This window comes from Columba livia, chromosome 1, assembly GCF_036013475.1.
Source record: "Columba livia isolate bColLiv1 breed racing homer chromosome 1, bColLiv1.pat.W.v2, whole genome shotgun sequence".
NCBI classification, from domain to species: Eukaryota; Metazoa; Chordata; class Aves; order Columbiformes; family Columbidae; genus Columba; species Columba livia.
Genome location: NC_088602.1, coordinates 170,849,548 through 170,961,003, shown reverse-complemented (window position 1 = coordinate 170,961,003; position 111,456 = coordinate 170,849,548). Strand labels below are relative to the sequence as shown.

The following is a 111,456-nucleotide window of genomic DNA, read 5'->3' as shown; positions in this document are numbered from 1 at the left end:
CCCATGTGCCCAGTGCAGATGAGAACTCTCCAAAAACGGCCCCAGCCCTTACCTTCCCTGGAGGACTCTTTCTGGGCGACAGGTTGTTTGTGTCGTTCTCAAGGACAGAATAGACATCAACGTGCTGCAAATCCAGGCTCTGCACAGGGAAGAGAGAAGAGAGCAGGGGTCAAACAAATTACTTAGGTTTAAGACAACTTATTTTCCACTGGCTTGTTCCGCATCTCGTGCCTGACATTTTTTAGGACCCCCTGCCATTTCCAAAATGTTTAAGTTCCCGACCTGAACTTGGGCAAAAAGAAAATCCTTCTCCCCTGAAATCTTTACAGTGCAACTGCATCATCTTCCTTTTTCAGGCTCACAGAGATGGGCTTTGATGTTACCTACCCTGTGTAAGGCAGTGGAGAACAATGCCAATGCCCCTGCCTTTGCTCCAAATTGTCCCAGAATGCAGAATAAAGACTCTTCTGCCACATGAAAGGATATCGTGCACCATGGGGACCACAGGTAACCAACAGTGTTCTGCATTGCCCAAGACTCTCTAGGTGCCTGACACCCACAAGCTCTTGCTCATGGTTATTCTGGGCACACAAGGGTGAGAAGAGAGGTGAGGCTGAAGTCCTGAAGCACTGGGGGTGTTGAAAATGGGAAACTCTAAATTGGGCATGATTTCTATTTATTTTCTATGTTTGTGGGTTTTTTTTTTCCAAACCAGAACTACACTTTCTTCTTAGAGTGAGCAAAGAATAATAGAAAAAAAAATCAATACACTCCCAGGCCCTAAAAGACACCTGTGGTCCCACACAGCTACACAGAGAAACACACATGCACCCGCTGGTCCCCCAGGTAATTGTGTCAGAGGAGATGTGTGTCAGTTTGAGTGATGCTCCAGATCTGCCTGGAGGATCAAACATAACAATCCGGAGGACTTTTCCATGTGTGTTTCAAGGATGACAGCAGGTTGCCAAGGTGGCTGTTTCTCTGGCAACAGGAAGATGGGAGGAGCTTCATCCACAAGAGGGGCAGATGGTATTAGTGGAGAGATTGCGAAGGATCGAGATGCTCTGCAACACACTGAAGAGGATGAGCAAAACATGGGGGCTTGATTCTGGGGCAGCCAATTGCCTGACCCCCCCATCATTTTGCTGGGAGTTGCAGCATCTTTCAGGATCGTGGCCAGCAGGATGGTGGTTTGAAGAGGATGACAGAGGAGCAGCATTTGGGATCAGGGCTTGGAACAAACAGGCACTCAGACAGGAGGGGCCTGTGCTGAATGGTGCACCGGACAGCTCTCCCATTCCCAAGCTTCCTCCAGGAACAGTCGAATTATTTCACCTGCCTGCTTCCCACTCCCAACAACCTGCTTTCCTACAGCAGCCATTCCCAACTATTCATATGTGCACATGCGCACACAGAAAATCCCATTTCCCCATCCTCATTTTCAATTCTCTTTGTGATGCTCGCAGCGAGGACCTCGTCCCATGTGCTGCACTCCCAGCCGCCTGGCTCTGCGTCCCCTTGACAGGACAGGCAGCAGCCTCCTCCACTGCTCTAGTCTAAAGAAGGATACTTTTGGCATTTAACCTCCAAAAAAAAATTCCCTCCCTTCACGAGCCTTCTTCCCATGGAGGCTGTTGACAATGCTGGTCCTTTGCTAGCCAGTTGGAAAGCCGGTGTCTCCAACCGCCATTTGTAAATTAATTACTTTTATTTGGTGACTGACCACCTGCTACCGTCATAGCAGAGGCACACAGGCCTCCCTCCTCCCTGCTGGCAGATGCCTTCCCGTCCCTGAGCAGCCTCGTCTTCCTCGCATTGGGAAAAGCTCCTGTGCTCTGGAACCCGCCTGCACTGCAGGAGTTCTGTTTGCTGCTCAAAAAAGCTTGTTTGAAGTGTAAAGCGGATGAAGCGAGTCCCTCAGATTGTTGTTTCCAAGCTGCTCATTAACCAGGCAGCTAAGCTGGAAGATGGAGTAAAATACAGGTTTGGGTCCAGGCAATGCAATGGGGTAGAGCAGCTCCGGGGCTGCAGGAGGACAAAGAGGTCTAGGAACACTTTGCAATGTAGCAGGAACAAAGTGGGTGCCCAGGGCTTTTTGCTGCCTGCTGCTTTTCACTGCATACATCCACTCTCAGGTACCAGCAGGTAAACAGTGGCACCTGGAAGAGCTGATGGGGAAGGCATCTGCTCTGAGGGATGTTCAGCAGCATGGCTTTGCAGAAGGTGTTCTGGGACTCTTCCCATGACAGGGTGAGCCTTGCTGCTGTGTAGGGTGACACAGAGTGTTTAATGAGCTGCCCCAGGCAGTCCTAAGCCCTTAATTCGATGTCCAGTGCTGCCTCCTGTTGCTCCTGCTTCCAGCCTGCAAAGACACCGTGGTTCCCTGTCCTCTTGCTTTCCGCCACAAATAGCACATCTGGCACATGCTGCTCTCCCGTCCCATCACCTAATCTCTGACCTTCTTTATCTCATCACTTAGAATTACTTCACACTTGTCCTTTCCTTTTCCTTGCCTTAGCTTATCCCAATTTCTGTCCTCTCCATGAATTAAGCACTAAGTGTTCAACACTTAATTTAACACTAACAGGTTTTCACAACACACCTTGTTTCAAACTGCAGTTTGCAAGGCTGGGCTTACACCATGCAGAGTCCCAACAGAATTTAGCAGTGGGATACCAGATTCATCTTTCAAAGGAAATAAGGTTTGTTGACCACTCCCCTCACTTGTCCTGAGGGCCCATCCAATGCAGGGTTTCTATCCCAGAGCTCTTGCCTTGTCTCCCCCATTAACTTCCCTGCTACACCTCAGAACCCCATGCTGCCCCCTCCTCACCTCGCTGCCCTGCTCTCTCCCCATGCGCCATGTCTGCAGCGGGAGCTGCTGCTTCGTGCCTGAACGAGCCACCCACAGCAGCTGCTCCACGGTGAAACACCCTCTGGTGGGTGGGCTGGTACCCCCCAGCATGTGAATGGTCTGAGGCTGCTTGTGGCTCTGCCAAAGAGAGCGGAGCCACCTGCCCTGCACACCGGGCTGGCCACCAGCCCCACACAGCTGGCGGGTGGTTCGGGGGGTTTGGGGAAAGGCCGGCAGGGCCAGGTCCATGGGGCAGCTGCAAGCACAGGGGCCCAGCCTGCTCCAGGACTGCCTGTGCCTGAGGCTGGCTTTGCTGGCTTCCTAGATTAGCCTTAGCGGGGCCTCCTGAACAGAGCAACATGATGAAACATGTAATTAAGATGGAGCTAAGGATGCATGACGGGGCCGACTGAGCGAGAAATGGATTTGACTTTTTTTTTTTTGTCTCCTCGCAGAAATCATCCACTTCAGCAGGAAACTACCCATTCGGATTTTTATAAGCCTGAATTAAAAAGAAATTACTTGATACAAATGAAAAGGTTTATAACCTGCAGCCTCCTTTACCCAAAGCATTGCTTTTTTTGCCCAGAATAAACATATCACATGCAATACATAGAGCTTTATTTTAAAGCTCTACTCCAAAAATTAAAGGGCCAAAAAAACAGTGCCCTCCCCTGTGAAGTGAGAATGAGAAGGGGGCAGACCCATCTTCTTGTTTGTATCTTCCCCCTATCAGGTCTCCTGCCTCCTTGGCAGAGCTTTGCTCCTCTCTGTAGTACATTCTCCAGAGCTTCGCTTTGTTTAGTTTAAATGATTAATGCAGCAGCGCTTACGGGTTTTCCTCGGAGAGACTTTTCCAGCTCTTATAGACCTCACAGTCAGAAAGGTTTCCTAATATCCAGGCAGCATCCTTCTCTACTCACTTTCATTTTATTCCTCCTTGTTTGTCCCACAGATTATGGGGTAAAAAACCCACCCTTCCCTCCTTAGAGGAGCAGCCCTCCCATGGGAATAAAAGGAGCAAAGGGAATCCATTTTAAATGGAGCTGGGTGGGTTGTAAATGAGATTAGGGGTCATGGTTACTTGAGGTAGCTGAGGTCGGGCCTGATACTTCAGGAGAGCCACTCCAATCCTATTACCTATGAGACTGTGGCTACTGGGCTCAGAGAGTGGGAGCAGTCGGCGTTTGCCCGTTTGGGGAATGGAAAAGGAGATCCTATGCAATGAAAGGGGAAATGGTCCAAAAGAGAGACTCCCTTCACTTTCTTCCTGCCCTTTTCTCCTCAAGAGCTAGTCACCCTGCTCAGGACTGCAGTGCCACTGTGCCACTGACATCAGTGAAGGTGTCACAGCAAGAGCTCTAAACAGCTGGGGTTGTTGGGAGGACCACTTCTCTCTGCCCCTTTACTGAGTCATCATTCTCCAGCTGGGAAAGGCATGTCCTTGAGACACTCTACAGTACACAGTGGGGCTGAGATCCCCCGTTCCCTCCTGACCTGTGGAGACCCGTCTACCTCTACTACCAGGAGCCCTCTCTGGCCCCACACGTGCTGCTCTGTGGTGCCATGGTGCTGGCAGAGGCAAAGGTGCTGCCTGGCAGGGCTTTCGCACTGGGGAGGCCACGAGTGGGACCAGGATGGATACATGCAACAGTCACGGAAGCAAGGTCACCAGTACCAGACTGGTACACACATATCACTTACGTTTCACATCATGACGCTGGTGCTGTCTGTACCATGGCAGGGCAGGGAAAGGAAGGGTTGCACCGTGATGTGGGCAGATGGGATGGAGGGTGATTCTGGTACTCACGTCATAGACAGAAGAAGGTGGTGGTGGTGGCGGGGGGGTGACTGGAGGGGGCTGTGTTTCCACCTTCTGTCTCAGGATGTTCAGCTGGTTCCTTCTAGGGCACAACACCTGCTCAGGACAAGACACCAAATGGCACATTTGGAGAAAACACCATCTCCCCAAAGATGAAGAGAGCACCAATGTCATGTCAAAGCTAGCTGCTCGCACATCCCCAAGCGCTTCCACAGCAAAGACTGCTGGCACTCTGCATGACACGGGCTGTTCCCTTTCCTGACCACAGGGTAAAATGGAGGAGTCTGCTGACTTAACACAGGAGCAGTGGAAAGGAGAACTGGGCTCTGTGTGCACACAGAAATCACTTCCACCACTGAAACTTATCTGGACAGAGGATGTAAGTATTATATCTAACAATGCTCAACAATGCTGTAGGACAGGGAGTAAAGCAGGGCCCTGTTCAAAGCGTGTGGTGAAATTTCAGAGAGGCAAAATACAGTGACCTTTCTCAGGATTTGGCCAGAAAGCTTTGGCTAATACGCGGAGTCTAGAGAATAGCACCAGGTGACCATTAATGACAACATATAGTCAGTGACACACACCAACGTGCAAGCCTGGCATGGAGTTGAAGGAAGGAGGTCTCTTCCTCTGAAATGTTTCTTGTATCAGATGATTTCTCCTTGAACACATTCCATTCATGCACAGATAAGGGTTAGCCCTGCTCAGCAAGCAAGAGAGAAGGCAGAAAAGGCAGGAGGCTTTGCTAAGTATCTCTGTTCTAATTCTGAAAGAAGTGGGATGATTATATTCACATCACATGAAAACGATGAACTGCTTTCCAGTCCATTAGTAACTAAGGAGGATGCTAAATAGCTTCTCTTAAAGATAAACATTTTAAAACCAGCAGGTCTGAGCAAGCTGTGGTGAGAAATACGGGCTGTGTTCTGCAGGAGGGCAAGTGTAATGACTGCATGGGCCCCATGGAGAGGCCGTGGGTCTGAGACTTGCTGGCCCACCTCAAAACCTAGAGATGCCCATCGGCAAGTCATGACAGTGCCTCTCCCCTTACCCCCATGGAGACGCTGTCTAGGTCAGCAGACATGGGGGCCTGTCTCCAGCCAGGTCACTCTGCTGCTTACACTCCTTCCTCCCTCATCAGACCATCTGCAAGGTAAATCTCACGAGATTAGCAGGTCTGCCAACTTCTGCCATTCTGTTTTCAACCTGATGATCTCTGACAGGGTGTGCTGAAGCCCGATGCTCCTTGGAGTCGTAGCACTGTACCAGCAGCACGGACTCCACATAAAAATGCATGCACAGAGTCTGCTGTCGTGGTGGCAGAGAGAAGCTTGAATGAGTAAATATGGAGCATACCCTAGCTAGAAGACAACAATCTCCAAATTCAGATCTAAAAGACATATTTATTTTTTTTTAAGCCAGCCTTGAGATCTCTGGAAGAATGCAGAGGGTGATATTTGAATGCTTGAGGGTGGCAGTACTAGGAGCAGTAGGTTTTCCCCAAATAACAGGGATTCCAGTATCATGACTCCAGAGCTTTTTTCCACAGGCTGCCTGTCACCTAGAGATCTTTCAGCACTACTTTTGGCTTTTCTTCTGCTGTGTCCTTTCTTCCCCTCTCTTGGTTTCCCTTCTGTCCTCAGCTACTCATCCCAGCTTCTACTTCCTCATCCATCTGGTCCCAACGCGTGCCCCTGGTCCGCTCACCTGAGAGGCCCCGTCAGTCCAGTCTAACACCCTCCTCCAAGCTCCAGTGCTTCCTCACTCTGGATTCCAGTCCCAGTTTCCCTTGCAAGGCTCATTCTTCCAGGCTCACAGAACCACTGCTGCTAGAAGTTGCCTCTGGAGATTGTCTAGTCCAATCCCCTTCTGCTCAAAGCAGAAACAACTAAAGCAGGTGGCTCCTCAGGTCCTTGTCTCTCTCTTTTTTTCCAGTTAGTTGGGACTCCCATAGAGGCTTCCTTGTGATCCTTGTCCTGACCTTCCCCTCTCACTCTGTTTCAATGTTTTCTTTGCCAAACACCTGCCCAAGGCTCTGGTCACCATCCCCTCCACAGTGCAGATTGTTTTTCTTCTATGGTGGCCAAGACATGGCTCAGGAACGCAGTTGTACAGTCTCCCTGCAATGAGGTCACAGCACCAATCTTGAAAGAGGATTAGAAATGGGGGAAGTCTTGCCCTCCTCCTGCCATCAGGGCTGCAACAGACTCACTTGTATGCCCAGGACGTTACTTGTCTGCCCGGCACCGCGTGGAAAGGCAGCCTCACACGGGCTCCTTTAGACAATGGAGGGGCTAAATCAACAAGAGCCAGGACTGAGCAGGCACAAGCTGCAATTTTCCAAAGACTCATCACAAGGCTACATCTCCTTGAGTAGTCTCAGGGCCAGCACACTGTTAGTGTGACTTCTTGCCCTGTGTCAGATCCTTGCTCTAAAGGAGAGCACGCTGGAGTCAAAATGATTACTAGAATTTCTTTAATGGACAAATCAATAACTCGTTTTGTCTTTCCTGTAATCTTTTTTCTCAGAAAGACTGAACTTAATAAACCTGAGGCAGACACTCAGCATGGAAAATTTCAGCATGGGGACTTCCAATCCAGCCAAGTTAGAAGCAAGTGAAATAAATTCCTAGAATCTGGTTATAACTTGCCTTTCTTTTCCACAGAAGCAGAGCTGTTGCGGCGATGCTCAGTGCAGCAAGAAGAACGGTAAGGGTAACAAGGATTTCCCACCCATAAGAGGTTTCTACGTACCCTGTATCTGTAAGAAAGAATGCAAAAGATTCACAGCGTAAGTGGAAGTTACAATCCTGCTGCATTTTTAACCCTGGAAAGAGCCTTGAGAGGGCTAAAACACAGAAGCAGTGCAGAATACGGTGGCACAGAGGCACATACCCTTCAAAAGCTAGTCTGACTGAACAGGAAGCAGAGTGCAGCGAAAGAATCACACAAAAGAGGCAGGATATGAGCAGCTGCACTTAGTGGAGATTAGAGAGAAGTGACAAGACTATGAGAGCCAAGCAAGGTGGTAGGTAAAGGCTGGCAAAGATCTTTAGTGATAGGGGCAGAAAGACAGACGGTGGAAAGCATTCAGGCTACACAAACTAGCAAGGTGGATGCTGTGGGCACCCTCTGACCAGTGTAGCAAAGCTATTTCACCAAAGCTCTTTGCATTTACACTTTCTAAGAAGTTTTTCACACCCAGCATTCAGTAATACAAATCCAGCATGCAAGTCCTTATCTCTTTTCTATAACATTCCTCTTACCTTGACATTAAGCTCTCCCTGGCTTTCCAGCCTGTGCATTAATGCACAACCGATCCCTTATACCACATGGAAAGTGGGGAGATTCCAGTGAGCCCCTAACCTGTTTGGGAACTCCTAACCTGTTCATCTGATTACAGTGAGCACCCTAACCACTGATCTTGTGTTCAGTTGTCTCTGTCACACTGCTGAAGGCCAAACCACACTGCCCCCTGAACACTGACACCTAAAGGCACCGTCTGAGCCAGTGCCCGGGGTCCCTGGTTAGACCCCTACTTTAATCCTGCTGTTTCCAGGAAGCTGCAGCCAGGCAGATAAAAATTCCTGCACCTTCATGTCCTCATCTGTGCATCAGAAACAGCAGCACAGGTCACCTGTGTAAAGCACTTTCAACTCTGATGGCATTAAGAATTGGGCATAAAATATTATTCCCACCTGGCTTCATAGTATATTTGGGTGAAGAAGAGCAAAGATCATATTTTCATAGCCAGATCCAGCTGGTTTTTAACTACATGCCCCTCCATTCTGGTTGTTCACTTACCTCTAGCAAGGACAAACACTCCCTTTCCCATTTTCTGGATGTCATTCCATTTGACCTCGCAGTAGTATGTACCAGTAGAAAAGGTGTTTCCGGGTGACATGATTCTGTGGTCGTAAGATATGGTAGCAGTCGTATTCTCTTTTCCAGAAGGGATGGCTACATTTTCTGACCTACTATAGACGGATGCTTTCTGGCCCAGTGAGTTTATCCAGTAATAGATGATTGAAAATGTGGTGTATTTTGGTATGTAAGGGAAGGTGACTTTACAGGGGATGGATATCCCTTCCTTGAGCAGTGCAACCTGGATTGGAGGATTCTGCTGTACATCGACATCTTCCCCTGTAAGGGTAATAATTGTTAGTAGCCACCTAATACCACTTTAAGTCAAGAGAGGACTGCTACCCCAAAGACGAGATTGCACAGTGAAAATCACTGTACGTCAGGAAGTGCGCCCACAGCATGCAGTGTTGGTCCTTGTCAGAAACTGAGTGATTCAGAGCACGTGCCCTGTGTGATCTGCCACATCTCTTAGGTAATTGCTGTGTGATTTGCGATAGCCTGTTGCATTCACAGGCTTCCCCTTTTCCCTTGTGAGCTCCTCCGTACAGCACCAGCACGCAGCGAGACAGGAAATGAAGCGGGAGGTGAAGTGATTTTTGCAGTGCTGTGAGGCTGTATTTACAGCGGGTGAATAGAAAGCAATTCTCCAAGACAAATGCTGGCTGGGCATCTCCCGAAACTCCTGAGTTACAAACCTCTGCTTGGGCATCTACATGTTCCCACATGATGACTCCACAGCACCTGTACACAAACAGGTGGTATTGGTGGGACTGCGTGTTTCGGAAGCACGAGCAAGGAAGGAAATTGCATATTCTGCATGGGGGCCGCGTACTGGGGCCACGAGAAATAAGACACAGCTTAATCATTCCAAACTTTTGCTGCTGCAAATGGGCAGCAAAGTGTGAGACTTGGTGCTAGATATGGGAACTTGATGCTAGATATGGGAACTATCTGCAGAAGACCACAGATCTTCAGTATCTGTATGTGACAGTATCTTAGGCAGAGAGATGGGAGATCGTGCCCTTCATGTGCTTCCTCCTCACACAGGCAGGGCTGCTGGAAGTGATCCGTCACTGCAGTTCAGTAGACAATGATGTCGGGGAGTTACGAGAGACGATGAATAAGCACAGATGAGGAACCACACCGTAGTTCATCTCTCTGTTTTGTTTAATAAAAATATAAAAAAAGCTAAGAGTGAGCCATGGGCTAGTAAGGAGCTCTGGGGTATAGGATCTCCTTGGCTTCACAGCTAAAGCTGGGTTTAACACTCCGGATCTATTTGTTTGGCAGCTGACATAACACCACATACGAAGCAACCTAAGAGAAGGCTCGTGCAAACCACTGTTGTCTTTTAAAAAGGGGAACTGGAAATGTATGCAGAAGTCATCTTACAAAATGAAGGCTCCTTTCAGAGACATGGAAATATAAGGGGAAAAAACCAGCAGAGAGAGAAAGTAGGGGACAGGCAGGCTTTTCCATTCATGCTTTTGATGGGATTCCCTGGGGTTCTGCATCTATGAACAGGCTCATAACAAGGCATTAAAGCTGTCACAGAGCACAGCCAGCCTCGCTTTCCCGTCACCGTGCACTAACGCTGCATCGCAACAGCAGCCTCACCTCTGCACAGCGGGACTCGGCGCTGGAAAAGGCAACTCGGACTCGGCGCTACTGAAAGCCGAGTGCCACAGAGAGTTGTGGGGGGCAGTAAGGGAGGGAGAGCACGGCCACTGTCCAGAAAGGACTGCCAGAAAGTAACATCCATCAGGGCAAATCCTCTACAGACAACGTAGGCAGGGACAATAACCTGAGAGTAAGGAAGAGCTTAGGTTACACCACTAGAAAAAGGCTCTTAGCTGTAAAAGCAACGGAGATACAGCAGTCCTGAGGGACACGCTCATTTGTTGTGAGCGCACAGCCCTGTGTACACCAGATACAATATTATGGAAAGGAGGTAACAGACAATCCTGCAGGCACTGCGGGAGCGATAACCCGAGCAGTCTCGTCTGGGCCTTATTTTCTAAAATCATTCATCATCCTTCTCTCTACCCAGCAGAATACACATGAATATAGTTTCTATAGAAGACGTGCCTGAGCACTGCTGTAACAAAACAGAGGAGAGATCCATCTTTTTACAGTATCCCAGGAGCCATTAGCTTGAGAAGAACATGCCAGGGAAAAAGCCAAACCATTTTATTTAGGTTATCTAACCCTTCTCCCATGTTCCTCCTTTCTTGAGGATTCTCTCGCTCAGCTTTGAAATGCTTTAAAGACAGAAATAGCAGCAGCGCGCGAATTCCTAGAGGGGATCTCTGGAAATTAGCAAAAGATAGCAGCTGGAAATGCTCTACTATGAACAAACGTGAGAGTAAACAAAAGCAATAAAAAAAAATGGTTTTTTTTACCTCCACATTGAAGCAACCAAAGAAACAGGAAGATGGCTTTTAGATGAGAGGCCATGGCAGGGGCCAAAGGCTGTAAGAAAGCAACTAGACACGAAGATCCAAAGGGCAGAAGAGATGGGGGTTTGTCAGGTATTTCCACACCCAGGCAGCTGGTTGATCCCCTCTCATTGGTGAAGGGACGGGCAGGATGGACACACACTGCTTTTGGCAAGCTCTTCCTGGCAAATGCGGGCTCTTCTGCTTTTCGGTCAGGCTCCTCCCTGCACTGGGGTCATTTCTCTGTGATATTGCGATGGTGTTAAACCTACCAGCCGGTGACCCAAGATCAGACCATAAGCTCCATAACGCATAGAGCTTTGTCTGCTGATGACTGTGAAGTATCACGCGCATTTAAAGCAAACTTTGCCCCCTTCCAAAACAACCAAAGCCACATGTTGGGAATACAGAAAAAAAATGTGCCTTGACTGATGCAGATTGAGGCATTTTGAGGTGAATGTGGTCAAATTCAGGGAAGGATTCAACAGGCTCTGGAGTGACGGACAAGCTTAACAGCGGCACAGTGGGACTTGCACCATAATTTGTTTACACAGTTGTTTTGGAACAGCTATTCAGGATTATCCCACTGCACGGACCATCCAGCTTTTGGAATAAGGGCACCTTACTTTAAATTATCTTAACCAAGTGGTTTGTATACACAGGAAAGCTACTGAGCAGTGCCACAGGGTTTCGGCTCAGGGCAGAGCAGCACCATCAAACTCCTTCTTTATGTGACCACTCAAGTGTGGGGTCACCTGTTTTACCTTCAACATGGAAAACAAGTGCCCCTATCAGCAGTCAGTAGAGGAACGGCTCCACTGTGCTCCTGAGCACACAAAACACCCCTCAGCAGCCACCTCCTCCATGAGGTCGCTCTGGAGGAAGGCGCTCGTATTCCAGAAGTGAGAACGACCAGACAGCGAATCCATCCCTAACAGCTGGGATGTTTCAGATCCACATGATGCTGGCTCTGAATCAGCTTCACAATGCAGGCAAGCCTGAAGAAATATATTGTAGGGAAATCTAAGAAGAGCCCTTTGAAGAAGAAAAACCTCTTTTTGTGGGAGAATCCTGCCGCCTTTACTCATGAAGAGTCTTTGATTTCAACGAAAGCTTGTTTTTAGCTACAACACCTGCAACACAACAGCTGAGCAGTGTCTGCCTCGAAAAAAGCCCCAGTGTCTGAGGTCCTCGCTTCTCTCTAGGCAGCTTCCTCCTTTTGCACTTCTCATTAGACATGCGCACCGTCCACAAGAAAGCACTTTGCTGCCATTTCAAGGGTGCCCGCTCACATGGGGTGCTGGGCTGTGGAGACTGGTAGGGGATGGCCGTGCAGGGATAGAACTAAGAAGACAGATGAGCCCATAAATGGCGCTTTGTCAAAGTCACTCTCGATCAGCTGTTTTATCCCTCCAGAGTTTGTAGGCGTGAGGTTTGCTCCAGAGCAATCTTTGGTTTACAGCATTTTTCCTCCTGTTCAGCCTGGGACGGGTCCTGAGGAGGAAGGGGTGCTGGCACAGGGGGTGGCAGGCAGCTGCGGCCGCTGCGTCCCCCTGAGCCCAGGGACGGCTCCGGTAGCTCGCTCAGAGCCCTGACAGATGGGGAGAGGAGGCTTTGTGCGGCTCTGCAAGGCTGGTGCAGCAGCTGCACTCCTCCAGGGAAGGTTTAGCTCAGATTAGCCAAAACCAACTCCTCTCCCCAAGACACGCTGACGTGAGCTGCACGGGGCTGGTCTCAGCTGGAAGTCGCTCCTCACAGGTCTTAACGCCAAGCAGCGAGGACAATCAGGAGCGGTAACAAGACACTTGGGGCCCGCTTGGTATTTCAAATGTGTAGGGAGAGATCAGGCAGCTGTGGCTCTGGGGGGCTGCGGGGTTACAACAGCGCTCGGCAGCATTTGTCAGACCTGAACCATCTCAAGGTAGTTGTGGCAGAGAGACAGAAGGGGGCAGGGGCTGCTACCCTCCTGTGGAAGAGCACTGCGGAACAGCGAGGGCTTCTCGGCTCTTATATCACGCTCATCCCCATGGCAGCGCAGCTTTGCTGTTTCCAGCATTGATGTATTTCTAGAGGACAGAACATGCTGCTCCTGTCAGTGATGTGTTTTAACTGTTATCAGCATTTATCTGCTTCAGGAATTCAGAGCGATAAGTGGATTAAGTGCGGTAGGTTTGTAGGGCTGCTAGGTCAACATCCTCCTTCTGTCCTTTCCCTTCTCTTTCTATAAACAACCCTGTTGCCACTCTAAATGCCAAGTCTGAGAAATATCGCTGTCTGGAATGAAAAAAAAAAAATATATATATATATATATATACAGATCTAGCATTTCAAAAGAGATCACATGTAAGACTCAGCTGTGGGATTAGTGGCACGGCCAGACCAGAAATACATTCACTGCTGGAATTTGCTATGGTAGAGCTCACTGAAAAGAAATGGCTTTGAAATGACTACCCAGCAGCTATTAACTGCGAGACAGGATGACATTCTGTTCCTTAGAGCCTAAAGGGAGCCTGAATCTTTGAATGTTAAATTCTAATTCAATTTGGTCTGGGGATTCTGGACTGGATTTTAACCCTGGAGACATAAATGCGAGGAAGATGAGGAAAAGCTGGGGAGTTCTGTGTTTCTATTACCAGCCTGTAGCGGGACTGAACTGATCTCCACCCCATCCCCCCAAAAATCCTTAGGTGGAACTAGCCAGGATACCTGTGCCAAAGGAAATAAATTACAAAGCTCTGAAGGAGCAGGTCACTGTATGACCTTCACTCACGCATTGTACAGCACACTGCTGTGTGTGAGCTGGGACCTGCCTGCCCAGCTGCAGCCCCAGCGCAGCACAGCCCGGCCAGAGTCCATATGGCTTGGTCCTTCCTCTGATGCAGCAAACGTTGATCACTTCCTCAGACTAAATACAGGATTGGCGTGTACCAACAGTTTCTGCTTGGAGCTGGAAAGTGGCCATTAATTTCACTCAAGCGCTGTTAAAAGCCGGTGACAGTGGCCAGCATCCCCAGCCGTGAGGAAAAGCACATTGTTCTGGCACACAGGAACCAACAAGTTTGGGCAAGTGCTGAACCTACCAGAACTGCCTGTTCACAGCTGTGTCAAATGTACACCCGCAAGTGAAGGTGCACACACACACGTGCCCACGCATGCCCCCGCATCCAACTCCAGGGAAGGCATTTATTCAGACAAAAAGGCTGCTGCTAGCCAAGTCAAAAGCAATGCTGCAGAGACCACAACAAAGCCTCTTTATTGCTGAAGCGTTTTAACACCACAACCGTCCAAAAGAGAAACACTGCTTGGCGCAGAGAAGAGCTGCAGCAACTCGATGAGCCTGACTGTAGCAAACACTTCTGAGCGTTCCCCAGCATGGCCGCTCCGATTTGCTGCCTTGTCAGAAACCGGCTCAATCCCCAATGCTGGAAAACCAGCCAGCGGCAACACACGTGCCTCTGAGGATTCAGAATCTCTTTGACTCCTCTCACCTGGGCCGCGCTGCGCAGCTCCCCTCTGCCTGGCCACGGGAGCTGCGGCAGAGCCAGCGAGCACGGCCAAACCTCTGCCAGCGTTTTTAGCGCTGCTGTGCGCCGAGCGCCTCTCAGCAGGGCTGGATGATGCCGAGGCAGAAGCTGCCAATGCCCGCGCTGCATTCGTACTCGCTGAACCGCTCTAGGGAACAGAACAATCAGCGACTCGAGGGGAAACCAGAAAAAGAAAGGTGTTGACACCGCCGTGGGGAAGGCAGGGGGCTCTCCTGTAATTCCCTTTCACCAGCGAAATGAGTCTGCCTCAGAAATCACCCCGCTTCTGCTCTTTTGCTGTTCGTCTACTGGAAAGATTCCAGAGGACTAAATTATCATTGCACGCCCGTCGCGCTCTTGGGGCTGATGCTGCGCGCTGCGCCCCAACCTCACTGTGTTCCCTACGGCTCCCTGGCACAGGGTCCCTGGCACAGCCCGTGTGCCGAGCCGGGGCAGCGGCAATGCGCCTGGAAGGACTTCGCCTGGAAGGACTTCGCCTTCTTAGGCCGACACCTTCCCGCAGGACACCGACCTGGCAGAGCCGGGGGCAGCAGCGGGGCGGGAGCTGCCCTGCCGACTACAGAGCGGCCCATGTTTCGTCCACTTGCGCAAGGGGGAAAAAGCTTCCCCCAAGCAGCTCACTCGCAGCGGGCGGGCCAGCAGAGCCCCCTCGGCCAAGGCGGAGGGACCCCCGCCCGGCCACCACAGAGCCCCGGCGGGGCTGGACCGCGGGGAGGGAGCTGAGGGGCGGCGGCCCTGATCCGCCAACCCCCGCCCGGGCCCACAAGATGGCGCCGTCGGCCCGGCCGCCCCCGGCCCCGCTCCCGCCCCGGCGGCCGCGGCACGGCCGAGCCCGGCGGCCAGCGGGGCCGTAAGCGACGGGGACTGATTTTTTTTCCTTTCCGGGCAGGTGAACACTCGCCGTCCGGCTCAGCCGCGCAGCTGGGATTGCGCCACCTGCGTTTCAGCTCCAGGGAAATGCACACACGGGGCCGGGCTCGTACGGGTCGCACAGAAATGAAGCGTGTGAAAGGCCCGCGTAGTGCCGGCCCGGTGTCTCCCGCACCCACCCACCGCCACAGCCCCGCGTTTCGCAGCCGGTACCGCCCGGTGTCTCCCCAGCTCAGCAGCAGCGCAGCCGTGACCTCGGAGAAAACGAGCACGACTAGGATCCATTTAAGGCAAAATTAATGCTAATTAACCGTAATCAACAACTCGGAGAACAACATTTACTCAGCAAGCTGCAGACACCGTAGCAGCAGTTTGCCTGTTTGGTGAGAGCAAGCAGAAAATGGGGCGTAGAAAAGGAAAATAAACCTGTGCTGCAGGCTCTGTTGGGCACACAGCCCCACTGCAGTGGGTTTAACCCACCCCTGCTGCCACCCTCACACCCCTCTACTGCCAGAGGTCACTGTCCCCACAGCATCCCTGCTGTCACCCCACACCCCTCTTCCCAGCAGCCCCTCTCGCAGCCCTGCAGCAACAGCAACTGAGTGGCAGCAGCCGAGTCCCTTGTGCTGAGACTTTTGGGGGGCAGCAGGCCCCAGACGAGGGGGTTGAGCATGGGGAGCTGTGGGCAGCGCTGCCTCCAGTGCCTGGCACAGTCTGCCCAGCCGCCCACAAGCTGTCCCTCCTACGCCAGGGGCACTCTGGAAACTCCTGCCAGCGCTGCTGAGGAGCGCAGTTTTATTATGAATGATAACTTCTCAGCTTGCAGAGGCCTCCTGACACTGCGTGTGGGTGTTTTCCATGACCAGCAAAGCCCAGGCGCCTATTTCATGCTGCTAACCGGTGACGCTGCACTAGTCAAGGCTCTGGCAATGGTGTTTAGCTCGCCACAGTTGCCTTTACTGGGGAAGGCTCAAATCAGAGCCTCCCCAAACAGCGGCAGAGTCGCTGCTGTGCCCCAAGGGCGTGCAGCTGCTGTGAGCAGCCTGGCAGCAGCCGCTGCCTCGCCAGCCCTGTGGGAGTACAAGAGCAAGAGTCACAGACACACGGCCCTCCCACGGCCACAGGATGTGTCACCAGTGCCATGGCTGGGCTGGGCTGAGCTTTCTCACATTAGCACCAAAAACGCTGGGGGTGGAATGCTGGGCAGGAGCAGGGCACGCTGCTGACAGCTCCCAGCCGTGCTCTCTTGAAACAGGAGCCTCCCAACCCCTCTCCTTGGCAGCTGCACACCTTGCAGTGTGCACATCATGCCCTGAAATCCTGCGTGAAGGGCGGTGCCTCCTCTCTGCAAGGGGTGAAGGGTGGAAGACGGGCAGGTTTGGCAAGGGCCGCGTCCTGTGCGGGGCAGACACAGGGAGGACCATGTTGGACAAGGTGGCAGCAGTTCCGAGGGAGCCACAGGATGAGTCTCTGCCAGCAGTGGCCTCGCCAGATGGCCCTTCTGGCCTTGTCTGCATAGGAAAGCTGCTCCAGCCTCAGCAAGTTCTGCTTCAAGCCAGCTGCTGTGCCAGCGCTGGCTCCCCGCACCCTGACACGGAGCAGCTTCTGACCACCTCTGGTACCCCGGCCTGCCCCACAGCTGCCTCCAAATCCGAGCTCCTTCCCCCCAAGCTTGTTCAAGGAGACCCCATGCCCCCCTGCACCCAGACCGCCTCATTCCTTCCCCTGTTCCTGCCTTCACTTTTTTTCAGTACTGTTTGTTTTTTAGCTGGGACCCTTCCTTTGGCCTGCAGCAGCTTTCTAGCTCAGGGTGTTTGAGGGCACGACCCTCATCACAGTGACCCTGGGAACCAGCATTGTCCCCCTGCAGCAGACACATGCGTGCAGTTGCACCCCGCTTTAGACTGGCACAGCTTTTCTCATGCATGCCAGGCCTCCGACAGCTCCTGAGAGGAAGGCTGGGAAGGGATTAAGTAGCTAAGTATCTCACTGGCAAATTAATATGGCGCCTTTTTTTTTTTTTTCCTAATAATTCCTCAGCTTTGCTTTTATCGTGAACTGTGGAGAATATACAGGCTGATACAGCTGTTATAGCACGCTCTCCTAGGGTAGAAAAACATCTTTTTGCCACCAGCCCCTATTCTGGCTATCCAAACTAAACAAAGCATCTTGGCAAAAGCATTTGCTGGAAGAACTACTTTTCTGCTAGGATTTTTGCCAATACAGAAATGTGTTTCATTCTGTCTTCCCTCCCTACCTCCCAATTTCCCACCTGCTGTCTACCTCCCTGGCTGACAGTACTACAGGACAAGGATCTGTAGTTTTGGCCTCATGCAAGAGGATCATCATAGGGTTTTATTTTTCAAACCCTTGCAGAGCAGGGTTTTAAACCCTCTCCTGCCAGAGCCTCTCCTGCTTGGAAAGCTGTGCAATGGCAGGTGTGGAGCCAACAGGGATGGGAGCTGGGAGTCGAAGCATGTGCTGTTTGCACAGAGACGTGGGACTCTGGATACCATGGCAGGGTTTGGACCCCTTCTCCCCTGGCTAAATGTATCTATCTCCACTTGCTCTTTATAGGGCAACGAAGATGATTAAGGGAGTGGAGCACCTTCCTTATGAAGAAAGGCTGAGGGAGCTGGGTCTCTTTAGTTTGGAGAAGAGGAGACTAAGGGGGGACCTCATTAATGTTTATAAATATATAAAGGGTGAGTGCCATGAGGATGGAGCCAGGCTCTCCTCAGTGGCAAACAATGATAGGTCAAGGGGTAATGGGATCAAGCTGGAACACAAGAGGTTCCGCTTAAATTTGAGAAAAAACTTCTTCTCAGTGAGGGTGACAGACACTGGAACAGGCTGCCCAGGGAGGTTGTGGAGTCTCCTTCTCTGGAGACATTCAAAACCCACCTGGACATGTTCCTGTGCGACCTCACCTAGGCGTTCCTGCTCCAGCAGGGGGATTGGACTGGATGATCTTTGGAGGTCCCTTCCAATCCCAAACATACTGTGATACTGTGATACTGTGATATAGATATATGCATGTATATACATGTACATACACACATTTTACACTGAGCTACTGCTACTTCCTGAGGTGTCTCAGGCAGCCCTCCTATGTCCCCGCATAGCCCAAGCAGCCATGTGGAGATCCTCTTCCATAGCCAAGCCCACGGCTCCTTCTGCAGCGCCCCTCTCCCCACTCTGCACATGCTGGGGAGATCCTTCCCCACCCCAGTACTGCTTCCTTTATTATCTCTGCCCAGCTGTGGTTTATAAGTTGTTTAAATCTTTTCTAGGAACAGATAGAGATCGCAGTTACCCAGAATCCAAAAACGCAGACAGCTTGAAATGTGGTTAGACTCTGCCCTACTTTCATTGAGCTGAGAGCAAGGCTCTGCCAAGGTGCTCAGGGGAGAGGAGAAGAGAAGGAGAAAAGAGAAAGACCCATCTCAGCAAACCACCCCTTCCTCCTGCCCCACGAAACAAACCTAACCTGTCCCCCAACCCTGCTGGGTCTCTTTGAGTTGCACCACCTCTCCTGGGCTGCCTGGGACGTGCAAGCAAGCAGGGCATGGAGACTTGGGGCCCAGGAGAGATGTTTTCCTGCACCACAACACTCGACACAGGCGCGGGCATCTCCCCACGCTGAGATAGGCATGAGGGTTTTGCTGAATCAGGGCCACGAGGATGGCAATGCAGGGAGTGCTGCGGATTAAGAATGAGATGTGTCAGTAGAGTTTTTACTGGCTACACACTCACCGACAGCTTTTCCCCAGACTAAGCTGCTCTGAGGCCGAGGGACCAGCCAGAGTGGAAGAGCCACCTGGGACTTCCCTCCTGTGAGAAATCCCCTCCCTGGGAAGTCCGTGCTGGGTTGCAGAGCTGCCGCAGGGCTGCACAGCTGCCTCGCGCTGCCAGGCTCTTCTGACGGCGATCCCTCCAGGAACCTGCAGTGACCTGGAAAGGGACACTGCTGAAAAAATGCCAGGAGGCCTTTTTCCTTCGCTCAGTGGTGCCAGCCCACCAGACCAACCTGCAGACAAGGATGCGTGTTTTCCACACCCATTTTGCCCAGGATCTGATTGAGATAGCCCTGGGATTTTCTCACAAGCACTGGTGGTGTTCAGAGGAGACGGGACTTGGGTGGGGGAGAACAGCGTGCAGATACATACCTCTGGCTCTGTGACTTTCTCCAAAGCAGAGAACATTCACTAAGTGATTCCACCTGTATTTCTCCAGCTTTGGAGTAGTGCACAGACAGACAAGCCACTTGCAGCCACTAATATTTTAAGGGCATTGCTTAACCCTGCATGGAAGTGCATGTGTGAAAGCAAGGATCAGAGCAGCAGTGGGGTAGTTTTGGGGGTGCACTCACTAGTGGTAGCAACAGTGAGGTGTTTCAGGAGAAGGGTTTGCTGTAGTCAGGGCCATAGAGAAATGCTAAAGAAGGTATCACCTGAAAGATAACATAGCCCAGGATCATTACAGTATTTATTAACACCATTTACAGGGACTGACTTCAACAGCCTTGGAAGGAAGAATGAAGAAATGCCAGCAAACACATTACATTCTCCTGCAAGAAGTTTTTTTCATCCTATTGAAAATCTTTGTTAGAAAGAATGATGAGAATGGTAATAATAAGGCACTATAATTATACCTGATCCTTCTATAATCTCTCTCTCTGCAGAGTTCGGGAGCACTTTACTGCTATTATTGGATTTGAACAGTCCCATCTGGATAACATACGACTGATTTGTTTGCATGGCTTATTTTAGGTATTTCAGCACGTACGTTAGAGCTGCCTTCGTATCTGGCCGACTCCCTGCACAGTCTGAAAGAGCAGGAAGGATCTTCAGCTCCTCTTCTCCACCACCCCGTTCTCTCGTCTCAATGCCTTGGACAGTTCTTCGGAGAAGTCCAAGGATAAAAGGAGCTCCTTCCCCACCCAAACCAGTACCGCAGAGCGAGGGCTACAGCCTAGAGGCTGGATACTACCTAGAACATCTGGATTTGCACCTGTATTATTTTAGGCTTGAGATTCAATTAATCCCAAAACCCCCCTAAAGGCGCCTAGAAGTCTAAGCCGCAAGGACCTGGCACATACCTTGTGCCAATGTGCACGCTCCGCAGTCAGAATTGCTGCTGCCTTTTAGACCGATGGTTTTAAACCGAGGGGGGTGCTGTATGCGTGTGTTCCCAGCATGCACAGAACAGGGGGAGGTGTGAAGGATACCGGCATCTCTCCGGACTCAGCATTCCTTGTGATGCCATCTCAGTACGGTGATGCTGGCGAGCTCCCCCAGCAGCTCCTGGTCACCGTGGCGTCTAAATGAGTGAGCAGCTCCATCAAGGGTCAAGAACTTCATTGGCCCCTTGTGGAAGCTCTTGGGTGTGATGCTGGGCACTTGCTAATTCACTCTGTCAGGGCCAGGAGAAAACAGACATAAATGAAAAAATTCAGCCTTTGTTTAAAAATCTTATTATAAAAAAGCAGCCTTCTTTTAAATAAAAACATGATACAAAACCTATGGTTTACATGAACCGAACTGTTCACAGTCTGAAATTCACAGCAATTTGTCTCGAGTCTACAGTGCAGGAAACATCCCTTTCAGCCTTAATCTCCATAAAACTTAACAAAGTTGCCTAATTCCATTGTTGCTCTCACTGCTTTTTAAGGGATATTTTTTTCTTCTGTGAATTGAAGCAAGGTCTTCTCCTGCATCCCTTCCACTTCCCACCCAGCCCCATCAGCATGGACAGGTGGGGATTCCAGGGCCTGCCCATCCCCAAGGTTGGGGGCACATTTTCTTTAAAAGGACTCATTAGTCCTGCTTTAAGTTTTCTCCCAACTTCATCCTTCTACTTTGGAGTATTAAATCCAGTAATTCATTCTCTTAAATTCTAAAGAACTGTCTTTGTCAATTTGTTTACTTCTGGTTCATTTTTAAAAGACAAACCCCCAATGGACATAAGCTTTCAAGTCCCTTTTGAAAACACAGTCTTGTCTGTAAAGTGCTTTGTTTGTGATCCTCTCCAGTCCTTTAGGCTATTGTTTACAAGCTGGAAGGCATCTGCGTTTGGGCTAATCATGCCGAATGCCAGCAATTCCCCCAGCATGATTTGTTGCACAAGCCAGTGGGAGCAGGTTTTGTTTTGATTAAGTTTAGTGTGGAAAACCCATGTTTGCTCACATCAGCCTGACAAAACGGAGCGGGGGAGTGGGGGCTAATTCAAAACCTGCCACGGGGAACAACAAACTGGTCATTGATTTCAATGGCATCTGGGACCAGCTCAAAGGTGGAGAGGTCTGACAACAAGTGTGGTGTCTTGGGAAGGCAGGTAGCCCAGGAGCCAAAAAATCTCCCTTTAATAGTGTGTGTATGTTTGCTCTGGGTTGGATTAATACAACACAGATCTAGGAGGCTGCCAGCGCTACATGGTATTTTGCATGGCTTTTTCGAAGCCGTGCAGCTCTTTTCTGACACGAGGGTAGTTGGGCTGGACCCCCCTAGCACAGGAAGGCAGAGCTGTCCCAGCTGATGCTGGCCTCTCCTGATGCCCTCAGCCCACAAGTGAGACCCTTTCATTCATTCTGGACTATGGCGAAATTACTCTCCCCAGCCTGTGCTGGTGCTTCCCTCCAGGCATCAGGCGGGTGTCCCCATTCTTCTGCTCATAAAAGCTGGGAGGAAGTGCCCGAGGGCTGCTCCGCTGGGCTGCCACCAAACCACTGCTGGGGGATGCAGCTGAGCACCTGTGCGGGTGGGTGTGGGGGTCTGGCATGTGCAGACACACCCCCCGGCCTCCAGCGGCCCCAGCGCGGGTACCGGGAGCTCCATGCACACCAGAGCTCCGCACAGGAGCTACACGCTCACACAAAGCTCAGCACAGCCATCCCCTGCTGAGCTGGCTCAGCTGGCCTGGGCCTCACCCCGTGCTGTTGAGCCTAAGCCTGAGCTTAGGCTGGCTTGTTCCCAGACTCTTGCCATAGCAGAGGTGTGCCCAATGAGGCACAGAGCTGAAAGCTGCACCTGGATCTCATCTCTCCCATTTCTTGGCTCAACATTTCCCGCTCCAGAGGTGCTCCACTAATCACCATTAATCCCTTTTCATACCCACAAAGCATCTCTGGTGGCCTGTGGCAGGGACTTCCCCTACTTAAGCCATATGTTGCATGAAGAAACGTCTCCTTTTGTTTCTTTTGAGTCTTGCACTTGAGTATTTCATCATGTGCCTCCTTGTTTTTTTTTTTTAGGAAAAAAAACACCTTCTCCATGGCATTTAGGCTTCACAGACCTCTACTGAAGACCTCAGCCCTCTCTTTTTCCCAGCTGAGAAGTCCTCGTCTACAGAGCCAGCCCTTACGTGGGAAGCGTTTGGAAGTGCTCTGCTTTGCCTGAATCGAAACCCCAGCTCCACCAGCCCCAGCTGAGATCACAAGGCAGCAGGAGCTCTGCAGGGAGGCATCGGGACGGCACCTCCCTCGGGCACCCGCTCCCTTTGAACGCTGCCCTTGGCAGCCCTGCCTTTGCCTTTGCCGTGGTGCAGGGCAGGCAAAAAGCTCCAGTGCATTGCACTCGTGATAACTTTACAGGTGCCGAACATCTAAGGAATTGGTGCAGAATGAACTCAATTAGACAAAACCATCACATTCCCCCATCCAAGGTATTCTTGTAACTTAAGATTTTTAGCACATTTAAAGGCTAATGATTCAAATACACATTTTGGGAGGGACAACAGGGTAAGGGTCCAAGACTGAGACCCAGCTGTGTGTACACAGAAAGTTTTATTTTGAAGCTTGCCTACCTAGGAGGAGCTTATTTCCAAACGCTGAGGATACCCAAATGTTAATAAATTTTTTGAAATGTGTTTTGCACAAACTTGCGGTTTTCAGTGAATCCCGATCCATTGAGGCAGATCCCTAATGGCACACAGACCCTTATGTCAGAGGTAATCAAGTATTATTACAAGAGCTGCTGGCTGTGGGGCCCCTCCTGTGCACACACAGGGGTACATATGGAAGTTATTAACAAGTTTCAGCGAAGGATTTTGGGAAATTAACCCCTGGGGCCCTAGAACACTGCTAACAGACAGCTAGTTGGGAGCAGATGAAGAGCACTGGATGCCTGTGGTGTGCTGGGACCGAAATCCAGGCCCTCCGCAGCCCGGTAGAGGAAGCCCCTCTCACAAGGACTAAACTTTTCAACTTCTGCTGTTAGGAAGAACGATTGAAAAAAACCATCTGCAAGGCTGTAAAAGTTTCCTCGACAAACTGAAATGAGTCATCTGGAGAAATGTATAACATAACATATAAAAATGCAAACAATTTTCTTCTGTTCCCCAAATGGCGCTCAAGAGGTTCTGAGGAAGTTTGTGATTTCTTTATAAGCCCCTTTAGGAGCCACCAAAAGAGACGTTTGGATGGAGGCCACCAGGAGCTGCTCCTACATGGCAAAGAGACGGGTTCAGAGGCAGAGTGATTAAAGTGAATGTCTCCCACTCGTTAATGAAAGCAGCAGGACAACGTTTCCAGCCACCTCATGGAAGTAAACTCGTACGGCTTTACTTGTCCAACTTTTTCTCAGGAGTTTAAGGAAAAAGGTTTCTCTTTCAATGCCCAAGCAGAAAACGAAGGAGGACTCTGTAAAGCTGGCCCCAGACAATGTACTTTTCACGTTCCTGTTCTTCCCAAATTGTTTTCCTTTCTTCCACCAATCCTGATCTGCAAAGCGACCTCTCCTTGGGAATAATGAGGATACTCACCCATAATATGCTTTATAACTTCCTAATACAACAATGCTTGGCAGTCATTCACTGCTTTCCATCCACAGATCTCAAATCAATTCGCTACAGCCCCGCATGGAATTGACTTACTTGTAAGACAGAGATGAGCACTTGCTGTGCAATTAAAAACCATATATATATAAATGAACAAAATAAAGCAGACTTTATTAAAATCCAAACTATATCCTCCTCCCTTGGTGTGATTCTCCTAAGGGACAATTCTGGCCACAAACGGGGCTCTTCCGCAGCCCCCAGCCACACAACCCAAGATGCTCGTTTTTGGCCAAATGAGAGCGGTTCACAGCCAGGTCAGAGCAATCCGGTTAGAAAGCTCTTCCCTCTGCGAGCTATAACTGGGGCCATAAAACAGAAGCATTCCTCTGCTCGGCTATAAACGTGGAAGAAATTAGCCCACTCCTTCCCCCCTCCCCACTTTCTGAAGGGAAAGCAGCCAAGGTGCCTCGGTGACAACACCCCCAAGGAAGATGAGGAGGGAGGGGACAGGCAGGGTGCTCAGGGCAGTGGGGACAGTCCCGCTCCTGCCACAGCGGGCAGAGAGGGAGGGCAGCCATGCGGCTGATCCCACCGAGGCAGGGGCTTCACTGGAGAACCAGGGCTTGGTCCCAAAACACAGGTGCCCAGAGCCACCTGAGACACCCACAGGGGCTGGGTGGGCAAAGGAGCCACAGGAGACTTGTGCTCTGCTGGAGCTGTGCCCAAAGAGCACTGAGGGTGAGGAACGGGATGGTGCCCGAGACCAGGCCAAACCCATGGCAGGCAGCAGCACCCAGAGCACCTGTGTGACCAAAGGTTGCTCCATGTAGCATGGGGAAAGGAAGAAGGAAGTGATTTTCCTCCTACCAACATGCCACAGTACTAGGTGGGCACTACCACCACCCTGGTTGCCCAGTGACGGGACCACCACCCCCACCTCCTCCATGGCCAGTCCCACCTCCCTGCCCTGCGAAAATGCAGAACTGCAGAGTTGTTCAGGATAAGGGACCCCAGGAGGTCTTTAGTCCAACCTGGGGCTCACACCAGGGCCCACTCTGAGGTCACACCAGGTTGCTCCAGGCTTGATCCAGCTGGGTCTTGAAACTCCGAAGTGTGGAGACTGTACCTCCCTGGGCAACCTCTACCCTCATGGGGAAAAACCTCCTTCATAGCCAGCCTGGATTTGTTTCCCCTACATCTGCCATGCACCACTGTGGTGAGCCTGGCTCCTCACGGACCTCCTTGTAGGTACAGACAGGCTGATGTTAGGTCCCTCTGAAGCCATCTCCAAGCTGAACAAGCCCAGCTCCCTCAGCCCTTCCTCACAGGTAAAGTGCTCCAGCCCCTGAGCTTCTTGGGGTCACCCCTTCCTCGCCATCTCACTGCAATTTACTGTGGTTTTGTTTCACTAGGGAGCCCCAAACTGGGTGCAATACTCCAGCTAGGGTCTAAGGAGTGGTGGGACAGGAAGGTCACCAGTCCCCTTGTCTGCTGGCGCTGCTCCTGTCAGTGCAGCCCAGGATGCTGGATGCCTTTGCTGCCAGACAGCCCACAGGAGGATTCAGCTTTGCCATCTACCAAGAGGCGCCATCCTTGCAGGGATTACAGTGCCTGAACATGGCTGCTTCAGGAGCTGGAGATACCAATAACCATGAGAGACAGGGCCTGTATTTGAGCAGGGGATGCACAGAGTTATTTTCTCAGGGTGCCCCCCTTGGTGATGCTGCTTGGGGTAACACAGGGTGCCCCAACCCTCACCTGGGGCACCACAGCCAGACTCAGACATCTGAGGGCTCCAATTCACCACCTCTAATGGACACAGCAATGACAACAGCAGCAGCTATCTGTTTAGCTTTTTGCCCTGGCCCTGCACAAGATTACAGCTCCAGCAGCAAGCAAAACCCTACCCAGGTGTCACTGCCATCATGCAGACATGCCCTGTGATAAGGAACAACCCCAGCTTGTGCTTTTGCGCCAGGCTGAACCGCAGCAGCCACAGGTCAATCCAGCTGCCCCCAGCTTCCCTGAGACCGAGAGAAGCAGGCGGCAGGGAGAAGATGACCGCTTCTCCAGCATTTATTTAACTACCTTGGTTCATAAGCCAGCACCCCGAGATAGGAAGCCAGGCACCTTGCCATCAGCAGAACGACAGAGCCCTCCAGAGAATAAATCCAAGCGTCTAAGTCAGGCTCCTGCGATGAATCACAGCCTCTATCTCTCTCTCTCTGTGCTGACCGCACACTTTGGTTCCTCAGATAACGTACCTGAAGCCAAAAGAGCAAATTCAGAGTAATCTCTTTCCACGTTTTGCTTTTTCCCACCGTACGGGTCTGAAGGGGAAAGGTGGGGCAGGCTGAGCAGGCTGCCCGCCTGCCTGTGGATCCTTGGCAGCATACAAAATGGCTTGGCTCAGATTTTACAGTATCTGAATTTCTCCTTTCACTTAGCTGTTTTCAGGCACTTATTTCAAAGACATCAATACCTGCCTGCACCCCTAAAGTGAACCATAACCCTTCTTTAAGACAACTCCACTCCCCCCATTTGTACTCACATCCTCATCAGTTCAAGTCCACTAATGCTGTGCCCTGTTGCAGGATCTTGAATTACTGATGTTTCTTTCAAACACTCAGTACAAATTTTAAGGTACTAAGAATAATTCTGGAAATCTCACCCCTACATTTTTAGGAAGTATCTTATGTTTAGAAAATTCTTTACTTGATCACATTATAAGATGAATTAAGCTTATTGTTCCTATCCAGGACCATTCATTTACATCCTGCTTTTGATCTTTGTAAAAAATTCACTTGCCCAGTTTCAGTTTGATTACCTTGTCCGAGCACTAAACTAACCAGGTTTCCAGTACTGCAAGGGAATGAAAATACCACCATATATTCATTGACTCTTGAAGATAAGTATAAAAAACCACATTTATTACATTTTTAAAAAAGTATTGTATAAAATTTTTTTTGCCCTTTTTAAGGCAAAACCAAAATGTCTTTATTTCCTGTAGATGGCAGCAGCACACTGTGAGATGAGCACAAGAAAGGGCACTGGATCCCATCCGTTCACACCCTCTGGGAGCAGACCCGACTCTCCAGATGAGCGTTACCTCTGCAAGAATACCACGCCCTTAGCATAACGTAACTCATCTGCGCTCCCAAAAATCTGTTCAAACAAAGCAATGCAAAAGCCAGTGAAGCTGCATGTATTGTACATGGCTGCAATGGTTCCCCTCTTGTGCAAATATTGGCCTCTGGAGTGGTGGGCATCACATCCGTGCTGCAAGGAGCACAACGTGCTCTTGCTCTGCTGCAGCTACGTAGGTAGCCGGTCGGCACCACCGATGCCCAAGCTGCACAGCTGTGGGACTGGGCTCAGGCACACCATGAGGGCAGATTTGTAGCAGAAACGAGCTTGGGCACTTCAGGGCAGAGGAAAACACAGGGCTGACCTGGGAGGACAGGCAACTCACCTTCTTCTCAAGCTTATACGTTACAAATGGAGCAATGAGCAGGACTTGATGGCTGGGGGAAAATCTCTGCTCTTCAGATTTGGCTTTACCCCAGGCATCTCTGGGGAAGGTCACACACGCTGTGCACGTACGAGGACACAGCCGTCACAGCCAGCGGGCTCCAGCCCTGCTCCCCCTGCCCTCCCCTTCCTCTCCCAGCAGCCAGTCCAGCCCCACCAGCGTGGCAGGCATCCCACCAGCACAGCCATGTAACAGGCACCTCCTTTCGTCTCCCAGACACATGGTGTCATCTCCCAGCCCATGATGGAGAGGGGCCGGGGATGATGCTCCCCTCTGACCCTCCTCTTCCACCCAGGGGTGAGACCACCTCCTCTCTCAGGCACAAACCCGAGGAGCCCCCCTGTCCTGCTGTGTCCCCCACGGCAGCGCTGGCAGGCAGGCTCCGGCAGCACAGTTCTCGCAGCGTGGGCACTGCCCGGCGGCTCCGGCACAGGGGCTCGGAGAAGACCAGGGGGGTTCCCCCCATCTCATCAAAGTGCAAGGGGTTGTTCCGGGTCCCCGCCACCACCAGCTCCAGCAGCCGGACCACGCAGTCTGAAAACCAGTTCTTCAGGCGGAAATAACCCTCCTGGAAAGAGATTCGAAGGCTGACAGGCCCCGTTGGCATCCGCACGCTCAGGCTGAACAAGCAGTTCCCCTGCGAGCTGTCCCGCACCAAGTAGGTGCCGACGGGCTCCCGCTGGAGCTTGGCGTGAGCCTCCCCCACAGACAAGGGGCCCCAGTAGAAGTCGCTGGCCTGGAGGATGTGGAGGGATCGCTCCAGGACCTCCCACTCACAGCTGCGAAACATACGGAAACGATCGGGCAAGCCGGGGGGCGCGGGGCTGGGGAGAACACTCCGATGCTGCCTTTGGGGACGAGAAACAGTGGTGTGCGTGTTGTGCAGATCATCTGGCCTCCCTCTGATCATCTCTCAAAGAGCCCATGGATCCTGGGAAGATGCTGCCTTTATCATGCTTCCTCCTTTGCATACAGCCTGCAGGACAGAACGAGAGTGAAGCAAACGCAATACCTTCTTCTAACTGGGTGAGTGAAGACACTTCACAAGGGAGAAAGACCAGCAAGAGCAGCAAAGAGCTACTGTACGTCACCAACCCCCAGATGCAGGACAATCGAGGATATATGTGCAGGAAGGGCTCCATGTGAGTCCTCCGCCAGCACAAGGCAGCACTTACAGAGCTCTGCACCCATTGCGTTTCAGTGACTGACAGCCAGGGACTCCCCAGCACAGCCTTCAGCAGGCTGGTCTGAACCTAGCAGATCATGGTATTTCGAGATTTCCCTCTGTTGGGTGTTTAGGTGCTTTTTGGAGTGGCCTTGAGACTGGCAAGGGGAAATGACACCTGAAATCAGAAGGGTAAAAATGTTCCAAAGCAGGAACATATCCTTCACTTTGTCATTCCATGAAAGGTGGAAAGGTTTCTCTGACATAAAGATAAACAACACGACTTAGAAGAGGCAGAAGATGGGAATGAGCCTTTCCCAACAAACCCCATGAACCACTTCCTTATCTCAGTTCATGCCTGCTCCACTGTGCCAGGAAAAAGCAAAGGGTTCCGATCAAGACCCCTTCAAGAAATGTTACACCATCAACCACAGGGCTGGGACTGCTACCAGACAGACCACCTAACGCTGATACTAGGCACCGTTGATGTCACAGGAATGGTTCTGCTCAGGCCTTTCCAGGAGGGACATCTCCCCCAGCCATCAGACGATGCTGCCCTCTCCCATTCACTGTCCCCTGCTCATGTGCTGTGTTTTAACGTGCCCTCCCGTACGGTCACAACCCTGCTCATCTCCTGCACCTCATGTTATCATCAGGCTGTCTGGTTTTGGAAATGCACTATCTTGAACTCAGTGTTGCCATCAGCCATCCAAGTCATTTCAATTACATATACATATAAATACATATTCTGCATGTGTGTGTGTGTATATATATATGCATAAACATAAAAACCACAGCCCCAAGCCAGAGGCTCATTCTGTGCGAGAAGCTGAGCTGTTACATACCACTTCCCCAGGCCTGACAAGTCAGTAGCTCACCACCAAACCCTGCCCTCGGTCCCTTGACATACTCCATTAACCCAGTCACACTCGCTGACAGTGCAGCCGTGCTGGGAGCAGGACGGACTGCTGACACACAGCCTGCAGCGGAGCAGACACAGACACGCTTCTCCATCCCTGTCAGTCTCCCACCGCAGACTCGCGGGAGCATCAGGGCTCACAGCGGACAGGCAGCCCCCCTGGGAACCTGTGGAGCGTTTGCGCCAGAGGGAAAGCTTTAGGTTAGACTTAGCTCTTTGCCAAGTTCCCCTTATCTTGCACTCTTTGCTGACTATTCAAAAGCCTTGCGCTCCTTTCAGTGCTCGTGCCAGCTGGAGCAAGTTCAGAGAAGGGCAACAAAGCTGGTGAGGGTTCTGGAGCACAAGTCTGATGGGGAGCAGCTGAGGGAACTGGGGCTGTTTAGGCTGGAGAAAAGGAGGCTGAGGGGAGACCTTATTGTGTCTACAACTACCTGAAAGGAGGTTGTAGCATGGAGGGTGTTGGTCTCTTCTCCCAAGTAGCAAGTGATACAATGAGAGGAAATGGCCTCAACTTGCACCAGGGAAGGTTTAAATTGGACATTAGGAAAAATTTATTCACAGAAAGGGTTTTTGGGCACTGGAACAGGCTGCCCAGGAAAGTGGTGGAATCACCATCCCTGAAGATGTTTAAAAGATGCGTAGATGAGGTTCTCAGGGACCTGGTTTAGTGGCAGTGTTGGGTTAACGGTTGGACCCGATGATCTTGAGGGTCTCTTCCAACCAAAACGATTCTATGATTCTATCTCTCTCAATATTGAACAGTAACACCACTAATGTAATTGTCAGGCACATCTACATACATGGAGCCACAAACACCCTTTCCAAGAGCAGCCTGGGAAGCTCCTCTGGTTTCTAGCCCTGAGATTTCCACTCCACAACCCGCTAACGTCCCTGGTACCACTCTGAATGTTGCAGATCCTGCCCTTTCACTACATGTCATCATGGGAGGGAAATTCCACGCATACAGAAAGGTGGGAGGGGTAGGAAAGAGTTCATCAAGTTGCATTTTTTCTTTTCTGCTAAAAAAAAACTAAACCAAAAACTAAAACCAAAAACTAAAAAACCAAAAAACCAAAAACCCAGCAGCAGTTGAAAGCTGCTCGGATGGTTCAGCAAGTCAGAATAAATCTCAGGGGAAGCTGATGTAGTGAGCAGAACGCAAACAAACACAGTTGCCACGTGCAGCGACTGTGGCCATCTATCTCCAGCAAAACTCAGCACTGTAGGTGCCACGAGAAGTTGCAGCGTCTCTGTCCCTTTCCTTCTCCTCCTCCTCCTCTCTGTTCGGTGAGGAAGTTATAGAGCCCCCTGACATCAGTGCCTATAGAAAAAGAAGGTTATATTCCCACCAGCTGCCTCCCAGGCTGCAGCACAGCCTTGACGGGGGCGAGAGGAAGGCCCAGTCCCACCAGCAGCCACTCTGCCCAAACAGCAACTTCTCTTGGATCCAAATGGAAATTTTGCCATCTCATGGGTTTAGCTTGGAGAACAAATTCAAGCAGGAAAACAGAAGCAGGCAGCTGTCTTTCATTTCCAGGCTAGTTTCAAAAATAACAAACAGATAGAAAATTTGTTTAAGGCTGCTGATGCCATTTGACAGGAAAAAAAAATAAACTTGTTTGTCCCAGTTTTCAACCTTGAGTCATTCTCCCAAGTCCTTTAAGAAAAATCCACTGCTACTGGAAGTCTGACTGACTAAGAACCGAGACTGTGTCATCGTTTCAAATTCAAAGTAAATGCAAAAATAGCACCCTCATAATTTGTTCACTCGGTTTGAAATCTACATATGGGTCAGAGCCTCAGATGGTGTGAATTTGTTTAGTTTCAGTGACCCATTTCCAACAGATGACTGCCCGGCCTGCAGTGCAATATCAGTTGTATTAATATTAGCTCTAGAAGTGTTTCCTGATATTATCTTTAAGGTTAACTTTTAATGGGTCAACATGTCCTATGTGCACATGGCCTCCCACGTCAAGGAGGATGAACTGACTCTCAGCATTAGGAATAAGCCAGCCCAAGGGTGTAATGAAATACATATGCATAATTAGTTCTTCTTCTGATTTGCCACACTATGATTTGCTATCTCTCCCCCTCCCTCCATAAATGACCAAAATACCCCAACGCCCAAACACGTTACTGCCTCCCTACTGCAAGACAGTCAGAACAGTGCTTGCAGCCAAAGCAATATACCTTAAAAAGCTGGCGTCCCACTAATTAAAAGCTGGATGAGTTTACCCAGACCTTCTGATTTACTGCAGGTTCAAGAGCTTTTCAAAATAAGTGCTCTTGACACAGGGCATTCTGCTTTCCTCCTCGCTCACTAACCAGGCAAAGCAGCGTATTTCATATAAGGAGACAGTTCTAGTAAACGAGAGGACAGAACACAGCGACTGGTGTCAGCCAAGCCAGCCCTGTGCCCTGGGGCTTGACAGATCCAGCACGTTCTACAGCAGCTTCAAGTACTCAGCTAAGATTTGTTCTTGCACTCTTCCTCCAGGACATTTGAAAGAGCTTACCTCTTTAAATTTACCACCCATAGGGATGAGTTTCTGGACATCAGGCCTGGAAATGGTCCCAATTCAAGAGCTCCGATGTGGCACTTTGCAGTTTTTGCAAAGCTTTACCTATGAGCAGATCCATCCTTTGAAAAGAAAGAGATGTCCATCAGAGGTGACTAAGCCCGTTAGCTTGCCATGACATGGACCTAAAATACAAGAAAACTGGGAACAGGTTGTTTGTCTCAACCTCTTCGACCAGTATTATTGTAGAAACATCTATACAGCACTTCAGATAGCAACAACGACAACAGATTGTTATTGTTGTTATCATTATTATTACTTCCAAAGCCATGAGCTGATTAGGTCCAGGCAGCTCACAGATGGTCTAAGGGCAAACACTAAGACCTTAAAGTTGCCATCAAATCCTGGAAGCAGGAACTGTAAAATCTGAACGTTAAGAGATTACAACAACAGGAATTAGCTTAAGGATTCTTAAGGCTAGGAAGCCTGGGGGTACTGGTATATGAAAGACTGGACACGAGCCTGCAATGTATGCTCGCAGCCCACAAAGCCAGTCATGTCCTGGGCTGCACCAAAAGAAGCGTGACCAGCAGATGAAGGGAGGTCATTCTGCCCCTCTGCTCTTGTGAGACCTCACCTGGAGCTCTGTATCCAGCTCTGTGGCCTCCAACAAAAGAAAGACATGGACCTGTTGGAGCGAGTCCAGAGGAGGCCACCAAGATGATCAGGGGGCTGGAACACCTCTCCTATGAAGACAGGCTGAGAGAGTTGGGGTTGTTCAGTCTGGAGAAGAAAAGGTTCTGGGTAGACCTTTCAATAATTAAAGGGGGCTTGTAAGAAAGATGGGGACAGACTTTTTAGTAGGGCCTGTTACAATGGGAAAGAGGGGCAATTTTTTTTAAACCAAAGGAGGGGAGATTCAGACTAGACATGAGGAATAAATTTTTTACAACGGGGATGGTGAAACACTGGCACAGGTTGTCCACAGAGGTGGTAGATGCCCCATCCCTGGAGACATTCAAGGCCAGGCTGGACGGGGCTCTGAGCAACCTGATCTAGTTGAAGATGTCCTGCTTGTTGCAGAGGGTTGGACTAGATGACCTTTGAAGGTCCCTTCCAACCCAAACTACTCTGAGATTTTGTAATTCAGAACACCAAACTCAAACTTGTTCTCAATGCAACACACAACATTTAGAGCCTTTTATCTGAAACAGAGTAGGTGGCCATTGCCTGTTATCTGAATAGCAACCCAGTCTGTTGTGGCCTGTACTATTCTGTCCTGCTTCCCTGGCTCTCCAGGCTTTACTTTCTCACCTCACAGATGGAAAACTAAACCCACTGACCCAGTGGAGCAGCAGACCACCAGCCGTGCAATCCCATATTTGTTAGCAGATCCATCAGCAAGTTCAAACAATGAACCCAGTCTTCTGCATGCCTTCAAGAGGCAGTCTCTGCAAGGCTTCACTTACACCTGGGCTCCATGACTTAACATCACTTCCCTGCATTCTCCTGAGCCAAGTCCAGCCCAGGCACACACCCCACAAGCCACGGTGACTCACAGCTCATGGAACTGCTGGTGTATCCCATTACTACACCACCCACTCCATTCAGCTTCAGCATTTCCCAGTTATCAATCCCGCAGTTCCCAGAGCAGTTGGATGGAGACGGGGATAATTTGGAAAAGCTCTCTCTGAGGTACAATCCCTTGCAGCAGCTTCCCCATTACAGGCAGCAGAGCCTGAGCAGACATCCCTTGCTTGCACGTCTGCATCCCACAAAAATGCGCTGCCTACTGATTTGTGGCTGGGGAGGATGTTTCAAAGGAAAGCTCGAGCCAACTTCTGGAAGAGAAACCTCCCTGGTAAGAGCCAAGCACGCAGCACAGGGTTTTAATGGTGGGCCAGCCTGGTTCCCACAGCCGCCACCGTCTGCCACACACTGGCACCAGTTTAAACCACAATGTCACCACCACGGTACGTGGCTGCACAGCCACACCAATGCCCCTTGTGAGCATCCTACTATGGCCAAGGCAACCAGGGCTGATCCAGAAAGGGCTCGCGGAGCGTGAAGGGAAAGGCAGGAGACGGACAGACAGACGTGCGCCAAAGAGCACAGAGGGAGCTGTGGTTAGGCGAGGAATGTGGCGCAGCTCAGCTCGGAGGACCAGCGTTAATCACAGCCAATTTCTCCAGCACAAAGCAGGCCCAGGAGACGTTGCAGTTCCCTCTGTCTTTTATGCCATGGCTATAAATAGGGTTTGGTGCAAGGCTGCCATCACATCTGACACAGGAGGGAATATGAGGAAAAAAGAAAAAAACACACATCACACACGCACACCCCAGACCAAAACTGCGTTTCCCTGCAAGACCAGTGTTCAACAAGGATGCAATATTTAAAAAAAAATACATAAATGCTATATAATGTAAGTTGAAGCAGCACGCACTGTGAGGGCTCGTGCTTCCATGCAGTAAAGACAAAAAGCAGGAGAATCCTGGACACAGACTCCGGGAACCAGCTGCTGGAGACCTTGCAGGAGGACCGGCCTTACAGAATCATTGAACGTCCTGAGTTGGAAGGGACCCACAAGGATTAGAGAGCCATCAATCCCTTTCCAAAATGTTGGGGATGGAGAACACATTTCAAAACCACAAATAATTTCCCATGGATCTGATATTTAGGTTTTGTACTTCTTATCACATTTTTCTATGACATGCTTTCTGTGTTAACATGACACTTTGCTGACAAAGGCTAAAAGGTTGTTACTCCAAGAAAACCCACAAGACAGTGTGATGTGCACTGAGCATTCTTCAAGGCAGGGAAGCCTGCAAGCATGTTTGGTTTCTGTGTAACATGCTTCAAGAAAAGGGACGGTGACAGTTTACAGGGAAAGCTAATTGTTTTTGCTGGACTAACCGAATGAGCTGGAAAGACCCCATTTTCAGGGTCCCCTACTCATACCTTGGAAATATTATGCACGTTCAGAACAACTGCTTCCAAGTGAAACAGCTCGCTCCTTGTAGAAGTAGCCCGGTGTGAAACTAATCCTGCCCTTTCAGAGTAACAGAGAAGCCACGTTGCTTCCCTGAACTCAAAGGCTGCTGTACAGTAGCCACAAGCAACTACAGCCTGTTGCACAGCAAGTGAAACTACCAAAATTACTGACTTTTGGCAAGGAACAGCCTCTACTGGAGACTGAATTCTGGTTCAGTTCTTTTTCCTTTTCTGTAACTGAGGAAAAGAGAATCAAAAAAACAAAAAAAGAAAGTTAGAAAAAGGACATCAGTATGGGTTACTGCTAAGTTTCAAAGCTGCAGCTGAGGCTATCCTGCCGTGGCTGAAGGGAAGAGAGTTGTTGTTTCGTGCCTCTGGCCACACGGCAGATTTTCGGTAAGCCAGGGAAGCCAGGTTGTGTTGCTCCCAAGCTTTGCAGTTTCACAGCGATCAGCCATCCCCACACGTGTCGGTAGCAGAGCTACGTGAAGGCCCAGCCCCGTGCTCAGCCGGGAACTCAGCCGCCGTGGCTGCCCGGCCTCCCCTTCCTCCTCGCTGCCCACCGGCTGGGGGACAGCCCCCCGGCAAGGCGGCCGGGGCTCTCCCTGGTTTAGGTGAAGAAATGAGGAGATGGGGAGAGAGCACAACGAGGAGATCAAGACAACACAAGTCCCTCGTGGTTCCCTTTTGGAAACACTCTGTCCTGTCTCCCTGCTGGGAGAAGGGGATCGGTGGGAAGGGGGCAGCGATGCCCAGGGCAGCAACGCCCGGGGTGGTGTCCTTGCCCTCCCTTGGGGCAGATCACTGCCCCACCATCCCCAGACCAGCAGCACAGGTATGTTTCCTCCATTCCAGACTCTGCCAGCTAAATTGACTTTTTTCAGTTGTTCCAGCGCACTGTGTGAGGAAACTGGTAAATCCTGAGAAGCGAAGGCTGTCAGCAGTCCCTCTTATCAAAACCATCGCATTTAGCTGGAAAGGAATTCCAAGAAGCAGCGAACTCTGAGAAATGAGCAGTGTCTGCAGCTAAAACTGGTTCAGTATCATGATCAGAACTAGAATTTTAGAGAAGAGTCCCGGGCACCTCACCAACGTGAGCCAGAACACAGAGGCACGGGGCAGAGATCCTCCCTTGGCTCTCAAGAAGGACAAGCTTCAGGAGATGTGAGGGGCCATGGGGCAGTACAGGGACCGTGCCTCCAGAGGAAGGGGGTGAGGGTCACAAAGTACAAATGCACAGCACTAAGTTTTGTAACAGGGGATTTCCAACATACAAAATAAAGAAACCAGCCCTGAGAGTCAAAAGTGAAAAGAATTAAAAAAAAAAATAAATAAGTCATGAGGAGTTATTTAGGAAATCTTAAAGTGACAGAACATGCAGACTTCCTACAACCAATGGAGCAGAGATGCTGTCTGGCTAAGAGGACAGGCTTGGGAAAAACACAGGTGACACCGCAGGTATTAGGTGCAGGTGTGACAGCTTGCAAGGGCCTCTGCCATGGGTCAGAGGCACCAAACACACACACACTACAAAACCACGGTCCCTGCCCAAATCTCCCTACCACCTCAATAATCCTTCAGAAGATAAAAAGCTCACCCTGGCAAAGCTGATATAAAGGAATATAAATTACTGACGGTAGGGAACAAATTTACATGAGGATAGCTGTCATGAAATGGGGATGGCAGGTAGCCAAGATAAACAAAACAAAACCAAGAAAACGAATGGCATTTTAAGCCTATCAAAACCAGAAGACCTCTGGGGGAATCATTTAATTGACTGGGATGTCACCAAGTGGACAGCACAGAAAAGCTACATAAGAAGATACTTGTTTTTTTCTTGCAAAGGATGCTGAGGAGATTCCCCAGTATTTAATGCTGTTTAACCTGAAGGGGCAAAAGTGGGGGAGGGCTCCATCAGAAGAGACAGGGAAAAGTGACATTAGAGCAGAGTCAGCTGGACACCCAGGGATTTTGAAGGAGTTTGGAAATGGCTCACCGAGATGCAAAGAGAGGTGCTCTCTCAATCAAAACAGCTTCCAGAGGGCTGCAAGTGCTGTAGGGAACACTTTTTGACATACACTGCTAAGGCAGGAGCAGCACATGTCTACCTGGCTGCAGGGGAGAGGCAATCCCCAGACAAAGCTCCCCATCAGGAAGACATTATCTGAAGAAGCAACAGTTGCTGGGATACGCCTTGCGCTTCCCTAAATTCTCCATGTCAGAAGTACAACAAAATGTGAGACAGTGCACGAGGTAGAGCCAGCAGCACCCCAGGACCTGTAAACCAGATGGGCAGAAGACAAGGAGCAGTCGTGCTCCAGGGTGACAGGACATAGAAAAAGGGTGTCCTGAGGAAATCAAGGCATTTCAGCCCCTGCATATCCACCCACCTTTCTGCCACCCTCTCAGCCGCTGCACCTTCCTGCCGTATTGACCACTTTGCAGAGCATCCCTCCCTGTGATGGGCTGGTGGGTACAAGAAGCCCAAAGCCTCCCCCAGATCAGGTGCCAGCGGCTCCCTTGCCCCTGCCCATCCAAACACACACATTGATCCAGGTCCCTTTCTAGAAATCATCTCCAACTGTCTTCAAGCTGCTATTGCCCATGACAGTTCAAACACCAGAGGTATAACCTCTCCCCTCAGCAGGCAGCTGCCAGCCTTGCGTTACTAAAATCCAGGCGGTCAGCTGGAAAAGCAGCGAGCCCCCTCCATCACCTTCCCAGGGTGAACAGTGACAAAACCACTTCACTCTCCACAGGCCGGAGAAGTCAGAGGTCACTCGAGATTTGGCAGGCTGGCAAGCACCAGGGTCAGGGACAAGACTCTGCCCTGACCACTGCAAGTGCATGCAGACTTGGCTCTGTATTTTAAAGAGCAAAAAATTAAGTGGTGCAGCTGATCAATGAGCCAAGTAACCACGCTGAGGGTTCATTAAGGAAAGCTCTAGCTCCGAATGCAAAAGCAGTCATTAAAAACCAAGAAGCAAACATGAGCGTAAGGTTGCAAAATGGATGGGTGGGAGCGAAACAGTAATGTCATCACCTGAGATAATACATTCAGTTCCAGTCACCTTAAATAAAAAGAGCTGAAACAAAGGGGTTGGGCCTAAAGACCGGCGATAAGAAGTCGCATGTAAGTGTTCAGACAGAGCCTGGAGAAACTTCATGCTCAGTTTAGAGAGCAGAGAGATACAGGGGGATGCAAGAGAAAGGTACAGCACAATCGGGCCATTCTTTTTATGCTCTTTCATAAAACTAGAAGAGAGGAAGTTCAAAGGTGACTGAGATTGAAAAGTAACTAATTTTAAAACTCATAAAAGGAAAAACTCCAATCACATAGACATTAAAATGCTGCTGCTGGGGAAAGTGAAAGAGCTGATCTGAAGAGTCTCATTTCTCTTCTTTCTCAAATGTCCCTGCCTTGTCTGGGTAAAGCACCCACTACGCTATGCTTTAGACTTTAGGCAGAGGAATTCAGCAGCAAAGGGCTGGGATTTTTAGCATCACCTTTTTAAGCCACCTCCTAACCACTCAAACTTCATATAAGACTAAGGGTAGCCCAGTACAAAGCATAAACGCCCTTTAGTCGTGCAAAACTGAAGAAGTAAACAATGGCATATAAAGTCATGATGAGGAATCAACTATGGAGCTGCTGCAGAGTAGTTAGAAGTAGCTCAGCCCATTTTTATCTCATTTTTTAATGATGAAAGAGAACAGCATCACTTGCTTGGATGTGCTGACTTGAATATCAGTGTGCATCCTACGCAAACGGCAGATTTCAGTGGTTACTGCTAAAGCAGCTCAGAATCAGAAATGGCTGTGGCAATGAGGTTGGTAGGAGACATTCCTTCTCTCTCAGCATCCCCTTGAGTGGGGCTCTTGGTCCATCACGTCACTTAGCTGGACCTTGGAGGACAAACATAACTTCTGGCAGGGAGGACTGGAGAATGCTTCTCCAGCTCCAGCTTTCCTCCCTCCACATCTCAAACTCCCACCTGAAAACAAGGAAGAACTCAAATACAGATGAAGAACAACACTGCTGGTCTGTCAAAAAGCCTCATCAAACCATTTTTGCGGGCATCTGTGCACATCACTATGAGTGTGCTGACCCAGGCAAACCCACACCGACCCCCTCTCAATTTTAGCAAGGCACCTTCTGTACAGGAGCCCAACCATGCAGTTCAGATCGCACGAATGGAGATCTTTGATATTTTCCAACTGCTAACAGTCACGCTTATTTTCTTCCCTGACAGCCTCAGCCTAAGTTTCCAAATAAAGTTTGTTACTGAGGAAGTATGAAAGTAGATCCAAACTGTTTCTGAACTGCAGAATCACACACACACAAAAAAAAACCCTGTTGCACAAGTCACAATCTGAAGTCAAAATTTTTCTTCAGCATTTGCAGGCAGTGAGGGGGAGGACAAAAACTCTCTGCTTAGACAAAGGCAACTGAATGCTGCCAGCTTAACCCAATTTTACCAGCCACAGCTCCAAAAAAGCAGATGTAAAGCTAGAGTAGCCTGTTTGCAAAGTTAATATTGGCACCATGCGATTCTTTCCCTCATACTTTGCGTGTGTTTGTGAACAAGCAGAGGCACAGAAAATGCATGGGGAGCAGGAAGGGAGAAGGCAGAGAGAATGTGCATTATCAAAATACCTTGAGAGCAGTTCTTGGAAATGTGCAGCCTGCAAGCCTGTATCAGACACTCATTTCCTGTGAAGTGCACACAGGCCTTTTCATTTCTCCACTGAAGAGGACGAAAATAAGGGGGCAGCTCTAAAGTCTCCAAAGACAACACAAAACCAGCATTTAGCGATTTTACTAAAACTGAATTAACGTTTTCATACTATTAAATACCTACGAAGGGAAGCAGAAATTCCCTGAAATTTAATAAGTAGGACTTTACACCACTCACTTTTAAATCTTAACATGAAATCTTGCACTTGGTCAGGGGGGAAATGAATTTTACTCGAGTCATTTTGACCACTCACTAACACAAAGCCACCAAATCCTGCTACATCAAACACCACTGCACTTTTTTTTTAAGGGTCTGAGACCAATTTTGGCAAAATGGTGACCTAATAAATACCTTACTGAGGCAGAAGGCTGCAGGATATGCACAAATGCAAACCAGAAGAGCAGCCAGTAGTGAAGCAGACTGACAGGATAGAATGGGGTAAGTTGATATCATGCCTGCCTTCTGCCTCTCTACTTACATGTAAACAAGGGTCTAATTAATGTAGCATTTAATTGCATGATTTAAAATAAATATATGATGCCTCCTAATGACACACACACTTAATAGATTTACTCTGCAAAAATATATCATCCCTGAATGGCATACTCGGTTCTTGTACCGTCCACATTTACATTTACCTCTCCCGGCTTGTGCGCTTTTGGCAAACACCACTAGTTGAGGTCTGCAGCGGCCTGGAATAACAGCTCAGGAACATGTCACCTTCCCAAAGCTTTTATTAATCTAACCACAGTGTCAACCCGACCGAAATGATGTCATATTTAAGTACTGGCACCATCTGTTTATTGCTGACCATGCTAAGGTGGGAGAAACCATGAGAGAGAAGCCTGTGGGTTGTTGGGGCAGATGGGGGTGGTGAGGAGCTGCAGGGAAAGACTGGGAGGGAAGAGCAAAGCCCCAGCGGGGATGGAGAAAATGAGGAGCAAGGGAAGAAACTCAGCTCCAAAAGGCATATTTTCTCCTTTGTTTCTCAGCAATGCAATCACAGTATTAGTGACAGCAACTAAGAATTTACACCACCCAACTCCAGCTCTACCCTTGCGCAAATCGACCACCAACTTCACAGGACTCCCAGTTGGATTGAGGGTAAGAGGCACCGGCTGCATGTTTGAAGCTGTCATCTAGAATCTGAATTTGGCCCTCTCTGGGCAATCATGGCAGGGATGCACTGCAGCGGGATCTGCAGCAGCTCAGGCTCTCCCTGCTGCTTCTCTATGCCTGCTTTTTGGGACCCCGGCACAGTTTGCCTGTGCCTTCCAATGTGATCTGAAACAAAAGCCCTGTGCTGCCTCTCAACCCCACTACATTTAAGTCAGTGATAAGCAAGCCAGGTCATAGAAGGACATATGACATGCTGAACGATAACAAAGAGCACAGAAATAACAAAGGCCCAGATCTCAGCCTAGCTCAGGAAACGGTGGGAACCTGTGTGGGAGGCTGGCATCCCAGTAATCCCACGGGTTTGTGCCTAAGAGCCTTCCATGCTGGAAGAGACAAGAATCCCCACTTCAACAACTACGTTTTAAATCACATACCCAGAAACAAAGCTTGGCTTCATCTGCAGCGACTGGCCACATCTCGACGTAACTTCATTCAACCAAGACCAACATTATGTGATAATAGAGCCTCAGTTCCACAAACTTCTGTGCATGTGCATAATTTTTAAGCACATGACCGTAGCCCTGCTGTGACTGAATGGGCTATTTGACGTCCACGCAGCATCTGAACCGCAGTCACAATTGTTTGGAGAAAGAAGATATGTCTGCATACCCTCTTAAGGGCACAGTCAACAGAGAATGAAACATCAGGAAACTAGTTATTTCTGATCCCACCCCATTTTACATTGTTGAGCATGGTCAACATGTGACTGGGTTTTTCATTTAAGTTCTCTGAGAGCTGCAAGGACTAGAACTAGCAAATGGCACCGTCTGGACCACACAGTCCTAAATAACAGCTTGCTAACAATACCCATTACCCTCACGTTTCCAGAACAACGGTCAAGCCACATCCCCCTCCTTCACCCATCCAGGGGAAGAAAAAAGCCAGGGACATTTCTTTAACATTCTGGAGTTCCTCTCAGTTACCTCTAGGGTTCATCCAGATCCTGTTTCCAAGCTTCTAGTGAGCAGGAAGGAACATACTCTTAAACTAAATTTTATAAAAGGAAAAAAAAAAATCCTAAGAGCAGCATGAGCTGAGGTTTTAGGTGGTAACTATTCCAAAATTCTCAGTAAGAGCATGTGTGTTTGTGGGAAAAAGTGAGTAGCGGATCCTACATGGCTGCAAGCATCATGACTCAGATTGCATAAAGGAGGAGGTTTTAGCGATAACCTTTGCCGATGAGGCTTTTCATGGGCGCGTGGCACCGATCTTCTGAGAAAAGGCAGGTGTGAGGCTGCGTTCTGACTGTGCCAGCTCTGGAGGATGGTGAGCTCTTCTGCCTTGCAAGGACAACCCCAAGCGGCACATCCACTCCTGGTTCACAGTTACCCCGTTTCCCTGTAATGCCTCTGATTCTGGCAGGCAGCTGGCTTTTCCAGCTCAGACTAAGTCTAGCACTCTGTGCTGCATTTCCAGCAGTTTATGTGAAGGAAAAGAAGGGGCACAAAGACCAAGTTACCCGCTCCCTGGACCCGTTCGGCTGCTTGGCTACACACCCATCTGAGACGTTACATAATTTGCAGGCTTCACTTTAAAACGAGCATCTCCTTGCCCTGATGCTGTGGAGAACACCTTGAAGGAAGGACAACCCCAAGCCCCGCGGGAGGCCCCCCGGGCTGCTCCCAGCACCCCACCAGTCCCCCACCACGGCACAGGTCTCCCCCCAGGGCCAGCAGAGATGCCGGCACCCCAAATCCTCGCCGCCATCCCCCGGGGCACGCTACCTCTTTCTTCTACAACCAGCAACTGACCCAATGCTCCTCGGAGCCAAAGCAGCTGGGTCTGCACCTCTACACTCCACCCCTCGAAAAGGGGGACCAGAGGAGACAGACAGGCAACATCCACCCACACACACCCCCCAAAAAGGCCGTTTTCAGTTAACGCCGCACAACTTACTCTCGGCACCGCCGGGACCGCGGGCTGGCGGCGCTGCCGCCGGTGCGAGCGAGCGCTCCGTGCCGGGGCGACCGCGGCGCTGCCCGGCCCTGCCCCCGCCGCCGCTCTCCCGCCCCGAAGCGAAACCCAGGCGGCCCCACTCCGCATCCCTCCCCCCGGCCCCTCAACTCACACAGGGGCCGGTGCGCGGCTTACCGGAGGCGGCGCGGCTGCCCGGCGGGCCCTCCTCGGCCGCGGGGCGGGCGGGCGCCGCGGCGGCGGCTTCGGCTCCGGGGAGCGGAGGGGAGGAAACCCCCCAAGTGTTTCTTTTCCGAGGAAGGAGCCACGGGGGAGGGGAAGGGGAGGGGTTTCTCCCTCCTCCACCACCCCGTCTTTCCACGGCGTGGCTCTTGCAGGGGGAAAAAAAAAAAAAAAAGTAAAGAAGGAAAAAAGTTATCTTTTTTTAAAAAGGAAAGGTTGGACGGATTGGGAGAGAGAGAGAAAGAAAATAAAAACCCACAAAGCGGCTGTAGGAGCCCCTCCGCTGCGGACTGAGAGAGGGACCCCACCGGGGCGGCACCGCAGCATCCACCGCCCCCCGGGACCCGCCGGAGCCACGAACCGGCCCAGGGACGTCGCGGTGAGGCCCGACGGCGGCAGCGGGGGACCGGGGCTCTGCCTCTCCTCCCGGTTACCGTCTGCTGCCCTCCAACACTGGGCTGGGACACTGGAGCTCGTACGGTGCCCAGGGCTGGGGCCGCAGGGCCATGAGTCACCGGGGCGGGGGGTTGTGCACAGGGCCCGGGCAGCAGAGCCGGCTGACGGGGGCCCCTCTACACCGACGGAGAACAGGGGAGGCCGTTCCTGGCCTTGACCTTCACTGCCAGAGTTCTGCCAGCTCTGCTCGGGCACAGTAGGAGCCCCCAGAAGGGCACCTGGCACCCTGGCAGTGCAGAGTGAGCAGCAGCATAATGTGCACTTGAGGAACGTGCCTAAAAATACACACTGCTGCCTTAGCAGGTCGAATGAAAATAATGGAAATCACAGAAAAAATGGGAAAATGCACACACACGCAAAAAAGTGAAATATAAGTAATGCTCTACGTGGTACATACGGTAAGTGTAGTGTTGCTCGAAGAGAATGATAGTACAAAAGATAAACTTCACAATTAAATACAAACCCCACAGTTTAAGGCCTAGCCTGCAATTAGGCTATGACTTGATTATGCTGTGAGAGCTCTCATTCACCTGTATACCTTTGCCAGATCCAAGACTGCTGCTTGCGTGCCAGGTGAATTGCCTTCTTGAAAAAGCTGTATGCAAACACGCAACGCAGACGCGCTCTGGCTGCTCTGCACCACTCTAGCGATGCAAAGCAGCTGTAACTGCGGGTTGAGCAGCTGACTAAAAGGGCTTTACAGCTGCTTTGCATTGCTAAGAAGCACAAAGCAGTCAGAAACACACCACCAAATCTGATCTGCAGCCTTGCCAGAAGTTCCACTGTGTACTGAGACATCAGTGCTTGTTTTGGTGGTTTTTTTTCTTTCAACCAAGCATGAAGATGCTGCTGACCACAGAAGGATTTCTGAACTTCCACAAGAGTCTGGGCAAAGCATTCTTTTACACAGACGCTTCAGTGGGAGGACCTGCCACTGGAGCCCTAAATCACAGCAGAGACTAAGTGCTCATCTGTTCCATTTTTGGTTTTTAAGTAGACTTGTCACACTTTTCTTTGTATTTTTGGATGGCAGCTTCAAAAATACCCTGCAGTTTGCTTTACAGTTGCCTAGTAGGGACTCCGTTTCCCTCTGTGGATATTTATAGCATTTATTGGGTGACTTCACAGACTGTACTAGCTACCTTGCCTTAACATTAAATGGACTAGTCTAATTCTGCCTTTTATTCTTCACTTTGCCTGTGAAAAGTAACAACCAGCCTCACTGCTTGGAGATGGTTTGTGGGTCTCACTCTTCCCTCTCTCATCCACTTGAAATCATGACCTTGCAGCAGTTACAGCCGAAATGTATTGCAATCCTCTTCAGCAATAAAAGCTGGTGAGACATGACACGATGGCACCATTAACCACAGTTTTCCAAAGCCCAGACTTGACTCACATGGCCCAAAATGTGTTCATGATTGAGGTGCCTCTGAGGTGGCTTCATTATAGATGGAAAACACAAGGATGCTGAAGTAGCTTTGTGTCCTGTGATACAAAGGAGGAGACGGCAACCAAACCATGCTCAAGCAGTGGCTTTGCTGGTGCTGCATTTCTTCCCTGCTAGCCTGAAACCACCTGGATGTGTTTAAGGTGAAAAACAAACCCTGTCTTTGAGTTTTCTTAAGAAAAATAGAATACAAGTAAATTCCCTAGAACCAAGAGATTCTCCACGCTCTCACCACTGGACTGATCCCTTTTTTTTTTTTTTTCCAACTGCTTTCAATGTATGGATACCCACCTGAAAAGCTCCATGTGATTACAGTGAGGATGCAGGCAGGGTAATGGTCCTGTCAGGAGCAACTTGCTTTGAATGCTGTCTACTGGTGCATCTCTGGAGAAAGGTGGATCCATCCTAAAGATGGGGTTTCTGAGATGTCCAGAATGCTGTTGACAGCCTGGAGAGGAATAGCTCCCAAGAAGATGCCAAAATTTGTTCTTATGATTTAAAAGTTTTGTCCCACCCCTCGTTTTTTCCTTTACCTAAGAATACATATTCCCTCACTATCCCTGATCCTAAAACTTTAAAAAACATTAAACATGAAAGCATTAATTGATAAAGATGCTGACAGAATGAACCTTTTCCAGAAAGTTTTGTCTGCAGTCCAGCTGCTGAAGGCAGTAGGTCTGAGTTCGTCCTAACTTCATATCACAGAATCACACAATCACAGTATGATAGGGATTGGAAGGGACCTTGAAAGATCATCTAGTTCAATCCCCCTGCCGGAGCAGGAACACCTAGATGAGGTTACACAGGAAGGCATCCAGGCAGATCTTGAATGCCTTCAGAACAGGAGACTCCACAACCTCCCTGGGCAGTTCTGCTTTTTGGAATTTCTCTGCTTGTTCTTCAGCAACCCCCAAGTCTTGGGTAAGTTCAAAGATGTTGATATCCAACAGCCCAAGAGCCAGTAACACTCTAATAGCTTTGCTCCTTCTCAGTGTGCAGATTCCTTACAGCCTGCACAAGGTAGAAAGCCACAAGCTGCCTATTTGGCCCTGTCAGTTTGGGAGGTGTGGGAAGAAAAGAGGTGGGAAGCAAAAAGGTATTTTGGGGCAGTCACTGCAAACTGCTGAGCAAAGATGGTTCTCTGGGAAAGCAAAAGGCATGTGTTGCCCCAGACAAAGGGAGAAAGTAGTGTGGTGAGGGAAAGAAATGAGGTGGAGAGAATGAAGCACTGAAAATCTGCAGGAAGGAAAAGAGGTACAGAAAAGCAAAAGGAGAAGAACATAAAGGGGACTGGGGTGGGAAGATGGATGAACATGTTAGATCTGTCAGTACTGCTTTGCCCTTTGGCCCACAAACCTGTGAGTGGAAGCTCAGTTTGGGCTGGACCATCATCTCCAGATGATGAGTGACCAATTATTTAGGGGCTCAGTGCCTCACTGGGCCCCCAGCCAGACCCAGATGTGCTGTCGCCCACCAGTATGCACACTGGCTTTGTGGACAGCATGTATGTAAGTAGGAGGTGACACCATCCTGGCGATGGGGCGATCCGAGTGGCCCAGACATAACCTGAGGGGTTCCTGCCAGGTGGTCAAATGGGAAGACAAGGAGAGAAGAAAGCATAGGGCAGGGTTGGGTACCCTGGCATGAGAGATGATGCAGGCAGTGCATGGGATTTGGTACAGAGAGAAGGGTGGAAGGATGCTTGGGGGGTGGGTAGGAGATAACTGCCACAATCTCCTGATGTGCTGCAAGTCCAGCCTGCAAACAGTACAAATGTACAACCTTTTACTGCATACAGTCGTAGGTAGTTTTCCCTTTTGACCCTTCTTCCCCTTTCTAGGTGGTCCCTCTCATAACTTTCTTAAAAGCCTCCTTTTAGGAGATGCTCACAGTGAAGCATTCAGAAGAAGAAAAAAACCCAACACCACCACAGAAAGAGAAAGCCAGGAGGACAAAACCAACACACAAAAATCCCCCAGCCCCCTTCCTACCCTGCCCCCAGAAAAAAAAAAAAAACCAAACAAAAACACCTTTCTGTGGTTTAGAGCGAGCGGAGGCTGTATTAGTTCAACTCCTATGAGAAAAAATTAGCACAAGCAGTGGTCCCTTTTCATGAAGCGGTGGCCAGGCCCCTCCTTCCCCTCCAAGAGCAGGGCTTTCTCAGTAATGAACAGAAACTGCTTTCCAGGAAAGCGAAGGTACAGGGGCTGCTCAGAGCTGGGTGACCTAGCGCAGCTGCGGGGACCGTGTGCCGCTGCTTGCAGGCTGCTAACCCCCGGCACCGAGCGGCTGTGCTCCCGTGCCCGGCGATGCTGTGTGTCGTGGAGGGTGGGGGGCCATGGCCAGCTGTGCAATGTGCACCCCACACAGTGCTGCCGATGTGCCTTCATTCCAGTCTGCAACACCATCTGCTGTCCTGGCTTCCCCCCACAGCTGTGGAGGGCACTGTGCTCGTGTGCTTCAGCCTGTGCTGCCAGCCCAGCACGGGGCTCCTGCACAGCCCTCGCTGGGCCTGAGGCTCGTGGAGCAGTGGGGAATAGAATCACCGAATCATTTTGGTTGGAAAAGACCCTCAAGATCATAGAGTTCAACCATTAACCCAACTCTGTCACTAAACCATGTCCCTAAGAATCTCATCTCCATGTCTTTTAAACACCTCCAGGGCTGGTGACTCAACCACTTCCCTGGGCAGCCTGTTCCAGTGACCAACAGCCCTTTCCGTGAATAAACTTTTCCTAATATCCAATCTGAACCTTACCTGGTGCAACTTAAGGCCATTTCCTCTTATCCTATCACTTGCTACTTGGGAGAAGAGACCAACACCCTCCATGCTACAACCTCCTTTCAGGCAGTTGTAGACACAGTAAGGTCTCCCCTCAGCCTCCTTTTCTTCAGGCTGAACAGCCCCAGTTCCCTCAGCTGCTCCCCATCAGACTTGTTCTCCAGACCCCTCACCAGCTTTGTTGCCCTTCTCTGAACTCTCTCCAGCACCTCAATATCCTTCTTGTAGTGAGGGGCCCAAAACTGAACACAGTATTTGAGGTGCGGTCTCACCAGTGCCAAGTACGGGGAGATGATTGCTGCCCTGGTCCTGCTGGCCACACTACTTCTGATACCAGCCAGGATGCTGTTGGCATTTTTGGCCATGTGAGCACGCTGCTGGCTCATGTTCAGTCGGCTGTCAACCAGCACCTCCAGGTACAGCAGGACAGAGAGATGCTTTGCTGGTGGCTGTTCAGGCTGCTGTGCCAAGGAAGGGTCTTCCCCATGCAAAGCAGGGCAGGTGGGCACAACCAGCTCCTTTCCCCACAGTCACATAGGCCCAAAAAGCTGAGATGAAAATGTCCCCAATCTTCCACTTTGGGTTTTTATAATATGCATGGTTATTTCTGTGAGGACACAAGTCTAGGAACTCCTAGTATGTTTATTATTGCCAAACTCCAAAAGCAGAGAAGTGGAAAAAAAGGAAGTACAGTTTCTGCTTGTTGCCAGTGCAGTTATGGCTCCATACATCTCCCTGGTTCATTGGAGGGAGGAAAACCCAGCAGTCAGCGACCTTCTAGGTTTTCAAAGAAAGCACCAGGCTGCATAGACTGGAAGGTATTAAGGTCAGATTTAAGCAGCTGCAGAGAAAAACAACAGCCTTTTTTAACCATACAGTGAACTGCTCCCTCACCTCTGAATCTGGCCTGCATGTCAAACACCCCAGAGCTGTAACAGAGGATGATCCATGACAGGGAGAGGAGATACCTGCACCAGTGGACTCAGGTGTGAGCTCCTGGGGGCTCTGTGTCCCCATAAATCTGTTACCACCTCAGCTAACTCCTCCTAATGTTGCTGCCTACCAGATATGGAGGGAGAAGCTCAGTTAGGAGTTTCATTGTGCCCATGAGGCCTATTGCTACTCCAACATTATCCCACATTTTCAGACCGCATTCCTGGAGTGCTGTCCAAAAATGGTGGACCTTTCTTGGAGCACCCCTGCCCTTGCTTCCCCAGAGTTGTTCCCCCATGCTGAGACAGGAGTTGATGCTGAACCCCACTCACAGGAGCCAGGCACTGAGTTCTGACCTGTGCCCACTGCTTTAGGGTTTTTCCCAAAGGAAACAAAAACCAGACGTCGAGAGGCCACCCCGAAGGAGTGCAGGGAGCAATCCAAGACGCAGACCCCATGGCAGAAAGGTCCTAAGCTGGACCCAGATGCTGGGGCTTCCTCAGCTGAGTAAGCTGAGCCTCTAAATGAAGAAAAACAACATTGAAGGCAAGAATGAGTATAGCAACGGGCTATAATTTTGAGAGTGGTTGTAGCAGAAGCATTGCAGGCTGGTACCATCTGACAGCAGTGTTTGTTGAACTAGACTAATTTCCAGACTGGTCTGCTTTCCTGATGATCACAGGACAAAAGACTCTATCACATTAATCATTGTTTTTTTATTAAACATCCCGTCTTAATTCAAAAACTGCCAATGGTTGGGAAGCTGCCACCACCCTAAGTAAACTGCTCAATTATTTAATGGCTTTCTTCACTATAAAATGTATACCTCATCTCTACACTGTTTTTTCTTGTACCATTGTTGGGCAGAGCAGCAATCCGAGGAGCAAAAACTTAATCCTACATAGGTGTATTTAGGCTTGGATCATATCAGTCCTAAGTGCTCCTCCTCCATAAGATGTCTTCCAATCCCTTAACAGGCCTTAGAGCTCTTGCAGGAAGCCTCTCCAAGTTGTTACGTTCCTCCTTGAATTGTAGGTGTCAAAACTGGGAATCCTTTCACATCAGTAACCACATCCATGGAATGAGCAGACACGATGTAGCCTCCTGCACTCTAATCTCATTACACCTGCTCCACATTCCCTGCTTATACATCTGAGGGTGGAATTAGACTTTCTGACTGCAGCGTTGCCCGGGGAGCTCACAGTCAGCTGCTCCAACACCATGAGTCAAGCCTTTGCTGGCGTCACTTCTTCCACAGGCAGAGCTGCCAGACCAGAAGTGTGGCCCACGTGGAATAACTTACCATTGGGCTGTTTCTAAAACACACGTTATGTGCTTGTACCAACTTAAACATTTTCTCGCTTGCAAGTCAATTTTCAATCCAATTACTGCAAAAATTGTTAATTTGTTATCATTATTTTTGTAAATAAAAAACTGTATCATATTCCTTGCTGCATCCCTATTACATCAACAGCTATTACATTTACCAGCCAAATCCATAACCCAAACCTATAACTTACATCTCCAAAAGTCACCAAGCAGTTTTATGGATTCTTTTCCATAAACACATGAGACTTGGCATTAACTAGAACTCTTCCCTTGTTTTAAATGATTTCTGTATGTGCTATTTCCTTGTTCTGTCTGAGGTCACTAAGGAGCTGGTAGGCCTGTAATTACAAGTGTCAGATTACTTCTGGTTTTCGCTATTATTTTGTCTCAGCATATGGGGAATCTGCCAGATTTTCCAAGTGAAAGAAGGTTAAGCCTAGACAAGAGCTGGCTAGAAACTCCTCTCCTTCTCCTGCTGCTTCAAACATTAAAATAGGTGCTTACTCTAAAGGTGCGTATGGGTTTTGGAGAGACCTGGAGAGTAGCTTGCTAGTTAACCAAAACAGGCCCAGGGGATGTGCACTCCTGAATCTGTCCCAAATATAAAAGACTTTCTGATAAAGGAGGAAATGGAAAGCTGAGACAGGAGTTTATTTGTATGATGGGTGCTCATATATAATTTATACGCAATAAATGTTTCTAGCTATTTCATTAGTTGCAAATAAAGTGATACAAATGTGCAGCACTTGCAGCTGATGCGTGGTGTGTGCCTGTGGCTGCTTCCAGCTCAACAGCGGTGGTTCATGTGGGGATGATTTAACACTCCAGCAGCCCCACTATCCAAATTCTGCTGCAGGTTAATCCCTGGAGCAGATGCACGCCACTTTTTCAACTGCTCATAGCTTGGCTTATTAACTTAAACAAAGATTTCCATTTAAACTATCACATTGGCCCCAGACTGTGCTGGATACAGAGCCAGCATCCATTTGTCTCTCTCGCCTTCTGCAGGGCTGGAGAGCTCTGGGACAAGTAGTGCAACAGGCACCTGCCTGGAGCAAGGGGAGAGAAGCCAACTTAAGCCATCACAGCATTTTTCGAGCGTAAAATGTCAGCAGCTATTTCAGTCATCAGAAACTCATTCACATCAGTGAAATTCAACATGAAATTAGGAAAAAAAAAAAACCAAAGGAAAAGTGCACCACATGAGGTACCCGGATGGGTCTGCTGCTGTCGAGTAGAGCCTGGGCTGGCAGAACCTCTTGGGCTGCAGAATGTTTATATGCTACCTCAATTCTTCCCACGTGGGCAGCTCATTTAAACCCTTGTGACTCCCTGGGACCATCTCCAAGGCAAGCAAGGCTAGTGGATGGGGCTCAAGGGAGGGAGATGTCTCTTGGGAAATGTCTGCAGGGTGCAAACCTGTGCTTCAGCCCCTCATTGAGGCCTCTCCTTTTCACAAGTCCTGTTCTCCTTCCAGAACAAGTCAAATTAGGGGATAAAGTACTCAACTCTGCAACCTTGTGCAGGGGGCAGGTGTGAGCGGGCAGCTTTCATCAGGCAAGGGGATATCAAGCAGTGTGCATGGCAAAGGGAACAAAACCCATGAAGGATCCACGCACTGGGGATGTGGTGGCTTCCTTCTGGTCATTAAGTGTTGCTCTGCTCCCGCTGACCCCACTGTGGGCTGCACAGGCAGTGCCTGCACCCAACACCAACAGCTCGGCACCTGCCAGATTTCCCTCGTCTCCTCGCAGGGATCCTTCCCCTGCTTGAGGTTGCTGGAGCAGGGAAGGAGCTGGTCCTTGTCTCAGAGGAGGAACCACTCTGTGGGCCCCAACAGCACCCCAGACCTTCCTGCTGCCTGGGACCCAGCATGCTGGGGCTGTTTATGTGATACATTTTGCCCTGGGATCACTTTTGTTTTCCTGTCTGCAGCATATGCCCACAATGTCGGGCTTTATATAGAGGTATATAAGCCTCTATATATCCTCTGGAAGATATCGGTTAGGCTGGCAATAGCATGCTTTTTTACTTGTATAACTGCACAAGAGAGTTTGGGGTCCAGGGCTATTACTAATAAATCACCATAAATAGATCAATACGCCAGTACTTCAGTGCTTGAATCCAACCAGCTACAGGGAATTTGTCCCTTGGTAGCAATCAATCTGCTGTACTTTAAGTTTCCTCACCAAATCTGCAGCTGGCACAAACTGATCAATGCTGTTCCAAGTCAGCAGAGCGTAACAGCTTTGCATGTCCCAGAGTTCACCCTTGCAAGTCTTCTCCTCACTTGCAAGGACACAGAGGTTAAATTACCCTTTGCTAAGTACATGGGGTATCTCTAATTCCCAGTTCTTACCACCAGGCCAGTGCAGTCCAGCCAACACCCCAGCACCTTGCCAGGTGGAGTCTAATTTGCACGTCCACAGGCAGCAATTCCACTGCAAGTAGTCTGCAGCACTAGAAGTAAATGCAGCAAAATGCATTTTGTGAGGCACCCAAGTTTGCCATGTATCCTGCACAGGGCTCTCCTCCTGGGGGCTGGTTTGCCAGTGATGCTGGGGGAGATACGCGGTATTGTAAGATGCTGGGCTGATCTTTTGGAGGGGTAAATCACACTGCTGGAGAAGACATGAGGGACCTGGAGAAGATTTCAACAACCTGGCATTGGCTTATAGGATGACAGTCCAGGGCTGCATCCCAGTGCAACCTTCTCCACTAGGAGCTCTATCCCCTATCACCTATTGCTGATGATTTCCACGAAGAATTTTTTCTTTCCCATGAGGAGGCTGATGGAGCCTCCTATGAGAAGTGACTTGGGTTGCAAGTCACAGGAGTCAGAAATCACTGGAGAACACACCTTTCCTTTCTGTGTGACCCAAAGCAAAGAGAGCCCAGATCCTACTGGCTGATGGAGTGGGGAAGAAGGTCCAAGACCTGTGAATGATGATGCACATACTACCAGGGTCAGCATTTACAGCAAGATCCTGGGGTTATCCCAAACAAGGCTTGTGCCTGAAAACTGGTACTAAGCAGAGGTCAGGGTGCCAGATGAATTTGGTGACTACCACATATCCACAAGCTCTATCCAGACCTCCAGGCTGTTAACAAGCTCCCTGGGACAGCTCTCAGCATGTAGGTCTCAGAGGATGTTGCTTGTGGGTACAAGTTCTCAGAGGTGAAGTGTCCCGTGCCCTAGGGACATGTGGCAGACAAGGCCCGAGGACCCTGGCATGATACCCTGCACTGTTGCTTGCATGGCTGGCTGGAAAATGCCACTGCCTCTGGTGGGTTCATTCCGCTGCTCGCCAGAGGTGGGCCGGGCTCGCAAAGATGGGCTGTGTATTGTGCTTCAGGTCTATGTGCCTGATGCTCTCTCCTTTTCCGATTGCAGTTAAGTGGCAATAGATTTTCCCGGCCAGGGCCTGTTGTCCCACCAAGTGCAGAGGTTTGTGCAAGGGGTCTGCAGCACTTCTGCTGCTGACACAGCATTCTCTTCCTCATGATCCATGCCATAGACAGTAGAACTGCAAGCCTAGCAGCCACTGCCTAACAATTACTCTGCTTGTTGTGAAGAAATCCCAGAAATTCACAGGAAGACCCTGCCTTCTGTAACAGCAGCAGCAGCAATTGATTATTGAGTGCATTTTAGAAATCTATTCTACCAAAAAAGAGCTGTCTTTTGCTTTTCATTTTCTGTAATCAGACACCCACCTCTCACAGTTGTAGGAAAGAAGCTGAAGATGGTACTGTGGCCTCTTTCCCTCCACATGGTTCCCCAGTGCTTCTGGTCTGCTTTCCTGCTCCTCCTCCATGAAGGCCTAAGGAAAAGCAATGCACTGGACTTTCCAAACCTATAAGAATTTATGTTCTGATTTCCTTTCTAATGGCTCACCTGGAGGGGAGGTTGTGAGCTGCACAGCTCTCTTATTTCTTCTCTGTGTTGAGTCCCCAAGGTTACCTTTCAATTACTGTGGTGCAGAGCCTATTTTTGCCAGGATAAGCTTGAGCTAGGCAGGAGAAACAGGCCTGTAAGCTTCTGTGCTGGATTCTTTCAAGCTCTGCAGGCTGTTCTGAAAATGTATTGTGTAATTTAGGAGACTGATGTGCTGAACTGAACAGAGAGTTTTCAATTGCCAATATAAAAATGACTCCCTGAGAACAGGCATTTGTTCTGCTCTATCCAGCCATTCCAGCGAGGCATCACACCGCTCACAGCGTGGTTTGACTTTGCTTCATTTGACTGCAAAGTCCTTGACTGAATGGCAACGGTTGTGGTCTGCGTTAGGCCTGGCAGACTCTGACCGCTGGAGGGAACGCGAGTCACCAGCGAGCAGTATTCCCAGCCGCACCGGGGCAGCGACTTTCTCGCAACCTGGTCTATGCAGCCAACCCCTTTCTGGGCAACTAATGATGAAAGCTGTGTAGAAAGCTCTCCAGCTGAGAGGGGTATGTTTTTTCGGCAGATGAGTGGAGCGGCTGAGGCAGTGCTGTGTCTCTGCCACAGCCTGGCCCAAAGCGCAGTCAGTTCACTGCGATGGGTCAAAGTACGGGAGTGTGACTCTCGCCCCTGGAGCAACGCGATTCCAGCAGGAGTTCAGAAGACTTTCTCCATCAGAGAGCGACAGAAGCTCACCACTGGTGTCAGGCACTGAGCTTGTTTGATGTCACTACGATGTTCCTGGGTCACAGTTAAAACATCTCACGCTGCGATGCTGCAGTACAAGCAGTTTCTATTATCAGTAATGTGTCTTCTGAAGGTAGTCGAGGACACAGCTGTACCTCCATGACTGCCACTCCTCACAGGCCCCTGTCAAGGTTGATCATAGTTCCAGACCATCCCAGCACAGGCTCTGTGTGAGGCACCGGCTGCCTCCCCACATTCCTCCCTGCCCCGGGCACCCAGGGGACACCTTGCAAGAGCTGGGTCAGGCCAGGGGCTCCCGGGCCAGCTGAAGGAGCTGGAGGCTGCCATGGTTTCACCTGTTTGTATGGGCAAGAGGCTCCGGGGTCTGGAGAATGGGGTAGGCTGGGTGGTTGTGACTGGGGGAACAGCCAGGCCAGGAAGAAATCAAGCAGGAGCAGCGCGGTGGAGGGTCATGTGTGCCAGGACGGTCCCTTGCTGTAGGGCCAAGTGGAGGTGTTCCCCATACCCCCACTGCCCCGTTTCCCCGCTGCACCCCCGGCGCCGGGAGGTGATGCTGGCAGACAAAGATGGCGGCATTTCCCCCTCCCTCCCCGGGCCGTGGGGCTCCGGGCCGGCGGAGCGGCGGGAGGCCGAGGCACCCCGGGGAGGCGGGGAGCAGGGCGGTGCAGCCGGGCCGGCCCGCCCCGCCGCCGGGCTGCGTCCTGCTGCCGCGGCCTTGCCCTGCTGGCCCGGGCAGACGGCACGGTAGGAGCGGGCCGGGGCGCAGCGTGCGGGCGGCGCGGGGAGCGGGGCCGGGGCGGCCGCCAGCAGCCGCGGCGCTCCGGGGGCTGCTCGCGGCGCCGGGCAGGGGTCGGCCTCCGGGCAGCCCTTCCCCTGGACACGGGCCAGCTGCTCCAGGGCGCCCTGAGGAGAAAGCCGGGGTGTAGCGGCCCTTCCCGCCCGCCTGGCGAGGCCCCTACCCCGGAACCGGGGACACTCGGGGCCGGAGCGCCGGCGGAGGCAGCCGGGCTCAGCCGGCAGCCCCGGTCGCCAGGCAGGTCCGTGCAGAAGGGGCAGCTCCGTGGTCACACCTGGAAGTCAGTTCAGGGTTGTCAGGATTAGGGCCGGCAAGGGCAGCCGGGGTCAGGCACAGCCCCGGGGTCAGGCAAGGCCGCTGCAAACCCACACCCACAGCATTGCTGGGGCTGGTCCTGGACTGAGCTTAAACAGAGCAGGAGGGAAAGATGCATGGGAGGCCCCAGGGTGGCTGATTGGGACCCTTAGAGTCTGTAAGTGCTCCCAGGGCCCTGACAGCAGCCTCCCCTCGCAGCCCACCTCTGTCCTCACACCCTACAGAGGCACCAGCTCAGGAGGGACTTGCTGTAGAGTACTGTGGGGCTTCAAGGGGCTAGTTAAGGGAGCAGAGACCCGAGGCAACTCTCTGGGAAGGGGATATGGCATGAGAGACTTGGGTATGGGGCCCCACGGGTCAGAAGGTCTCGAGGGTAAAGGAGAGATACTCACCCCAGCCCTGGAAGATCCCCAGAGCCTGGGTAGTGCTGGGGGGTTCGCTCAGGAGCCTTGAGTTGTGTTAAGGCCAGATGTAGCCCAGTGATTGCCAGGCAGATCGGCAGTGATGAGGCACATTTGAGGTTGAGCGGGTGTGGGTTGTGGACCTGTATCCTGTGCAGGGTCTCTGGCCCTGCAGAGTGCACAGGAGGGTGGCAGCAGTGACCTACTGTGTGGCATCCAGCCAGCTGCTCTCTCAAAGGTGCCGACTGGTGGTATGAAAGAGGAGAAACACCAAGGGAAACAAGGAGAAGGTGGTAACAGTCTAGTAATGGATGCAGCATCCTTATTCGCGAAATTGTCATTTTGGTCCGGGACAGGTGCCTGGCTGACTGCAGCCAGCTGGGGGAATTCCGCATGGTTCCCTCTTGCCAGATCTCCTGCGCCTTCTGGTCGGGTTGCAGCTGCTGCAGAGACGCAGAGAGGCAGCTTTCCCCTCCTGTGTAGGGAAAGCTTGTTTCTTCCTAGAAGCACTGTGAGTACGTGCTGGGAGGAGGATTCCCCAAACAGGCAGGCAGGGACAACAGCCTGGGATGTTGAATGGGGAGCTATAAATCAGCAAGCTGCTAATTAAGACCACAGGAGGCTGGTGAGTTACTAAAGACCTTTATTACTGTTTTCAGAGCTCTGGGCCATTAACAAGATCCCTGGGACCTACTCTGAGCACGTGGCTCTCCAAGGGGCATCACTTGTGAGCACTTTATTTTGGGCATGTTCTCAGAGTTGAAGTTCCCTGTGCCCTGGGGCCATGTGGCAGCCAAGGCCTGGGGACCCTCTGATGGACACCCTGTGCTGTGCTTGCACGGCTGGCTGGACAACGCCAACACCTTTGACAAGCTCATTCCACTGCTTCCCAGAGGTAGGTCTGGCTTATCAGGATGGTTCTTGTTGTGTTGCAGGGGCTGCACATCTGATACTCTCTTCCTTTCAGATTACTATTATGTGGCAATGGATTTTTCTGGCCATGGTTGGTCATCCCACCGACCTGCAGGCTCCCCTTACCATTTTCTGGATTACGTGAGCGATGTGCGCCGGGTGGTGGCAGGTGGGTAGCTGAAGGGACCCTTGAGGAGATGTCTGTGGAGGGGGTGCTATATTGCTCCTGCTCCTTGGAACAAGCAGGCAGCATTTACTGCCAGGAGAGGGGTCAGTTCCCTCTGGCTTCTCCCCAGCCTGATTTTAGCTGGTGATTTGTGACCACAGATAAAATAAGCATCCTTATTTCTTACTATTTTCTGAGCAGAAGAAACAGTAAGTCCTGGGAAGCAAGTGCTTCTATACTAAAAAGCAGTAGTAGCCAAGTGGTGGATCCAACTAAATAGTTCTGCTTGACTGACTTTTTGTAAGCAGCCAGTGACCTCTGACAAGTGTGAGCTGTAAACTGGAGACTCTTCTGGTTCCCTCTGATGGCAGCTTGCTGCTTGCTTTGATATCATACAAAGAAATCCAAAAGCCAAGGTGTCTTGGGCTCCTGATAACTCCTGACCTAACTGACCATCTATACGCTGATCTTGTGCATGTGCAGTTTTGTGGCATATGCAGTTTTGCATCCCTCATTCTGCATACAAAGAACCTCTGGAAGTTCTTTGGCGTGCCAGAATGTAAAACACGTCTTTCAGTGAGGCATATTTCAGATGGGCAGCACTGATGAAGCAGTATGTTCCCATAAGACTTTCAGAGTGCCCTAAAAACGGATTGAAGAGCCTGATGTGCTAAATTGTGCAGAGAGCTTTTACTTGTGAAATAATCATACTTTCCTCAAGACAGCAGACCTGGCTCTGTGTCCTCAGGGTTCTTGCAGAATGCCCTGCAGGAGAACGCTCTGTCAAGGTCTCTCTCTTCCAGCAGATGCTGCCCAGCCAGGCTCTCTTGGTTCGTGCCAGTCTCGTGTCTGGCAATGAATGGGGATTTGCTGTAGGTTGTTTGCCATACAGAGAGAGCTTGAGAGCTGCGTGACTTAACTACCAAGGAAATGAGGTGGTGGATGCTCTTTTTTCTTTAAAACTGGCCTACTTAGCCACCTTGCTTCTGGATTAGGAAGCAAATTAAGCAGTGCAAAAGCCCTCCCAGGAGAAGGGGCCCATGTTGGTGGAGAAGCAGTGAGATGCCGCTGCTCTGGTTTCTAACGCAGCTCTGTCTGTTTTTGTCTGTTGCCACTTAGCCTTGCAGTGGAGACGGTTCACCCTGATGGGTCACAGTATGGGTAAGTGGCTCTTGTCCTTGTAAGCTGTGAGATTTATGGAAATAGGAGTAGATAATTAATTTACAAGACATGCTGCCAGGAGCTGTGTTGGAATATTTATGATGTTGTGTCAAGTAGCAGGTTCTTGCTTGCGTGATTCAAAAATCTGTGCCCTTGTTTGAAATGCCTCTGCTTTCAAGACCCCGTAGCGGACCTTTCCCCTGCCCCAAGGAGAGAACAGTGGTGGGCGAAGAGGGGTAGTCTGTGGCAGGAGAATTCGCAGCAGGCCTTTCTGCCTGGTTCCCACAAGGCCACAAAGCCTGGGGACAGCAGGGCCCTTCTTGGTGGGTCGTGGAGCTTGCTGAGGGGAACGGGACTCCAGGCTCTGTCCCTTTGTGGCTGGCACATGATTGGGTTTTGCTGTGATTTGGGTTCTGCTCCTCAAGGCTGCTCTGGCCGCAGCTCACAAGACCTGTACACCACAGGGTTTTGAGTAGTAACTCCTTCTTGGCCTCTCCTGCCTGAGGGGGATGTGAACGGTGCAGGACATGGATTCCAGCTGAGCAACAACCCTGCTCTCTGCCTGCATCCTGCCTGCTGGGACAGCTCTGCTTTGTAGCTGGGGCTCTGTCCCTTGATACAACATGCATTTCTGCTTCTAAGGCAGCTCCTGCTGTGGGGAAGGGGAGTTTCTGTTACTGGTGGGTATCCTGTGCATAACCGAGCATCCTTCTCTCCTTTGCAGGTGGGTCTGTGGCAGGAATGGTGAGTAAAGCATCCTTTCTTCATGGGATTTGTGATTTTTGCATCTGAAATAACAAATGGGAAAGGAATGGACAGGCTGTGTGGGACTTGGATCTCAGGGGAGGAGAGGCCCTTCCCTGACCCTATCTCCAATGTATCTGGACAAAAACATCACTCAATCCTCAGCTTTTTTCTTTCTCTCATATTATTTCATCTCTCCTCAGTTCTGTTTCCTTTATCCTGAGATGGTGGACAAGTTGATCCTGCTGGAAAATCTTGGCTTTCTGCTAGCTCCAGAGGTTAGATTTCATGTTTCCTTCCCCTACCTTTCTAAAATAAAAAATAGATGTATTGTTTTCTTTCCCTCATTTGTTCAGAGAAAGCACTGATGTGACCAGTTCCTGGCAGGTCACACAAGTCTCAGAACTCTTCCTTTTGGCAGGCACAGATCTGTTACTTGTTGCATGGACTGAGGTCCCTGCTTAGGGTGGCCCTTCATAATAGTTTGGGTTGGAAGGGACCTTCAAAGGTCATCTAGTCCAACCCCCCTACAATGACCAGGGACATCTTCAACTAGATCAGGTTGCTCAGAGCCCCGTCCATCCTGGCCTTGAATGTCTCTGGGGATGGGGCATCTACCACCTCTCTGGGCAACTTGTGCCGGTGTTTTATCACCCTCATTGTAAAAAATTTCTTCTTCGTGTCCAGCCTGAATCTCCCCTCATTTGGTTTAAAACCATGACCCCTTGTCCTGTTGTAACACGCCCTGCTGAAAAGTCTGTCCCCATCTTTCTTATAGGCCCCTTTTATGTACTAAAAGGCCACAATAAGGCCTCTCTGGAGCCTTCTCCAGGCTGAACAACCCCAGCTCTCACAGCAGAGCTGTTCCATCCCTCTGATCATTTTTGTGGCCTCCTCTGGCCCCTGCCCAACAGGTCCATGTCTTTCCTGTACTGAGGGCTCCAGAGCTGGACACACAACTCCAGGTGGGGTCTCACCAGAGTGGAGTAGAGGGGCAGAATCACCTCCCTTGACCTGCTGGCCATGCTCCTTTTGATGCAGCCCAAGATACAATTGGCCTTCTGGGCTGCAAGCGCACATTGCCAGCTCATGTCCAGTCTTTCATCCACCAGTACCCACAGGTCCTTCTCCGCAGGCTGCTCTTCTATCCCTTCATCTCTCAGCCTGTATTGATATGGGCGGTGCCCCAACTCAGGTGCAGGACCTTGCACTTGGCCTTGTTGAACCTCATGAGGTTTGCATGGGCCCAATTCTTGAGCTTGTCCATGTCCCTCTGGATGGCATCCTGTCCCTTGGGTGTGTCAACTGCACCACTCAGCTTGGTGTCATCTGCAGACTTGCTGAGAGTACACTGGATCCCACAAGACGCTTGGTAGTTCTCCACATCCTGCAATCCCTTAGCACCAAAATTCACTTTTCTGTGCCATGCCCTTGTACAAAGGGAACTGGAACCTCTGTCAGCTGAAGTTGTCTTTTTGCCAACAGCTTGTTGGGTGACCTGGGTGGAAGACCAGTGGATTTCTTTTTCTGTTCCTGGCAGGACATAAAGCTACATTCCCAACCTGCCATCATCGCTACCAGATGCTGGGGCTTTGATTGGCAGAAGTGGGACAGAAGCCCAAGGTCAGAGAGACAAAAATTACCAGATTTCCCTTGTTCTTTCAAACAGTTGTCCTCAACTCAAAAGTGAAGTAGGAAGGGGCAGAAAGATTGCAAAGTTAAAAAGTTACTAAGTTCTTTACAGCAATGCTTAGCTTTCTGTTCCTACCTTGCCTTTTAAGTATTGTTCCCTTTTCCCCAGAAACAGGCATTTTTAATATGACGTCCATAACTGGTACCAGTTCTGAGGGATGTTGAAGGGTGAAATGCCCTCTTTTACCCTCTGATAGGGGGTAAAACGATTCAGAAGAGGGGTTATTTCTGTTCCCTACCTCTCTTCGTTTCAGGACACTGAGGCGTGGCTGAAATCAAAACGGATCATGATTGACAGATTACTGAGTCTAGAGGCAAAGCAGCAAACTCCCAAAGCACGCAGCCCTGAAGCAGCATTGCAGAGGTGGGTTCCCATCTGTCCTCTTCACCTGCTGCTGGCCCTCACCTTGGACAGAGTTACAGCTGCATGAATGAGAAATGGAAACTCTCTGTGCTTTCCTTGTCGAGTCCTCTGGAATCTTAGCAAGACCTTTTGCTTCTGCTGCCAGAAGCTGCTGCTTCTCCCTGCTCTTTTCTGAAGCAGCCCGAGCGCTCGCTGTCACCTTGTCATGCCATTTTCGCTTCGCTTCCTCCCTTCTCCAGCAGCGCAATCTCTCTGCCATGTCTCCCCCCAGGCTCTTAGAAGCAAACAGACATCTGACAGCAGAGAGTGGGGCAATCCTGCTGCAGCGAGGAGCAACTGAGACACCCGCTGGTAAGGGGCTGCGCGGAGACCGGGCTCATCACAGCGCTGGGTGTGGGAAGGGAGCGGTGCCACCAGCCATTGTCCTCCGCAGGGTACAGGGTGCCCTCCCTACGAGTTTACACAGCCCGAATGGGATCAATTAGGTCTGGAGGCAGAGCTCTTCACTCCCAGCAACTGGCATTGAAAAAGAAATGTGAAAAAGAAATCTGAACTAATCCTGTTCCGCTCATCTTAAATAGTCTTGGGCGTATCCCAATGGTGAGGAGAAGGAGAGCAACTCCTGCTTCGGTGAGACATGAAAACTTCTCTAGTTTTTTGTTTTTTTTTTTATTTTTTATTCCAGGGCTGGTGTATAACAGAGACATGAGAGCCCGTACGGTGAGCATTGCTCTTCTGATGTGCCCTCTGCTGCTTATGAGCCCTGAGCTTACAGAAAACTCAGAGATAGTGAAGGCCCTGCTCACTGACCCCAGGCCCTGCTTCCATAATTCCCACACCTCTTTTAAATGCTGCTTTTAGAAGAGCCTGCACTCAATCATTAACTGACTCAGCTTACAGAGTCACTGGAAAATGTTACAGATTTTTTTTTTAGCAGTTCCTCTGTCCCAGGGCCTCCTGGCCACATTTCCCTGCCATTATAACTTGTCAGGCAGCAGATGGATAGATGCTTTCAGTCAGCTGCTTTGTCAGGTCACCCATATAAGATGGGGAGAGAGAGTGGAGCAAAGTCCTTTCATTGGATATTTTGATAGCTTTGTGCCACTTTTGAGCAAGTAGAGTCTCCTCTACCTGTGCTACTGCCAGGCTCTGAAATTCAGGGTAGTGAACTGTCTCCTTTTTAGTAAAAGGATTTTTGAAGCTTTTCTCTGCTATGAGATCATTCCCACATGAGCTGCATCCCAGCAGGCAGCGTTGTTGGCAGCCCTGAAACACAGCTGGACAGAAGGAGCCTTTGCAGAGCCAGCTACTCTTGCGCGCAGCCTGGCCGCCTCTCATGTCCCAGCACAGCTGCTTTGGGGCAGCACCTGCTTTTGCCTTCAGAGCCACTAGCGCAGTGGGGGTCGGGGACACCCTCTGCCCGCAGCTGCTGTCCCTGACCATTGCCACTCTCCCTTTGCACCTGCAGCAGAGTCAAGAGTTCTTCACGGTGGAGCAGTGCCTGAAGCTCCTGCGGAAGATTCAGGACCGTGTTCTCATCATCGTGTGAGTGAGGCACAAGCCAAATCAACTCTCCCTGCAGCCCTGGGTGGGGGGGATGAAGGTTAGAAATGAGTTCTCTGCTATTCCCTCTGCAGTGGCCACCCAGACCTTCAGAGCGGTTGGCACAACAGTACGGCCTCACATGGGAGAAGCATTTCCCAGTTCCCCACCCCTGCCCTGGGCTGGGCTGCTCCTGGAGCAGGCAGAGAGCAGCCAGCATGTCTTCCTCAAGACTGGTGCTGCACTCTGAGGCTGGGCCTCCTTGGTGCAAGGCTGGCTGAGGAAATGCTGGACCTGTCCTCCCCACAGCATCCCACAACTTTCTGTCCCTTGACCCTATAGCAAGGGGGCCATCCTGGCAAACGTGACCCTCCACAGCATCGCTCCTGTTCACTTTCCTCCTGGCCTGACGCCCCAGTCACAGCAACTCAGCCTGCCCCCTTCTCCAGACCCCAAAACCTCTTGACCTGAGCAAACAGATGAAATCACAGCAACCTCCACCTCCTCCAGCCAGTCCTAGAACCCCCAGCCTGACCCACCTCTTGCAAGCTGTCCCCTGGGTGCCTGGGGCAGGGAGAAACTGTGGGGAGGTAGCCAGTGGCTTGCACAGAACCCTACAAGCTGTTAAGCTGTCTGGGTGGGTAGCTGGTTCTGTCAGTCCTCTGTGTTTTTTAACACCTCCTTGGAGGGCAATATGTGCCAGGCTCTAGCTACCTTAGGTCCTGTGTAGTGCTGTTAAAAAAGATTCTCTAGGAAATGAGAGGAAGTGCTGGAAGTTGAGAAATGAGGTGCAGTTTTGGATTCCCTGGTCTGTTGAAACCATAAGAGCTTCAGGATTTTTCTGCTTGGCTAGAAATGCAACATCATGGGGAGGACAAGTCATCTAGGCCATAGAGAGTACCCTTTGAGCCTGCAATGTCACCTTGTCCCATCACCTGCAGCATGGTAGGCGACAGCATGATCTTAGCTCTGCAGGAGGTCTAATGCTGGCTTTTCCTGGAGGACCTCCCTGGTACCTCCCTTTCCAAGCAGGGCACACCCTGTTCAAAGCAGCAGCATGGAGTGAGGAAAGGGACAGAGGGGAGTTGTTGAAGCTGGTTGGAAGGAGAAAGAGCAGAAGACAGGGTGGGGGCAGGGAGGAAAGTACTCGGACCAGTTAAGGAGCAGCCCTGGGGGGATAATGTTTAACTAGTCTCCACTCTGATATGACTTGGCAATCACCCAGGTTTTAAACAGATAGTTTGATAGAAAATGGCTGCTTGGCAAAGCTGTGCAGTGCTCCTCTGGCTACCAGGTGTGACCCTGTGACCCTGTTCATGAACAGCCTGGAAGGGGCAGTTGGGTCTGTCACCCCACTGTCTTGGGGACAATGCTTCTGCCCCAGAGAGCAGCAAAGACAAAGGGAGGCACGCTGTGTGCTGTATTGAGCCTTGCCCTTGCTTTTCAGAGCACGAGATGGACTCTTGGTACCGCGCAAGCTAGACCACAGCAATCACTATGTGAAAGCCCTGCAGGAGGCATTCGAGTCTACTCTCAAAGAGGTGAGAACGTATTCCATCCTTGCATCTCTGCTCTATGCACCACCAACCTGGGAGCTGCAGCGAGGAAGCAGCTCACCTTGGTGGACGTTGTCCCAAACCGCACAGCCCTCACATGGGGGGAAGCCAACTTTGCCCCTGCTGCCAGTCTCAAGTCAGTAACTGCCCTCTGGACCCAGCTCTTCCCTAGTCTCCCATCCCTGCCCTGCTTCACCCCCACCAAGTGCTACACAGCAAGCAAAGCTTGCCTGAGGGAACACTTTCCTGGCCCATATCTTATTGTGTCTTCTCCCTCCAGCACATCCAGCTCATAGAGGTGCCTGGGACTCATTTTGTGCATCTGAACGAGCCTGAGGTGGTGTCTGGGATCATCAGCAACTTCCTGACAGCGCAGAACGCCAGAGCCAGGCTCTAGGAAGCCCTCACTGCTGCTGCAGTCCAGGAGAACAGGGAGCTCAAAGTTGCCTCTGGAGAAATCATCACCATTCCTACCTCATATCCAACATCAGCTTCATTATACCCTTCCCTAAGACTCACCTCACTGTCACTGCAGGGCGGAAACAAGCCTGCTGGGGGTTCCCTGGAGGAGAGCTGAGCAGAGTATCTCAGTTGTCAAAGGGAAAAATGAATCCCTCCTCCACTTGCAGCTCTGGGAGTGTGGGGATAGATGCCCTGAGCGGCCTTGCCTTTGCTCCCTCCTAACTTGCACCCTGAAATGGAACAGGAATGCAGGCAGGGGAATCCTCTGTAGGAGCAGCCCCAGCTGTAGCACTGTGAGACACTTGGCTCGTGTCACCTCCTCCCTGAGGCTGGTGTGACCCACCTCCTTAGACCTACTGAAAAAAAACCAAGAAAGCATTCTGCTTCTCTCCGTGGGTGTCTGAGCTCAGAGGGCCTCAGTGTCTGTTCTCCTCTGAGAGCTGCTGCTTGTTTAAAAACCTGCTCAAATAAGAGCTCACCTGGGCATAGAAGGTAATTTCAATGAACTCTGAGAGAAGGAATCACTAATCCTCTAGCTGAGGCAGCTGGAGAACTACTAATAATGGAAAAGGTGGCAGAGATTATTTCTGTCCTAGATAAAGATTAATCTCCCAGTGTTAACTCTGTCTTCTTGACTGTATAGGAGAGTGAACATTCTTTCTTTTGGGTTGTAGCTACAACTCCAGTCTTCAGATTTTTACATGCATTCTGCTTTAGATGTGTCATATTAAGGATCCATCTGTCTCCTTAGTTAAACTGATGCAAAAACATAACAGAAACAATCGTACCCGGCAGTCTCACCCTGCAATGGAGGGTAAATGCGTTTTAACTCAGTTCTGTGGAAATTACCAGCATTTCCACCTAAAACTTGCACTGAAACCCATATCAAGGCTGCAGACAGTAAAATAAGTGTGTACAACCCCTTTCTGATCACAGTGTATGCTGGGGTGGGCAATCATTAAGTCCAAGGCTGCACAGATGTTACGTGCGCAGAACAAAACCACTGCCCTGCAGCTGGATGTGTCTGTTGCCATCCTTACCTGCCTCCCCTGAGGGGCTGGTGACAGGTTAAGTGAAAAAAGGCCTTGGAGGGGCTGGTTTCTCCCTCCAAAGCCAGGTTGATATCTCATTTTTTCTAGTGATGGTGCTGAACAGCAGACGTTCCCATAGGCCACAGCAGACATGGCTGTAGAGGTCCAGGCACAGCTGGAAGGCTGAACACCTCAACACCTGGTTGACAGGGAGCTGCCTGGGAGGGAAAACCCGAGGGAAGGGGTAGGGCTCTGTACCACACCACTGATCATGGCTTGTGACAACAGGTCTGGGAACTCCCCAGTTGGATCTTCCAAGGTCACTTCCCTCCTCTTCTTCCTCACCTCCAGAGAACATGAGCAAAGGAGCTCTGGCATACAAGCCATGGCTTTAATCACCACGTTGGCAGGCAAGCAGCCGTCCCCCACAGCACACCGAGGGTGAGAGAGATGCCTTCCCCTGTTTTTAAAACATAGCAGCAGTTTATTTACAGTTCTTCAGCCACTCCCTGCCCCTGCAGAGGCTGTGCTGGGTCAATCCCAGCTCTTGCCACACTTTAGGAGGCTTTGGGTGGCAGGGAGATACAGGTTGTCACAGGATGTGCCTCAGCCCCTTGACCTGGGCACCCTAGGCAGGGGTGCCGCAGGGCTGGACCATGGCCGGGACAGCAGGAGGGTACTGGTGCGAGTGAAGAAAACTCCCCCTCCAGCGGCAGCTGCTGGGATCTCCCGTTTCAGATCAAAGTGCGGGGACAACATAAAGCTGCCTCAATTCCTTGAAATCCTTTGGCACGTGGAGTCCACAGGCATCTCTCCAGCACAGGCCTCTGAGAACACAGCTCAGTACGGCCGGAACTTGCGCTGGGCTCGCATCAGCGCGATTCTCTGCTTGTCCTCCTCAAATTTCTTCCTCAACTGGGCAATGTCTGAAACAGGCAAAAAGAGGACAGGTCACACAAGAGCAGCAGATTTCCCTCTCCTAGGGAGCTTCACTTCCACGCACCGGGAGGGGCTCAGTCCCAACACTCGCAAACACGCACTCCCCAGAGCGGGTCCTTTTGCGCCAGGGCTGAGTGCCAAACTGGGGCTCTGGCTGTTCATCTCCAGCAGTGCTGCAGCTCCCTCTTGGGGAGCGAACAGGCCAGTTTTCCCTTCCAACTGCTGCCTTTGTGCAGACTGAAGAAACATCTAATTGGAATGCCACGATTTGTGCACTCTCCTACAAAATATTCCAGCAGCCTTTGCGAGGAAAGGTGGTGGCAAGGTGTCCCCCGAGAGCTGGCAAGGCCATTGGCACAACCACCCAGCCAACTGTTCACCTCCACTGAAGGAAGAAGGAGGCTCTTAGGGCCACAGGGTGAAAGACAAGAGACATGGGCAGGGGTAGGAGAAGACTTGGACACTCACGCTCTCTCTTGGACTCGCGATGCTGCCAGGCATAGAAATTGAGCAGCTCTTTGCGGGCCCTTTTCTGCTTCTCTCTCTCCAGCACCCGCAGGCTGGCAGCCTCTGTCCGGGGCAGGCCGGGCTTCCGGCCCTTCCGCGTCACCTTCACCCAGCCTTCCTCATCTGGGACACCCTCCTCCTCGGCCGCTTTGGCTTCTTCCTGTAAAGACAGGAGGGTGATGCGGCTCAGTGCAGACGGGCTGCCAGCCTGCCCGAGGCATGGCTCCCCCACAGCGCCCCTCACACATGTGAAAGTTACAGCTCCTGCTTCTGCACAACATTTGAAGGAACATGCAGGACCAGGGGTGCAGGCATTCAGCTCTCAGTCACAACACTGCACACCAGCCAGGACACCATTTATTTGTGATATCTACTGTAAGCCCTGGGTGGAAGGGTCAGGTGTTGTGAACCAAATCAGGGCCTGACTGCTCACCAGCAACTGGGAGCAAAACAACCCTGCCAACCAGCGTGTTTCCTTCTGCCCTTTCCACGGAGGCCAGGGCACCAAGAGACCCTCTCTCTTCCCTTCTTCTCCCCAAACCACCTGTTCAGATGGGTTCCCCCTCAGACTGGCCTCACCTCTGCTATCTTTTCATCGTAGTCTTGCATGTAGGCGTCCACCTCAGCCTTCAGCTCCTCCTGATCCACGACTGAGGCCCCATAGTTGGCGATCCACTCTGAGACAGAGAGGGCAGAAGTCAGCAGCGGTTCCTGTTGGAAGCAAGCCCTGGTGCGATGCCTTTGGGCAGCTCTAGAGAGAACCACTCTGAGCATAATATGCTCTGTTCCCATTCCTGTTCTGCCTCCTCAGTGCCACAGCTCCATCAACCCGCGGTCCAGGCCACAGCCAGTAAGCGATGGGAAGAGCTTGAAACCTCCCCAAGCGGGAGCAGACCAGCCTTGAGCCCAAGAGATAAAACATTCAGGGCCGCACTCCTGTCAAGGGGTCATATCTGAAGTGCTGTCATCTTGACAGACACCTGGTGCCTGTTATTGAGTGCAGATTCCATTCTGAGGGCAAGACACACCCGGTTTCTTTGAATCTATGTGATACTGAAAAGATGTCAGGAAAAACTGCCCTTCTGTTGTACCAAGTGACCCCATTCTCCCATAGGGTCACTGGACCAGACTACAACATCCAGTACAAGAAGATTGCTACTACCTTGTGAATAATAAAAGCAGGAAAATGAAATGTTGGATGTCACCTGGCTCAGTACAAAATGGTGAGAATTAATCTGGGACATGCAGGGCAGGATTCAGCGAGGAAGTGGCATAGTTTTCCCCCAGCACTAGCTATCAGGACAATAGCTAGGCCTGACTTACTGCTAATGCCAGTTTTCACAGGGTGACTCTCTGTTGATATCAGCAAGGGACCTTCCTGTGACAGGGCCTTGGCTGCCTGGACACCAGATGGCTTCCTGAACACCACGTATGCTACGTGAAATCCCTACAAGAAAAAGACACCCAGGCCCGTCAGATACACCAGGGAAACTGATGACGCAGCAAGGAGCTGCAGTACAAATAAGATACAAATAAAAATGAAACCACAAGTTGTAGTGTGATGCCAAAAAAGAAAAATTATATATATATATATATATATATATAAATAAATAATATAAACTCAAGTAATCATGTCACCCAGTCCCCCAGATGGTTTTCCCATATCACAGAATCACAGAATGTTAGGGATTGGAAGGGACCTCAAAAGATCATCCAGTCCAATCCCCCTGCCGCAGCAGGAACACCCAGATGAGGTTACACAGGAACATGTCCAGGTGGGTTTTGAATGTCTCCAGAGAAGGAGACTCCACAACCCCCTTGGGCAGCCTGTTCCAGTGCTCTGGCACCCTCACTGAGAAGAAGTTTCTTCTCAAATTCAAATGGAACCTCCTGTGTTCCAGTTTGTACCCATTACCCCTTGTCCTATCATTGGTTGTCACTGAGAAGAGCCTGGCTCCATCCTCATGACACTCAGCCTTTACATATTTATAAACATTAATGAGGTCACCCCTCAGTCTCCTCTTCTCCAAGCTAAAGAGCCCCAGCTCCCTCAGCCTTTCTTCATAAGGGAGGTGCTCCACTCCCTTAATCATCTTTGTTGCCCTGCACTGGACTCTCTCCAGCAGTTCCCTGTCCTTCTGGAACTGAGGGGCCCAGAACTGGACACAACACGCTCCAAACAGTACCAATCAGTTCTTGTGATCTTTTCCTGTTTTGACCATTAAAGCATCAGCATCCCCCCTTCCGCGAGCTTTACCGTTACTGGTTTGCGGTTGAAGTATTTGGATGTCAGCTTTTCTTTCTTCTCTCCTGGCTCTGGCTTCTCACAGACATCCACCGACTGGACGTGCCCGCAGCGGGCGAACAGCCTCGACAGAGCGTCCTTCACACAGAGAAAAGACAAAACGAAGCGCACAGTAAAGCAGGAGGCATTCCTCCGTTCCCACCCAGCCCCATAGCACCGACTCCAGGGGCACCGGAGGTGCTCCGGGACCCCCGCCCGCAGCCTCCCCGGCCCGCCCGGCCGCACTCACCGGCCCGCAGTACGGGGGGACGTTGAGGACGAAGAGAGTACGGCGCGGCGGGTGCACGGCGCCGGCCCCTTCCCGCACCTGGTGCTCCTTCACCAGCAGGTAGTGGGGCGAGCGCTGTCGCTCTCCGAACTTCACCGCCAGAGCTGTGGGCGACGCACCGGTTAACGCCTCCGCCACCGCCCCGGTCCCTCCCCGCCGCCCCGGCCCCCTCCTCACCCGTGTACCCCGGCGGCGCCGCTCCGGCCACACGCGGCACGGCGGCCGCCATCTTAGCGCGGCGGGAAGCGGCGGCGCGCAAGGGACGCCGGGAGTTGTAGTTCCCGGCGGCGCTAATGGCGGCGGCCGCGCCCTCGGGGCGGGAAGAGCCGTGACGGACTCGCCGCCGCCCGCTGCGGGAGGGAACGGGAGACTAGGCCCGTCCCAAAACAACGGTATTAAAACAAGGCGAAAAAGCGTCAGTGAAAGTAATGAATTACAAAGAGCTGACTCACCAAATCAACACTATCAGAAGAAATGGTACACGCAAGAGTAATGAAAATGCACCAGACAAACTTACACACTGCAGCATTGCTGTCAAGTCAGCGTGTTTTGGAAAAAACAAAGGAAAAAAATAGAGAAATGCTATGACAAATTACCACCTGTCCTGACCAGACATATTGAAGTAGTGGAAGCAATCAGCACTTCATATGCAGGTTTATGATTTCTAACAGCCCAGGGGAAAAAAATAAATTAAAAAAAAAAAAAAAATCACAAACTTCACAAACATGCTGCATGAGGGCAGATGTGCACAGATGTGAGGGCAGAGGGTGGTAGGTGAGCTCAGGGGAATGCAAACAGATCATGGTGACAGCCAGGACAACGGGGAGCTGCTGGAAAAGGACCGGGAATAGCTGGTTCCTCTTCTTTCACTGCCCAAAGCCACCTTGTCAACTATTACAAGACCAAGGTAACTTCCAGAGCTGACTTTCTGAACAGGCAGAACAACGCACACCAAGACATTGCTGTACGACAAACCATGGAGGGGTGTTTAGACAACCATTGACTCCAGCAGTTAAAAAGAAAGAATACTGCCATGACCACAGAGCTAGAGAACAGAGCCACTCCAAGGAAGTTTGTCCATGTCATCGTAATTTCTCAGATCACTTAAACACAATGCACAATTTCACAGCAAGTTACAAAGTGCATTTTGCTATTTGGCTTTTGGAATGGACACGTAAAAAAAATATCCTGAATGCTCAAATCTCCATATTCTCTCAGACGAGATAAGATACATGCTCACAACACATGCAGTCCTCACATTTTCACAGCTTTGTACCCAGCTGATAATTATAGTACCCTACTTCACTTAGAACAGTTACCTTGATTTTACAACTCTATTTTTGTTTTATAAAATTACTTTAAAAAATACTAAGCTGTCAATAACAAAGGCCGTTCTTTATTTTCTGTAACAACAAAATTGGAAGTGGTTGGGGACACAAATTGCTCCCACTTAGTAGCAATAATCAGCTACTAATTTCAATGATCCAGACCAAGAGGCTTATGAGTATCAGTTCTCTCATCCATATACTCCCTCTCACTCTTCATGAGATCGTCTGTTTCAAAGTTCCTACGTTATTGTAAAAGCAGGCTTGATTCAATGTGGAAACAACTCTGCCTATCTTTAGTTGCTTCACAGCATCTAAAAAGGCTTAGAGTCCACTCTCTGTATAACAAATGTTTATTCAGAAACAGATAATACATTATCTCCTCCAACCCCTAAAGTTTCCTCCCCCTCCCCACATAGTTTTTTTTTTTTAATTAAAACACAGGTGTTTGATGGACAATCTAAAAAAGGAGAACAATAGCTGTCTTGGGTCCCCTCCCCTACAAACATCTGTTTACATGAAGCACCTTACCACTAATGATGGTGTTGGCTTCCAAACCAAAGAGAGTACTCGGGAAAAACAAGTCCTGCCAAATCCTCGGTTATTTCCATGGCTAAAAGGGATGCAGTGAGACAGAGGAATGGTTTGCACAAGGTAGATAGAGCAAAGGGTTCATACAGAACAAGAAAGCGAAAGAAACAGAGGGTTGGCCAGGAAATAGAATCTGGACCTAAAACGGTTACAGGGAATTGATTAAAGTTCAGCAGAGCTGAACAGAATGAATCAGGTTAGTCTCCCAGCTAGAAGGATCAAGTTCAAATCCCAACTACATTCTGGAAGCGGCTTTTAGCTTTCCTTTCTTATAATACAATTTGAACAAATACAAAAAATGGGGAGCTACTGGGACTCCAAATACCCATGGCAATAACGTTGTGCTAACAAAGTACTGGAAATGCCACCTAGTGGCCTGTGGCCCATCACAGACACTCACTGGCCCAAGGAACATCCTTGCTGCTCTGCATGAGACTTGCCTAATGCTCCTCTGCATTTCCTTACAGAGCACGACCTGCTCTCCTCTGCAAAACCTCTCCCTGCAGCCATGGAGTGCAGCGATCATCCTCCAAACCCACACGTGAGCAGCATGACCGCACAGCAGCCAAACGCTGTCCAAGTGACATCTCAAGGAAGTGAGTTCTCAGGTGCAAGGGAAGGCTGTTTCCAACACACTAGCATCTGAAAAAGGCCCCAGCTCGCTCCTTTGTATAGGAGACAGGGTAGGTTAGAAGGTAAGAAAAAGATTAACATGCCGACATCAGCAGGAGGATGCAACACAGTCTAATAGGAGCGAAACACCTGGATTTCTTCTAACTCTGAACACAAGCCTGGTTCTTGTTTTTCAGTCCAGGAAAAACTGAGCTTGACCCCACAGGGCTCATTGTACAAATGCCAGGGCCTTTTTCGCACCCCCATACCTCTGGATTACCAGAGCTGAGCCATTCCTCCCATAGACGGTGAGGGGTGCACTTGTGCATATGTCCTTTCTCCCTGATGCCTCCATTGTCTGGAATACACAGCAAGACACTCCGTTTTTCACACTTCTCAACGTCTCAGCTGCTGAGCAGAAAAACATCCAACAACCAAAATAAAGTAGTATGTTACTGAGTGCACACAAGTCGAAGTCGCAACATGGTGCTTCCTGCATGAAGCCACACCTGACTTTGTACCCAGTGCAGCAATTTCAAAACCACCGTGGTGTTCTTGCCTGTCAACAGTCAAGAGGATGCACCTTTTAGTTAAAGGTCAGTCAGAAGAAAAGAGAAGAAGGTCACCGCTCCTTCCCTCTCAAAGTCTACGTGCACTTTTAATGGCCACTAAGGGCTTTGGAGTAAAGGAGGGAGTTACATGGTATATGCTTGGTAATACATTACTGGCAGAAGGGGGAGGTTATCCTTTTGGAAAAAAGGAGAAAAAAAGAGTCATGGAAGAAAACTCCAACTATGAAAACAGAAAGTACACACACAAGAGGAAACACTATTGTACAGTAAGGTAGCGATCATAGAAAACAAAAAAAATTTAAAGGCAGGCAAATGCAAAAAACATCTGCACTCCTGCACTTCTCTCATTCCCCAACTTGAATTCCAGTCCACTGCTCGCTCTCCCTTCTCAGAGTTTAATTTTGAATTCTGTGGGCTGCACAGAGGCAGAGACCCCTGAGGATTTGAAGAGTGCCTTCAAGATAGTGTCAGGGTCCACCTCAGCTGGGGGATTTGAGGCGGTGCTTGCACTTGACCGGCATGGTTCCCCTTCCTTCTTCACTGAGGGGGTATCACTCAATCGGCTGGAGGATTAAAAAAAAGCAGTATTTAACTTCTCATTATGAAATAAAATCTAACACTATGTCTGCATTTACTGTTCTCAGTGTTGCCCCCTTCCTAATATTAGAGACAGAGGTTTTAAATATGCTTTCCTCACAAGAAAACCTCCTTGTCTCAGGCTTGCTTTAAGCCTCAGTGCTGAGAACACTACAGAGTCAAGTTACATTGCACCCAGCTCAACATATTCATGGGACAATAACTTGCCAACAGTTTCACTCCCCTCAGGTTCTCAAAACAGAACCTGCAAACATGTTTGGTTCTTCCCCCCCATCCAAAGGACACTTACAGCAATATAGGTTGATCTGAGGTGATGACATTCCCGTTCATATGAAGATTGCATTTCATTGGTTGACCTAAACAAATACAATTTAAAAAGCCCTTATATTAGAATCATGATAAGGCAAGACCCCAGAAATAATACACATCAGTGTAAGCAACAGAGTTCCACGTGCAGGGGAAACATGGGAAAGAACACCTGGTAACATCTTTTGTTGCAAAAAAATCACAGCAACACAAGAGCCACTGAAACACTCAGTACCATACGAAGACTCATGCTAATTAAGAAGTTACATGTAGCTGCAAAACCCTTAGCAAGAACACAAGAGAATCTCCCATTCTCAGCTGTCTGCTCCTCATCTGACATTTATAATAAGTCACTCATCTAAAGAAATAAAAAGCATCTATTTCCAGCTAAAAATTAACACCAAATTTCAGCCTATAACAACACTGCAGGTGGATCCATACTAACAACCGCATTGTTCAAAGTTCGTGGAGAAGCTGATACTAATTGTTTTACAGGCCTGACTCCAAATGCCTCTGACTACCCTTTGAGAGTTCTACAAATATTTGTTTTACTTGTACCTTGCAAACAGCTATTCCTTAGGCAGGTAAAGCCTTCCTACGGACGATCTAGCTCTCAGTACTAGATTAGAAACAAAGCAAATTTAATCTGGAAGTCACACCAGTGGAATCAGCAGGACCCTGCCTCTAGCTTTGCTCACTCTAGAAATTTTTTAAAACATTTACTTCCCCTTCAATAAACTGTGCATATATTCAGCTAGTTACATGGAAGCACGTTACATTGTTTAGCTCTTGAACTGATTTTCTGGCATTCCTCTCTTTTGGTAGCATACAGGCATTTCAGATGCTTCTAAACTCTCCGCTGAGGCGGAAAAATCTTTGGTGATTTATCTATCATAAATGCAACTCTGGCCTCAAACTTACCATCTAAACACCTGTTGTTGTATTTCTTATACGCTGTGATGGCATCTTCTTTCTTCACGAATACTACCTCAGCCACTCCAGGGTGCACCAGCCGGGCTCGCTTCAGAGCGCCGCACACACAGAACAGCTCCTAAGGGCAGAGAGTTCGTCACGACCACGGTCACGTCAAAGGTACCACCTCAACCCAAGACACTGAGTGAGAAAGGCTTAGTTTCCTAATTGCACTGCTTATCCAGCTTTGTAAAATACACGGCAGAATCCTGCCACCTGTTTTGTGTTTGCTATGGTACAAGTACTTTGCATTAGTAATACGGGTTGCACAAAGCTCCATACTGCTACCAACATAAACAGAAAAGTTCAAGGCCAGTAGTCTATACTTTTTGTCACACATGAAGACCAGGCTCATTCTCAGCCTGCTGAGAATGGAAGAAATTAAATAATTTGGACGGAGGCATAAATTCAAGGACAACACCAAGCATCATTTGGCATAAATTATTCTAAGTTATGCCAGATATCTCAGTACACCCTAGAAATGGTATTTTGTCCCAACTTCTTAAGTATGCACTTTTTTATAAAAGTGAACAAAAAACAGAAGAAAAAACAAGCCAAGAACTCTCAAAGTTTTTGCAAGGAAAGCAAACCCATCTCACACCCCTCTTCACTGCATTCACCATAGATCAAGTGATTTATCAAATGAGGTAGGATAAGGGACAAAAGCTTCACCCATCCGCAGTCTGGCAGTAAGCAACACTCACAACAATGTCTTCCTCTGTGACTCGAGGATGCAGATTGTTTACGGTCATCTTTGTGCCTTCCAAAGGACTGAACGCCAGCTGCCAACACAAACAAATGCATCACATAAAAAAGGTCAGAAATGCAGCAGGCAAGACAGCACAGCAGAGGAAGCATAAAGAAGAAGTCACTAAAGGGATGTCTGGAAATTTCTGTGCGCACACACACAAAGGAATGAGCTACAGCTAGTAATGGGAAGTGCATCAATGCTTACAAAAGCCCAGATCATCTGCTGATGAAGAGGTACCCCTCTTCCATGACAATTTGCTTCTGAAGTAACTTTTCTCTTTCATTCCCATAATCCACATACACACACAGGACCCTGTGGTCATGCTCGCATTTTTAAGTGCACATCTCTGCTGCACTCTGCACCAGCCAGCAAGCCCCAAAATATGGCTTCAGCCCCTCAAGAACGTGCTGAACTCATCATGCCTGGGAACACATGGTGGGTTACCTGTACCAAACATCAGGCAGTTTGGCAAAGCAATTCCAGGCAAGTTGTCTACAAATTGCCCAAGAGGTCTTGTGTGTACAGCAAGAAGCTGTATTTGGAAGAACTCTGCTTTTCTCCTTGCTAACAGAAGCAGACAGAAGACAACATAGCTAGTAGTGTTAAAACATTATTCGCCACCAATGACAGGCCAAACAACAACTGCCACAACCCAGTCACACAGATGCCTCCAGGATGACGTGCTCCCATGCTAGATAGTTGAGAGAACTTCCCAGTCTCAAACACTGAGGAACAGGATATTTAAACAGGTTTTGACCTCTCAAGACACGGGTTGCGTCTATCAGAATCAGCTTGATAGAGTCCCAGAAATAATGGTGGAAGGCAGGCAGAAATGAGTTGCTTGCATAACTGACGAACAGCAAGTTTCAGAGACTTCTATAAAGAGCATCTCTCAATTCCCTGAGCTCACCTCAACAGGTGCCGGTTCTTTTGGAGGCTCCTCCTTTGTCACTAAGGTCCGGGACATGTTTGTCAAGGCCTTTGTCCTCATAGGAGAGGGAGGTGCAGGTGGAGCTGTGTACGTATCATTCTGGACCACTTTAGTCAGGGGAACAGTCTTGGACAGAGAGAATTTATTGCCACTCAGCCCGGTCTGCAGGAAGAAAGAATAAAGTACCTCTGAGAGCTGCAAGCTACATGAATTATCCTTCTTTTTCAAGCACCAACAGCAGGAGGGCATTACTACCACGCACTAAGAATTGCATGTCCTTCCCAGTGCCAAAACCACTACAGCACTGGAGACTTTCAGCTCTGAGACAAAAATCAACTGAAGTTTCTGAACACTAGTTTATCCCAAAAGAACACTTCCCTCAGTGACAGAGCACTCTTACATTTCATATTCTTCTTAAATGAACTTTACTAGTGGGACTTGAATCTGAATACAAAGATTTTTAAGTTCTTTACAAAGAGTTCACAAAAATTGCTCATTAACGATAAGATTGAGCTGCCCTAGTGCAAACAACAATACTTCATCAGAAACACCAAGCCAGGGTACACAGGGTACACAAAGACACAGAGCGTAACCTTCTAGCTGGAACTACCCCAGTTTAAAGCCAGACTAAAAGTTTTGCTTGGTAGCTGCTGTGAACACTAGAAATGACACATATACTCCTGAAGAAAAAAAAAGCAAAACAAACCCACAAGAAACATAAGGCTGTTTTTAAGCATGACAAATGACCAGGAGCTCTATTCCAAATAACCACAGGAGAAAAAAAAAACAACACACAGGATAATCATTGCACTAGACTGCCTGTGAGATGGTAAAACCACATGAATTTGCTTTCTCAGAACCACAGAACAATTTAGGACAAACCTATGTCCAGTCCCCATGTCTGAAACAGGGCTAACTTCAAAGACACATCAGGTTGGCTCAGGGCCTTATCCAGTTAACTCTGAATAGCTGAGAATGGCTATTTCACAACCTCTCTGGGTCCCTGTGCCAGAGGCTGACCAATACCCTGAGAATTGCACAACTCCCCCCACTTCCATATACAACTAGAATTTCTTTTGCTGCAACACATTTGTTGGTTCATCTTCTACCTGTTCACTCCCAAAACAGACATGGGTTATGCCTTTTCTATGACCACATGTTAGACAGTGAAAAAGGGTGGACAGATCTCACCACAGCCTTCTCAGTGTTAAAAGACACTGCTCTCTCACCCTTCCTCTCACACATCATGCACTACGGCCCCCTGACCACTCTGTTGTACAAGCTCCAGCCCGTCAGTGTCTTTCATGTATCATAGAGCACCAAAGAGGCACAGTACACCAGCTGTATTGTCAAAATACCAAACAGATGGGAATAATCATCTTCCTTGATTTGATGGCTATAATCTTACTAATATACAATCTATAGTTGGTCTTTGTTGCTGCAAGGATGCACTGCTAACTCAAGCGTATCACCCAGCAGGACCCCCAGCCTCTTTTCCTACAAAGCCACCTAGCTAGTCAGTTCTCCGCCCAAGTTGGAGAGGGTTATCCCACCCCAAGAGCAGGACCTAGTATTTGCGTTGAAATTCCACTTCTCCAGAGCACCACTACTCCCAACAAGCTGCCAACTAAGATTTTGCATGGCAACATATTTCCTGCTTTGATGTCCAGCCTCTAGAAGCAGCAGAAAGCTTCCCTTGCTTGCCTGCTCCAACAATAACGAGACCGGTCCAAAGCACCTCCCCAACAAGAAGAAAGTCAGGAGCTAACATGCAGCAACCTGCCAGCAAGGGAGAAAGCACACACTGTTAGCCTAAAAGAACTCTGGTCCAAAAATAACACTAGAAGCACGGGCACAAAGGGAAGGCTGAGGTGAAAAGCAAACATTTCAGGAGAAAGCATCGTTTACATACTTTAAAAGAATATAAGCCCTGTAAAGCTGCAGCTTGTGTGTCCACCCAATGTGAGCATGGTCTGGTGGGGACTGTTCAGATAATCCCTTACCGCGTTGTGCAGGAAACTGTTTGTGGTGGTGATTTTCATCTGTTTGCTAGGAAGGGGAGAGACACTTTCATCATCATCTTCCATGTCATACAGACCCTGAAGAGAAGCAAGGTAATAGTTTACAAGCAAGTAGATTTAATCTAGACATCACTGCCAAAATAAGTAGATTTCCCTGCCTTCAGCCTTCTTCAGGTAATTAATATCACTACATTGGACTTTACTCCTGTCCTTGCAGCTTGGGGACACGGTGCTGAAGGTATGCAAGTCCATTTCAAAACACCAGTGCAAAAACTATCAAACTTCTTTTCCAGAAATGTCACAGTAAAGCTGTTTCCCTTGGTGCATTCCCTAGATCTCATCAGTTCTGACAAAAACACATCAGTGCAATAAAGCCTCAGTGTCTTTCTTTCTTGCACTTTGCTACCTTTAAAACTGAAGCTTGTGCATATGATTTTTAATTACTTTTTTTAAATTAAGCAGATGCCTGCCAAATACATCTGAACTAAACATCCCTTTTGAGCAGCCTGGTTTCCTCAGCACAGCACATATCCATCTGGCACTAGAAAACACTGCACTAGGAGTTTTACTGAATGAATAATTAATTGCCCAGTTCAACTTAATGCTCATAGCCCTGCCTCAAAATACTGAGGCTAACTCCTACACAAGTATTTTTTTCCTAGACTCTAAATAATGTTAAGAAAAAGTCTATACATTCTGGGCAGTGCCGTATGTGTAAGTCACAACTCAAACCAGCTTCACATTAATTCAGTTGAAAAGTAAAGAAAAACAGAGGGATCAGCAATGAGAGCTTGCAAAACAAGTGGGTTGTCCCAGTCTGCAAGATTCTGATTTACAAACAGGGAAGTTGTTCCAGTCACAGAAATGCGAAGAAGGAGAGAAAAAAAAAAAAAAGGGATGGTAGAATAAAGGAAAATTGTGCAGAAAATAACTGGGGAAAATGCTAGCCATCAGGACAATGGACTTGAGTTTGAGAAAAAGTGAAATGGATTCAAGGTTTATGGTGATGAAGTCAGAATAATGAAGACACTTCTTTAAGTGACAGCATCTGGGACGGGCGAGGGCTGCAGGTCAATGCAGAGGTAACAGACAAATAGCTGAGACAAAAAAAGCCCAAAACAAAATAGGACATGATGTTGTGAATAATAGTTTTCCAGTATTTCATATAATGCTTTATATACACACACACACAAAAAAAAGTAAAATAAGTAATAAAAATGTGTAATTCCTCTCTGAGGCAGTAAGGTGGCTGAATGGCTGGGGCTGTGACAAAGGCCTTTAAAACTGATCCCAGAAGAAGCAGCACAAATTCTAAGGTTTTCTTCAAAGTCTGACTGATAAGGGATATGGCAAATTTGATAGTACAGCAGAACACCAATTAATATCATTCACTATCAGGTTTCCAGCAGGGGCCCATAGCTGGGATTTCACAGGAAGGTTATACCCTCTCCCACCTCACTGTAGAACATTTGACCATGTACAATCGTATCCATTCTCTGAAGCAGCTGGCAGGATGGTGAATCAAAACAACCAAAACTTGATCTCATGTGGTGTCACTGAGAAATTTATAGAACGATTTAAGGGCTAAAGGTCACAGTCTCTAGAAAAAAAACACATTAGCGCATACAGATAAAAATGTGGAATATCTACTTTGCATTCACATAACACACAAGGAATCAAAATCAATTAGACTAAATAAAAACTTCAATTACCATGGAAGTATCTTAACCACACAATAGGGAGCTAAGCTGTTAGAGAACTTCCAAACACTTTTCTTTCCCACTTAAAAGTTTTCTTTGAACCTGCCAGCATTTATGGATACCTTCCCCCTCATAGATAACAAACAAAGAGCATGGAGCAGGCACACACCTGTTTGTGTGTATGGTTGTTCACCACATTGATCCTCATTCCTGCTGGATGAGAGTGTCCAGGAACTGGAGCTTTCTGCTGCAGTTAAGAGAGAAAGAACCAAAGTGTTGAACACTGCAGTCCACCTGATGCCCATTTCAGAAGATCAGAGCTGTTAGTTGATACCCTGAGACCACTTAAATGGAACTCACTATACTGCTTTTGAAAAATATTTCCACCTTCCAATTAGGCACTCTATGCTCCTATGAACATGCTATTAGATAATATCTATATTTCCTGCAATATGTTAAATATGAGACATTTTCACTTAACTGAAAAAATTAAAATCTAAGGCCACACGAAGAAACTGATTGGAGTTTTAGTCCAAGATTAGTCAGAAGGGGACTTAACTCCAGCCCTGCCAGCACTGACTACATATACATTTCCGCCAATATGAAATCGTAAATGTGGTAAATCAGCAAGCTTAGCTTCTCTCCTTTCATCCTACAGGGAACCACAATACTTATTTCCATCGAACTCAACAAGTTAGGAGTCAAAACAATCTAGTTGTTCTCCATTTCAAATGAGAATTAGATACTGCCAATTCACACCAGAGCCAGAATAACCTGCAGTGGAATAAAATGTAGCTGACCCTTCTGCAGCCTGCTATACCATGAAACAGAAACCACAACAGAACTGGTCAGGAAACGTAGCTGTACTAATCAACAACTGAAATCAAGCAGCAACGCTCTCAAAAATAGTTTATTGGTTTCTAAAAAAGCTGGAATCTGGCCATTACAGAAAATAAAGGGTCGTTTTACAAAAACACTCCATACAGGCAGTAAAATCTTCAGATTTGCATTTTCCCTAGACTGTAGCTTACACCATGGCATCCTCATGTTTCAATCTGCTAATCAATTCAGAAACAAGGGTACCTGTCCTACAGAAACACCAGTAGAGCTGTGGAAATTCTTTTGGTTTCAAAGACTTTTTTCCACGCTTTATGAGAAACAAGACCACAGTACAGGACATTAGAGCTGTGTGCTGCATTTCAGATCAAGATACTTTAGTTTGATTCTGCTCCCACATTTGGTAAGAGAGGAGGGCCATGGGATATTTTGAATTGCAGTATAAACTTTAAAAAAAAAATTATTAAATAATTGCTGACACATACGGTTTGTCTACAGTCTTAATCGCTATTATACAATATTACTTGCTTGCAATATATTGTCTAACTGCAGGTCAAACCAAGTCACACAAAAAAAACCTAAATCAGGTCAGAGCAAACTGCTACAGTACCAAGTTTCTGGAAACTATTTTAACTCCTAGAAGCTTCGTAGAAAATGTTCAACTCCTAATGGCTGATGGTGGTGATTTGGCTTAGAAGGACAGCATGAGTATTAATTACCCTACTAATTAAAGACTACTGAACAGACTGCCCTATTGCTCTGCGATTAGCCCTTCTTACTACCACAAGAGTCCTTTCTCTTTCTTAGGTCAGCCCAGCAGTAAACCTGCAGAGTACTGGAAATTTCCTAGGCCAATTTACAGAAGAAATGTGCTTAATGCTCTTGAGCAAAACTCACAGCTGAACAGAAAGAAGACTCATCTAGGCTTCCAAACTGATGAGAACAGGAGATTTTCTGGGTATGTGTAAGCGCATTGTTGACCTTTGGGAGCAGGAAAACAGAAGAGATAGGCTAGGAACTTCAGTTATATGCTTGCAGAGGTGAGGAACAAAACCACTCCTCAAACAACAATCCTGACAGTCTGGAAACTTCTCTTCAGACTCTACCCACTGTACCTAACACACGCATAGTTCAAAAGTAGTTGTGACTCAGAGAAGTTTGCTCAGAATCAAGTTACTGTGCACACAGCAAAGTGAAATTAGAAAACTGGCAAAGGAAAGCAGCAGGTTAGCATGATCAACCGATTATACTGCAATTGAAATAAATCTTAAGCCTCTGCAGGAATCCATCATGTAACCAGGCAACTCCCTGGAAGCCAGGGCTTTCCTGAAAACCAGAGACATAGAGAAATTGTAGAAGGGCTCTTAGATACAAAGATGGCTGTATATTCTAAACTGTTATCCCACCATTAGGATAAACCAGCTATCTAGACAGGACAATCCACCACAGACTTGCAAAGAGGGGTGGTATAAGAATGACAAAAAATGCATACATTTTCTTTGTATTTAGGTGGGAGACTACTTAACCATTCAAGACAACCACTTTAATGCTAACAGGAGTGCTGCTTTAGTCTTTTTGGGCCCAAAATTCAAATGAGAATTTAAATGAAAGCTGAGATTCTACAAAAAGCCCCAAGCAGCTGCAGGGACACCCAGACGGCTCCAAACCCTGCCCTACAGGCTGGACTCAACCGCATTACCATGGTTTCCATTGTAAACATGTGAACATATTCATGTAGCATCATTTCTACTGAACTGCTGTAAAATAACTGAGGGGTTCAGAGGTGGCTTGCTTGACCTACTTGGATAGTTTTGGTGATTTTCACAGCTGGATTTACTGTCCCCATCGTTGGGCTGATAGCAGCTGGAGTGCTCCTTTTTAAGCTGATCTTCTCTCTGGCATCCACCACTTTGGTCACCTTTTCAGCAGCAACACTTTGCTGCTTACGGGAATTCAACATCTCTCGAGCATCCTGCACCTTCCCTTTGATTTTGAACCGAGCGTCCTTTTGAATCAGTTTTTCACGGGCATCTTTAACCCCCAGTTTGTGACGGGCATCAGTGAGTCCTATCTTCTGCCGGGCATCAAATGTCCGCTGGAAGCTGACAGCTGGTGATGACCTATTGAGAAGATTTTGCTGGATCCCAATGCGAGATCTTACACCTCCAAACACTGGCCTTGTGTTAAGTCTGGGGGAAAAAAAAAAAAGTTTCAGACATTGTAAGATGTGTTACAGTATCAATAAAAGTATTTGTGTTGCTGCAAACAAACGTTCATTATTACTGCACAGAAATCCACTCAGGTTAGATGTCCAAATACAATAGTAAAGCCCCTAAGCTGTTTTATGCTGGATTTTACTTTCTACATAAACAGCTAAGGAACTGATTTCCAAAATCCATTCTTAAACTCACATTTACAAACTTCAGTAAAGGGCTGACTTCAGCTGTGCTAAGTACATACTACATTGAAACAAAACTTTTCAACAACTTAGTTACTTAGGGAGACCTTTGAAGACAAACAGGACAGAGCAGTTCTGCTAAAGTAGCTTTTGTAGTACAACAGTAAGTCCTGATACAAAGGAAACATGGAACTACGTGTGATTTCAATCCTGGGCAGCAAGTTTAGATTCGTGGAAGCATAGAGGCTTGGGGTTAGGAAGTACAAACACCAGTACCAACCTCAGTTCAAAGCCACCAGTTTCCAAGTTTACTTACTGCCAGCAAGAATACTTATCAGTCAAATTACTCCTTAACATCACTGTCTCTTCTTTAGTCTACTAACAGAACTGCTGCACTCAATGTGCTTTACTTTTTAAGCACATCATCACAATACTGAGCACAGAAAGATAACAGCCCACACAAACAGCAGCACTTATACTTGGACACAAGTATTACTAAGAAGCAGCCCATTAGGTAGTGAAAGCTGAAACTAGCTTCTCGTTGCAAGTCTAATTCACTTGTTCAAAATCTCCCCTCGAAGGAAACTGCTTGTCTAATTTTTTAATACAGTTCCTCATTTAAGTAATTTTTAAGGATTTTATTTGTTCCATTTGGTTTATTAAAAAAAAAAAAAATCACAACAAAAAATATGTCAAAGTGGGAAAAGAAATTTTAAAATTCAGGTACTGAAAAAATATTCCTGCTGTTGGCATTTTAGAATTCAAGTAAGCTAAATAGGGCTACAGTGTTCATCTGCTTTCTGAAACGTACTGTTCAGTATTATAAAGTCTAAAAGTAGGTATCTAGCATCTGTGTAATACTCAAAAGGCTTTGTCACAAGTTCAAATGATGATGCAATTTGACTCTTTCCTACAGCTTTATATTAGCATTTCCTGATCTAACCCTACAATCCCAACATATTTACAGTCACGTATTTTCAGTGGAGAAATCTGTAAAAAAAGAGGTGAAAGACAAAATCTCCACTTCTGTTTCTTTCATTCTTGTGTCCAGACAATGAGAAATGTAGGACTGGGATCCCATCTTGTTATCTAGTGAAGAATCCTATGGCTGCTCATACAGCCAAAGCACATTATGTACAAGAAACAAGAGTATTATTAAGATCATTGATTGAAATACACCCTGAATAATACAGAAGACTAAGAGTACCCATAAAGCAACAGCCACAGAACAAGAGTTACCCTGCAATTTTAAAAAGCATTAATTTAGCAATGTTAAAAGCATTCAGTCCTTTTCGGTGCCCAATGTGGGCCTCAAACAGTCCGTGATAACAAGAGGTTTGACTGGAATGGGCTAGACTGAATTTACAGGTGCCACTGCCATTTGGCTCCTGTGCTTGCCATGGGGCTTGTTTGCCTTACTGTAAATTCGTCTTGTGCTTGTCGATAGCTGCTTTTTGCTTTTGCTGCTTGCTGTACTGCTTTTCATCTTACTCTGCTGTGCCTGGGAATGTAACAGTGATAGCGATGCCTGGGCACTGCTGCTGTGTCTGTGCTGCTGTACTGGACAGGCTAGAACACCAGTGTGAACTCAAGTCAGAACAACTCTGCAGACACAGAAGTCAGTGCAGAAGGTGCAGCAGGAGGTGCTCCAGGCGCTGGAGCAGAGATTCCCCTGCAGACCATGGTGTAGAACATGGCGAGGCTGGGTGTTCCCCTGCAGCCCATGGAGGTCCATGGCGGAGCAGATACCCACCTGCAGCCCATGGAAGACCCCACACCAGAGCAGACAGATGTCCAAAGGACCATACCCCATGGAAGAGACCCACATTGGAGCAGTTTGTGAAGAACTGCAGCACCTGGGAAGGACTCTCATTGGAGAAGTTTGTGCAGGACTGTTTCCCATGGGAGGGACTCCACACTGGAGCAGAGGAAGAGTGTGGAGTCCTCCCCTTAGGAGGAAGGAGCAAAAGGAACAACATGTGATGAACTGAGTGCAACCCCCATTCGCTGTCTCCCTGTGCTGCTCAGGGTGGGGAGGAGGTAGAGAAATTGGGGGCAAAGTTAAACCTGGGATTTGAGTGGCATGTTCTGGAATTACTACACCAGGAACCCTTTCTTGCTCACCAGGCTAGGAGCACAAGGAGGAGTTCACTGGAATGTTAGCCCTGTAACCAGCCCAAAGGAACTAGGGGTGGAGATTGTAATGGAAATACCTTTAAATTGTTGTAAGTTACAGGGAGTACTATAGCAGGAACCACCTGAACCAATGGAGGACAAGCCTTGCAAGAAGCAGTGCAAGTGCAGCAGTGACCTGACCTGAGCTGGCATTGGTGCCCAGCAACTCCACACAATGCACCACCTCTCCTGTCCTAAGTGAACACAGTAACAGGTAGAACCCAAAGTGATGGGCTACACGAGTCCAATCGACATTTTGTGTACATTTATGGACACTTCACAAGGGCAGTCCATAGACCAAGGGAATGGTATCTGTGTATTATACCAAAGGATGGGAAGGGTGGTGGTGAGTAACAAGAATGTATTGGATAGTTTGAGACTCGAGCATGATGTAATTGGTATGGAATAAGGGGTGAAGAATGTGCTGGTTTTGGCAGGGCTTGAGTTAATTTTCTTCGCAGTAGCTAGTATGGGGCTACATTTTGGATTTGCACTGGAAACAGTGCTAACACAGGGATGTTTTAGTGACTGCTGAGCAGTGCTTACGCAGAGTCAAGGCCTTTTCAGCTCCTCACACCAGCCCACCAGCAAGTGGGCTGGGGGTGCACAAGAAGCTGGGAAGGGACACAGCTGAATCCAGCTGGCCAAAGGAATATTCCACACCATATGACATCATGCTCAGTATAGATACTAAGGGAAAGAAAAACGAAGGGGGGATGTTTGGAGTGATGATGTTTGTCTGCTCAAGTAACCATTACACATGATGGAGTGCAGCTTTCCTGGAGATGGCTGAACACCCACCTGCCCATGGCCAGTAGTGAATGAATTCCTCGTTCCACTTTGCTTGGGTACACAGCTTTTGCTTTACTTATTAAACTGTCTTTATCTCAACCCGTGAGTTTTCTCACTTTTTCGATTCTCTCCCCGATCCCACCAGAGGAGAGCAAGCAAGTGGCTGTGTGGGGCACAGTTGTTGGCTGGGGTTATACCACAGCAGTGCCACACAAGTGGTTCTTTTTAATAAGCATAAAAGAGGGCAAATTAAAACCAGAAACGTGTATCAGCATTTAAGCCAGAATTAGTTAAAACTGCTAATGACACAAACTAATAAAAATAGTTAGGTAACTCTGTACTGAAGATTACATCATCTCTTAAGATTTGTGTTTATCCTAATAAGCAACTATCTTCTGTATACAATTGCTTACCCTGTAACAGCATTAACTCTTTAGGCTTTTTGTGACACAACATCTGAAATACAGGGGAACCTCAAACATCTAATTAACTTTCAATTACTCCAAGTTCTGTCTTGACTATTTTGTGGATTAGTACATTTTCCAGGTGAAGATTTTTCTGTTATTTCATCTATACTACGGAACAGCATGGATATAATGATTAAAGTTTATTCAGCCTTCACAAAGTCAAGTTAGCCACCTCAGAGATCTTAGAAGGTGAGCTGAACGCTACAAACAACAGAAATGCAAGGCACAAAAATTCTTACAGTTTTGCTGAGGGATTATTGTTCAGCAAATAAAAGCAGGAAGAATTCTTGGAAGAACTCTGAGTTAAGAAGGGATTTAACAAAGGAGAAATGAGGTACTTGGCATACTAAGCAGTATAAGACTGTTCCAAATACGCAGGATAACATGAATGAAAGTGCAAAGCCAAGGCCTTGTCTAGACTAGGATTTATATATGTTTGAATGTTTTGCCAGTATATGTTAGCAGATAACTTTCAAAATACTACTCTAGACACACAAGTGCAGACAGAGTTAAAGCCTCAGATTCCCCAGTGACCATTAACTTTAAATAAAAAAGGCACGTTTAGCTAACACAGATGGGGAGAAATCCATGGACAAGACCTTCAGAAGCATCAAGAGACTACAGCAAAAGGGAAGCTGAAAAGCTACCAAGGGAGAAGGCAGATAAAGATTGCCAACAGCTGCACTAGAGTAAACGGCCCAGCCTATACTGGAGCACCTGCCCTACAGAGCCTAATCTTGTAGCTAATATGAAACACACTCCACATCCACACAAGCATTTCAAACAATCTGTCAACCACGCTACAGAGGTTACAGTTTCCGAGGGCCAGGCAGCAAGTTTGATGAAGTCCCTGCAGCCTGGCCTACGCGGATCCCGACCAGCTCCGCTACAGTCACGGCTCCCGGTGGCACAGCCCCCCTCCCACGGCCATCCCACAATGCACCGGGCTGCTCCTGAACGCACCGCTCCGGGAGCTACGGGGGCCCGGGCACCCCGGGGCGCTGCCCGGCGAGGAGCCGCAGCCCAGCAGCAGCTCGGGGCGCAGACACGAGGCAGCCCAGACACCGAGGGGGCTCGGGGCAGGGGGCGCCGGCGCTCGGCTTGGGGAGCCCCATTGGGGGAATTGGCGGGGAGAAACAGAAGGAAGCGGGGAAAGCGCAGGACGGAGGCTGTGGCACAGCGGTGGGCTGCGCCCGGAGGCTGGAGAGAGACGAGAAGGGCCCGGGAAGGGGGCGGGCGGGGCGGCCCTGCCGGGGCCGGAGCCCACGGGGCAGCGCCAGGAACAGGAGGTGAGGTGGGGGACAGACCCCCGCCCCAGCCCAGCCCTGAGCGACAGCCCCCACCGCCAATCGCCGCCAGAGGCACGGCCCCGCAGAGCGACGCCTGAGCCAATGGGAAGGCGAGAGCGGGGAACAGGGCCGGGCGGCGCTGAGGCAGGCGGTGGCCCGCAGCCTCTAGAGCGGAACGACCGAAAGAGACAATACAGGAACCACCGGAGGCCGCCGGGCCCGGGGCGCGGCCCTCCCGACCGCTTACCTCCCTTTCACCATCACACCGCGTTTCCGTATGAGCTCGTCCAGAGAGAGGTCCGCCATCTTGTCGCGGGGCCCAACGATGAGACGCAGCGAGCGAGACCCGGACATAACATCACACTACTTCCGCTACTCGCCCCGCCTCCAAAAGTAAGACAGTCTCCGCCCGAGTGCGCGATGAGGGCGGGTACGTCCCACAATTCCCAGCGGCGCCCGGGCTGCTCATTTACATACGTCCCGCAGCGGTCCCGTCACGGTTCGGCCCCCGGCGGCAGTTACGCGGCGTGGAAAGGAAAATAGACCGGGCAGTGTAGTGAAGAAAATGAAGACTTAGCTTGTGCGTGGTGGATCCCCGTGGGGAGCTGCTCGCCCTGAGCTATAGAGCTAGCGCGCAGGGCTGTCCCAACGAGGCGGGGTGGGCTGCGTTATGCCTTAAACTTATGAGTAAGGAAAATAACGACCCGGGGTGACGCCCGGGTCCTCACTGCGAATGTGAGATGAATTTTTGCGCGGGTACAGGTCGCCCCTGGGTGGCCCGCTTACTTCGCGGGGTGCCCGGGAGTGTGATCTGCCCGACCCTACGTGCTGAGCGTGTCAAAAGCAGAATGGGGGCGGGGGTGATGACGCCCGTGCGGCGGGGCGGAGCGCTGGTGTGCGGCACCGCAGTCTTGACGCTGGGTGCTGTGGGAGGGAGCCCTCACCTGCCGCTTTCATCTTTTGGTGAAGACCAAATCGCTATAAAGGAGAAAATGTTGTGTCTCCTGTGGCTCCCGCCCCGGCTCCGTCCGGTTTAAGCGCGACACCGCCTGCCTGGGCTGGCCTAGGGGGCCCTCGCGAGGCTTAGCGATACATCACCGAAACCCTCCTGGTATTTACGTGCCTGCGCGAAGTGACGGCTTTTTTATGCTTTTGCGGGAGGAATTATGGCATTTAAAATCAGACTAAGTAAAAAAAAAGAAGAACCCCCGAAACACAGTGAAAGGGAACGGCCGCCGTGCACAGGCTTGGGCAGAGCTGAGCTTCCCGGTGCCTTTCCAGCATTGCCTCCTGCCCTGCCCTGACACATCGCCAAAACGCAGCTTTTTGCTCCTGCTCACAGCTCTGTGCCCCCCGCAGCTGTCAGGATCTCTTGTGTTTCCCCTCTGCACCATCCCTGCTCTCTCCCTGCCGTCTCCCCACCACAATGCCCCTGAGCCACGGCAGCATAGGCAGCAGCATCCACCATGTCCCTGTGGAGCTGCTGGCCCGTGTGTGGTCTTTGTGCCACCCACAGAGAAGGCCCTGAGAGGAAGCTCTTGCATGCCAGTGGCTGCGCACAGCTGGGAGACCTCAGGGTTCCGCAGCACAGATTTTTCTCTTAGGAGCCTACGGTCATACCAGTAGTGATGCCAGGTCACCGCTTAGTTGTCCACTGGTACTTGGTCCGGATCAAGGGTAACACATGACTGCATCACTATCAAATTAGGCGACACAATAATAAGTTTATGCCATTTTTGTGCCACCTTTCTGAAGCTGTTGAGATAGTTGATCTAGCTGAGCTGGTGGGGGTGGATGATAAGTAACAACCATAAAGTCTGCTGTTGCAAAACGAACAGGTAGCATTTCTTTGAGCAAATTTGGATGACTGTAAGAGCAGCCCAAGTGGTTCCAGACCCAGTATCCTGTTTCCAACCTGCAAGGAACCCCCAATGGAAGTCTCTTTCTGACACCTGTCCAGATGTCCCATGGACCTCAGTGGTATTCGTGCAGCCTCGATACCCTTTGACAAGGAGTACATGTCCACTCTCCACTGCAGGGCGAGCCATGTCCTCATGTTCATCATGTTTCCATCAGCCTAGTTCTTGCAGCTGAAGGCAGAGAGTGCACGTGTAGCTCCTTTCCTCCCTCTTGTCCACCTGTGATCCCCTAAGTCATCTTCAGGCAAAGAGACCAGACCTGCTCACCCATTCCTTAAGTGAAGCTCCCTTCCCTCTGCAGGCACCCCCCTTCCCATGCACAAGTCTCTGGGAAGCTGGTAGGGGGCATGAGGCCTTTAAACCTCAGGATCTCCCATTCCTGGTGTTTATGGTGGTTTTACTATTGCCGCAAGACATGACAAGCTGCAGCTCAGCCTTCACGGGTCCCGCCTGGTTCCTCATTGCAGCTTTGAAAGAGAAGTCAAATATTTGCCCAGGCCTCAGCTTCTCTCCTCGGGGCTGGGAGTGGGGGAAGGTGCAAGCAGCAGCAGAGAGGCCTCCCTGAACGTGGGGGTCCCCGCAAAGGGCTCCTTGACCAAATGTGCTGGGAGACTCCCAGGCCTGCCCTTGGTTTTTCAGAGGCAAATTCCTTGAGCATGTCTCCTTCACCAGGTGAGACCCAGGACACCAAAGTCAGAACAGAGGAGATCGTTTCCCTGTCTCACACGCATTTCCTTTTAAAAAATATCCATCAGGAAATCATGCAAAGAACGTCACGTTAACCTTGGAGTAGTACGTGGCACAGCATCCAACTTATATTACCCTCAGTGAGTCATACAGAGGCACATGGAGCAGCTAAGAGCAGAATGACACGGCCAGAAAAAATATCAGGTAAGTTGTTGTGGAGCAAGGTCACATCATTACTCAGTCTAGATAAAGCCTGTCTGTCATGGCAACCCACCACAGCGTTAGATGTGTTTCCTTGCTCTTCGAAGGACAGAAACCTGCGTGCCCCACGTGTCAGAAGCCAAGTAACCTTTCTAGCAGACTTCAGTTAGGAAAGCTCATAATCACCCAGGCTGTTAGAAACCTTAATTCTTCGCCATTAATTATAACAAAACTATTAAAAATTGACTCTGTAGGCAGTACGCTCCCCCTTAATTGCATTAATACCATCACCATAATAATTGCCTTGACACAGAAACATTTTGCATGAAAACAATTAAGCAATTTTGTAATTAATTTCAAGAGGGAATTAGCTGCCTTAGGGGTAATTTTTTCTATATCAGTTTTTGTACACTGAAGTAGAATCCTGATGATTACAATAACAATCTCCTGACTTCTTATATATTTCTTTTTTGTTCAGATTGAAGACATAGAGACATTAACATTTTTGGAGGTTGTACCAGGAATGTCAGTTAACGTGAGCTCTGTTTGAGTTCTAGTGTTTGTTTATGTCTATAAACTGAGAGTTTGATTACTTTGTTAATTATTTATTAAGAAGTGTGTTTCCTAGCAGGAATAAATTTATTTTTTAAAAATAAAAACAGAAAAAGAAAAAGGACCTAATTTGGGATTAGATTGGACTAAAACAATCATTTGCAGAAATAATTAGATATTCTTATCATGGTAAAAGTGTAAACTATAAGCAAATAAGCGGGACTGATCATCTTCTAATTTCTTCACCAGAGCCCTTCTGTTATTTACTTTGGACATAACCCAGAACAGAACAGGACCTGTTGTGTTGTTCTTGTTTTTTGTCTGGGTTCGACATGGGTGCTGCTGTGGGGAAGGTCGATCCTCAGAGCCTGGGTGCTGGCTGCCAGCGTATTCCTTCTCCTCTCCTGCCCGGCCAGAGGAGCCACGTGCTCCCTTCCTCCAAAGCCTCAGCTCACAGCTGGTTGTGTTAATGTGTTTGTCCTGGCATCAAACACTGGCACTGCCACCAGTTCACAGAATCAAAGAATGGTTGGGGTTGGAAGGGACGTCTGGAGATCATCTAGTCCAACCCACTTGCTAAAGCAGGTTCACCCAGAGCAGATCACACAGGAATGTGTCCAGGTGGGTCTTGAATGTCTCCAGAGAAGGAGACTCCACAGCCCCTCTGGGCAGCCTGTTCCAGGGCTCTGGCACCCTCAATGAAAAGAAGTTTCTCCTCATGTTTAGAGGGAACCTCCTGTGTCTGTGCCTGTTGTCCCTCGTCCTGTCACTGAGGCACCACTGAAAAGAGTCTGGTCCCATCCTCTTGCCACACACCCTTGAGATATTTATAAGCATAAATAAGGTCCCCTCTCCGCCTTCTCCAGGCTGAACAGACCCAGCTCTTTCAGTCTTTCCTCCTAAGAAAGATGCTCCAGACCCATCATCGTCTTTGCAGCTCTCTGCTGAACTCCCTCCAGTAATTCCTCGTCCTTCTTAAACTGGGGAGCCCAGAACTGGACACAGTACTGCAGATGCGGCCTCACCAGGGCAGAGCAGTGGGGGAGGATCACCTCCCTCAATCTGCTGGTCACACTCATCCTAATGCACCCCAGGATACTGTTGGTCTTCTTGGCCACAAAGGCACATTTTTGACTCATGGTCATCCTGTTGTCCACCAGGACTTCCAGGTCCTTCTCTGCAGTGCTGCTTTCCAGCAGGTCAACCCCTAACCTGAACTGGTGCATCTGTGAACCTCTCAATAACCATTTTAAAATTCTGAACTTTCTTACTGAAATGTTCAGGAAAATTGGTTCCTACCCCATGTAGCTGTCCTTAGAGTATATCATCACGAATGTAATCCAAAGCAGCCTGAAAAGAGGAATTTTAGTCCTCTTCTCTTCCTAAACTGCTGTTGCCTCTACTTTGTCATTGTGTTTTGGGAGCATCGTGAATGAAGGAATCACTCAAGAATAAAAGCTCGTGGTTTAGTGGTTTCCATGCACGTGGAATTTTAATTGCACCAACACTTTGTGTTTGTATTTGTCACACTTTCTGCACTGTTCAATTCTAACTAGATTTACTAAGCTAGGGCTTGGTAAATATGTGAGTTGTCAAATGCCTGTGAAATGAGTCAAATAACTCATAACACATATATTTTCTCTGAAGCACAGCTAACCCTAATATAAAATACCATACGTTCATTGACACTATGCTCTTGATGTTATTCTTTTAGTCCTTTGAAAGAGTGGTTGATGAACTGTGCATTTTTTGGCCAGTTTATCTGTTTAGTCCTTTGTTTTCTGTGTCTTTGGGTGGGGGAGCTAAAGGGGACAAGAAAAGAAATGTCAATCCATGAGCAAAAGCTCATGGGTGAACAGTCTCCCAGTCTGTTTTCCTGTGTTGTGAGAATTTGGTCTCAGTAACTTGAGACAAGCCCTTGTAGAAGACTAAACTGCTTGAAACATCTCAGCTCCAGCTATGAAAGATCTCAGCATTGCTTCTCAGGTCAGTTGCCCAGTCCTTCCTTCAAAATTACCCATGTTGGTATTTGAGTGATCTTAGTTCTCACAGGACTCTGTCACGAGGGATATCGAATTTCTAAGGAAAATAGCTGGTGAAATAGCTGCTATTTGCCTTCCCAGGTACCCCTCTGGAAAATGAGCATGTGAGATGTATCTCCGTGCATTTTAACCAGAGTCCGGCCATCACTTTCAAAAGCGAAAAACCTTCTAAAGAGAAGTTAGTGATATAATCCAGGTATTAGTTATGTGTTGTTGCAAGATTTGGGAAAATACAGCTGCCCAGCTGTGGTGGTGCCTGTGTTTGGGGTCAGGTTTTCTCCCTCTGAGGGGAAGGCACAGTGATATGTAAAATCAGCAAGCTAATAAACTCTTAAAACCACGCTTTTGGGTTTTAAAAAAAGCATTTCTTTATTCAGTGATGGGGCCAGACTGGGGGTGTCCCTCCATAGGTCTGCCACCAACCAGTTGGTTATACATGGGTTATATTGACAGAAGAATTACATATTCATTACAATTCTTTACACCGATTAACATATTTCACACCTGTTCTAACACAAGCCATCCATTTAAGCAATGCTAAGCAACATTCGCATGTTTCTCAGTTACTTCCCAGTTACCTGTTTTAAAAGAATATGTTGTAAATCTATGTTAATTTTAAGAGTAGGGTATGATTACTGAGTACAAAGCTTCTATGGCTATAAGGTCTGCTTATACAAAGATTATGTGGTTACAGGGTTGGTTTATCTTTAAAGGTTGCTGCCTTAATATTTTCCTGAACTATGACTTCCATAATTCCTTAAAATAAAGTCTAATAATTAGAAATACAAGTATCACAGTGGTGGGATTGGAGCTTCTGCTGTGTCTGTGAAGTATTTGCTCTGGGATACCTAAGGGAGAACATCTGTCTTGCAGGACCTGTAGGTTTCGTTATCCTCATATTGACATTTTACACCATATAAAAAAAAAATCCAAGACCCTAAGGGCACAACTGACAGCACTGACCAAGAGATACAGGGTGGAAAAAGCTGTGGGAGAAAAACATTTCAGCAGTAGCATTTCTTCAAGTCTCTTAATGATGGTGTAGAGCCAAAGAAGGAAGGGAAGACAACTCTGGGTTATTTCATGATGGCATCCTGTACAACACAGAGGAAGGCAGGATGTATCGGTGTGGCTCAACCTGTTCTTCAGGGACATTCTTATTTGGAGGCTTCGGGCTACCTCAGTCCGGCACAGCAGCAGCCACCACTATTATCCCTGCCGCCAGCGACCTTCCTAAAACAATGGTGTTTTGTTGGTTGCTCCAAAGTGCAACCACTCCTAAGTAGACTTAGCCGGGGACATTTGAGACTCAAATCCCTCATCTCACTTTGCTGGTAGGACTGGTTTAAGGAACGCAACCCGCACCAGATGTGTGACCTAACTCACCACACTGGTGCACTGGATGTTCAGCCCAGGTGAAATCTCACCCTCAAAACATCAAGAACTGGGAAAAGAGGTTGTGTTGGCTGCATGTTCCTGTTTGCAGCAGGAGATGTGAGAGTCTGGCAAGAGGGAAATTTCATGCATCAAGACATTTTGTGGCAATCTGTGGACCTTTGTTGCCTATGGATGACGTACTAGGTCTGTTGTGAGAGATTAAAAATCCTGTAGCTGTGCGGGATTTGCTGTGTCGGGGCTGCTGCACTCTAGGCCAAATGGCACCTTTTGCAAGGAAGGGGAAATTGTTGCTCCTTTGAGATGAGGTATAACAGTGAAAAGAGATTTCAGCAGTACCTCAGAGCCCAAGTCTGCTGGATTCTGCTGGCTGCTGTACAGACAGAGCAAAAAGCCTGGTCCTGCTGCTCAGAGAGACTAGGGAGCGTGTGTGAAGCCTGCTAGAAAGGATGCAGCAGGGCTTGTAGCCTTCTGAAGGCCTTTAAAGAAACCTTTGCAACAGAAAGCTTTGTAACTTGAATGTGTTAGTGTAGCCTTCAGAAGGTTTTAAAATCAGCCTTTGAAATATAAAGCTTTATAACTTGAGTGTTCTAGCCTAAAGCTAGGGAGGAAAAAAAAAAAAACAAAAAAAAGGTTAAAGAAAGAAAAATCAAAGGAAAGAACAATACATGAGAAGCTGATGGGCTTCGGAGATAAAACTGATCCACAGAACAAGACCAGGTTGACTCAAGGAGCCACAGGGTCTTGAAAAATAGCGGAACAAAATTCCTAAGCAAGTAACAAATAGAGCATGGCAGCTTGCTATATATGTACTACTACACCTATATTATCACATGGCATTTGGCTCAGAGTCACTGAGTCCTACTTGCTGGTATTGGACAAATTCCCTGTCATTTACCTTCTAAAGCCTGGACAAGATGAAGTGTTAATGCACTGGCCACCTTCGTCTGCAACACCTTATGAAGTATGAAAAATCAACTATTGTAGTTCTTTCTTTTTGTGAAAGTTGTAAGAAATATGGTGCATATGTAATTTTAACTCACCTGCTCTATTCTGTAATATTTCCAGTAAGGGTCTTTTGCAATCATTTTCTCAGAATACGCTGGCTTTCTAAAAGCTGATTTTCTTGCTGGATCCCAGCTCATGTTGTCAGTGACCTGCACCATGCTCACAGAATAGTGGATTCCTGAGAGAAACAGAGCAATTTGCTTGCAGAGAGCTGCACAGAAATTTGTCTTTCTTGCCGGGGGCCCTCAAGAAAATGCCAGAGAATTTGTGCAGCCAAGGAAACTGCTGGACTAGAAAGCAGAACGGGAGGAAAGGCACACAGCAGGATTTCCAGTCTTTTTTATTTGGCCAGTCTCAAGATTCTCTCTGAATATTTTGTCCCACAAGCACATAAAGACACATTTGCCTCTCTGCATCCCCCTTACACTGTGAAATCCAACTTTTAGAGCACTCTGATCAGTCAAAGAGCTGTGGCAGGTATGTAGCTGAAGGTCTGAGGAGTGGTAAATTGTATAGATGCGGGAAAGCAGCCGAGTACTAACAGACAGGTGGTGTTTGTGTGAACACAAGTAGCCTTTTGGCACCCTGTGTCTGTGTACACACACCTACGCACACCAATCTTCTGAGAGTCCATTGTAGCCTTTGCAAGCCTTGTATTTTAGTGCCTTGATCTCTTTCTCAGCTAAGTACATTTTTAGCCAAGAAGGACACCTGTTTCCCAAGAGGCCACCTTCATCCTTGCTGCTTTAATCATTAGCAGAAAGCACAGGCCCACAGTCTGGGTACCTGCTGTAGAGGCAGGGGAGTGGTGATACCACTGCGGCTGGGGATCCTGCAAAGCATTAGGTCCACCACATGCTGTTGGCGAGGAGGCAGGTGCCTCCACAGGGTGGCTGAAATCCCCACTGGTACCTGACGATGTCATGAATAAGCATTTGTGAAGAGCAGGTAAGGTAGGCTGGAAACACAGATTCTTCTTCCGTACAAATGCCATTTAAAGACAGCGAGGAAGAAATGTTTATGCATGCTGCTGAGGCAAACATCTTCAATTTTTAATACATGTTTGTAAATAAGGATTTAGCCTGTGTGTCCCAAACCAGGAGCATCTAACTTACTAGCTCTGAAAAGCAGGCAGTTCATGGGAGGCAGAGGAGCAGCACGTTGTGCAGCAGCTGTTTCATCTTTTTATGGTCATATAAATTAGTAGATTGACACTTGACTCTCCCAGACTACACCTTTCACAATTACTTGTTTCCCACATTTCATTATGGGCCAGAGACATACTGGTTTTCTCCAGAGCTCCCTGTCTGTCTTGTCCACGTGCTCTAAATCTTGCCATGAACTTTCCTCGATCTTCCACACAGCTTCAACTGGCGGTTCCTGAAGAAGCAGCAAACAGTAAGTTTTGCAGCACTGCAGTGCGAACTGGTTTTGGATGGTAGTTTTTATATCAGCGCCAGATTGCTGAAAATGAAGTGAAAAGAGTTTTCAAAGCTTTGTAATATTATGTTGATATGATGTTACATTGCCTCCCTGCTCTTGCTCTGTGTAGCTGCTCCACCTTAACTAAGCACTGAAGAATTTAATCTGTCAAAACTAATGGTATTCTTTGATTGGGACAGGCAGAGGTCCCAGGATCACTTCAAAGGTTCTTTCTTTTTCTAAGTATGGGCTTCTGGACTGTTCCAGCATCCAGCAACTGTCTCTGTTTCCTCATAGAGAAATCTGCAAAAAGCTTGATAAGGCTGAGCTTTTGGAAAGGCCCAGCAAGCTGCAAAAGGAAGAAGCTGCTCTTAGGAGGCTTCATATATGATCTGTATGACATGGATATAAATGTCCTAGAAAAAACACCCTCATTAGATTATAGCCTGTTTGGCTAACAAGTGTCAGGGCGCTGTGCACACCAACAGTCTCTGCGAGCTTTCCCTGGCCTTCCCAACAGTTTGTCTGCTTGTGTTCAGGTTCAGCTCTGATAGAGCGTGGCCACGTAACCTTGAATTCAACTGCTGCGGAAACATCTAAGCTATCAGTGCTTGTCATGGGGTTTTTGTTTTTATTTCTCACTTATTGAGATCCCATGGGGAGGCATAAAAATGGGAGGAAAGGACAGGACTGCTAAAGGTCTGCTTCATGGCAAATAGAAGTCACTGTCTTATGCTGTCATGTGCTTCAGGACAGACGGTCACAGTGAGAGCTCCTGCCATCACACCCAAACAGCCAGCACCATGTCCCAGCATCACCATCAACGTGCACCCACATGCTGCTGCATAGCCCAAGCTCACGCTTAGAATCATAGAACCATAGAATGTCCTGAGTTGGAAGGGACCCACGAGGATCATGGATTCCAGCTCCTGTCCCTGCATAGGACAACCCCACTGTTCACACCATGTGTCTGAGGGTGTCTTCTCTGTGGGAGCAAGTGTAGTGCCCAGTGACCTGACCAAAGAGATTAGCTAGCAGGCCCTGTAGAGTAAATCATTAGGAATATTTGATGGAGCACTTCTTAGCAATTCCTCTAGTTTCCTGTGTGAGGGTTTTTTTGGTGTGACATGAATTCCCTGCCAAGAGCAGTCTGGTGATTATGAACAAGTACTGAAAAGGCATCAAGAGGACCACGAATTTCTGAGAGTCTCACCACTGCTGTTCATCTTAACTCAGAGCTTGTGCATCAGAAGGGAAGAGCCAACTGTCTATGTGAGGAGGCTGGTTTCCTTTTGTGATAAGAAAGGACATCAGCTTGTGCAGGGAGCAAGTCAGAGCATCCAGCTCTCATCAGCAGTTACTGTAGGAGCCCTGAGAGACCAGGCTTCTAAACAGAAGTGCATGAATTTAGGAAATCTAAAGGTGTGCAGGCAATAGGGGAGGAGTCAGGATGAGAAAAGAAAGCAGCAGAAAAGCAGACTCATGGACCAGGAGTTCAGAAGGTAGGATTATACTCAGTGGAAAGTAAGGACCTCATGTACTTTAAAGAAAAGAGCTAACTTCAATGGTTGGACTCGACAATCTTGAGGGTCTTTTCCAACCAAAATGATTCTACAGTTCATATGTTTTTGTACGTGTGTGTGCAGGTGGAACAATAGACATCACAGTACATGAGATCCAAGAAAACCATCACTTGAAGGAGTTACACAAGGCAACTGGAGGTGGATGGGGAGGCAACAGAGTAGATGAAAACTTCACTCATTTCCTCAAGGAAATATTTGATGATGGTGTATGGGATGAATATGTAAAGAACCATCCTACCGAATTACAGCATATGCTGTACAGCTTCAGTCTACAGAAATGCTCTGCTAGCAGGGAGGCGGTTTACATACATTGCTACTACAACTTGACCAGAGTGGCAAACTCCAAAAAGGACATCTCCCACTTCTTCAAAAACGCAAAAGGAGCTGTGTGGTGTGATGGGATGATCATGATTACATATGAGAAAATGAAGAGCTTTTTTGACTACAGTATCAAAAATATAATTTGTGCTTTGAGGGAAATTCTTGACAAGCCTGAGATAGCCAAAGTCAAGTACATTTTGCTTGTGGGGGGCTTTGCATCTAGCGTCATCTTGAGAGATGCAATCAGTCAGGCCTTTGGTGAGAAGTATCATATCTTTTGCCCACTGGAGGTACAAGTAGCCGTTGCAAAAGGGGCTGTTTTATTTGGAGTCAATCCAGATATTGTTGCCTCAAGAGTCAGTGCTTGGACATATGGCCTAGCAGTAACTCAGGAATTTGATGCTACCATCCATGACTTCCGTAAAAAAAGGGTCTCAAAAGCTGATGGCTATACTTATTCAGTAGATATCTTCAAGAAATTGGTGGGAATTGGGGACACAGTGAATATAAATGAAGTTGCCCACTATTATTTTCATCCAACAGAACCAGATCAGACAAGTGTACACTTTTCTTTCCATGGTACAGAAAAGCAGGATGCTCTGTATGTAGATGAGGAAGAGATAGAACGTCTTGGCTCCTGTATAGTGCCAATGCCAGACACAACGCTGGGGAAGAAACTCAAACTGAAGCTGGATATTAAATTTGGGCTCACTGAATTTAAAGCCACATGTACTGATGTTACTTCCAACGAAAGTCAGACAGTGATGATAGATTTTTTATCTGTGTAAATGCCCAGTACATTGAGCAGCAAGGACAGCAACCCAAGGGAGAGCATGGCTTTAGTGGGAAGCAATAATTATGAGAGTGGAGAAAGTAAATGGACCATAAAGTCCATCATCCAGCCTTCTGTTCACATAGGTAACAGTTTGCTAGTCTGATTCTCTGGTTCCTTCCATTCCTCACCAACTACCCTTTCAGTCCAACACCTTCTTCCTGTTGTATCTGACAGCAGGTTTATCTGATGCTTTATCTCTTGCTCTTGTAGCTTAGCCCTGCTGCATCTCTGAACACAACAGTCCATACCACCAATATAATCTGTACTCTACCTGTGTTTGATGCAAAGCTTCTGGATTGGTGCCTAAATTCCATATATACCACCTCATAACTATTTATTTTAGCCTGATGTCTTCTTTCAGCTACATCCTCTCTTCCTCTGATATCAGGTCTCCTTACCTGGCGCCCAGGTTTAACTCTGCCAGGGGTGACATTCAATGGATTTGTGGTTTCTTCAGAACATCATTTAAGTAGATTATGTGTAACTGAAGAGCTTTTGTCCCAGTCAAGATATGCTGTGAAGCAGTAACTCAATGTAGTCCAGTAGCTTGTACCCAAAGCCCGTGGGAGTATTTTTTCCATTAAAACATTGGGCAGTCTGATCTTATTAGAGTGGCAGATCTGAATGCTAGACTGTAACATCACAGATGTGAATAGTGCTTATGCCGCTGCCTGAGCCCCTCTGTCCAGCTGTGGCTGCTTTCTACATCTCTGACTTGAGCTCGATATTTTCCATGTCCGTAAAACCTCCTTTCTTTGCCTCCTGCCTACAGCACCTGTGTGCAGGTTCAGCACCGCGTGGCCCATGTGAGCCCAAATTTGTCTGAGAGAAAGATGTGATCCAGCAGTGTCCTGGGTCTGCCTGGGGTGCAGTTAACGCTCTTCACAGCCACCCTTATGCTGCCGTGTGATTTATCGCCAGCACGCCATTGACAGCACACTGATGTTTCAGCAATAGATGAACAGGGCTCGCACAGTGACAAAGCTGCCTCTGATTCTCACTCTGCCCCTGCAGCGGGGAGGCTCGCGGGGGGAGCTGAGGGGCTGGGAGAGGACACAGCAGACCCCAAATGTCCAAGGGGATGTTCCATACCCTGTAAAGTTGTGATCAGCAATAAAACTGGGGAGGGGTGGTATCCAGAGTAGCTATTGCTTGAAGACAGGCTGGGCACCAGTCTGGTGGTGAGATGGTGACTAGCTTTACCTCACTTGGAGGTTTTTTGTTTGGTTTTGGTTTTGGTTCTGTTTTTTTTTTTCCCTTTCACTGAGGGTGTAGGGTTTTCCTGCTGAACACTGGCCTGTCCCAATGCAAATACTTGGTTGGCTGGGTATACTACATGAAAACTTAGCACTGGCAATGTTATTAGCTGTAATGACTGTGTTAGAATCACTGCTAGCCATGTACTTAATGCCGTTAATTATTAAAGCAACATGCAGAAGATTAACCTGTATTTACACTATGCCCTGTGATGAATAAAACTGAACTATTCTGAATACATCACCTTTGTTTTCACTTATAAAATCGTATGCGCACAATAAAAATATTCACAACAGAAACCTGTCTACATTTCTATCATGCCAGGTGGCATTTCTCTGTAAACTATATGAGGACCATTCTGGGTGGCTAGGTTCCAAGAAACTGAGTATTTCAGCTTTTCTCTTACCCTTTGGACTTGGGACTTTCACCAGTGCAAAGTGCAACACGGCTCCATCCCAGGCCACTGCCCCTCTCTGATTGCAGCTGGGAAAGCTGTGTGCATCTGCTCCAGGTCTTTCCCATCCGTGTGCTACCTGAGCTTTGACGCTCAGACATTGACACCAACCATCGTGATTGCACCTCCTAATTTGGCTTGTTCTGATGAGGTAGAAATGTTGATCATTTCAGATATGGAGCATGGAGCACATGCAGGTGCTTTGTTGTTTGTAAAAGCAGCACTGAGTGTCGGCATCTCAAGCTAAGTGTCGGAGAACTATGGGGGCTATGGGGGGCTCTAACCTCAGTCTGACAGGACAGAGGATAATGGGGCTGAGCCCTTTCCAGCCATTCTCTACAATAGGCACATCTGCTGAGCTGGGCATGAACCCCTGTTGCATGATAAATAGGATGATTTATTTATATTAAACATCAAACTTAACATATCACGGACTTTCAGGAGGGAAACAGGGCCAGCTTTGCATTGCCAGTGCCCGGGGCAGCAGCAGGCTGGGCAGGCAGTCAGAGCTGCCAGGTCCTAAATGACTGGGCGGGCAGAAGATGATACTTGTTTCTCAACCACAGCTTGCTGGCTGCTTTCTGCCTAAAGCACCTGGTTTCTTGGAAGCTGGAAGGCAGCAAACCCCATTTCACAGAACCGCCGCTGTTTCCCCACACTGCAGCAGGAGACACGTCCTCTGCTTCCCCGGCCGGGGACAAATCCAGGAAAAGCTTGGCCGCCATGCACAACCCAAAATCCCAGGGCTGTGCTCCCTGCTTGGGATCCCCCAGCACCCTCTGCCCCCCAGCCTGACCCTGCCTGCTGAGGAGGTCCCCATGTGGGGTCCAGGATGTCTCTGCAGTGCTGCCCAGCACCCCCGCTTTAGAAAATATTTCTTCCTATTCAGCAGAAATTGCACTTAGGAACATTCACTTCCTTCAGGATATTAAACAAAACAAACCCTGGGAGAGGGCGAGAGAGTGAGTGTTGGCAAGAGTGTGATGACTTTACAATTAAACTGAAAATTCCTCATAACCATACCATTTCAAGGCAAAAAAAAAAAAAAAGAAAAAAGCTTCTGGAACTTTTTTGTTTCAATCTCTAGAGACCGCTGAGGTGTTGTATGGATGCATACAACCCTATCGGAGATGTCAAAACTTTGTAAGGTGTTTCTGTGTGCCTTTTACAAGGACTTGGCTAATAGTGCAGGGGGAAAATAAAAGGTAATTTTCCAAAACAGTAGAAGTAACACCTGAAGCTGAAAGGAAAGAATTGAAAAGCATGTCACGGAGAGCCTGGTGACATGCTTGATGGCATTGTTGTTCATTTTGTCTGTGCAGGAGGAGGTCAGTGCCCAGTGATGCACAGAGCTGCCTCAGCACCAGACAAAACTGACCCACTGCACCCCAAAACTGGACAAACCAAATGAGTTTACAGTGCCCCTAAAGAAACATGTTTAAGAAAGGGCAGTGAATGCTGAAAAAGGAGAGACAAGGCCAGGGCTGGTACAGCACCCAAAGGGACAGTGGCTGGGGGAAGAACCCACGCTGAAGCAGTTGAGTGGGACACAAGGAGCGGCAAGAGCAAAGGGACCCACCTGCACCAACCCGCAGCTCCTGCGATGCCCTTTATCTCACCAAAGGGTCTGGGGGTAACATGGCACAGAGGTGGGGGACCAGGATCAGGGGGAAGACAGGTGTCTAAATGTTGGTTGATTTGTCACTTGGCAATAAACTAATTTGATTGAAATTTCCCAAGTCAAAATGGGTATTTTTTTGGTTCATGACAGGATGGCTGACAATATATCGAGTCAACGATCGCCTTTGTAGTACAACGTCCCAGATGAGTTCGAGAAGATCAGAGGAGAAGTGAATCTGAGGTTTGCTTGTGAACTGCTGCAAACGAGCAAACGAACAAACACAAACAAACAAAAAACCCGAACGAGACAACAAAGGGGACGGACAAAAAAGGGAGGTGAAGAATAAAGGGCTAAGAAAGCTAACAGAGAAGATGCATCCTTGAGCAATGTGCATTGCTACCATAGCTCAGGTGGGAGCGCCAGTCTCACCACTATGCTCCAGCTTCTCCCAAGGAGAAGCGTCCGCAGCAAGTCAGGGGGCACCAGGATCCATGAGGAGAACATGACACCTACAGAGAGGAGGAGAAGTTGTGAGTAGTTGTACAGATTCACATCCCGATGAAAAACCAGCTCTACCTCCATGCTCCGGACCTGCTGGAGGCCCTTTCCCTGTGGCTAAAATGGGTGCTGCTTTTTTTTTCAGGAGCTCAGTCCCTCCCAAGCCACCCATGGCAACCACCCATTCTGCTCTCTGGCAGTATCTGTTTGCCTTCGAAGAGTCAGCGGTCCTGGCAGCATAGCCTGTCTGCCCTCCCCTGGGCTCTCCTGAAATCTGGGGCATTTTTCTGAGGATTTTGGGATGAGAAAGCAGGAAGCTGTGCATCATGGGATCAGACTGGTCTTTCTTTGCTGTGGTGGAAAGGGATAGGAAGGGAAGTGGCGGGGGGATAGTTTTGGTGAAGTCATTTGAGGCATCTGTCACCAGTGGTGAGACACACGGAGACTGCGACTGATCAGTCTCTGTGAGGTTGCAGCCACCCTTTTCCTTCTGCCTGGGGTATCAGGCTGGTTTTGCTCCTTGTGCCGCACGTTTCACCCTCATGCCTGTTCCTTTCCTCCTCTAAACCACCCCAAACAATACGAGGTTTTGTCTGCGCTCAGCATCCAGCAGCAGTTCCTCAAGCCCCTTAGCCCCTATTTTGTCTGCATGCCCTGGACTTAACCAGAACATTCCTGACAGAGGTTAAGCCCAGATGCTGTGTGGATAATCCAAGATTTTTTTTTGCCTCCAGTTCCAAGTGACTGTGACAATAACAGGCCCATATGCACCATCTGCAGCTCCACACTGGCCCTTCTGCTGCCCCTTATCTCCTTCTCTGTCCCAGGCAGGTAGGGCTTAGGGGTAGGACAGAGATCCTGGCTGCAAGCCAGGAGGATTAGGGTAGCAAAATGTCTGTGCTTCCAACCTGGTGTCCTGTGCCCCTTTATCTCCTGAGTTAAAACGACGTAGCTTGCCAGGGCACAGTGGCCACAGATGCTGTGCCCATGCTGTTGTCACTGTCCCCACAACAGTGTCATTCAGGGCTGGTGATGCCTCCCATCCACCTGGCACTGAGGCCAGGAGCAGCCTGGGGTGAGCCTCTCCTAAACCAGAGGGCTGCAAGGAAAGCAGTGAGCGTGGCATCAAGGCAGGACTGGAGAGAGTTGCCGGAGCTGAAAACGGGATCTGAAGGAGCAAGAAGCGCTGGGAAGAGGGGATGGCGGGGCACCACGGTGCCTGCAGCACAGCGGTGCTCTCGGGAACAAACCAGGAAAATTGGCACTTGGGCAAGGATTGCCCTTGGGAAAGAGGCACCGAGCACTAGCCTTGGCAACAGTGAGAGAGGAGGAGAGCCGATCTTTTTCTTCCTCATGGAAAACTGCCTTTTTTTCTCTTTTCTCCTCAGACAGCGAGATCTTTGCTCCGGTACCTGACGCCACAGCGAGAGTGCTAGTCCTCCCTCCTCATGTGGTTGGTTTCTTTCCTGATTAAAAGTGATTAGGCAGCCCTAAAGCCTGTAGAAATGTGACTGAGGGGAAGGTAGACAAAGACTCCTTTCAAGATCTCTTAAATCCCCAGGACAGTATTTAGGGAGCCCTGAGGAGAGAACTGGAGCAGAACCCTCTTGCCAGGTCCTCCTTGTCCTTCTCCCTCCCATTGCACCCTTCGTTGCCAAAGTCTCCTCCACCATGTCGTTCTCTGAAGCCGAGGTGCAAGGTGCCCGTGGTGCCTGGGAGAAGATGTATGCGGATGCTGAGGACAACGGGACAACTGTGCTGGTCAGGTAAGGAAAGAGCCCATTCCCGCTGCTGCCACAGAGGGTTGAAGGAGGAACAGCAAGATGGATGGAGTTACAACCTAGGAACACGTCTTGATGTTTTTCATGCAGCCCTTGCTGGGGACATTTTGGTTTGCCATGGTTTATTCTGCCTCAGGGAAGAAACAGGGAAGAGGAGAAATCCGCACAAAGAAAAGTAAAAGGAAACTGGGAAGAGGTGGGAAATGAAGAAGAGATGGGAACAATTTCTTCATCATTTAAAGGAAAGAAAGTATGGTGTGAAGGAGAATGGGAACAGAACAGGTTCAGGGAGATCTGAATGTATACAAAATGTATACAAAAACCTGAAGGGAGGATGCAAAGACAGAACCAGGCTCTTCTCAGCGGTGCCCAGCACAGGACAGGAGGCAATGGGCACAAACTGAAAGACAGGAGGTTCCCTCTGAACATTGGGAGACACGTTTGCACTGTGAAGCTGACAGAGCACTGGCACAGGTTGCCCACGGAGCTTTTTGAGTCTCCATCCTTGGAGATACTAAAAAGCTGTCTGCACATGGTCCTGGGCAATCGGCCTGATTTGGGGGGTTGGACCAGATGACCTCCAGAGGTCCATTCAAACCCAACTGTTTTGTGTCTCTGTGAAATGAAATCTGGAATTTGCTATTACTATTTCAGGTGGATAACTGGTTTAACCAATGGAGTAAACTGTTTTTTTAAGAGTTTGACCAAGATGGCTGTAAAGGCAATCCCTTTATGAGTGGCATTGAATTTTGTTACTTTTGAATAAACAAAATGAGTAGTACCCAAGAATCCATCACAGGCAGTTAAGAAAGCTCTGGGAAGGACTCTAGGAAGGTGTTAATTAACAAAAACAATAGTAGGGTTTCTCCATGGAAACACCCACCAAGAGCACGGTGGAGATTTCTGCTGTCCAGAACTTCTCTGGGAATATCGTGCTGTCCCACCCGACCTGTGTGAGCATGTTCCCTCTTCTCTGTGGCTTTTATACCCACCTGACAGAGCCGACGCTGAGGAAATGTTTACTTCAGATGCAGCAAAATAAATTCAGGATAGGTAGGTTTTAAGGCTGAGTGAGCAAAGGGAAGTGACCCAGGATGAGGGAAGGGAGGGGGCAGGCTGCTGTGGGCACAGGGGCTGTGCATGGCTGGGAATGGCAAAGCAGAACCAAGAAATCCAGGGGAAAGAGGTTCTAGTAAAGAGAAAGAAAAAGGGCATAAATACATAAGACAAGGCCTGGAACATGAAGCCATATCTGCCTGGATGCCTTGGTCTGCAAATTAAGATCTCTCTCATTTCTCAACAGGATGTTTACTGAGCACCCAGACACCAAGTCCTACTTCACGCACTTCAAAGGCATGGACTCGGCCGAAGAGATGAAGCAGTCGGATCAGGTCAGGGGCCACGGCAAGAAGGTTTTCACCGCCATCAATGACATGGTGCAACACCTGGACAACTCCGAGGCTTTTCTTGGGATAGTGAACCCACTCGGCAAGAAACATGCCACCCAGCTGAAGATTGACCCCAAAAACTTCAGGGTGAGCCAGCAGCCCTCTTCCCAATGGGATGTAATTATGATGGGAAGATGTCTTCCCCTTGGAGTGGAAAAACTGAGGAAAAACAGGTTTTGTATATATAAGTATATATGTGTATATATATATACTTCAAAGAGTTGAGATCAGAGTATCACACAGTATCACAGTATGTTTGGGATTGTAAAGGACCTCCAAAGGTCATCTAGTCCAATCCCCCTGCTGGAGCAGGAACGCCTAGGTGAGGTCGCACAGGAACATGTCCAGGCAGGTTTTGAATGTCTCCAGAGTAGGAGACTCCACAACCCCCCTGGGCAGCCTGTTCCAGTGTCTGTCACCCTCACTGAGAAGTTTCTTCTCAAATTTAAGTGGAACCTCTTGTGTTCCAGCTTGATCCCATTACCCCTTGTCCTATCATTGTTTGCCACTGAGAAGAGCCTGGCTCCATCCTCATGGCACTCACCCTTTATATATTTATAAACATTAATAAGGTCACTGCTCAGTCTCCTCCAAACTAAAGAGCCCCAGCTCCCTCAGCCTTTCTTCATAAGGGAGGTGCTCCACTCCCTTAACCATCTTTATTGCCCTACACTGGACCCTCTCCAGCAGTTCCCTGTCCTTCTGGAACTGAGGGGCCCAGAACTGAACACAATGTTCCAGATGTGGTCTCACCAGGGCGGAGTAGAGGGGAAGGAGAACCTCTCTCGATCTACTAGCCACCCCCCTTGTAATACACCCCAGGATGCCATTGGCCTTCCTGGCCACAAGGGCACAGTGCTGGCTCATGGTCATCCTGTTGTCCACCAGGACCCCCAGGTCCATTTCCCCTACGCTGCTCTCTAATATGTAATTTCCCAACCTATACTGGAACCTGGGGTTGTTCCTGCCCAGATGCAGGACTCTACACTTTCCCTTGTTAAATTTCATCAGGTTATTCCCCGCCCAACTCTCCAGCCTGTCCAGGTCCCGCTGGATGGCAGCACAGCCTTCTGGTGTGTCAGCCACTCCTCCCAGCTTAGTGTCATCAGCAAACTTGCTGATAGTGCACTCTATTCTCTCGTCCAAATCGTTAATGAATATATTGAATAATATTGGCCCCAGTGCTGACCCCTGAGGCACTCCGCTAGATACTGGCCTCCAACTAGACTCCGCACCATTGACTACCACTCTCTGGCTTCTCTCCTTAAGCCAGTTTGCAAACCACCTCACTACTCTATTGTCTAGACCACACTTCCTCAACTTAGCTGTGAGGATGCTGTGGGAGACTGTGTCAAAGGCTTTACTGAAGTCAAGGTAGACCACATCCACCGCTCTGCCATCATCCATCCACCTTGTTACATTCTCATAAAAGGCTATGAGGTTGGTCAAGCACGACTTACCCATTGCTGACTGCCCCTAATAACCCTCTTACCCTTGATATGCCTTGAGATGGCACCAAGGATTAGCTGTTGGAAGGATAAGATGGTGGAAGGTGAGACAGTTGACAGTAGAAGATAGCAGGAATGATATAGATCTGGAACCTATTGGAAAGCAGGCTGTGCAGAAGATGCAATGCAGGCAGGTCAGCTCAGGTGGGAGCTGCAGAGCTGCCCACCAGTTGCAGTGGGTTTTTCCGGTGCAGCAGGATTCCCATACAGTTCTCTTTTAATAACAAGACACAGAAAAGCAGCTTACACTGGACTTCAGTCCACAATGTCTGTTTTTAATCTAGTAGCAGGAACTGAGCTGATATTGAGCAACAATGGCAAATACAGTAAATACAGGATCACGTTACTTGCCCAGGTCCACCGAAGGTCAGCAGCAGAGCACATTTATAACTATTTTATCTGCCTTACACAGCACAGAATGCAAATAGAGGAACCTTCTGGCAAAGGTCACTCAGGCACCAGGAGGATGGTTCCCAAAGCATCAGGCCCAGTTTCAATAAATGGGAGAATAAGTGAGGATTCGTGCCTGGAAGGAGCCTGAAAAGACCTTTTCAGGGTAAAGTTGCACACAAAATAATAAATGCAGCACAGAAAAACAGCTGACATTTTGAAGTGTACTATCTACCTAGTGACTGTAAAGACAAACCCTCATTGCTACAGAGTGCTAGATAGCTAATGAGCAGGAAAGATTAGGAAGAAACCTCCCAAACAGGGTATTCCATAGGTGTCCAACACGGGGCTCCTTGTGGCCTCTGAACATTTGGGACAGTCCACTGCCAGGGGAAGGATTATTGCAGTAGATGGACCATGTGAACTAGTTCTGTACAGCAGTCTCCAAGTGGCTTTGTATACGGATGCAGTCAACATAAACCAAATACAGAAGGGTTAAAAAAACCAACAGTGACTGCATTTTTTTTTATTCTATAATGCACCTAATTTTCCACAATTTATTTCCAGCTCTGCATGCTGTATGTTACTAAATTGCTCTTGTACCCTCTTTCCGCCCTCTAAGAATCCCACCTAAAAAAATATATATATTGTTCTTATGCCTCTAATGTGGAAGAAATCTCACACTAATTATTTCTTCCCTTCTCCCTGTTTAGATTATCTGTGACATTATTTTGCAACTGATGGAGGAGAAATTTGGCGGAGACTGCAAATCTTCCTTTGAGAAGGTGACCAATGAAATCTGTTCTCACCTGAACAACGTCTATAAAGAGGCGGGTTGGTGAGGATGCGCAGCCTCCAGGATCTTCAAATGTCTTGCCAGCACTGATTTGCTGCTTTTGGGCTTCCAGCCATGGTTGGAAGAATAAAAAAATTAAAAAAGAAAAAAGAGCAAGAAACAGGCTTATATAAGGTAGATATTAATGTTAATAATTTCCTTAGCAAATTGAGTTTCTACAGTTAAATAAAACCTGCAGATACATCAAAGCCAACCAACAAATCCTGATGTGCTTTCCAGCTTTGGTGCTCCAAGTGGGTTCCTCTGGTCGCCATCCTTGAAGACTAAGTTTTAAGGCAATGACTTTAGGCTTGCTATTCCTGAAAGACTTGCTTCTTCCAACAGCACCAGCCCAGAGAGGCACCAGTTGCTCTTTATCTCAGCTCTGCCTCTCCATCCTTATGAAAGATGAGCAGGAGACCATTTTGAAGCATCTCCAAGGACTTTGTAGATGTCATTATTTAAGAGATAAGGGTGTTGTTTCCTGTTTGAACTAAAACCATGGGGAGAGTGGTGTATGGGAGAGCAACATCTGAGAAAGACCCAGGGAAAGTCCCCTCCTGTGTGAGCCAGCGGAGTTCTCCAGCCTGTGGAGAGGTTTCTTGGAGCAACTTTCAAGCGCAGGGGTTGTCACCACTGAATGTGGTCACCACTGGGTCCCTCTGGGCAGGAATGAGCATCTCCAGTGTGTGGATTTCATGGCGCTACTCCCAGCAAATTGCTCTGGTCATGTACCCAGGAGAAGACAGTAGTACCAAAGCTCAGTAGCTCCTGTCCCACTCAAAACGCATCCATCTGAGGGAGGTTTTGCTGCCCTGCTGAGTGGGCAGTGTGGCCAGCTCGGTCAGGATGGGATTTCCACAGTGCTGCCCTCATCCTGTCCCGTCGCAGGGCCAGAGAGCCCCTTCAGCGGCGACCGAGTCCCAAACTGTTTAATTGCTTTTCCTTGTATTCCTTAGGCGTGGTGAAATCATCAGCTAATAACTGCAAATAACCACATGCCATTTCGCTTCAGTGCAATGCAATAAACACAGAGAAAGCAGATGCGTCCTTTCATTTGTAGCACCGAAAAGGCACACGTGACGCGCAGGAGCAGTAACTGGGTATAGTGCACGGTTACTGGTGGTACCGGGGGGTTTACCAAAACCAGCTCAAGCTCCCACCCAGGCACCCATCACACTTGCAGTAACCAGTCTGCTTGGGTGGTGGGAAGGGAAGCTTTTCACTTGACCATGAAACAATAATTTTGTAAGCAGCTA

The 111,456-nt window shown here is 48.8% G+C and overlaps 7 protein-coding genes, 1 long non-coding RNA gene and 1 other non-coding gene across 20 annotated transcripts in view; 4 read left to right on the top strand and 5 right to left on the bottom strand.

Moving 5' to 3' along the window:
- Positions 1-15,237, bottom strand: part of NFAM1 (NFAT activating protein with ITAM motif 1) — a 19,750-nt gene extending 4,513 nt beyond the window's left edge. Inside the window, exons 1-5 of the mRNA XM_005507824.4 lie at positions 10,943-15,237; positions 8,481-8,819; positions 7,328-7,437; positions 4,665-4,772; positions 53-139 (exon numbers count right to left, since the gene is read on the bottom strand). Coding sequence (XP_005507881.2) covers positions 53-139; positions 4,665-4,772; positions 7,328-7,437; positions 8,481-8,819; positions 10,943-10,997 — 699 coding nt within the window. The 5' untranslated portion in view covers positions 10,998-15,237. The remainder of the gene's footprint in view (positions 1-52; positions 140-4,664; positions 4,773-7,327; positions 7,438-8,480; positions 8,820-10,942) is intronic.
- An 11,840-nt stretch (positions 15,238-27,077) lies between these two features.
- LOC102096439 (suppressor of cytokine signaling 1) lies at positions 27,078-45,126 on the bottom strand. Of its 6 annotated transcripts, none has more exons than XM_065045610.1 (3): positions 43,304-45,120; positions 32,301-32,425; positions 27,078-28,676 (listed from the first exon to the last, which is right to left on the bottom strand). In XM_065045610.1, exon 3 carries the CDS (start codon positions 28,608-28,610, stop codon positions 27,927-27,929), a length of 684 nt encoding a protein of 227 aa, XP_064901682.1. In that variant the 5' UTR covers positions 28,611-28,676; positions 32,301-32,425; positions 43,304-45,120; the 3' UTR covers positions 27,078-27,926. The 6 variants fall into 6 exon arrangements, with proteins under 6 accessions (XP_064901682.1, XP_064901689.1, XP_064901704.1 ...); XM_065045617.1 differs by lacking the exon at positions 43,304-45,120 and adding an exon at positions 43,109-43,259; XM_065045632.1 differs by lacking the exon at positions 43,304-45,120 and adding an exon at positions 41,587-42,789.
- Positions 45,127-49,665: 4,539 nt separating this feature from the next.
- On the bottom strand, positions 49,666-56,740 carry LOC110362888 (uncharacterized). Of its 2 annotated transcripts, XR_002420577.2 has the most exons (3): positions 56,447-56,740; positions 54,191-55,105; positions 49,666-54,116 (listed from the first exon to the last, which is right to left on the bottom strand). It is a non-coding gene; the product is annotated as an uncharacterized LOC110362888 (long non-coding RNA). The 2 variants fall into 2 exon arrangements; XR_010468891.1 differs by having other exon boundaries at positions 49,666-55,105.
- SERHL2 (serine hydrolase like 2) lies at positions 55,510-65,975 on the top strand. 5 transcript variants are annotated; one of them, XM_065045563.1, is made up of 12 exons: positions 55,516-55,687; positions 57,115-57,350; positions 57,423-57,536; positions 58,653-58,694; positions 59,419-59,438; positions 59,642-59,716; positions 61,385-61,494; positions 61,766-61,845; positions 62,180-62,214; positions 62,963-63,039; positions 64,484-64,577; positions 64,873-65,975. In XM_065045563.1, exons 2-12 carry the CDS (start codon positions 57,203-57,205, stop codon positions 64,987-64,989), a joined length of 912 nt encoding a protein of 303 aa, XP_064901635.1. In that variant the 5' UTR covers positions 55,516-55,687; positions 57,115-57,202; the 3' UTR covers positions 64,990-65,975. The 5 variants fall into 5 exon arrangements, with proteins under 5 accessions (XP_064901663.1, XP_064901659.1, XP_064901635.1 ...); XM_065045571.1 differs by lacking the exon at positions 55,516-55,687 and adding an exon at positions 55,694-55,980; XM_065045579.1 differs by lacking the exon at positions 55,516-55,687 and adding an exon at positions 56,740-56,966.
- A 480-nt stretch (positions 65,976-66,455) lies between these two features.
- On the bottom strand, positions 66,456-71,182 carry RRP7A (ribosomal RNA processing 7 homolog A). Its single transcript, XM_065045598.1, has 7 exons — positions 70,282-71,182; positions 70,066-70,208; positions 69,789-69,914; positions 68,855-68,978; positions 68,111-68,208; positions 67,493-67,691; positions 66,456-67,011 (listed from the first exon to the last, which is right to left on the bottom strand). Exons 1-7 carry the CDS (start codon positions 70,331-70,333, stop codon positions 66,926-66,928), a joined length of 828 nt encoding a protein of 275 aa, XP_064901670.1. The 5' UTR covers positions 70,334-71,182; the 3' UTR covers positions 66,456-66,925.
- Positions 71,183-71,764: 582 nt separating this feature from the next.
- Positions 71,765-88,891, bottom strand: POLDIP3 (DNA polymerase delta interacting protein 3). Of its 2 annotated transcripts, none has more exons than XM_065045541.1 (9): positions 88,688-88,891; positions 83,121-83,508; positions 80,652-80,726; positions 78,765-78,860; positions 76,741-76,923; positions 75,784-75,861; positions 75,029-75,158; positions 74,091-74,157; positions 71,765-73,767 (listed from the first exon to the last, which is right to left on the bottom strand). In XM_065045541.1, exons 1-9 carry the CDS (start codon positions 88,792-88,794, stop codon positions 73,593-73,595), a joined length of 1,299 nt encoding a protein of 432 aa, XP_064901613.1. In that variant the 5' UTR covers positions 88,795-88,891; the 3' UTR covers positions 71,765-73,592. The 2 variants fall into 2 exon arrangements, with proteins under 2 accessions (XP_064901613.1, XP_064901602.1); XM_065045530.1 differs by having other exon boundaries at positions 80,652-80,729; positions 88,688-88,857.
- A 219-nt stretch (positions 88,892-89,110) lies between these two features.
- On the top strand, positions 89,111-89,258 carry LOC135578351 (U12 minor spliceosomal RNA). The gene has a single exon (XR_010469865.1). It is a non-coding gene; the product is annotated as a U12 minor spliceosomal RNA (small nuclear RNA).
- A 9,890-nt stretch (positions 89,259-99,148) lies between these two features.
- On the top strand, positions 99,149-103,166 carry LOC102098357 (heat shock 70 kDa protein 12A-like). Its single transcript, XM_021295057.2, has 2 exons — positions 99,149-99,168; positions 99,284-103,166. The coding sequence occupies exons 1-2, from the start codon at positions 99,149-99,151 to the stop codon at positions 100,356-100,358; spliced, it is 1,095 nt and encodes a 364-aa protein (XP_021150732.2). The 3' UTR covers positions 100,359-103,166.
- Positions 103,167-105,628: 2,462 nt separating this feature from the next.
- LOC102097102 (cytoglobin-1) lies at positions 105,629-111,239 on the top strand. The gene is made up of 3 exons (XM_065045655.1): positions 105,629-106,001; positions 107,320-107,551; positions 110,076-111,239. The coding sequence occupies exons 1-3, from the start codon at positions 105,907-105,909 to the stop codon at positions 110,202-110,204; spliced, it is 456 nt and encodes a 151-aa protein (XP_064901727.1). The 5' UTR covers positions 105,629-105,906; the 3' UTR covers positions 110,205-111,239.
- The last annotated feature ends 217 nt before the right edge of the window (positions 111,240-111,456 follow it).

What these genes read in the sequence shown, in the direction of transcription:
- RRP7A (XM_065045598.1), bottom strand. Translation starts at nt 70,333, where the DNA reads ATGGCGGCCGCCGTGCCGCGTGTGGCCGGAGCGGCGCCGCCGGGGTAC. An exon ending in TCCCCCCGTACTGCGGGCCG is followed by an intron (nt 69,915 to 70,065) that starts GTGAGTGCGGCC and finishes CTCTGTGTGAAG; the next exon opens with GACGCTCTGTCGAGGCTGTT. An exon ending in ACGATGAAAAGATAGCAGAG is followed by an intron (nt 67,692 to 68,110) that starts GTGAGGCCAGTC and finishes CTGTCTTTACAG; the next exon opens with GAAGAAGCCAAAGCGGCCGA.
- POLDIP3 (XM_065045530.1), bottom strand. Translation starts at nt 88,794, where the DNA reads ATGTCCGGGTCTCGCTCGCTGCGTCTCATCGTTGGGCCCCGCGACAAG. An exon ending in AAGAACCGGCACCTGTTGAG is followed by an intron (nt 75,862 to 76,740) that starts GTGAGCTCAGGG and finishes TTGTGTTGGCAG; the next exon opens with CTGGCGTTCAGTCCTTTGGA. An exon ending in TCACAGAGGAAGACATTGTT is followed by an intron (nt 75,159 to 75,783) that starts GTGAGTGTTGCT and finishes CTCTGCCCTTAG; the next exon opens with GAGCTGTTCTGTGTGTGCGG.
- SERHL2 (XM_065045563.1), top strand. Translation starts at nt 57,203, where the DNA reads ATGTTCTCAGAGTTGAAGTTCCCTGTGCCCTGGGGCCATGTGGCAGCC. An exon ending in CCTGAAGCAGCATTGCAGAG is followed by an intron (nt 61,495 to 61,765) that starts GTGGGTTCCCAT and finishes GTCTCCCCCCAG; the next exon opens with GCTCTTAGAAGCAAACAGAC. An exon ending in GAGACATGAGAGCCCGTACG is followed by an intron (nt 62,215 to 62,962) that starts GTGAGCATTGCT and finishes TTGCACCTGCAG; the next exon opens with CAGAGTCAAGAGTTCTTCAC.
- LOC102098357 (XM_021295057.2), top strand. Translation starts at nt 99,149, where the DNA reads ATGGACCAGGAGTTCAGAAG. An exon ending in ATGGACCAGGAGTTCAGAAG is followed by an intron (nt 99,169 to 99,283) that starts GTAGGATTATAC and finishes ATGATTCTACAG; the next exon opens with TTCATATGTTTTTGTACGTG.
- LOC102097102 (XM_065045655.1), top strand. Translation starts at nt 105,907, where the DNA reads ATGTCGTTCTCTGAAGCCGAGGTGCAAGGTGCCCGTGGTGCCTGGGAG. An exon ending in GGGACAACTGTGCTGGTCAG is followed by an intron (nt 106,002 to 107,319) that starts GTAAGGAAAGAG and finishes ATTTCTCAACAG; the next exon opens with GATGTTTACTGAGCACCCAG. An exon ending in TTGACCCCAAAAACTTCAGG is followed by an intron (nt 107,552 to 110,075) that starts GTGAGCCAGCAG and finishes CTCCCTGTTTAG; the next exon opens with ATTATCTGTGACATTATTTT.
- LOC102096439 (XM_065045642.1), bottom strand. Translation starts at nt 28,610, where the DNA reads ATGATCAGAGGGAGGCCAGATGATCTGCACAACACGCACACCACTGTT.